This window comes from Danio rerio, chromosome 15 (genome assembly GCF_049306965.1).
Source record: "Danio rerio strain Tuebingen ecotype United States chromosome 15, GRCz12tu, whole genome shotgun sequence".
Taxonomy (NCBI): Eukaryota; Metazoa; Chordata; class Actinopteri; order Cypriniformes; family Danionidae; genus Danio; species Danio rerio.
Genome location: NC_133190.1, coordinates 12,801,019 through 12,945,197, shown reverse-complemented (window position 1 = coordinate 12,945,197; position 144,179 = coordinate 12,801,019).

The window sequence follows — 144,179 nt, the reverse complement described above, 5'->3', positions numbered from 1 at the left end:
TCATGCACTGTTAAACATGTTAAAGCAAGTTGCAAGTGAAAATCTATGTCTCTGACTGAGTTTGCATTACTGTGATTTGACCTCTCTGCTGGCTGAGATAAGCTCATTTTCAACGTCCAATTCAGAAAGTGATAAAAACAGATCCAGCCATAAAATGCATCATTCTTTTTTGTTTTAGACAACAATTCATGCACTGTTAAACATGTTAAAGCAAGTTGCAGGTGAAAGTCTATGTCTCTGACTGAGTTTGCATTACTGTGATTTGACCTCTCTGCTGGCTGAGATAAGCTCATTTTCAACGTCCAATTCAGAATGTGATAAAACCAGATCCAGCTATAAAATGCATCATTCTTTTTTGTTTTAGACAACATTTCATGCACTGTTAAACATGTTAAAGCAAGTTGCAAGTGAAAATCTATGTCTCTGACTGAGTTTGTATTACTGTGATTTGACCTCTCTGCTGGCTGAGATAAGCTCATTTTCAATGTCCAATTCAGAATGTAATAAAACCAGATCCAGCCATAAAATGCATCATTCTTTTTTGTTTTAGACAACATTTCATGCACTGTTAAACATGTTAAAGCAAGTTGCAAGTGAAAATCTATGTCTCTGACTGAGTTTGCATTACTGTGATTTGACCTCTCTGCTGGCTGAGATAAGCTCATTTTCAACGTCCAATTCAGAATGTAATAAAACCTGATCCAGCTATAAAATGCATCATTCTTTTTTGTTTTAGACAACATTTCATGCACTGTTAAACATGTTAAAGCAAGTTGCAAGTGAAAATCTATGTCTCTGACTGAGTTTGCATTACTGTGATTTGACCTCTCTGCTGGCTGAGATAAGCTCATTTTCAACGTCCAATTCAGAAAGTGATAAAAACAGATCCAGCCATAAAATGCATCATTCTTTTTTGTTTTAGACAACATTTCATGCACTGTTAAACATGTTAAAGCAAGTAGCAAGTGAAAATCTATGTCTCTGACTGAGTTTGCATTACTGTGATTTGACCTCTCTGCTGGCTGAGATAAGCTCATTTTCAACGTCCAATACAGAATGTGATAAAACCAGATCCAGCTATAAAATGCATCATTCTTTTTTGTTTTAGACAACATTTCATGCACTGTTAAACATGTTAAAGCAAGTTGCAAGTGAAAATCTATGTCTCTGACTGAGTTTGCATTACTGTGATTTGACCTCTCTGCTGGCTGAGATAAGCTCATTTTCAACGTCCAATTCAGAAAGTGATAAAAACAGATCCAGCCATAAAATGCATAATTCTTTTTTGTTTTAGACAACATTTCATGCACTGTTAAACATGTTAAAGCAAGTTGCAAGTGAAAATCTATGTCTCTGACTGAGTTTGCATTACTAAGATTTGACCTCTCTGCTGGCTGAGATAAGCTCATTTTCAACGTCCAATTCAGAATGTGATAAAACCAGATCCAGCTATAAAATGCATCATTCTTTTTTGTTTTAGACAACATTTCATGCACTGTTAAACATGTTAAAGCAAGTTGCAAGTGAAAATCTATGTCTCTGACTGAGTTTGCATTACTGTGATTTGACCTCTCTGCTGGCTGAGATAAGCTCATTTTCAACGTCCAATTCAGAATGTAATAAAACGAGATCCAGCCATAAAATGCATCATTCTTTTTTGTTTTAGACAACATTTCATGCACTGTTAAACATGTTAAAGCAAGTTGCAAGTGAAAACCTATGTCTCTGACTGAGTTTGCATTACTGCGATTTGACCTCTCTGCTGGCTGAGATAAGCTCATTTTCAACGTCCAATTCAGAAAGTGATAAAAACAGATCCAGCCATAAAATGCATAATTCTTTTTTGTTTTAGACAACATTTCATGCACTGTTAAACATGTTAAAGCAAGTTGCAAGTGAAAACCTATGTCTCTGACTGAGTTTGCATTACTGTGATTTGACCTCTCTGCTGGCTGAGATAAGCTCATTTTCAACGTCCAATTCAGAAAGTGATAAAAACAGATCCAGCCATAAAATGCATCATTCTTTTTTGTTTTAGACAACATTTCATGCACTGTTAAACATGTTAAAGCAAGTTGCAAGTGAAAATCTATGTCTCTGACTGAGTTTGCATTACTAAGATTTGACCTCTCTGCTGGCTGAGATAAGCTCATTTTCAACGTCCAATTCAGAATGTAATAAAACCTGATCCAGCTATAAAATGCATCATTCTTTTTTGTTTTAGACAACATTTCATGCACTGTTAAACATGTTAAAGCAAGTTGCAAGTGAAAATCTATGTCTCTGACTGAGTTTGCATTACTGTGATTTGACCTCTCTGCTGGCTGAGATAAGCTCATTTTCAACGTCCAATTCAGAATGTAATAAAACCAGATCCAGCTATAAAATGCATCATTCTTTTTTGTTTTAGACAACATTTCATGCACTGTTAAACATGTTAAAGCAAGTTGCAAGTGAAAATCTATGTCTCTGACTGAGTTTGCGTTACTGTGATTTGACCTCTCTGCTGGCTGAGATAAGCTCATTTTCAACGTCCAATACAGAATGTAATAAAACCTGATCCAGCTATAAAATGCATCATTCTTTTTTGTTTTAGACAACATTTCATGCACTGTTAAACATGTTAAAGCAAGTTGCAAGTGAAAATCTATGTCTCTGACTGAGTTTGCATTACTGTGATTTGACCTCTCTGCTGGCTGAGATAAGCTCATTTTCAACGTCCAATTCAGAATGTAATAAAACCAGATCCAGCCATAAAATGCATCATTCTTTTTTGTTTTAGACAACATTTCATGCACTGTTAAACATGTTAAAGCAAGTTGCAAGTGAAAACCTATGTCTCTGACTGAGTTTGCATTACTGTGATTTGACCTCTCTGCTGGCTGAGATAAGCTCATTTTCAACGTCCAATTCAGAATGTAATAAAACCAGATCCAGCTATAAAATGCATCATTCTTTTTTGTTTTAGACAACATTTCATGCACTGTTAAACATGTTAAAGCAAGTTGCAAGTGAAAGTCTATGTCTCTGACTGAGTTTGCATTACTGCGTTTTGACCTCTCTGCTGGCTGAGATAAGCTCATTTTCAACGTCCAATTCAGAAAGTGATAAAAACAGATCCAGCCATAAAATAGATCATTCTTTTTTGTTTTAGACAACATTTCATGCACTGTTAAACATGTTAAAGCAAGTTGCAAGTGAAAATCTATGTCTCTGACTGAGTTTGCATTACTGTGATTTGACCTATCTGCGGGCTGAGATAAGCTCATTTTCAACGTCCTATTCAGAAAGTGATAAAAACAGATCCAGCCATAAAATGGATCATTCTTTTTTGTTTTAGACAACATTTCATGCACTGTTAAACATGTTAAAGCAAGATGCAAGTGAAAATCTATGTCTCTGACTGAGTTTGCATTACTGTGATTTGACCTCTCTGCTGGCTGAGTTAAGCTCATTTTCAACGTCCAATTCAGAATGTAATAAAACCAGATCCAGCCATAAAATGCATCATTCTTTTTTGTTTAAGACAACATTTCATGCACTGTTAAACATGTTAAAGCAAGTTGCAAGTGAAAATCTATGTCTCTGACTGAGTTTGCATTACTAAGATTTGACCTCTCTGCTGGCTGAGATAAGTTCATTTTCAACGTCCAATTCAGAATGTAATAAAACCTGATCCAGCTATAAAATGCATCATTCTTTTTTGTTTTAGACAACATTTCATGCACTGTTAAACATGTTAAAGCAAGTTGCAAGTGAAAATCTATGTCTCTGACTGAGTTTGCATTACTGTGATTTGACCTCTCTGCTGGCTGAGATAAGCTCATTTTCAACGTCCAATTCAGAAAGTGATAAAAACAGATCCAGCCATAAAATGCATCATTCTTTTTTGTTTTAGACAACATTTCATGCACTCTTAAACATGTTAAAGCAAGTTGCAAGTGAAAATCTATGTCTCTGACTGAGTTTGCATTACTGTGATTTGACCTCTCTGCTGGCTGAGATAAGCTCATTTTCAACGTCCAATTCAGAATGTAATAAAACCTGATCCAGCTATAAAATGCATCATTCTTTATTGTTTTAGACAACATTTCATGCACTGTTAAACATGTTAAAGCAAGTTGCAAGTGAAAATCTATGTCTCTGACTGAGTTTGTATTACTGTGATTTGACCTCTCTGCTGGCTGAGATAAGCTCATTTTCAACGTCCAATTCAGAATGTAATAAAACCAGATCCAGCCATAAAATGCATCATTCTTTTTTGTTTTAGACAACATTTCATGCACTGTTAAACATGTTAAAGCAAGTTGCAAGTGAAAATCTATGTCTCTGACTGAGTTTGCATTACTGTGATTTGACCTCTCTGCTGGCTGAGATAAGCTCATTTTCAACGTCCAATTCAGAATGTAATAAAACCTGATCCAGCTATAAAATGCATCATTCTTTTTTGTTTTAGACAACATTTCATGCACTGTTAAACATGTTAAAGCAAGTTGCAAGTGAAAATCTATGTCTCTGACTGAGTTTGCATTACTGTGATTTGACCTCTCTGCTGGCTGAGATAAGCTCATTTTCAACGTCCAATTCAGAAAGTGATAAAAACAGATCCAGCCATAAAATGCATCATTCTTTTTTTGTTTTAGACAACATTTCATGCACTGTTAAACATGTTAAAGCAAGTTGCAAGTGAAAATCTATGTCTCTGACTGAGTTTGCATTACTGTGATTTGACCTCTCTGCTGGCTGAGATAAGCTCATTTTCAACGTCCAATTCAGAATGTTATAAAACCAGATCCAGCTATAAAATGCATCATTCTTTTTTGTTTTAGACAACATTTCATGCACTGTTAAACATGTTAAAGCAAGTTGCAAGTGAAAATCTATGTCTCTGACTGAGTTTGCATTACTGTGATTTGACCTCTCTGCTGGCTGAGATAAGCTCATTTTCAACGTCCAATTCAGAAAGTGATAAAAACAGATCCAGCCATAAAATGCATCATTCTTTTTTGTTTTAGACAACATTTCATGCACTGTTAAACATGTTAAAGCAAGTAGCAAGTGAAAATCTATGTCTCTGACTGAGTTTGCATTACTGTGATTTGACCTCTCTGCTGGCTGAGATAAGCTCATTTTCAACGTCCAATTCAGAATGTGAAAAAACCAGATCCAGCTATAAAATGCATCATTCTTTTTTGTTTTAGACAACATTTCATGCACTGTTAAACATGTTAAAGCAAGTTGCAAGTGAAAATCTATGTCTCTGACTGAGTTTGCATTACTGTGATTTGACCACTCTGCTGGCTGAGATAAGCTGATTTTCAACGTCCAATTCAGAATGTAATAAAACCAGATCCAGCCATAAAATGCATCATTCTTTTTTGTTTTAGACAACATTTCATGCACTGTTAAACATGTTAAAGCAAGTAGCAAGTGAAAATCTATGTCTCTGACTGAGTTTGCATTACTGTGATTTGACCTCTCTGCTGGCTGAGATAAGCTCATTTTCAACGTCCAATTCAGAATGTAATAAAACCTGATCCAGCTATAAAATGCATCATTCTTTTTTGTTTTAGACAACATTTCATGCACTGTTAAACATGTTAAAGCAAGTTGCAAGTGAAAATCTATGTCTCTGACTGAGTTTGCATTACTGTGATTTGACCTCTCTGCTGGCTGAGATAAGCTCATTTTCAACGTCCAATTCAGAATGTAATAAAACCAGATCCAGCCATAAAATGCATCATTCTTTTTTGTTTTAGACAACATGTCATGCACTGTTAAACATGTTAAAGCAAGTTGCAAGTGAAAATCTATGTCTCTGACTGAGTTTGCATTACTGTGATTTGACCTCTCTGCTGGCTGAGATAAGCTCATTTTCAACGTCCAATTCAGAAAGTGATAAAAACAGATCCAGCCATAAAATGCATCATTCTTTTTTTGTTTTAGACAACATTTCATGCACTGTTAAACATGTTAAAGCAAGTTGCAAGTGAAAATCTATGTCTCTGACTGAGTTTGCATTACTGTGATTTGACCTCTCTGCTGGCTGAGATAAGCTCATTTTCAACGTCCAATTCAGAATGTTATAAAACCAGATTCAGCTATAAAATGCATCATTCTTTTTTGTTTTAGACAACATTTCATGCACTGTTAAACATGTTAAAGCAAGTTGCAAGTGAAAATCTATGTCTCTGACTGAGTTTGCATTACTGTGATTTGACCTCTCTGCTGGCTGAGATAAGCTCATTTTCAACGTCCAATTCAGAAAGTGATAAAAACAGATCCAGCCATAAAATGCATCATTCTTTTTTGTTTTAGACAACATTTCATGCACTGTTAAACATGTTAAAGCAAGTAGCAAGTGAAAATCTATGTCTCTGACTGAGTTTGCATTACTGTGATTTGACCTCTCTGCTGGCTGAGATAAGCTCATTTTCAACGTCCAATTCAGAATATGAAAAAACCAGATCCAGCTATAAAATGCATCATTCTTTTTTGTTTTAGACAACATTTCATGCACTGTTAAACATGTTAAAGCAAGTTGCAAGTGAAAATCTGTCTCTGACTGAGTTTGCATTACTGTGATTTGACCTCTCTGCTGGCTGAGATAAGCTCATTTTCAACGTCCAATTCAGAATGTAATAAAACCTGATCCAGCTATAAAATGCATCATTCTTTTTTGTTTTAGACAACATTTCATGCACTGTTAAACATGTTAAAGCAAGTTGCAAGTGAAAATCTATGTCTCTGACTGAGTTTGCATTACTGTGATTTGACCTCTCTGCTGGCTGAGATAAGCTCATTTTCAACGTCCAATTCAGAATGTAATAAAACCAGATCCAGCCATAAAATGCATCATTCTTTTTTGTTTTAGACAACATTTCATGCACTGTTAAACATGTTAAAGCAAGTTGCAAGTGAAAATCTATGTCTTTGACTGAGTTTGCATTACTGTGATTTGACCTCTCTGCTGGCTGAGATAAGCTCATTTTCAACGTCCAATTCAGAATGTAATAAAACCAGATCCAGCCATAAAATGCATCATTCTTTTTTGTTTTAGACAACATTTCATGCACTGTTAAACATGTTAAAGCAAGTTGCAAGTGAAAATCTATGTCTCTGACTGAGTTTGCATTACTGTGATTTGACCTCTCTGCTGGCTGAGATAAGCTCATTTTCAACGTCCAATTCAGAATGTTATAAAACCAGATCCAGCTATAAAATGCATCATTCTTTTTTGTTTTAGACAACATTTCATGCACTGTTAAACATGTTAAAGCAAGTTGCAAGTGAAAATCTATGTCTCTGACTGAGTTTGCATTACTGTGATTTGACCTCTCTGCTGGCTGAGATAAGCTCATTTTCAACGTCCAATTCAGAAAGTGATAAAAACAGATCCAGCCATAAAATGCATCATTCTTTTTTGTTTTAGACAACATTTCATGCACTGTTAAACATGTTAAAGCAAGTTGCAAGTGAAAATCTATGTCTCTGACTGAGTTTGCATTACTGTGATTTGACCTCTCTGCTGGCTGAGATAAGCTCATTTTCAACGTCCAATTCAGAATGTAATAAAACCTGATCCAGCTATAAAATGCATCATTCTTTTTTGTTTTAGACAACATTTCATGCACTGTTAAACATGTTAAAGCAAGTTGCAAGTGAAAATCTATGTCTCTGACTGAGTTTGCATTACTGTGATTTGACCTCTCTGCTGGCTGAGATAAGCTCATTTTCAACGTCCAATTCAGAATGTAATAAAACCAGATCCAGCCATAAAATGCATAATTCTTTTTTGTTTTAGACAACATTTCATGCACTGTTAAACATGTTAAAGCAAGTTGCAAGTGAAAATCTATGTCTCTGACTGAGTTTGCATTACTGTGATTTGACCTCTCTGCTGGCTGAGATAAGCTCATTTTCAACGTCCAATTCAGAAAGTGATAAAAACAGATCCAGCCATAAAATGGATCATTCTTTTTTGTTTTAGACAACATTTCATGCACTGTTAAACATGTAAAGCAAGTTGCAAGTGAAAACCTATGTCTCTGACTGAGTTTGCATTACTGTGATTTGACCTCTCTGCTGGCTGAGATAAGCTCATTTTCAACGTCCAATTCAGAATGTAATAAAACCAGATCCAGCTATAAAATGCATCATTCTTTTTTGTTTTAGACAACATTTCATGCACTGTTAAACATGTTAAAGCAAGTTGCAAGTAAAAATCTATGTCTCTGACTGAGTTTGCATTACTGTGATTTGACCTCTCTGCTGGCTGAGATAAGCTCATTTTCAACGTCCAATTCAGAATGTAATAAAACCAGATCCAGCCATAAAATGCATCATTCTTTTTTGTTTTAGACAACATTTCATGCACTGTTAAACATGTTAAAGCAAGTTGCAAGTGAAAATCTATGTCTCTGACTGAGTTTGCATTACTGTGATTTGACCTCTCTGCTGGCTGAGATAAGCTCATTTTCAACGTCCAATTCAGAAAGTGATAAAAACAGATCCAGCCATAAAATGCATCATTCTTTTTTGTTTTAGACAACAATTCATGCACTGTTAAACATGTTAAAGCAAGTTGCAGGTGAAAGTCTATGTCTCTGACTGAGTTTGCATTACTGTGATTTGACCTCTCTGCTGGCTGAGATAAGCTCATTTTCAACGTCCAATTCAGAATGTGATAAAACCAGATCCAGCTATAAAATGCATCATTCTTTTTTGTTTTAGACAACATTTCATGCACTGTTAAACATGTTAAAGCAAGTTGCAAGTGAAAATCTATGTCTCTGACTGAGTTTGCATTACTGTGATTTGACCTCTCTGCTGGCTGAGATAAGCTCATTTTTAACGTCCAATTCAGAATGTAATAAAACCAGATCCAGCCATAAAATGCATCATTCTTTTTTGTTTTAGACAACATTTCATGCACTGTTAAACATGTTAAAGCAAGTTGCAAGTGAAAATCTATGTCTCTGACTGAGTTTGCATTACTGTGATTTGACCTCTCTGCTGGCTGAGATAAGCTCATTTTCAACGTCCAATTCAGAAAGTGATAAAAACAGATCCAGCCATAAAATGCATAATTCTTTTTTGTTTTAGACAACATTTCATGCACTGTTAAACATGTTAAAGCAAGTTGCAAGTGAAAACCTATGTCTCTGACTGAGTTTGCATTACTGTGATTTGACCTCTCTGCTGGCTGAGATAAGCTCATTTTCAACGTCCAATTCAGAATGTAATAAAACCAGATCCAGCCATAAAATGCATCATTCTTTTTTGTTTTAGACAACATTTCATGCACTGTTAAACATGTTAAAGCAAGTTGCAAGTGAAAATCTATGTCTCTGACTGAGTTTGCATTACTGTGATTTGACCTCTCTGCTGGCTGAGATAAGCTCATTTTCAACGTCCAATTCAGAAAGTGATAAAAACAGATCCAGCCATAAAATGCATCATTCTTTTTTGTTTTAGACAACAATTCATGCACTGTTAAACATGTTAAAGCAAGTTGCAGGTGAAAGTCTATGTCTCTGACTGAGTTTGCATTACTGTGATTTGACCTCTCTGCTGGCTGAGATAAGCTCATTTTCAACGTCCAATTCAGAATGTGATAAAACCAGATCCAGCTATAAAATGCATCATTCTTTTTTGTTTTAGACAACATTTCATGCACTGTTAAACATGTTAAAGCAAGTTGCAAGTGAAAATCTATGTCTCTGACTGAGTTTGCATTACTGTGATTTGACCTCTCTGCTGGCTGAGATAAGCTCATTTTCAACGTCCAATTCAGAATGTAATAAAACCAGATCCAGCCATAAAATGCATCATTCTTTTTTGTTTTAGACAACATTTCATGCACTGTTAAACATGTTAAAGCAAGTTGCAAGTGAAAACCTATGTCTCTGACTGAGTTTGCATTACTGCGATTTGACCTCTCTGCTGGCTGAGATAAGCTCATTTTCAACGTCCAATTCAGAAAGTGATAAAAACAGATCCAGCCATAAAATGCATAATTCTTTTTTGTTTTAGACAACATTTCATGCACTGTTAAACATGTTAAAGCAAGTTGCAAGTGAAAACCTATGTCTCTGACTGAGTTTGCATTACTGTGATTTGACCTCTCTGCTGGCTGAGATAAGCTCATTTTCAACGTCCAATTCAGAATGTAATAAAACCAGATCCAGCCATAAAATGCATCATTCTTTTTTGTTTTAGACAACATTTCATGCACTGTTAAACATGTTAAAGCAAGTTGCAAGTGAAAATCTATGTCTCTGACTGAGTTTGCATTACTGTGATTTGACCTCTCTGCTGGCTGAGATAAGCTCATTTTCAACGTCCAATTCAGAAAGTGATAAAAACAGATCCAGCCATAAAATGCATCATTCTTTTTTGTTTTAGACAACATTTCATGCACTGTTAAACATGTTAAAGCAAGTTGCAAGTGAAAATCTATGTCTCTGACTGAGTTTGCATTACTGTGATTTGACCTCTCTGCTGGCTGAGATAAGCTCATTTTCAACGTCCAATTCAGAATGTAATAAAACCAGATCCAGCCATAAAATGCATCATTCTTTTTTGTTTTAGACAACATTTCATGCACTGTTAAACATGTTAAAGCAAGTTGCAAGTGAAAATCTATGTCTCTGACTGAGTTTGCATTACTGTGATTTGACCTCTCTGCTGGCTGAGATAAGCTCATTTTCAACGTCCAATTCAGAATGTAATAAAACCTGATCCAGCTATAAAATGCATCATTCTTTTTTGTTTTAGACAACATTTCATGCACTGTTAAACATGTTAAAGCAAGTTGCAAGTGAAAATCTATGTCTCTGACTGAGTTTGCATTACTGTGATTTGACCTCTCTGCTGGCTGAGATAAGCTTATTTTCAACGTCCAATTTAGAAAGTGATAAAAACAGATCCAGCCATAAAATGCATCATTCTTTTTTGTTTTAGACAACAATTCATGCACTGTTAAACATGTTAAAGCAAGTTGCAAGTGAAAATCTATGTCTCTGACTGAGTTTGCATTACTGTGATTTGACCTCTCTGCTGGCTGAGATAAGCTCATTTTCAACGTCCAATTCAGAAAGTGATAAAAACAGATCCAGCCATAAAATGCATCATTCTTTTTTGTTTTAGACAACATTTCATGCACTCTTAAACATGTTAAAGCAAGGTGCAAGTGAAAATCTATGTCTCTGACTGAGTTTGCATTACTGTGATTTGACCTCTCTGCTGGCTGAGATAAGCTCATTTTCAACGTCCAATTCAGAAAGTGATAAAACAGATCCAGCCATAAAATGCATCATTCTTTTTTGTTTTAGACAGCAATTCATGCACTGTTAAACATGTTAAAACAAGTTGCAGGTGAAAGTCTATGTCTCTGACTGAGTTTGCATTACTGTGATTTGACCTCTCTGCTGGCTGAGATAAGCTCATTTTCAACGTCCAATTCAGAAAGTGATAAAACCAGATCCAGCTATAAAATGCATCATTCTTTTTTGTTTTAGACAACATTTCATGCACTGTTAAACATGTTAAAGCAAGTTGCAAGTGAAAATCTATGTCTCTGACTGAGTTTGCATTACTGTGATTTGACCTCTCTGCTGGCTGAGATAAGCTCATTTTCAACGTCCAATTCAGAATGTAATAAAACCAGATCCAGCCATAAAATGCATCATTCTTTTTTGTTTTAGACAACATTTCATGCACTGTTAAACATGTTAAAGCAAGTTGCAAGTGAAAACCTATGTCTCTGACTGAGTTTGCATTACTGCGATTTGACCTCTCTGCTGGCTGAGATAAGCTCATTTTCAACGTCCAATTCAGAAAGTGATAAAAACAGATCCAGCCATAAAATGCATCATTCTTTTTTGTTTTAGACAACATTTCATGCACTGTTAAACATGTTAAAGCAAGTTGCAAGTGAAAATCTATGTCTCTGACTGAGTTTGCATTACTGTGATTTGACCTCTCTGCTGGCTGAGATAAGCTCATTTTCAACGTCCAATTCAGAATGTAATAAAACCAGATCCAGCCATAAAATGCATCATTCTTTTTTGTTTTAGACAACATTTCATGCACTGTTAAACATGTTAAAGCAAGTTGCAAGTGAAAATCTATGTCTCTGACTGAGTTTGCATTACTGTGATTTGACCTCTCTGCTGGCTGAGATAAGCTTATTTTCAACGTCCAAATTAGAAAGTGATAAAAACAGATCCAGCCATAAAATGCATCATTCTTTTTTGTTTTAGACAACAATTCATGCACTGTTAAACATGTTAAAGCAAGTTGCAAGTGAAAATCTATGTCTCTGACTGAGTTTGCATTACTGTGATTTGACCTCTCTGCTGGCTGAGATAAGCTCATTTTCAACGTCCAATTCAGAAAGTGATAAAAACAGATCCAGCCATAAAATGCATCATTCTTTTTTGTTTTAGACAACATTTCATGCACTCTTAAACATGTTAAAGCAAGGTGCAAGTGAAAATCTATGTCTCTGACTGAGTTTGCATTACTGTGATTTGACCTCTCTGCTGGCTGAGATAAGCTCATTTTCAACGTCCAATTCAGAAAGTGATAAAACAGATCCAGCCATAAAATGCATCATTCTTTTTTGTTTTAGACAACAATTCATGCACTGTTAAACATGTTAAAGCAAGTTGCAAGTGAAAATCTATGTCTCTGACTGAGTTTGCATTACTGTGATTTGACCTCTCTGCTGGCTGAGATAAGCTCATTTTCAACGTCCAATTCAGAAAGTGATAAAAACAGATCCAGCCATAAAATGCATCATTCTTTTTTGTTTTAGACAACATTTCATGCACTCTTAAACATGTTAAAGCAAGGTGCAAGTGAAAATCTATGTCTCTGACTGAGTTTGCATTACTGTGATTTGACCTCTCTGCTGGCTGAGATAAGCTCATTTTCAACGTCCAATTCAGAAAGTGATAAAACAGATCCAGCCATAAAATGCATCATTCTTTTTTGTTTTAGACAACAATTCATGCACTGTTAAACATGTTAAAGCAAGTTGCAAGTGAAAATCTATGTCTCTGACTGAGTTTGCATTACTGTGATTTGACCTCTCTGCTGGCTGAGATAAGCTCATTTTCAACGTCCAAATTCAGAAAGTGATAAAACAGATCCAGCCATAAAATGCATCATTCTTTTTTGTTTTAGACAACAATTAATGCACTGTTAAACATGTTAAAGCAAGTTGCAGGTGAAAATCTATGTCTCTGACTGAGTTTGCATTACTGTGATTTGACCTCTCTGCTGGCTGAGATAAACTCATTTTCAACGTCCAATTCAGAATGTAATAAAACCAGATCCAGCCATAAAATGCATCATTCTTTTTTGTTTTAGACAACATTTCATGCACTGTTAAACATGTTAAAGCAAGTTGCAAGTGAAAACCTATGTCTCTGACTGAGTTTGCATTACTGTGATTTGACCTCTCTGCTGGCTGAGATAAGCTCATTTTCAACGTCCAATTCAGAAAGTGATAAAACCAGATCCAGCCATAAAATGCATAATTCTTTTTTGTTTTAGACAACATTTCATGCACTGTTAAACATGTTAAAGCAAGTTGCAAGTGAAAACCTATGTCTCTGACTGAGTTTGCATTACTGTGATTTGACCTCTCTGCTGGCTGAGATAAGCTCATTTTCAACGTCCAATTCAGAATGTAATAAAACCAGATCCAGCCATAAAATGCATCATTCTTTTTTGTTTTAGACAACATTTCATGCACTGTTAAACATGTTAAAGCAAGTTGCAAGTGAAAATCTATGTCTCTGACTGAGTTTGCATTACTGTGATTTGACCTCTCTGCTGGCTGAGATAAGCTCATTTTCAACGTCCAATTCAGAAAGTGATAAAAACAGATCCAGCCATAAAATGCATCATTCTTTTTTGTTTTAGACAACATTTCATGCACTCTTAAACATGTTAAAGCAAGTTGCAAGTGAAAATCTATGTCTCTGACTGAGTTTGCATTACTGTGATTTGACCTCTCTGCTGGCTGAGATAAGCTCATTTTCAACGTCCAATTCAGAATGTGAAAAAACCAGATCCAGCTATAAAATGCATCATTCTTTTTTGTTTTAGACAACATTTCATGCACTGTTAAACATGTTAAAGCAAGTTGCAAGTGAAAATCTATGTCTCTGACTGAGTTTGCATTACTGTGATTTGACCTCTCTGCTGGCTGAGATAAGCTCATTTTCAACGTCCAATTCAGAATGTAATAAAACCAGATCCAGCCATAAAATGCATCATTCTTTTTTGTTTTAGACAACATTTCATGCACTGTTAAACATGTTAAAGCAAGTTGCAAGTGAAAATCTATGTCTCTGACTGAGTTTGCATTACTGTGATTTGACCTCTCTGCTGGCTGAGATAAGCTCATTTTTAACGTCCAATTAAGAATGTAATAAAACCAGATCCAGCCATAAAATGCATAATTCTTTTTTGTTTTAGACAACATTTCATGCACTGTTAAACATGTTAAAGCAAGTTGCAAGTGAAAATCTATGTCTCTGACTGAGTTTGCATTACTGTGATTTGACCTCTCTGCTGGCTGAGATAAGCTCATTTTCAACGTCCAATTCAGAATGTAATAAAACCTGATCCAGCTATAAAATGCATCATTCTTTTTTGTTTTAGACAACATTTCATGCACTGTTAAACATGTTAAAGCAAGTTGCAAGTGAAAATCTATGTCTCTGACTGAGTTTGCATTACTGTGATTTGACCTCTCTGCTGGCTGAGATAAGCTCATTTTCAACGTCCAATTCAGAATGTAATAAAACCAGATCCAGCCATAAAATGCATCATTCTTTTTTGTTTTAGACAACATTTCATGCACTGTTAAACATGTTAAAGCAAGTTGCAAGTGAAAATCTATGTCTCTGACTGAGTTTGCATTACTGTGATTTGACCTCTCTGCTGGCTGAGATAAGCTCATTTTCAACGTCCAATTCAGAATGTAATAAAACCAGATCCAGCCATAAAATGCATCATTCTTTTTTGTTTTAGACAACATTTCATGCACTGTTAAACATGTTAAAGCAAGTTGCAAGTGAAAATCTATGTCTCTGACTGAGTTTGCATTACTGTGATTTGACCTCTCTGCTGGCTGAGATAAGCTCATTTTCAACGTCCAATTCAGAATGTAATAAAACCAGATCCAGCTATAAAATGCATCATTCTTTTTTGTTTTAGACAACATTTCATGCACTGTTAAACATGTTAAAGCAAGTTGCAAGTGAAAATCTATGTCTCTGACTGAGTTTGCATTACTGTGATTTGACCTCTCTGCTGGCTGAGATAAGCTCATTTTCAACGTCCAATTCAGAAAGTGATAAAAACAGATCCAGCCATAAAATGCATCATTCTTTTTTGTTTTAGACAACATTTCATGCACTCTTAAACATGTTAAAGCAAGTTGCAAGTGAAAATCTATGTCTCTGACTGAGTTTGCATTACTGTGATTTGACCTCTCTGCTGGCTGAGATAAGCTCATTTTCAACGTCCAATTCAGAATGTAATAAAACCTGATCCAGCTATAAAATGCATCATTCTTTATTGTTTTAGACAACATTTCATGCACTGTTAAACATGTTAAAGCAAGTTGCAAGTGAAAATCTATGTCTCTGACTGAGTTTGTATTACTGTGATTTGACCTCTCTGCTGGCTGAGATAAGCTCATTTTCAACGTCCAATTCAGAATGTAATAAAACCAGATCCAGCCATAAAATGCATCATTCTTTTTTGTTTTAGACAACATTTCATGCACTGTTAAACATGTTAAAGCAAGTTGCAAGTGAAAATCTATGTCTCTGACTGAGTTTGCATTACTGTGATTTGACCTCTCTGCTGGCTGAGATAAGCTCATTTTCAACGTCCAATTCAGAATGTAATAAAACCTGATCCAGCTATAAAATGCATCATTCTTTTTTGTTTTAGACAACATTTCATGCACTGTTAAACATGTTAAAGCAAGTTGCAAGTGAAAATCTATGTCTCTGACTGAGTTTGCATTACTGTGATTTGACCTCTCTGCTGGCTGAGATAAGCTCATTTTCAACGTCCAATTCAGAATGTTATAAAACCAGATCCAGCTATAAAATGCATCATTCTTTTTTGTTTTAGACAACATTTCATGCACTGTTAAACATGTTAAAGCAAGTTGCAAGTGAAAATCTATGTCTCTGACTGAGTTTGCATTACTGTGATTTGACCTCTCTGCTGGCTGAGATAAGCTCATTTTCAACGTCCAATTCAGAAAGTGATAAAAACAGATCCAGCCATAAAATGCATCATTCTTTTTTGTTTTAGACAACATTTCATGCACTGTTAAACATGTTAAAGCAAGTAGCAAGTGAAAATCTATGTCTCTGACTGAGTTTGCATTACTGTGATTTGACCTCTCTGCTGGCTGAGATAAGCTCATTTTCAACGTCCAATTCAGAATGTGAAAAAACCAGATCCAGCTATAAAATGCATCATTCTTTTTTGTTTTAGACAACATTTCATGCACTGTTAAACATGTTAAAGCAAGTTGCAAGTGAAAATCTATGTCTCTGACTGAGTTTGCATTACTGTGATTTGACCACTCTGCTGGCTGAGATAAGCTGATTTTCAACGTCCAATTCAGAATGTAATAAAACCAGATCCAGCCATAAAATGCATCATTCTTTTTTGTTTTAGACAACATTTCATGCACTGTTAAACATGTTAAAGCAAGTAGCAAGTGAAAATCTATGTCTCTGACTGAGTTTGCATTACTGTGATTTGACCTCTCTGCTGGCTGAGATAAGCTCATTTTCAACGTCCAATTCAGAATGTAATAAAACCTGATCCAGCTATAAAATGCATCATTCTTTTTTGTTTTAGACAACATTTCATGCACTGTTAAACATGTTAAAGCAAGTTGCAAGTGAAAATCTATGTCTCTGACTGAGTTTGCATTACTGTGATTTGACCTCTCTGCTGGCTGAGATAAGCTCATTTTCAACGTCCAATTCAGAATGTAATAAAACCAGATCCAGCCATAAAATGCATCATTCTTTTTTGTTTTAGACAACATGTCATGCACTGTTAAACATGTTAAAGCAAGTTGCAAGTGAAAATCTATGTCTCTGACTGAGTTTGCATTACTGTGATTTGACCTCTCTGCTGGCTGAGATAAGCTCATTTTCAACGTCCAATTCAGAAAGTGATAAAAACAGATCCAGCCATAAAATGCATCATTCTTTTTTTGTTTTAGACAACATTTCATGCACTGTTAAACATGTTAAAGCAAGTTGCAAGTGAAAATCTATGTCTCTGACTGAGTTTGCATTACTGTGATTTGACCTCTCTGCTGGCTGAGATAAGCTCATTTTCAACGTCCAATTCAGAATGTTATAAAACCAGATTCAGCTATAAAATGCATCATTCTTTTTTGTTTTAGACAACATTTCATGCACTGTTAAACATGTTAAAGCAAGTTGCAAGTGAAAATCTATGTCTCTGACTGAGTTTGCATTACTGTGATTTGACCTCTCTGCTGGCTGAGATAAGCTCATTTTCAACGTCCAATTCAGAAAGTGATAAAAACAGATCCAGCCATAAAATGCATCATTCTTTTTTGTTTTAGACAACATTTCATGCACTGTTAAACATGTTAAAGCAAGTAGCAAGTGAAAATCTATGTCTCTGACTGAGTTTGCATTACTGTGATTTGACCTCTCTGCTGGCTGAGATAAGCTCATTTTCAACGTCCAATTCAGAATATGAAAAAACCAGATCCAGCTATAAAATGCATCATTCTTTTTTGTTTTAGACAACATTTCATGCACTGTTAAACATGTTAAAGCAAGTTGCAAGTGAAAATCTATGTCTCTGACTGAGTTTGCATTACTGTGATTTGACCACTCTGCTGGCTGAGATAAGCTGATTTTCAACGTCCAATTCAGAATGTAATAAAACCAGATCCAGCCATAAAATGCATCATTCTTTTTTGTTTTAGACAACATTTCATGCACTGTTAAACATGTTAAAGCAAGTTGCAAGTGAAAATCTGTCTCTGACTGAGTTTGCATTACTGTGATTTGACCTCTCTGCTGGCTGAGATAAGCTCATTTTCAACGTCCAATTCAGAATGTAATAAAACCTGATCCAGCTATAAAATGCATCATTCTTTTTTGTTTTAGACAACATTTCATGCACTGTTAAACATGTTAAAGCAAGTTGCAAGTGAAAATCTATGTCTCTGACTGAGTTTGCATTACTGTGATTTGACCTCTCTGCTGGCTGAGATAAGCTCATTTTCAACGTCCAATTCAGAATGTAATAAAACCAGATCCAGCCATAAAATGCATCATTCTTTTTTGTTTTAGACAACATTTCATGCACTGTTAAACATGTTAAAGCAAGTTGCAAGTGAAAATCTATGTCTTTGACTGAGTTTGCATTACTGTGATTTGACCTCTCTGCTGGCTGAGATAAGCTCATTTTCAACGTCCAATTCAGAATGTAATAAAACCAGATCCAGCCATAAAATGCATCATTCTTTTTTGTTTTAGACAACATTTCATGCACTGTTAAACATGTTAAAGCAAGTTGCAAGTGAAAATCTATGTCTCTGACTGAGTTTGCATTACTGTGATTTGACCTCTCTGCTGGCTGAGATAAGCTCATTTTCAACGTCCAATTCAGAATGTTATAAAACCAGATCCAGCTATAAAATGCATCATTCTTTTTTGTTTTAGACAACATTTCATGCACTGTTAAACATGTTAAAGCAAGTTGCAAGTGAAAATCTATGTCTCTGACTGAGTTTGCATTACTGTGATTTGACCTCTCTGCTGGCTGAGATAAGCTCATTTTCAACGTCCAATTCAGAAAGTGATAAAAACAGATCCAGCCATAAAATGCATCATTCTTTTTTGTTTTAGACAACATTTCATGCACTGTTAAACATGTTAAAGCAAGTTGCAAGTGAAAATCTATGTCTCTGACTGAGTTTGCATTACTGTGATTTGACCTCTCTGCTGGCTGAGATAAGCTCATTTTCAACGTCCAATTCAGAATGTAATAAAACCTGATCCAGCTATAAAATGCATCATTCTTTTTTGTTTTAGACAACATTTCATGCACTGTTAAACATGTTAAAGCAAGTTGCAAGTGAAAATCTATGTCTCTGACTGAGTTTGCATTACTGTGATTTGACCTCTCTGCTGGCTGAGATAAGCTCATTTTCAACGTCCAATTCAGAATGTAATAAAACCAGATCCAGCCATAAAATGCATAATTCTTTTTTGTTTTAGACAACATTTCATGCACTGTTAAACATGTTAAAGCAAGTTGCAAGTGAAAATCTATGTCTCTGACTGAGTTTGCATTACTGTGATTTGACCTCTCTGCTGGCTGAGATAAGCTCATTTTCAACGTCCAATTCAGAAAGTGATAAAAACAGATCCAGCCATAAAATGGATCATTCTTTTTTGTTTTAGACAACATTTCATGCACTGTTAAACATGTAAAGCAAGTTGCAAGTGAAAACCTATGTCTCTGACTGAGTTTGCATTACTGTGATTTGACCTCTCTGCTGGCTGAGATAAGCTCATTTTCAACGTCCAATTCAGAATGTAATAAAACCAGATCCAGCTATAAAATGCATCATTCTTTTTTGTTTTAGACAACATTTCATGCACTGTTAAACATGTTAAAGCAAGTTGCAAGTAAAAATCTATGTCTCTGACTGAGTTTGCATTACTGTGATTTGACCTCTCTGCTGGCTGAGATAAGCTCATTTTCAACGTCCAATTCAGAATGTAATAAAACCAGATCCAGCCATAAAATGCATCATTCTTTTTTGTTTTAGACAACATTTCATGCACTGTTAAACATGTTAAAGCAAGTTGCAAGTGAAAATCTATGTCTCTGACTGAGTTTGCATTACTGTGATTTGACCTCTCTGCTGGCTGAGATAAGCTCATTTTCAACGTCCAATTCAGAAAGTGATAAAAACAGATCCAGCCATAAAATGCATCATTCTTTTTTGTTTTAGACAACAATTCATGCACTGTTAAACATGTTAAAGCAAGTTGCAGGTGAAAGTCTATGTCTCTGACTGAGTTTGCATTACTGTGATTTGACCTCTCTGCTGGCTGAGATAAGCTCATTTTCAACGTCCAATTCAGAATGTGATAAAACCAGATCCAGCTATAAAATGCATCATTCTTTTTTGTTTTAGACAACATTTCATGCACTGTTAAACATGTTAAAGCAAGTTGCAAGTGAAAATCTATGTCTCTGACTGAGTTTGCATTACTGTGATTTGACCTCTCTGCTGGCTGAGATAAGCTCATTTTTAACGTCCAATTCAGAATGTAATAAAACCAGATCCAGCCATAAAATGCATAATTCTTTTTTGTTTTAGACAACATTTCATGCACTGTTAAACATGTTAAAGCAAGTTGAAAGTGAAAACCTATGTCTCTGACTGAGTTTGCATTACTGTGATTTGACCTCTCTGCTGGCTGAGATAAGCTCATTTTCAACGTCCAATTCAGAAAGTGATAAAAACAGATCCAGCCATAAAATGCATAATTCTTTTTTGTTTTAGACAACATTTCATGCACTGTTAAACATGTTAAAGCAAGTTGCAAGTGAAAACCTATGTCTCTGACTGAGTTTGCATTACTGTGATTTGACCTCTCTGCTGGCTGAGATAAGCTCATTTTCAACGTCCAATTCAGAATGTAATAAAACCAGATCCAGCCATAAAATGCATCATTCTTTTTTGTTTTAGACAACATTTCATGCACTGTTAAACATGTTAAAGCAAGTTGCAAGTGAAAATCTATGTCTCTGACTGAGTTTGCATTACTGTGATTTGACCTCTCTGCTGGCTGAGATAAGCTCATTTTCAACGTCCAATTCAGAAAGTGATAAAAACAGATCCAGCCATAAAATGCATCATTCTTTTTTGTTTTAGACAACAATTCATGCACTGTTAAACATGTTAAAGCAAGTTGCAGGTGAAAGTCTATGTCTCTGACTGAGTTTGCATTACTGTGATTTGACCTCTCTGCTGGCTGAGATAAGCTCATTTTCAACGTCCAATTCAGAAAGTGATAAAACAGATCCAGCCATAAAATGCATCATTCTTTTTTGTTTTAGACAACAATTCATGCACTGTTAAACATGTTAAAACAAGTTGCAGGTGAAAGTCTATGTCTCTGACTGAGTTTGCATTACTGTGATTTGACCTCTCTGCTGGCTGAGATAAGCTCATTTTCAACGTCCAATTCAGAAAGTGATAAAACCAGATCCAGCTATAAAATGCATCATTCTTTTTTGTTTTAGACAACATTTCATGCACTGTTAAACATGTTAAAGCAAGTTGCAAGTGAAAATCTATGTCTCTGACTGAGTTTGCATTACTGTGATTTGACCTCTCTGCTGGCTGAGATAAGCTCATTTTCAACGTCCAATTCAGAATGTAATAAAACCAGATCCAGCCATAAAATGCATCATTCTTTTTTGTTTTAGACAACATTTCATGCACTGTTAAACATGTTAAAGCAAGTTGCAAGTGAAAACCTATGTCTCTGACTGAGTTTGCATTACTGCGATTTGACCTCTCTGCTGGCTGAGATAAGCTCATTTTCAACGTCCAATTCAGAAAGTGATAAAAACAGATCCAGCCATAAAATGCATCATTCTTTTTTGTTTTAGACAACATTTCATGCACTGTTAAACATGTTAAAGCAAGTTGCAAGTGAAAATCTATGTCTCTGACTGAGTTTGCATTACTGTGATTTGACCTCTCTGCTGGCTGAGATAAGCTCATTTTCAACGTCCAATTCAGAATGTAATAAAACCAGATCCAGCCATAAAATGCATCATTCTTTTTTGTTTTAGACAACATTTCATGCACTGTTAAACATGTTAAAGCAAGTTGCAAGTGAAAATCTATGTCTCTGACTGAGTTTGCATTACTGTGATTTGACCTCTCTGCTGGCTGAGATAAGCTCATTTTCAACGTCCAAATTCAGAAAGTGATAAAACAGATCCAGCCATAAAATGCATCATTCTTTTTTGTTTTAGACAACAATTMATGCACTGTTAAACATGTTAAAGCAAGTTGCAGGTGAAAATCTATGTCTCTGACTGAGTTTGCATTACTGTGATTTGACCTCTCTGCTGGCTGAGATAAACTCATTTTCAACGTCCAATTCAGAATGTAATAAAACCAGATCCAGCCATAAAATGCATCATTCTTTTTTGTTTTAGACAACATTTCATGCACTGTTAAACATGTTAAAGCAAGTTGCAAGTGAAAACCTATGTCTCTGACTGAGTTTGCATTACTGTGATTTGACCTCTCTGCTGGCTGAGATAAGCTCATTTTCAACGTCCAATTCAGAAAGTGATAAAACCAGATCCAGCCATAAAATGCATAATTCTTTTTTGTTTTAGACAACATTTCATGCACTGTTAAACATGTTAAAGCAAGTTGCAAGTGAAAACCTATGTCTCTGACTGAGTTTGCATTACTGTGATTTGACCTCTCTGCTGGCTGAGATAAGCTCATTTTCAACGTCCAATTCAGAATGTAATAAAACCAGATCCAGCCATAAAATGCATCATTCTTTTTTGTTTTAGACAACATTTCATGCACTGTTAAACATGTTAAAGCAAGTTGCAAGTGAAAATCTATGTCTCTGACTGAGTTTGCATTACTGTGATTTGACCTCTCTGCTGGCTGAGATAAGCTCATTTTCAACGTCCAATTCAGAAAGTGATAAAAACAGATCCAGCCATAAAATGCATCATTCTTTTTTGTTTTAGACAACATTTCATGCACTCTTAAACATGTTAAAGCAAGTTGCAAGTGAAAATCTATGTCTCTGAGTTTGCATTACTGTGATTTGACCTCTCTGCTGGCTGAGATAAGCTCATTTTCAACGTCCAATTCAGAATGTGAAAAAACCAGATCCAGCTATAAAATGCATCATTCTTTTTTGTTTTAGACAACATTTCATGCACTGTTAAACATGTTAAAGCAAGTTGCAAGTGAAAATCTATGTCTCTGACTGAGTTTGCATTACTGTGATTTGACCTCTCTGCTGGCTGAGATAAGCTCATTTTCAACGTCCAATTCAGAATGTAATAAAACCAGATCCAGCCATAAAATGCATCATTCTTTTTTGTTTTAGACAACATTTCATGCACTGTTAAACATGTTAAAGCAAGTTGCAAGTGAAAATCTATGTCTCTGACTGAGTTTGCATTACTGTAATTTGACCTCTCTGCTGGCTGAGATAAGCTCATTTTTAACGTCCAATTCAGAATGTAATAAAACCAGATCCAGCCATAAAATGCATAATTCTTTTTTGTTTTAGACAACATTTCATGCACTGTTAAACATGTTAAAGCAAGTTGCAAGTGAAAATCTATGTCTCTGACTGAGTTTGCATTACTGTGATTTGACCTCTCTGCTGGCTGAGATAAGCTCATTTTCAACGTCCAATTCAGAATGTAATAAAACCTGATCCAGCTATAAAATGCATCATTCTTTTTTGTTTTAGACAACATTTCATGCACTGTTAAACATGTTAAAGCAAGTTGCAAGTGAAAATCTATGTCTCTGACTGAGTTTGCATTACTGTGATTTGACCTCTCTGCTGGCTGAGATAAGCTCATTTTCAACGTCCAATTCAGAATGTAATAAAACCAGATCCAGCCATAAAATGCATCATTCTTTTTTGTTTTAGACAACATTTCATGCACTGTTAAACATGTTAAAGCAAGTTGCAAGTGAAAATCTATGTCTCTGACTGAGTTTGCATTACTGTGATTTGACCTCTCTGCTGGCTGAGATAAGCTCATTTTCAACGTCCAATTCAGAATGTAATAAAACCAGATCCAGCCATAAAATGCATCATTCTTTTTTGTTTTAGACAACATTTCATGCACTGTTAAACATGTTAAAGCAAGTTGCAAGTGAAAATCTATGTCTCTGACTGAGTTTGCATTACTGTGATTTGACCTCTCTGCTGGCTGAGATAAGCTCATTTTCAACGTCCAATTCAGAATGTAATAAAACCAGATCCAGCTATAAAATGCATCATTCTTTTTTGTTTTAGACAACATTTCATGCACTGTTAAACATGTTAAAGCAAGTTGCAAGTGAAAATCTATGTCTCTGACTGAGTTTGCATTACTGTGATTTGACCTCTCTGCTGGCTGAGATAAGCTCATTTTCAACGTCCAATTCAGAAAGTGATAAAAACAGATCCAGCCATAAAATGCATCATTCTTTTTTGTTTTAGACAACATTTCATGCACTCTTAAACATGTTAAAGCAAGTTGCAAGTGAAAATCTATGTCTCTGACTGAGTTTGCATTACTGTGATTTGACCTCTCTGCTGGCTGAGATAAGCTCATTTTCAACGTCCAATTCAGAATGTAATAAAACCTGATCCAGCTATAAAATGCATCATTCTTTATTGTTTTAGACAACATTTCATGCACTGTTAAACATGTTAAAGCAAGTTGCAAGTGAAAATCTATGTCTCTGACTGAGTTTGTATTACTGTGATTTGACCTCTCTGCTGGCTGAGATAAGCTCATTTTCAACGTCCAATTCAGAATGTAATAAAACCAGATCCAGCCATAAAATGCATCATTCTTTTTTGTTTTAGACAACATTTCATGCACTGTTAAACATGTTAAAGCAAGTTGCAAGTGAAAATCTATGTCTCTGACTGAGTTTGCATTACTGTGATTTGACCTCTCTGCTGGCTGAGATAAGCTCATTTTCAACGTCCAATTCAGAATGTAATAAAACCTGATCCAGCTATAAAATGCATCATTCTTTTTTGTTTTAGACAACATTTCATGCACTGTTAAACATGTTAAAGCAAGTTGCAAGTGAAAATCTATGTCTCTGACTGAGTTTGCATTACTGTGATTTGACCTCTCTGCTGGCTGAGATAAGCTCATTTTCAACGTCCAATTCAGAATGTTATAAAACCAGATCCAGCTATAAAATGCATCATTCTTTTTTGTTTTAGACAACATTTCATGCACTGTTAAACATGTTAAAGCAAGTTGCAAGTGAAAATCTATGTCTCTGACTGAGTTTGCATTACTGTGATTTGACCTCTCTGCTGGCTGAGATAAGCTCATTTTCAACGTCCAATTCAGAAAGTGATAAAAACAGATCCAGCCATAAAATGCATCATTCTTTTTTGTTTTAGACAACATTTCATGCACTGTTAAACATGTTAAAGCAAGTAGCAAGTGAAAATCTATGTCTCTGACTGAGTTTGCATTACTGTGATTTGACCTCTCTGCTGGCTGAGATAAGCTCATTTTCAACGTCCAATTCAGAATGTGAAAAAACCAGATCCAGCTATAAAATGCATCATTCTTTTTTGTTTTAGACAACATTTCATGCACTGTTAAACATGTTAAAGCAAGTTGCAAGTGAAAATCTATGTCTCTGACTGAGTTTGCATTACTGTGATTTGACCACTCTGCTGGCTGAGATAAGCTGATTTTCAACGTCCAATTCAGAATGTAATAAAACCAGATCCAGCCATAAAATGCATCATTCTTTTTTGTTTTAGACAACATTTCATGCACTGTTAAACATGTTAAAGCAAGTAGCAAGTGAAAATCTATGTCTCTGACTGAGTTTGCATTACTGTGATTTGACCTCTCTGCTGGCTGAGATAAGCTCATTTTCAACGTCCAATTCAGAATGTAATAAAACCTGATCCAGCTATAAAATGCATCATTCTTTTTTGTTTTAGACAACATTTCATGCACTGTTAAACATGTTAAAGCAAGTTGCAAGTGAAAATCTATGTCTCTGACTGAGTTTGCATTACTGTGATTTGACCTCTCTGCTGGCTGAGATAAGCTCATTTTCAACGTCCAATTCAGAATGTAATAAAACCAGATCCAGCCATAAAATGCATCATTCTTTTTTGTTTTAGACAACATGTCATGCACTGTTAAACATGTTAAAGCAAGTTGCAAGTGAAAATCTATGTCTCTGACTGAGTTTGCATTACTGTGATTTGACCTCTCTGCTGGCTGAGATAAGCTCATTTTCAACGTCCAATTCAGAAAGTGATAAAAACAGATCCAGCCATAAAATGCATCATTCTTTTTTTGTTTTAGACAACATTTCATGCACTGTTAAACATGTTAAAGCAAGTTGCAAGTGAAAATCTATGTCTCTGACTGAGTTTGCATTACTGTGATTTGACCTCTCTGCTGGCTGAGATAAGCTCATTTTCAACGTCCAATTCAGAATGTTATAAAACCAGATTCAGCTATAAAATGCATCATTCTTTTTTGTTTTAGACAACATTTCATGCACTGTTAAACATGTTAAAGCAAGTTGCAAGTGAAAATCTATGTCTCTGACTGAGTTTGCATTACTGTGATTTGACCTCTCTGCTGGCTGAGATAAGCTCATTTTCAACGTCCAATTCAGAAAGTGATAAAAACAGATCCAGCCATAAAATGCATCATTCTTTTTTGTTTTAGACAACATTTCATGCACTGTTAAACATGTTAAAGCAAGTAGCAAGTGAAAATCTATGTCTCTGACTGAGTTTGCATTACTGTGATTTGACCTCTCTGCTGGCTGAGATAAGCTCATTTTCAACGTCCAATTCAGAATATGAAAAAACCAGATCCAGCTATAAAATGCATCATTCTTTTTTGTTTTAGACAACATTTCATGCACTGTTAAACATGTTAAAGCAAGTTGCAAGTGAAAATCTATGTCTCTGACTGAGTTTGCATTACTGTGATTTGACCACTCTGCTGGCTGAGATAAGCTGATTTTCAACGTCCAATTCAGAATGTAATAAAACCAGATCCAGCCATAAAATGCATCATTCTTTTTTGTTTTAGACAACATTTCATGCACTGTTAAACATGTTAAAGCAAGTTGCAAGTGAAAATCTGTCTCTGACTGAGTTTGCATTACTGTGATTTGACCTCTCTGCTGGCTGAGATAAGCTCATTTTCAACGTCCAATTCAGAATGTAATAAAACCTGATCCAGCTATAAAATGCATCATTCTTTTTTGTTTTAGACAACATTTCATGCACTGTTAAACATGTTAAAGCAAGTTGCAAGTGAAAATCTATGTCTCTGACTGAGTTTGCATTACTGTGATTTGACCTCTCTGCTGGCTGAGATAAGCTCATTTTCAACGTCCAATTCAGAATGTAATAAAACCAGATCCAGCCATAAAATGCATCATTCTTTTTTGTTTTAGACAACATTTCATGCACTGTTAAACATGTTAAAGCAAGTTGCAAGTGAAAATCTATGTCTTTGACTGAGTTTGCATTACTGTGATTTGACCTCTCTGCTGGCTGAGATAAGCTCATTTTCAACGTCCAATTCAGAATGTAATAAAACCAGATCCAGCCATAAAATGCATCATTCTTTTTTGTTTTAGACAACATTTCATGCACTGTTAAACATGTTAAAGCAAGTTGCAAGTGAAAATCTATGTCTCTGACTGAGTTTGCATTACTGTGATTTGACCTCTCTGCTGGCTGAGATAAGCTCATTTTCAACGTCCAATTCAGAATGTTATAAAACCAGATCCAGCTATAAAATGCATCATTCTTTTTTGTTTTAGACAACATTTCATGCACTGTTAAACATGTTAAAGCAAGTTGCAAGTGAAAATCTATGTCTCTGACTGAGTTTGCATTACTGTGATTTGACCTCTCTGCTGGCTGAGATAAGCTCATTTTCAACGTCCAATTCAGAAAGTGATAAAAACAGATCCAGCCATAAAATGCATCATTCTTTTTTGTTTTAGACAACATTTCATGCACTGTTAAACATGTTAAAGCAAGTTGCAAGTGAAAATCTATGTCTCTGACTGAGTTTGCATTACTGTGATTTGACCTCTCTGCTGGCTGAGATAAGCTCATTTTCAACGTCCAATTCAGAATGTAATAAAACCTGATCCAGCTATAAAATGCATCATTCTTTTTTGTTTTAGACAACATTTCATGCACTGTTAAACATGTTAAAGCAAGTTGCAAGTGAAAATCTATGTCTCTGACTGAGTTTGCATTACTGTGATTTGACCTCTCTGCTGGCTGAGATAAGCTCATTTTCAACGTCCAATTCAGAATGTAATAAAACCAGATCCAGCCATAAAATGCATAATTCTTTTTTGTTTTAGACAACATTTCATGCACTGTTAAACATGTTAAAGCAAGTTGCAAGTGAAAATCTATGTCTCTGACTGAGTTTGCATTACTGTGATTTGACCTCTCTGCTGGCTGAGATAAGCTCATTTTCAACGTCCAATTCAGAAAGTGATAAAAACAGATCCAGCCATAAAATGGATCATTCTTTTTTGTTTTAGACAACATTTCATGCACTGTTAAACATGTAAAGCAAGTTGCAAGTGAAAACCTATGTCTCTGACTGAGTTTGCATTACTGTGATTTGACCTCTCTGCTGGCTGAGATAAGCTCATTTTCAACGTCCAATTCAGAATGTAATAAAACCAGATCCAGCTATAAAATGCATCATTCTTTTTTGTTTTAGACAACATTTCATGCACTGTTAAACATGTTAAAGCAAGTTGCAAGTAAAAATCTATGTCTCTGACTGAGTTTGCATTACTGTGATTTGACCTCTCTGCTGGCTGAGATAAGCTCATTTTCAACGTCCAATTCAGAATGTAATAAAACCAGATCCAGCCATAAAATGCATCATTCTTTTTTGTTTTAGACAACATTTCATGCACTGTTAAACATGTTAAAGCAAGTTGCAAGTGAAAATCTATGTCTCTGACTGAGTTTGCATTACTGTGATTTGACCTCTCTGCTGGCTGAGATAAGCTCATTTTCAACGTCCAATTCAGAAAGTGATAAAAACAGATCCAGCCATAAAATGCATCATTCTTTTTTGTTTTAGACAACAATTCATGCACTGTTAAACATGTTAAAGCAAGTTGCAGGTGAAAGTCTATGTCTCTGACTGAGTTTGCATTACTGTGATTTGACCTCTCTGCTGGCTGAGATAAGCTCATTTTCAACGTCCAATTCAGAATGTGATAAAACCAGATCCAGCTATAAAATGCATCATTCTTTTTTGTTTTAGACAACATTTCATGCACTGTTAAACATGTTAAAGCAAGTTGCAAGTGAAAATCTATGTCTCTGACTGAGTTTGCATTACTGTGATTTGACCTCTCTGCTGGCTGAGATAAGCTCATTTTTAACGTCCAATTCAGAATGTAATAAAACCAGATCCAGCCATAAAATGCATAATTCTTTTTTGTTTTAGACAACATTTCATGCACTGTTAAACATGTTAAAGCAAGTTGAAAGTGAAAACCTATGTCTCTGACTGAGTTTGCATTACTGTGATTTGACCTCTCTGCTGGCTGAGATAAGCTCATTTTCAACGTCCAATTCAGAAAGTGATAAAAACAGATCCAGCCATAAAATGCATAATTCTTTTTTGTTTTAGACAACATTTCATGCACTGTTAAACATGTTAAAGCAAGTTGCAAGTGAAAACCTATGTCTCTGACTGAGTTTGCATTACTGTGATTTGACCTCTCTGCTGGCTGAGATAAGCTCATTTTCAACGTCCAATTCAGAATGTAATAAAACCAGATCCAGCCATAAAATGCATCATTCTTTTTTGTTTTAGACAACATTTCATGCACTGTTAAACATGTTAAAGCAAGTTGCAAGTGAAAATCTATGTCTCTGACTGAGTTTGCATTACTGTGATTTGACCTCTCTGCTGGCTGAGATAAGCTCATTTTCAACGTCCAATTCAGAAAGTGATAAAAACAGATCCAGCCATAAAATGCATCATTCTTTTTTGTTTTAGACAACAATTCATGCACTGTTAAACATGTTAAAGCAAGTTGCAGGTGAAAGTCTATGTCTCTGACTGAGTTTGCATTACTGTGATTTGACCTCTCTGCTGGCTGAGATAAGCTCATTTTCAACGTCCAATTCAGAAAGTGATAAAACAGATCCAGCCATAAAATGCATCATTCTTTTTTGTTTTAGACAACAATTCATGCACTGTTAAACATGTTAAAACAAGTTGCAGGTGAAAGTCTATGTCTCTGACTGAGTTTGCATTACTGTGATTTGACCTCTCTGCTGGCTGAGATAAGCTCATTTTCAACGTCCAATTCAGAAAGTGATAAAACCAGATCCAGCTATAAAATGCATCATTCTTTTTTGTTTTAGACAACATTTCATGCACTGTTAAACATGTTAAAGCAAGTTGCAAGTGAAAATCTATGTCTCTGACTGAGTTTGCATTACTGTGATTTGACCTCTCTGCTGGCTGAGATAAGCTCATTTTCAACGTCCAATTCAGAATGTAATAAAACCAGATCCAGCCATAAAATGCATCATTCTTTTTTGTTTTAGACAACATTTCATGCACTGTTAAACATGTTAAAGCAAGTTGCAAGTGAAAACCTATGTCTCTGACTGAGTTTGCATTACTGCGATTTGACCTCTCTGCTGGCTGAGATAAGCTCATTTTCAACGTCCAATTCAGAAAGTGATAAAAACAGATCCAGCCATAAAATGCATCATTCTTTTTTGTTTTAGACAACATTTCATGCACTGTTAAACATGTTAAAGCAAGTTGCAAGTGAAAATCTATGTCTCTGACTGAGTTTGCATTACTGTGATTTGACCTCTCTGCTGGCTGAGATAAGCTCATTTTCAACGTCCAATTCAGAATGTAATAAAACCAGATCCAGCCATAAAATGCATCATTCTTTTTTGTTTTAGACAACATTTCATGCACTGTTAAACATGTTAAAGCAAGTTGCAAGTGAAAATCTATGTCTCTGACTGAGTTTGCATTACTGTGATTTGACCTCTCTGCTGGCTGAGATAAGCTTATTTTCAACGTCCAAATTAGAAAGTGATAAAAACAGATCCAGCCATAAAATGCATCATTCTTTTTTGTTTTAGACAACAATTCATGCACTGTTAAACATGTTAAAGCAAGTTGCAAGTGAAAATCTATGTCTCTGACTGAGTTTGCATTACTGTGATTTGACCTCTCTGCTGGCTGAGATAAGCTCATTTTCAACGTCCAATTTAGAAAGTGATAAAAACAGATCCAGCCATAAAATGCATCATTCTTTTTTGTTTTAGACAACATTTCATGCACTCTTAAACATGTTAAAGCAAGGTGCAAGTGAAAATCTATGTCTCTGACTGAGTTTGCATTACTGTGATTTGACCTCTCTGCTGGCTGAGATAAGCTCATTTTCAACGTCCAATTCAGAAAGTGATAAAACAGATCCAGCCATAAAATGCATCATTCTTTTTTGTTTTAGACAACAATTCATGCACTGTTAAACATGTTAAAGCAAGTTGCAAGTGAAAATCTATGTCTCTGACTGAGTTTGCATTACTGTGATTTGACCTCTCTGCTGGCTGAGATAAGCTCATTTTCAACGTCCAATTCAGAAAGTGATAAAAACAGATCCAGCCATAAAATGCATCATTCTTTTTTGTTTTAGACAACATTTCATGCACTCTTAAACATGTTAAAGCAAGGTGCAAGTGAAAATCTATGTCTCTGACTGAGTTTGCATTACTGTGATTTGACCTCTCTGCTGGCTGAGATAAGCTCATTTTCAACGTCCAATTCAGAAAGTGATAAAACAGATCCAGCCATAAAATGCATCATTCTTTTTTGTTTTAGACAACAATTCATGCACTGTTAAACATGTTAAAGCAAGTTGCAAGTGAAAATCTATGTCTCTGACTGAGTTTGCATTACTGTGATTAGACCTCTCTGCTGGCTGAGATAAGCTCATTTTCAACGTCCAAATTCAGAAAGTGATAAAACAGATCCAGCCATAAAATGCATCATTCTTTTTTGTTTTAGACAACAATTAATGCACTGTTAAACATGTTAAAGCAAGTTGCAGGTGAAAATCTATGTCTCTGACTGAGTTTGCATTACTGTGATTTGACCTCTCTGCTGGCTGAGATAAACTCATTTTCAACGTCCAATTCAGAATGTAATAAAACCAGATCCAGCCATAAAATGCATCATTCTTTTTTGTTTTAGACAACATTTCATGCACTGTTAAACATGTTAAAGCAAGTTGCAAGTGAAAACCTATGTCTCTGACTGAGTTTGCATTACTGTGATTTGACCTCTCTGCTGGCTGAGATAAGCTCATTTTCAACGTCCAATTCAGAAAGTGATAAAACCAGATCCAGCCATAAAATGCATAATTCTTTTTTGTTTTAGACAACATTTCATGCACTGTTAAACATGTTAAAGCAAGTTGCAAGTGAAAACCTATGTCTCTGACTGAGTTTGCATTACTGTGATTTGACCTCTCTGCTGGCTGAGATAAGCTCATTTTCAACGTCCAATTCAGAATGTAATAAAACCAGATCCAGCCATAAAATGCATCATTCTTTTTTGTTTTAGACAACATTTCATGCACTGTTAAACATGTTAAAGCAAGTTGCAAGTGAAAATCTATGTCTCTGACTGAGTTTGCATTACTGTGATTTGACCTCTCTGCTGGCTGAGATAAGCTCATTTTCAACGTCCAATTCAGAAAGTGATAAAAACAGATCCAGCCATAAAATGCATCATTCTTTTTTGTTTTAGACAACATTTCATGCACTCTTAAACATGTTAAAGCAAGTTGCAAGTGAAAATCTATGTCTCTGACTGAGTTTGCATTACTGTGATTTGACCTCTCTGCTGGCTGAGATAAGCTCATTTTCAACGTCCAATTCAGAATGTGAAAAAACCAGATCCAGCTATAAAATGCATCATTCTTTTTTGTTTTAGACAACATTTCATGCACTGTTAAACATGTTAAAGCAAGTTGCAAGTGAAAATCTATGTCTCTGACTGAGTTTGCATTACTGTGATTTGACCTCTCTGCTGGCTGAGATAAGCTCATTTTCAACGTCCAATTCAGAATGTAATAAAACCAGATCCAGCCATAAAATGCATCATTCTTTTTTGTTTTAGACAACATTTCATGCACTGTTAAACATGTTAAAGCAAGTTGCAAGTGAAAATCTATGTCTCTGACTGAGTTTGCATTACTGTGATTTGACCTCTCTGCTGGCTGAGATAAGCTCATTTTTAACGTCCAATTCAGAATGTAATAAAACCAGATCCAGCCATAAAATGCATAATTCTTTTTTGTTTTAGACAACATTTCATGCACTGTTAAACATGTTAAAGCAAGTTGCAAGTGAAAATCTATGTCTCTGACTGAGTTTGCATTACTGTGATTTGACCTCTCTGCTGGCTGAGATAAGCTCATTTTCAACGTCCAATTCAGAATGTAATAAAACCTGATCCAGCTATAAAATGCATCATTCTTTTTTGTTTTAGACAACATTTCATGCACTGTTAAACATGTTAAAGCAAGTTGCAAGTGAAAATCTATGTCTCTGACTGAGTTTGCATTACTGTGATTTGACCTCTCTGCTGGCTGAGATAAGCTCATTTTCAACGTCCAATTCAGAATGTAATAAAACCAGATCCAGCCATAAAATGCATCATTCTTTTTTGTTTTAGACAACATTTCATGCACTGTTAAACATGTTAAAGCAAGTTGCAAGTGAAAATCTATGTCTCTGACTGAGTTTGCATTACTGTGATTTGACCTCTCTGCTGGCTGAGATAAGCTCATTTTCAACGTCCAATTCAGAATGTAATAAAACCAGATCCAGCCATAAAATGCATCATTCTTTTTTTGTTTTAGACAACATTTCATGCACTGTTAAACATGTTAAAGCAAGTTGCAAGTGAAAATCTATGTCTCTGACTGAGTTTGCATTACTGTGATTTGACCTCTCTGCTGGCTGAGATAAGCTCATTTTCAACGTCCAATTCAGAATGTAATAAAACCAGATCCAGCTATAAAATGCATCATTCTTTTTTGTTTTAGACAACATTTCATGCACTGTTAAACATGTTAAAGCAAGTTGCAAGTGAAAATCTATGTCTCTGACTGAGTTTGCATTACTGTGATTTGACCTCTCTGCTGGCTGAGATAAGCTCATTTTCAACGTCCAATTCAGAAAGTGATAAAAACAGATCCAGCCATAAAATGCATCATTCTTTTTTGTTTTAGACAACATTTCATGCACTCTTAAACATGTTAAAGCAAGTTGCAAGTGAAAATCTATGTCTCTGACTGAGTTTGCATTACTGTGATTTGACCTCTCTGCTGGCTGAGATAAGCTCATTTTCAACGTCCAATTCAGAATGTAATAAAACCTGATCCAGCTATAAAATGCATCATTCTTTATTGTTTTAGACAACATTTCATGCACTGTTAAACATGTTAAAGCAAGTTGCAAGTGAAAATCTATGTCTCTGACTGAGTTTGTATTACTGTGATTTGACCTCTCTGCTGGCTGAGATAAGCTCATTTTCAACGTCCAATTCAGAATGTAATAAAACCAGATCCAGCCATAAAATGCATCATTCTTTTTTGTTTTAGACAACATTTCATGCACTGTTAAACATGTTAAAGCAAGTTGCAAGTGAAAATCTATGTCTCTGACTGAGTTTGCATTACTGTGATTTGACCTCTCTGCTGGCTGAGATAAGCTCATTTTCAACGTCCAATTCAGAATGTAATAAAACCTGATCCAGCTATAAAATGCATCATTCTTTTTTGTTTTAGACAACATTTCATGCACTGTTAAACATGTTAAAGCAAGTTGCAAGTGAAAATCTATGTCTCTGACTGAGTTTGCATTACTGTGATTTGACCTCTCTGCTGGCTGAGATAAGCTCATTTTCAACGTCCAATTCAGAATGTAATAAAACCAGATCCAGCCATAAAATGCATCATTCTTTTTTGTTTTAGACAACATTTCATGCACTGTTAAACATGTTAAAGCAAGTTGCAAGTGAAAATCTATGTCTCTGACTGAGTTTGCATTACTGTGATTTGACCTCTCTGCTGGCTGAGATAAGCTCATTTTCAACGTCCAATTCAGAAAGTGATAAAAACAGATCCAGCCATAAAATGCATCATTCTTTTTTTGTTTTAGACAACATTTCATGCACTGTTAAACATGTTAAAGCAAGTTGCAAGTGAAAATCTATGTCTCTGACTGAGTTTGCATTACTGTGATTTGACCTCTCTGCTGGCTGAGATAAGCTCATTTTTAACGTCCAATTCAGAAAGTGATAAAAACAGATCCAGCCATAAAATGCATCATTCTTTTTTGTTTTAGACAACATTTCATGCACTGTTAAACATGTTAAAGCAAGTTGCAAGTGAAAATCTATGTCTCTGACTGAGTTTGCATTACTGTGATTTGACCTCTCTGCTGGCTGAGATAAGCTCATTTTCAACGTCCAATTCAGAATGTAATAAAACCTGATCCAGCTATAAAATGCATCATTCTTTTTTGTTTTAGACAACATTTCATGCACTGTTAAACATGTTAAAGCAAGTTGCAAGTGAAAATCTATGTCTCTGACTGAGTTTGCATTACTGTGATTTGACCTCTCTGCTGGCTGAGATAAGCTCATTTTCAACGTCCAATTCAGAATGTAATAAAACCAGATCCAGCCATAAAATGCATCATTCTTTTTTGTTTTAGACAACATTTCATGCACTGTTAAACATGTTAAAGCAAGTTGCAAGTGAAAATCTATGTCTCTGACTGAGTTTGCATTACTGTGATTTGACCTCTCTGCTGGCTGAGATAAGCTCATTTTCAACGTCCAATTCAGAATGTAATAAAACCAGATCCAGCCATAAAATGCATCATTCTTTTTTTGTTTTAGACAACATTTCATGCACTGTTAAACATGTTAAAGCAAGTTGCAAGTGAAAATCTATGTCTCTGACTGAGTTTGCATTACTGTGATTTGACCTCTCTGCTGGCTGAGATAAGCTCATTTTCAACGTCCAATTCAGAATGTAATAAAACCAGATCCAGCTATAAAATGCATCATTCTTTTTTGTTTTAGACAACATTTCATGCACTGTTAAACATGTTAAAGCAAGTTGCAAGTGAAAATCTATGTCTCTGACTGAGTTTGCATTACTGTGATTTGACCTCTCTGCTGGCTGAGATAAGCTCATTTTCAACGTCCAATTCAGAAAGTGATAAAAACAGATCCAGCCATAAAATGCATCATTCTTTTTTGTTTTAGACAACATTTCATGCACTCTTAAACATGTTAAAGCAAGTTGCAAGTGAAAATCTATGTCTCTGACTGAGTTTGCATTACTGTGATTTGACCTCTCTGCTGGCTGAGATAAGCTCATTTTCAACGTCCAATTCAGAATGTAATAAAACCTGATCCAGCTATAAAATGCATCATTCTTTATTGTTTTAGACAACATTTCATGCACTGTTAAACATGTTAAAGCAAGTTGCAAGTGAAAATCTATGTCTCTGACTGAGTTTGTATTACTGTGATTTGACCTCTCTGCTGGCTGAGATAAGCTCATTTTCAACGTCCAATTCAGAATGTAATAAAACCAGATCCAGCCATAAAATGCATCATTCTTTTTTGTTTTAGACAACATTTCATGCACTGTTAAACATGTTAAAGCAAGTTGCAAGTGAAAATCTATGTCTCTGACTGAGTTTGCATTACTGTGATTTGACCTCTCTGCTGGCTGAGATAAGCTCATTTTCAACGTCCAATTCAGAATGTAATAAAACCTGATCCAGCTATAAAATGCATCATTCTTTTTTGTTTTAGACAACATTTCATGCACTGTTAAACATGTTAAAGCAAGTTGCAAGTGAAAATCTATGTCTCTGACTGAGTTTGCATTACTGTGATTTGACCTCTCTGCTGGCTGAGATAAGCTCATTTTCAACGTCCAATTCAGAATGTAATAAAACCAGATCCAGCCATAAAATGCATCATTCTTTTTTGTTTTAGACAACATTTCATGCACTGTTAAACATGTTAAAGCAAGTTGCAAGTGAAAATCTATGTCTCTGACTGAGTTTGCATTACTGTGATTTGACCTCTCTGCTGGCTGAGATAAGCTCATTTTCAACGTCCAATTCAGAAAGTGATAAAAACAGATCCAGCCATAAAATGCATCATTCTTTTTTTGTTTTAGACAACATTTCATGCACTGTTAAACATGTTAAAGCAAGTTGCAAGTGAAAATCTATGTCTCTGACTGAGTTTGCATTACTGTGATTTGACCTCTCTGCTGGCTGAGATAAGCTCATTTTTAACGTCCAATTCAGAAAGTGATAAAAACAGATCCAGCCATAAAATGCATCATTCTTTTTTGTTTTAGACAACATTTCATGCACTGTTAAACATGTTAAAGCAAGTAGCAAGTGAAAATCTATGTCTCTGACTGAGTTTGCATTACTGTGATTTGACCTCTCTGCTGGCTGAGATAAGCTCATTTTCAACGTCCAATTCAGAATGTGAAAAAACCAGATCCAGCTATAAAATGCATCATTCTTTTTTGTTTTAGACAACATTTCATGCACTGTTAAACATGTTAAAGCAAGTTGCAAGTGAAAATCTATGTCTCTGACTGAGTTTGCATTACTGTGATTTGACCACTCTGCTGGCTGAGATAAGCTCATTTTCAACGTCCAATTCAGAATGTAATAAAACCAGATCCAGCCATAAAATGCATCATTCTTTTTTGTTTTAGACAACATTTCATGCACTGTTAAACATGTTAAAGCAAGTTGCAAGTGAAAATCTGTCTCTGACTGAGTTTGCATTACTGTGATTTGACCTCTCTGCTGGCTGAGATAAGCTCATTTTCAACGTCCAATTCAGAATGTAATAAAACCTGATCCAGCTATAAAATGCATCATTCTTTTTTGTTTTAGACAACATTTCATGCACTGTTAAACATGTTAAAGCAAGTTGCAAGTGAAAATCTATGTCTCTGACTGAGTTTGCATTACTGTGATTTGACCTCTCTGCTGGCTGAGATAAGCTCATTTTCAACGTCCAATTCAGAATGTAATAAAACCAGATCCAGCCATAAAATGCATCATTCTTTTTTGTTTTAGACAACATTTCATGCACTGTTAAACATGTTAAAGCAAGTTGCAAGTGAAAATCTATGTCTTTGACTGAGTTTGCATTACTGTGATTTGACCTCTCTGCTGGCTGAGATAAGCTCATTTTCAACGTCCAATTCAGAATGTAATAAAACCAGATCCAGCCATAAAATGCATCATTCTTTTTTGTTTTAGACAACATTTCATGCACTGTTAAACATGTTAAAGCAAGTTGCAAGTGAAAATCTATGTCTCTGACTGAGTTTGCATTACTGTGATTTGACCTCTCTGCTGGCTGAGATAAGCTCATTTTCAACGTCCAATTCAGAATGTTATAAAACCAGATCCAGCTATAAAATGCATCATTCTTTTTTGTTTTAGACAACATTTCATGCACTGTTAAACATGTTAAAGCAAGTTGCAAGTGAAAATCTATGTCTCTGACTGAGTTTGCATTACTGTGATTTGACCTCTCTGCTGGCTGAGATAAGCTCATTTTCAACGTCCAATTCAGAAAGTGATAAAAACAGATCCAGCCATAAAATGCATCATTCTTTTTTGTTTTAGACAACATTTCATGCACTGTTAAACATGTTAAAGCAAGTTGCAAGTGAAAATCTATGTCTCTGACTGAGTTTGCATTACTGTGATTTGACCTCTCTGCTGGCTGAGATAAGCTCATTTTCAACGTCCAATTCAGAATGTAATAAAACCTGATCCAGCTATAAAATGCATCATTCTTTTTTGTTTTAGACAACATTTCATGCACTGTTAAACATGTTAAAGCAAGTTGCAAGTGAAAATCTATGTCTCTGACTGAGTTTGCATTACTGTGATTTGACCTCTCTGCTGGCTGAGATAAGCTCATTTTCAACGTCCAATTCAGAATGTAATAAAACCAGATCCAGCCATAAAATGCATAATTCTTTTTTGTTTTAGACAACATTTCATGCACTGTTAAACATGTTAAAGCAAGTTGCAAGTGAAAATCTATGTCTCTGACTGAGTTTGCATTACTGTGATTTGACCTCTCTGCTGGCTGAGATAAGCTCATTTTCAACGTCCAATTCAGAAAGTGATAAAAACAGATCCAGCCATAAAATGGATCATTCTTTTTTGTTTTAGACAACATTTCATGCACTGTTAAACATGTAAAGCAAGTTGCAAGTGAAAACCTATGTCTCTGACTGAGTTTGCATTACTGTGATTTGACCTCTCTGCTGGCTGAGATAAGCTCATTTTCAACGTCCAATTCAGAATGTAATAAAACCAGATCCAGCTATAAAATGCATCATTCTTTTTTGTTTTAGACAACATTTCATGCACTGTTAAACATGTTAAAGCAAGTTGCAAGTAAAAATCTATGTCTCTGACTGAGTTTGCATTACTGTGATTTGACCTCTCTGCTGGCTGAGATAAGCTCATTTTCAACGTCCAATTCAGAATGTAATAAAACCTGATCCAGCTATAAAATGCATCATTCTTTTTTGTTTTAGACAACATTTCATGCACTGTTAAACATGTTAAAGCAAGTTGCAAGTGAAAATCTATGTCTCTGACTGAGTTTGCATTACTGTGATTTGACCTCTCTGCTGGCTGAGATAAGCTCATTTTCAACGTCCAATTCAGAATGTAATAAAACCAGATCCAGCCATAAAATGCATAATTCTTTTTTGTTTTAGACAACATTTCATGCACTGTTAAACATGTTAAAGCAAGTTGCAAGTGAAAATCTATGTCTCTGACTGAGTTTGCATTACTGTGATTTGACCTCTCTGCTGGCTGAGATAAGCTCATTTTCAACGTCCAATTCAGAAAGTGATAAAAACAGATCCAGCCATAAAATGGATCATTCTTTTTTGTTTTAGACAACATTTCATGCACTGTTAAACATGTAAAGCAAGTTGCAAGTGAAAACCTATGTCTCTGACTGAGTTTGCATTACTGTGATTTGACCTCTCTGCTGGCTGAGATAAGCTCATTTTCAACGTCCAATTCAGAATGTAATAAAACCAGATCCAGCTATAAAATGCATCATTCTTTTTTGTTTTAGACAACATTTCATGCACTGTTAAACATGTTAAAGCAAGTTGCAAGTAAAAATCTATGTCTCTGACTGAGTTTGCATTACTGTGATTTGACCTCTCTGCTGGCTGAGATAAGCTCATTTTCAACGTCCAATTCAGAATGTAATAAAACCAGATCCAGCCATAAAATGCATCATTCTTTTTTGTTTTAGACAACAATTCATGCACTCTTAAACATGTTAAAGCAAGTTGCAAGTGAAAATCTATGTCTCTGACTGAGTTTGCATTACTGTGATTTGACCTCTCTGCTGGCTGAGATAAGCTCATTTTCAACGTCCAATTTAGAAAGTGATAAAAACAGATCCAGCCATAAAATGCATCATTCTTTTTTGTTTTAGACAACAATTCATGCACTGTTAAACATGTTAAAGCAAGTTGCAAGTGAAAATCTATGTCTCTGACTGTGTTTGCATTACTGTGATTTGAACTCTCTGCTGGCTGAGATAAGCTCATTTTCAACGTCCAATTCAGAAAGTGATAAAAACAGATCCAGCCATAAAATGCATCATTCTTTTTTTGTTTTAGACAACAATTCATGCACTGTTAAACATGTTAAAGCAAGGTGCAAGTGAAAATCTATGTCTCTGACTGAGTTTGCATTACTGTGATTTGACCTCTCTGCTGGCTGAGATAAGCTCATTTTCAACGTCCAATTCAGAAAGTGATAAAAACAGATCCAGCCATAAAATGCATCATTCTTTTTTGTTTTAGACAACAATTCATGCACTGTTAAACATGTTAAAGCAAGTTGCAAGTGAAAATCTATGTCTCTGACTGAGTTTGCATTACTGTGATTTGACCTCTCTGCTGGCTGAGATAAGCTCATTTTCAACGTCCAATTCAGAAAGTGATAAAAACAGATCCAGCCATAAAATGCATCATTCTTTTTTGTTTTAGACAACAATTCATGCACTGTTAAACATGTTAAAGCAAGTTGCATGTGAAAATCTATGTCTCTGACTGAGTTTGCATTACTGTGATTTGACCTCTCTGCTGGCTGAGATAAGCTCATTTTCAACGTCCAATTCAGAAAGTGATAAAACAGATCCAGCCATAAAATGCATTATTCTTTTTTGTTTTAGACAACAATTCATGCACTGTTAAACATGTTAAAGCAAGTTGCATGTGAAAATCTATGTCTCTGACTGAGTTTGCATTACTGTGATTTGACCTCTCTGCTGGCTGAGATAAGCTCATTTTCAACGTCCAATTCAGAAAGTGATAAAACAGATCCAGCCATAAAATGCATCATTCTTTTTTGTTTTAGACAACAATTCATGCACTGTTAAACATGTTAAAGCAAGTTGCAACTGAAAATCTATCTCTCTGACTGAGTTTGCATTACTGTGATTTGACCTCTCTGCTGGCTGAGATAAGCTCATTTTCAACGTCCAATTCAGAAAGTGATAAAACCAGATCCAGCCATAAAATGCATCATTCTTTTTTGTTTTAGACAACATTTCATGCACTTTTAAACATGTTAAAGCAAGTTGCAAGTGAAAATCTATGTCTCTGACTGAGTTTGCATTACTGTGATTTGACCTCTCTGCTGGCTGAGATAAGCTCATTTTCAACGTCCAATTCAGAAAGTGATAAAACCAGATCCAGCCATAAAATGCATCATACTTTTTTGTTTTAGACAACATTTCATGCACTGTTAAACATGTTAAAGCAAGTTGCAAGTGAAAATCTATGTCTCTGACTGAGTTTGCATTACTGTGATTTGACCTCTCTGCTGGCTGAGATAAGCTCATTTTCAACGTCCAATTCAGAATGTAATAAAACCAGATCCAGCTATAAAATGCATCATTCTTTTTTGTTTTAGACAACATTTTATGCACTGTTAAACATGTTAAAGCAAGTTGCAAGTGAAAATCTATGTCTCTGACTGAGTTTGCATTACTGTGATTTGACCTCTCTGCTGGCTGAGATAAGCTCATTTTCAACGTCCAATTCAGAAAGTGATAAAAACAGATCCAGCCATAAAATGCATCATTCTTTTTTGTTTTAGACAACAACTCATGCACTGTTAAACATGTTAAAGCAAGTTGCAAGTGAAAATCTATGTCTCTGACTGAGTTTGCATTACTGTGATTTGACCTCTCTGCTGGCTGAGATAAGCTCATTTTCAACGTCCAATTCAGAAAGTGATAAAAACAGATCCAGCCATAAAATGCATCATTCTTTTTTGTTTTAGACAACAATTCATGCACTGTTAAACATGTTAAAGCAAGTTGCAAGTGAAAATCTATGTCTCTGACTGAGTTTGCACTACTGTGATTTGACCTCTCTGCTGGCTGAGATAAGCTCATTTTCAACGTCCAATTCAGAAAGTGATAAAACAGATCCAGCCATAAAATGCATCATTCTTTTTTGTTTTAGACAACAATTCATGCACTGTTAAACATGTTAAAGCAAGTTGCAAGTGAAAATCTATGTCTCTGACTGAGTTTGCATTACTGTGATTTGACCTCTCTGCTGGCTGAGATAAGCTCATTTTCAACGTCCAATTCAGAAAGTGATAAAAACAGATCCAGCCATAAAATGCATCATTCTTTTTTGTTTTAGACAACAATTCATGCACTGTTAAACATGTTAAAGCAAGTTGCAAGTAAAAATCTATGTCTCTGACTGAGTTTGCATTACTGTGATTTGACCTCTCTGCTGGCTGAGATAAGCTCATTTTCAACGTCCAATTCAGAAAGTGATAAAAACAGATCCAGCCATAAAATGCATCATTCTTTTTTGTTTTAAACAACAATTCATGCACTGTTAAACATGTTAAAGCAAGTTGCAAGTGAAAATCTATGTCTCTGACTGAGTTTGCATTACTGTGATTTGACCTCTCTGCTGGCTGAGATAAGCTCATTTTCAACGTCCAATTCAGAAAGTGATAAAAACAGATCCAGCCATAAAATGCATCATTCTTTTTTGTTTTAGACAACAATTCATGCACTGTTAAACATGTTAAAGCAAGTTGCAGGTGAAAATCTATGTCTCTGACTGAGTTTGCATTACTGTGATTTGACCTCTCTGCTGGCTGAGATAAGCTCATTTTCAACGTCCAATTCAGAAAGTGATAAAAACAGATCCAGCTATAAAATGCATCATTCTTTTTTGTTTTAGACAACAATTCATGCACTGTTAAACATGTTAAAGCAAGTTGCAAGTGAAAATCTATGACTCTGACTGAGTTTGCATTACTGTGATTTGACCTCTCTGCTGGCTGAGATAAGCTCATTTTTAACGTCCAAATTCAGAAAGTGGTAAAACAGATCCAGCCATAAAATGCATCATTCTTTTTTGTTTTAGACAACAATTCATGCACTGTTAAACATGTTAAAGCAAGTTGCAAGTGAAAATCTATGTCTCTGACTGAGTTTGCATTACTGTGATTTGACCTCTCTGCTGGCTGAGATAAGCTCATTTTCAACGTTCAATTCAGAATGTGATAAAACCAGATCCAGCTATAAAATGCATCATTCTTTTTTGTTTTAGACAACATTTCATGCACTCTTAAACATGTTAAAGCAAGTTGCAAGTGAAAATCTATGTCTCTGACTGAGTTTGCATTACTGTGATTTGACCTCTCTGCTGGCTGAGATAAGCTCATTTTCAACGTCTAATTCAGAAAGTGATAAAACAGATCCAGCCATAAAATGCATCATTCTTTTTTGTTTTAGACAACAATTCATGCACTGTTAAACATGTTAAAGCAAGTTGCATGTGAAAATCTATGTCTCTGACTGAGTTTGCATTACTGTGATTTGACCTCTCTGCTGGCTGAGAAAAGCTCATTTTCAACGTCCAATTTAGAAAGTGATAAAAACAGATCCAGCCATAAAATGCATCATTCTTTTTTGTTTTAGACAACAATTCATGCACTGTTAAACATGTTAAAGCAAGTTGCAAGTGAAAATCTATGTCTCTGACTGAGTTTGCATTACTGTGATTTGACCTCTCTGCTGGCTGAGATAAGCTCATTTTCAACGTCCAATTCAGAAAGTGATAAAAACAGATCCAGCCATAAAATGCATCATTCTTTTTTGTTTTAGACAACAACTCATGCACTGTTAAACATGTTAAAGCAAGTTGCAAGTGAAAATCTATGTCTCTGACTGAGTTTGCATTACTGTGATTTGACCTCTCTGCTGGCTGAGATAAGCTCATTTTCAACGTCCAATTCAGAAAGTGATAAAAACAGATCCAGCCATAAAATGCATCATTCTTTTTTGTTTTAGACAACATTTCATGCACTGTTAAACATGTTAAAGCAAGTTGCAAGTGAAAATCTATGTCTCTGACTGAGTTTGCATTACTGTGATTTGACCTCTCTGCTGGCTGAGATAAGCTCATTTTCAACGTCCAATTCAGAAAGTGATAAAACAGATCCAGCCATAAAATGCATCATTCTTTTTTTGTTTTAGACAACAATTCATGCACTGTTAAACATGTTAAAGCAAGTTGCAAGTGAAAATCTATGTCTCTGACTGAGTTTGCATTACTGTGATTTGACCTCTCTGCTGGCTGAGATAAGCTCATTTTCAACGTCCAAATTCAGAAAGTGATAAAACAGATCCAGCCATAAAATGCATCATTCTTTTCTGTTTTAGACAACAATTCATGCACTGTTAAACATGTTAAAGCAAGTTGCAGGTGAAAATCTATGTCTCTGACTGAGTTTGCATTACTGTGATTTGACCTCTCTGCTGGCTGAGATAAGCTCATTTTCAACGTCCAATTCAGAATGTAATAAAACCAGATCCAGCCATAAAATGCATCATTCTTTTTGTTTTAGACAACAATTCATGCACTGTTAAACATGTTAAAGCAAGTTGCAAGTGAAAATCTATGTCTCTGACTGAGTTTGCATTATTGTGATTTGACCTCTCTGCTGGCTGAGATAAGCTCATTTTCAACGTCCAATTCAGAATGTAATAAAACCAGATCCAGCCATAAAATGCATCATTCTTTTTTGTTTTAGACAACATTTTATGCACTGTTAAACATGTTAAAGCAAGTTGCAAGTGAAAATCTATGTCTCTGACTGAGTTTGCATTACTGTGATTTGACCTCTCTGCTGGCTGAGACAAGCTAATTTTCAACGTCCAATTCAGAATGTGATAAAAACAGATCCAGCCATAAAATGCATCATTCTTTTTTGTTTGAGACAACAATTCATGCACTGTTAAACATGTTAAAGCAAGTTGCAAGTGAAAATCTATGTCTCTGACTGAGTTTGCATTACTGTGATTTGACCTCTCTGCTGGCTGAGATAAGCTCATTTTCAACGTCCAAGTTCAGAAAGTGATAAAACAGATCCAGCCATAAAATGCATCATTCTTTTTTGTTTTAGACAACAATTCATGCACTGTTAAACATGTTAAAGCAAGTTGCAAGTGAAAATCTATGTCTCTGACTGAGTTTGCATTACTGTGATTTGACCTCTCTGCTGGCTGAGATAAGCTCATTTTCAACGTCCAATTCAGAAAGTGATAAAACAGATCCAGCCATAAAATGCATCATTCTTTTTTTGTTTTAGAAAACAATTCATGCACTGTTAAACATGTTAAAGCAAGTTGCAAGTGAAAATCTATGTCTCTGACTGAGTTTGCATTACTGTGATTTGACCTCTCTGCTGGCTGAGATAAGCTCATTTTCAACGTCCAAATTCAGAAAGTGATAAAACAGATCCAGCCATAAAAAGCATCATTCTTTTCTGTTTTAGACAACAATTCATGCACTGTTAAACATGTTAAAGCAAGTTGCAGGTGAAAATCTATGTCTCTGACTGAGTTTGCATTACTGTGATTTGACCTCTCTGCTGGCTGAGATAAGCTCATTTTCAACGTCCAATTCAGAATGTAATAAAACCAGATCCAGCCATAAAATGCATCATTCTTTTTGTTTTAGACAACAATTCATGCACTGTTAAACATGTTAAAGCAAGTTGCAAGTGAAAATCTATGTCTCTGACTGAGTTTGCATTATTGTGATTTGACCTCTCTGCTGGCTGAGATAAGCTCATTTTCAACGTCCAATTCAGAATGTAATAAAACCAGATCCAGCCATAAAATGCATCATTCTTTTTTGTTTTAGACAACATTTTATGCACTGTTAAACATGTTAAAGCAAGTTGCAAGTGAAAATCTATGTCTCTGACTGAGTTTGCATTACTGTGATTTGACCTCTCTGCTGGCTGAGATAAGCTAATTTTCAACGTCCAATTCAGAATGTGATAAAAACAGATCCAGCCATAAAATGCATCATTCTTTTTTGTTTTAGACAACAATTCATGCACTGTTAAACATGTTAAAGCAAGTTGCAAGTGAAAATCTATGTCTCTGACTGAGTTTGCATTACTGTGATTTGACCTCTCTGCTGGCTGAGATAAGCTCATTTTCAACGTCCAAATTCAGAAAGTGATAAAACAGATCCAGCCATAAAATGCATCATTCTTTTTTGTTTTAGACAACAATTCATGCACTGTTAAACATGTTAAAGCAAGTTGCAAGTGAAAATCTATGTCTCTGACTGAGTTTGCATTACTGTGATTTGACCTCTCTGCTGGCTGAGATAAGCTCATTTTCAACATCCAATTCAGAAAGTGATAAAAACAGATCCAGCCATAAAATGCATCATTCTTTTTTGTTTTAGACAACATTTCATGCACTCTTAAACATGTTAAAGCAAGTTGCAAGTGAAAATCTATGTCTCTGACTGAGTTTGCATTACTGTGATTTGACCTCTCTGCTGGCTGAGATAAGCTCATTTTCAACATCCAATTCAGAAAGTGATAAAACAGATCCAGCCATAAAATGCATCATTCTTTTTTGTTTTAGACAACAATTCATGCACTGTTAAACATGTTAAAGCAAGTTGCAAGTGAAAATCTATGTCTCTGACTGAGTTTGCATTACTGTGATTTGACCTCTCTGCTGGCTGAGCAAAGCTCATTTTCAACGTCCAATTCAGAAAGTGATAAAAACAGATCCAGCCATAAAATGCATCATTCTTTTTTTGTTTTAGACAACATTTCATGCACTGTTAAACATGTTAAAGCAAGTTGCAAGTGAAAACCTATGTCTCTGACTGAGTTTGCATTACTGTGATTTGACCTCTCTGCTGGCTGAGATAAGCTCATTTTCAACGTCCAATTCAGAATGTAATAAAACCAGATCCAGCCATAAAATGCATCATTCTTTTTTGTTTTAGACAACATTTCATGCACTGTTAAACATGTTAAAGCAAGTTGCAAGTGAAAATCTATGTCTCTGACTGAGTTTGCATTACTGTGATTTGACCTCTCTGCTGGCTGAGATAAGCTCATTTTCAACGTCCAATTCAGAATGTAATAAAACCAGATCCAGCCATAAAATGCATCATTCTTTTTTGTTTTAGACAACATTTCATGCACTGTTAAACATGTTAAAGCAAGTTGCAAGTGAAAATCTATGTCTCTGACTGAGTTTGCATTACTGTGATTTGACCTCTCTGCTGGCTGAGATAAGCTCATTTTCAACGTCCAATTCAGAAAGTGACAAAACCAGATCCAGCCATAAAATGCATCATTCTTTTTTGTTTTAGACAACATTTCATGCACTGTTAAACATGTTAAAGCAAGTTGCAACTAAAAATAAATGTCTCTGACTGAGTTTGCATTATTGTGATTTGACCTCTCTGCTGGCTGAGATAAGCTCATTTTCAACGTCCAATTCAGAATGTAATAAAACCAGATCCAGCTATAAAATGCATCATTCTTTTTTGTTTTATACAACATTTTATGCACTGTTAAACATGTTAAAGCAAGTTGCAAGTGAAAATCTATGTCTCTGACTGAGTTTGCATTACTGTGATTTGACCTCTCTGCTGGCTGAGATAAGCTCATTTTCAACGTCCAATTCAGAAAGTGATAAAACCAGATCCAGCCATAAAATGCATCATTCTTTTTTTGTTTTAGACAACATTTCATGCACTGTTAAACATGTTAAAGCAAGTTGCAACTGAAAATAAATGTCTCTGACTGAGTTTGCATTATTGTGATTTGACCTCTCTGCTGGCTGAGATAAGCTCATTTTCAACGTCCAATTCAGAAAGTGATAAAACAGATCCAGCTATAAAATGCATCATTCTTTTTTGTTTTAGACAACAATTCATGCACTGTTAAACATGTTAAAGCAAGTTGCAAGTGAAAATCTATGTCTCTGACTGAGTTTGCATTACTGTGATTTGACCTCTCTGCTGGCTGAGATAAGCTCATTTTCAACGTCCAAATTCAGAAAGTGATAAAACAGATCCAGCCATAAAATGCATCATTCTTTTCTGTTTTAGACAACAATTCATGCACTGTTAAACATGTTAAAGCAAGTTGCAGGTGAAAATCTATGTCTCTGACTGAGTTTGCATTACTGTGATTTGACCTCTCTGCTGGCTGAGATAAGCTCATTTTCAACGTCCAATTCAGAATGTAATAAAACCAGATCCAGCCATAAAATGCATCATTCTTTTTGTTTTAGACAACAATTCATGCACTGTTAAACATGTTAAAGCAAGTTGCAAGTGAAAATCTATGTCTCTGACTGAGTTTGCATTATTGTGATTTGACCTCTCTGCTGGCTGAGATAAGCTCATTTTCAACGTCCAATTCAGAATGTAATAAAACCAGATCCAGCCATAAAATGCATCATTCTTTTTTGTTTTAGACAACATTTTATGCACTGTTAAACATGTTAAAGCAAGTTGCAAGTGAAAATCTATGTCTCTGACTGAGTTTGCATTACTGTGATTTGCCCTCTCTGCTGGCTGAGATAAGCTAATTTTCAACGTCCAATTCAGAATGTGATAAAAACAGATCCAGCAATAAAATGCATCATTCTTTTTTGTTTTAGACAACAATTCATGCACTGTTAAACATGTTAAAGCAAGTTGCAAGTGAAAATCTATGTCTCTGACTGAGTTTGCATTACTGTGATTTGACCTCTCTGCTGGCTGAGATAAGCTCATTTTCAACGTCCAAATTCAGAAAGTGATAAAACAGATCCAGCCATAAAATGCATCATTCTTTTTTGTTTTAGACAACAATTCATGCACTGTTAAACATGTTAAAGCAAGTTGCAAGTGAAAATCTATGTCTCTGACTGAGTTTGCATTACTGTGATTTGACCTCTCTGCTGGCTGAGATAAGCTCATTTTCAACATCCAATTCAGAAAGTGATAAAAACAGATCCAGCCATAAAATGCATCATTCTTTTTTGTTTTAGACAACATTTCATGCACTCTTAAACATGTTAAAGCAAGTTGCAAGTGAAAATCTATGTCTCTGACTGAGTTTGCATTACTGTGATTTGACCTCTCTGCTGGCTGAGATAAGCTCATTTTCAACATCCAATTCAGAAAGTGATAAAACAGATCCAGCCATAAAATGCATCATTCTTTTTTGTTTTAGACAACAATTCATGCACTGTTAAACATGTTAAAGCAAGTTGCAAGTGAAAATCTATGTCTCTGACTGAGTTTGCATTACTGTGATTTGACCTCTCTGCTGGCTGAGCAAAGCTCATTTTCAACGTCCAATTCAGAAAGTGATAAAAACAGATCCAGCCATAAAATGCATCATTCTTTTTTTGTTTTAGACAACATTTCATGCACTGTTAAACATGTTAAAGCAAGTTGCAAGTGAAAACCTATGTCTCTGACTGAGTTTGCATTACTGTGATTTGACCTCTCTGCTGGCTGAGATAAGCTCATTTTCAACGTCCAATTCAGAATGTAATAAAACCAGATCCAGCCATAAAATGCATCATTCTTTTTTGTTTTAGACAACATTTCATGCACTGTTAAACATGTTAAAGCAAGTTGCAAGTGAAAATCTATGTCTCTGACTGAGTTTGCATTACTGTGATTTGACCTCTCTGCTGGCTGAGATAAGCTCATTTTCAACGTCCAATTCAGAATGTAATAAAACCAGATCCAGCCATAAAATGCATCATTCTTTTTTGTTTTAGACAACATTTCATGCACTGTTAAACATGTTAAAGCAAGTTGCAAGTGAAAATCTATGTCTCTGACTGAGTTTGCATTACTGTGATTTGACCTCTCTGCTGGCTGAGATAAGCTCATTTTCAACGTCCAATTCAGAAAGTGACAAAACCAGATCCAGCCATAAAATGCATCATTCTTTTTTGTTTTAGACAACATTTCATGCACTGTTAAACATGTTAAAGCAAGTTGCAACTAAAAATAAATGTCTCTGACTGAGTTTGCATTATTGTGATTTGACCTCTCTGCTGGCTGAGATAAGCTCATTTTCAACGTCCAATTCAGAATGTAATAAAACCAGATCCAGCTATAAAATGCATCATTCTTTTTTGTTTTAGACAACATTTTATGCACTGTTAAACATGTTAAAGCAAGTTGCAAGTGAAAATCTATGTCTCTGACTGAGTTTGCATTACTGTGATTTGACCTCTCTGCTGGCTGAGATAAGCTCATTTTCAACGTCCAATTCAGAAAGTGATAAAACCAGATCCAGCCATAAAATGCATCATTCTTTTTTTGTTTTAGACAACATTTCATGCACTGTTAAACATGTTAAAGCAAGTTGCAACTGAAAATAAATGTCTCTGACTGAGTTTGCATTATTGTGATTTGACCTCTCTGCTGGCTGAGATAAGCTCATTTTCAACGTCCAATTCAGAAAGTGATAAAACAGATCCAGCTATAAAATGCATCATTCTTTTTTGTTTTAGACAACAATTCATGCACTGTTAAACATGTTAAAGCAAGTTGCAAGTGAAAATCTATGTCTCTGACTGAGTTTGCATTACTGTGATTTGACCTCTCTGCTGGCTGAGATAAGCTCATTTTCAACGTCCAAATTCAGAAAGTGATAAAACAGATCCAGCCATAAAATGCATCATTCTTTTCTGTTTTAGACAACAATTCATGCACTGTTAAACATGTTAAAGCAAGTTGCAGGTGAAAATCTATGTCTCTGACTGAGTTTGCATTACTGTGATTTGACCTCTCTGCTGGCTGAGATAAGCTCATTTTCAACGTCCAATTCAGAATGTAATAAAACCAGATCCAGCCATAAAATGCATCATTCTTTTTGTTTTAGACAACAATTCATGCACTGTTAAACATGTTAAAGCAAGTTGCAAGTGAAAATCTATGTCTCTGACTGAGTTTGCATTATTGTGATTTGACCTCTCTGCTGGCTGAGATAAGCTCATTTTCAACGTCCAATTCAGAATGTAATAAAACCAGATCCAGCCATAAAATGCATCATTCTTTTTTGTTTTAGACAACATTTTATGCACTGTTAAACATGTTAAAGCAAGTTGCAAGTGAAAATCTATGTCTCTGACTGAGTTTGCATTACTGTGATTTGCCCTCTCTGCTGGCTGAGATAAGCTAATTTTCAACGTCCAATTCAGAATGTGATAAAAACAGATCCAGCCATAAAATGCATCATTCTTTTTTGTTTTAGACAACAATTCATGCACTGTTAAACATGTTAAAGCAAGTTGCAAGTGAAAATCTATGTCTCTGACTGAGTTTGCATTACTGTGATTTGACCTCTCTGCTGGCTGAGATAAGCTCATTTTCAACGTCCAAATTCAGAAAGTGATAAAACAGATCCAGCCATAAAATGCATCATTCTTTTTTGTTTTAGACAACAATTCATGCACTGTTAAACATGTTAAAGCAAGTTGCAAGTGAAAATCTATGTCTCTGACTGAGTTTGCATTACTGTGATTTGACCTCTCTGCTGGCTGAGATAAGCTCATTTTCAACATCCAATTCAGAAAGTGATAAAAACAGATCCAGCCATAAAATGCATCATTCTTTTTTGTTTTAGACAACATTTCATGCACTCTTAAACATGTTAAAGCAAGTTGCAAGTGAAAATCTATGTCTCTGACTGAGTTTGCATTACTGTGATTTGACCTCTCTGCTGGCTGAGATAAGCTCATTTTCAACATCCAATTCAGAAAGTGATAAAACAGATCCAGCCATAAAATGCATCATTCTTTTTTGTTTTAGACAACAATTCATGCACTGTTAAACATGTTAAAGCAAGTTGCAAGTGAAAATCTATGTCTCTGACTGAGTTTGCATTACTGTGATTTGACCTCTCTGCTGGCTGAGCAAAGCTCATTTTCAACGTCCAATTCAGAAAGTGATAAAAACAGATCCAGCCATAAAATGCATCATTCTTTTTTTGTTTTAGACAACATTTCATGCACTGTTAAACATGTTAAAGCAAGTTGCAAGTGAAAACCTATGTCTCTGACTGAGTTTGCATTACTGTGATTTGACCTCTCTGCTGGCTGAGATAAGCTCATTTTCAACGTCCAATTCAGAATGTAATAAAACCAGATCCAGCCATAAAATGCATCATTCTTTTTTGTTTTAGACAACATTTCATGCACTGTTAAACATGTTAAAGCAAGTTGCAAGTGAAAATCTATGTCTCTGACTGAGTTTGCATTACTGTGATTTGACCTCTCTGCTGGCTGAGATAAGCTCATTTTCAACGTCCAATTCAGAATGTAATAAAACCAGATCCAGCCATAAAATGCATCATTCTTTTTTGTTTTAGACAACATTTCATGCACTGTTAAACATGTTAAAGCAAGTTGCAACTAAAAATAAATGTCTCTGACTGAGTTTGCATTATTGTGATTTGACCTCTCTGCTGGCTGAGATAAGCTCATTTTCAACGTCCAATTCAGAATGTAATAAAACCAGATCCAGCCATAAAATGCATCATTCCCCTTCGGTTGGGGAACTTCAGTGCCATGAATGGGAGGATTCGGATCAGAAGCCGCTTATCTGGAGAGTATTGAACGGGCCAATGAATGAAATTAATTGGCAGCGTAAGCTTGCGCAGGTGTGCGACATCTGCAATTATCTCAGCATATAAGCACACCTGAAGCCAGCAGACGCCATCCTTTTCGCTTCAGATCCTTTCTGAGTGAGTCGATGAGGGTTCCTCTTGCTGATCAGCACTTCAGAGCGAACGAGTGTGTCTCCCGGTCCAGAGTGGGTCTTCGCGGTGGCAGACGGTCGAGCTGGGTTACTCCCTTGCCTGCGGTTCTTTGGGTCCGGTCCTCCAGAGCGGTGCGTATAGTTGCAACTTTCCTAAAAGAGCAACACAGTCGTGCAGCACGTCCTTTTCAGGATGGCGCTCCGACTGTGCGTTTCTGGATGCGGGGGTTTCCTGTCTCCGGATGATGGACACGATCACTGCATTGCATGTTTGGGGGTCCATCATGTTAATGCGGTGCTCGCGGGCGGTTCATGTCGTCATTGCAATGCCATGACCGTTGCACAGCTAAGATCGCGGCTAACTTTCGCAAGAGAGCGAGCCACCCCAGTTGCCTCCTGTTCTAAAAAAGCAGCGGGCGCTCGGGCAGATCTGAGGGTTTCAGCGGGAGCTAATCCGCCGCCCACGGGCTCGCGGACCTCTCGCTCCTCACGGCGCTCCATCCAAGCTTCGGGTGGTGAGAGTGATCCGTCTAACCAGATGGTAGCTCTCACACTCGCTGACACCGGAGATCAGATGTCCTCCGCGGCATCGGAGGGTGGGCTTTCACTGTCCGACGAAGATCCGGACCCGCTCGCCCCCTCCGGGCAGGTGAGCGCTGTCAAATCGGATCCTGAAGCGGACATGTTAGCCGTGCTTTCCCGGGCTGCTTCGGCCGTGGGGTTGGAGATGGTTTATCCCCCAGCTCCGCGGCCGGACCGACTAGATGGGTGCTACGTAGAGGACCAGAAGGCGAAGCCTTCGAAGCCTCTCGTCCCCTTCTTCCCGGAAGTGCACAGTAGGCTCACGCAGTCCTGGAGGGCACCTTTCTCTGCCCGTGCTGCGAGTGCCTCCGCCCTCACCGCCCTTGACGGCGGAGCTGCCAGGGGGTATGAGGCGATCCCGTCAGTGGAGCGCGCTATCGCGGTCAATCTTTGTCCGCGCGGCGCCTCTACGTGGCGGGGTTTGCCCCGCCTCCCGTCCAAAGCCTGTAGGTTGTCTGCCTCCCTCGGAGCCAGAGCTTATAAGGCTGCGGGCCAGGCTGCTTCTGCTTTGCACGCGATGGCCACCTACCAGCGCTACCAAGCGCAGGCGCTGGCCGAGCTGCACGAGGGCGGGTCCAACCCAAGCTTATTACATGAGCTGCGCACCGCGACCGACTATGCTCTTCGGACTACTAAGTCCGCCGCGTGTGCGCTGGGGAGGACGATGTCCACACTTGTGGTTCAGGAACGCTACCTCTGGCTAAACCTGGCCGATATGCGCGACGTTGACAAAGTTCGCTTTCTTGACTCGCCCATATCCCAGGCTGGCCTGTTCGGCGACACCGTCGGTGAATTCACCCAGGAATTCAAGGCGGTGAAAGAGCAGTCGGATGCGATGGGCAATGTCATCTATCGGCGTGGCCGTAAGCCCGCTCCGCCCGCCGAGCCATCCACCTCCGCTGTTCCTCGCCGAGGGCGCCCGCCAACGAGTGCTGCCCCGCCCCCGCCTGCGCCTCCGGCCAAGCGGGCGCGGCGTTCACCTCGAAAGCAGGCAGCCCCTCCTGCCCAGGGCGCCGTTAAGTCCGGTAAACGGACTGCGAAGCGTCCCTGAGACAGGCCATCCGGAGAAGAGGAAACTTGCTCTTTCCCCGCTGGAGGGCGGGGCCCCGATAACAACGGTACTTTTCAGTGCCACCAAAACATCAGTAAAAGAGCACTTTTTCCCTTCCCCGGATGTGACTGCACGAGTTCTGCCAGTCCGGGACGCGCTGCCTTCCGGCTCGCAGACTCTACGTGCTTCGCCAGTGGCTCACGAGCGCTGGGGGGACGGTCTCCCTTCCCTCAGCCCTCCAGCCCCCTCTCCGGAGTCAGGGTGTGGAGCCAGAGCGAATCGCTCTCCTCCAGCTTTTCCGTGGGACCCTCGTGCTTCCCGGATCAGCACACCCACTCCGCGCTGCCCCACCGCTGGTACGTCAGCGATTGTAGCGATGACTCCATTAGCGAGGGCTCTGCCTGCCTGGTTAGCGCGGGCCAGCCCCTCGCGGTGGCTCATACGCACAATCAGACTCGGTTACGCGATTCAGTTCGCGAAACGGCCCCCCAAGTTTACGGGCGTGTATTTCTCCAGGGTCAACCCCCTGTCCGCCCCTGTCTTGCGAGAGGAGATTGCTGCCCTCCTGGCGAAGGGTGCAATCGAGCCGGTTCCTCCAGCCGAGATGGAGAGTGGGTTTTACAGCCCATACTTCATCGTACCCAAAAAGAGCGGTGGGTCACGGCCAATCCTAGATCTGCGCGTTTTGAACCGCTGTCTGCACAAGCTGCCGTTCAGAATGCTCACGCAGAGGCGCATTCTCCAATGCGTTCGTCCTCGGGATTGGTTTGCAGCCATAGACCTGAAGGACGCGTATTTCCATGTCTCCATTCTTCCACGCCACCGCCAATTTCTGCGGTTTGCGTTCGAGGGTCGAGCGTGGCCGTACAAGGTCCTCCCCTTCGGGCTCTCTCTGTCTCCGCGGGTCTTCACCAAACTCGCGGAGGGTGCCCTAGCGCCCCTTCGGCTCGCGGGCATTCGCATACTCAGTTATCTCGACGACTGGCTGATTTTAGCCCACTCGCGGGAGCAATTGATTATGCACAGGGACGAGGTGCTTCGGCATCTCCGCCTACTGGGGCTTCAGGTCAACCGAGAAAAGAGCAAACTCGCCCCCGTGCAGAGGATTTCTTTTCTCGGGATGGAGCTGGACTCGATCACCATGGTAGCGCACCTCTCCGAGGAACGCGCTCGCCTGTTGCTGAACTGTCTGAGGGAGCTCGACAGCAAACTAGTGGTCCCACTGAAGTTCTTTCAGAGGCTCCTGGGGCATATGGCATCCGCAGCCGCCGTCACGCCGCTCGGGTTGCTCCATATGAGACCACTTCAGCACTGGCTTCACGATCGGGTCCCCAGACGCGCATGGCACGCGGGCACACACCGGGTCTCGGTTACTGCGCTGTGTCGCCGCGCCCTCAGCCCTTGGAACGACCCCTCGTTCCTACAGGCCGGTGTGCCTCTAGGACAGGCGTCCAGCCATGTTGTTGTTTCAACAGACGCTTCCAACACGGGTTGGGGGGCCGTGTGTCGCGGGCATGCGGCTGCGGGCCTCTGGAAGGGTGCCCAGCTGCATTGGCATATCAATCGCCTAGAGCTGTTGGCAGTGTTCCTCGCTCTCCACCGCTTTTTACCGGTGCTGGAGCGGCAACACGTGCTGGTCAGGACGGACAGTACGGCGGCGGCGGCGTATATCAACCGCATGGGGGGTATGCGCTCTCGCCGCATGTCTCAGCTCGCCCGCCGTCTGCTCCTCTGGAGTCACCCGCGGCTGAAATCGCTGCGCGCCATTCACGTCCCAGGCACGCTCAATCGTGCAGCCGATGCGCTCTCACGACAGCTGTTACGCCCTGGAGAATGGAGACTCCACCCCGAGTCTGTTCAGCTGATATGGGCGCGATTCGGGGAGGCCCAGATCGATCTGTTTGCTTCCCCCGAGAACGCTCACTGCCAGTTGTTTTTTTCCCTGACCGAGGGCTCTCTCGGCACGGATGCACTGGCCCACAGCTGGCCTCGGGGCATGCGCAAGTATGCGTTTCCCCCAGTGAGCCTGCTCGCGCAGTTTCTGTGCAAGGTCAGGGAGGACGAGGAACAGGTTCTGCTAGTTGCGCCCCTTTGGCCCAACCGGACCTGGATATCAGAGCTCTCACTCCTCGCGACGGCCCTCCCCTGGCGGATCCCTTTGAGAGAGGACCTACTCTCTCAGGGACAGGGCACCATCTGGCACCCTCGCCCCGATCTTTGGAACCTCCACGTGTGGTCCCTAGACGCGAGGAAGACTTAGGTAACCTACCGACTGCGGTGGTTAATACCATCACTCAGGCTAGAGCCCCCTCCACGAGGCGCGCCTACGCCCTGAAGTGGAGTCTATTCACTGAATGGTGCGTCTCTCGCAGAGAAGACCCCCGAAATTGCCAGATTAGTGTTGTGCTCTCTTTCCTTCAAGAGAAGTTGGACAGCAGGCTGTCGCCCTCCACTCTCAAGGTTACGTGGCCGCCATCTCCGCTTATCATAGCGCGGTAGCTGGCGGCACCGTGGGAAAGCATAACCTGGTCATCCAGTTCCTTAGGGGTGCTAGGCGAATTAATCCATCTCGCCCCCCTCTCATGCCCTCTTGGGATCTCGCCCTCGTTCTCACGAGTCTGCGATCCGATCCCTTTGAGCCACTCGAATCAGTATCTCTAAGATTTCTGTCCCTGAAGACAGCTCTGCTGGTTGCGTTGGCCTCCATCAAGAGGGTCGGGGACCTGGAGGCATTTTCGGTCAGTGACTCGTGCCTGGAATTCGGGCCGGATTACTCTCACGTTATCCTGAGACCCCGCCCCGGTTATGTGCCCAAGGTTCCTACCACCCCCTTTAGAGATCAGGTAGTGAACCTGCAAGCGCTGCCCCCGGAGGAGGCAGACCCAGCCCTTTCTTTACTTTGTCCAGTTCGCGCTCTGCGCATTTATGTGGACCGTACTCAGAATTTTAGATCATCTGAGCAGCTCTTTGTCTGTTATGGCGGTCGGCAGCAGGGAAGTGCCGTATCGAAACAAAGATTATCCCACTGGATTGTGGATGCCATTTCACTCGCTTATTCGAGTCGAGGTCAGCCGTGTCCCCCGGGAGTACGTGCACACTCCACTCGGAGCGTTGCATCCTCTTGGGCGCGTGCACGCGGCGCCTCTCTAACAGACATCTGTAGAGCTGCGGGCTGGGCGACACCCAACACATTTGCAAGGTTTTACAATCTGCGAGTGGAGCCGGTTTCCTCAAGGGTATTAGGTAACCCTTTGGTGATTGAGGAGACAACTCGGTAGGGTGTTGAAACACGCTTGCTGCGCCATTCTCCCTAACACGGAGGTACGTGCGCCTTTTTTATCTGTCAGTAAAGTTCCCCGTCAGGTGAGCCCTGCAGATTCCTCCGTGGCCCCCAGCACTGACTCAGCGGAGGAGTCACTTGCTGGCCCACTACGTTGTAGGTCTGCCCGCTGGTCAGCCCGCGTTTTGGGTATAGGTGCCTGCTATGCGTGATCCCCACTAGGCGATCCCATATGCTTATTCCGCCACGGTTAAGTCCCCCCCCTGGGCGGACCCGTGTCTTCCCTCTCCGCTAACCACTCTTTGCTATGCGTACTCCCCCTTTTTAGGGCTAGTCCATAGGTAAATTCTGCCATCTATCCCCCCCTTGGGTAACGGATGGCCTCCGCAGCGTCCTCCCTATCGGGATTGCACGCTTCCCAACGTACTGTCGTATTTCCTAGAATTATCTAGATGCTCACGACTTCCCAAAAAATATATCTAAATCCGTAAAACTTCTGTTGAAGTAGGATAAATTAGGGCCAGGGACACGTTGGAGGACCGCGCCCCCCATGATGTGGGTGCGTCACGCTTGCTTGACTATCTCCTCATCGGGGGTGTTGGTAAGGTGCAGTCATTATGGCGCTTTCCATATTCTCCCATTCATGGCACTGAAGTTCCCCAACCGAAGGGGAACGTTCGAGGTTACAGAAGTAACCCTTCGTTCCCCGAGGAGGGGAACGGAAGTGCCATATTCCGTCGCCATAATGACTGTCCCTAAGCTGTTTGAAAGTCAATTCAGCTTAAAAGGATGGCGTCTGCTGGCTTCAGGTGTGCTTATATGCTGAGATAATTGCAGATGTCGCACACCTGCGCAAGCTTACGCTGCCAATTAATTTCATTCATTGGCCCGTTCAATACTCTCCAGATAAGCGGCTTCTGATCCGAATCCTCCCATTCATGGCACTTCCGTTCCCCTCCTCGGGGAACGAAGGGTTACTTCTGTAACCTCGAACGTTCTTTTTTGTTTTAGACAACATTTCATGCACTGTTAAACATGTTAAAGCAAGTTGCAAGTGAAAATCTATGTCTCTGACTGAGTTTGCATTACTGTGATTTGACCTCTCTGCTGGCTGAGATAAGCTCATTTTCAACGTCCAATTCAGAAAGTGATAAAACCAGATCCAGCCATAAAATGCATCATTCTTTTTTTGTTTTAGACAACATTTCATGCACTGTTAAACATGTTAAAGCAAGTTGCAACTGAAAATAAATGTCTCTGACTGAGTTTGCATTATTGTGATTTGACCTCTCTGCTGGCTGAGATAAGCTCATTTTCAACGTCCAATTCAGAATGTAATAAAACCAGATCCAGCTATAAAATGCATCATTCTTTTTTGTTTTAGACAACATTTTATGCACTGTTAAACATGTTAAAGCAAGTTGCAAGTGAAAATCTATGTCTCTGACTGAGTTTGCATTACTGTGATTTGACCTCTCTGCTGGCTGAGATAAGCTCATTTTCAACGTCCAATTCAGAATGTAATAAAACCAGATCCAGCCATAAAATGCATCATTCTTTTTTGTTTTAGACAACATTTCATGCACTGTTAAACATGTTAAAGCAAGTTGCAAGTGAAAATCTATGTCTCTGACTGAGTTTGCATTACTGTGATTTGACCTCTCTGCTGGCTGAGATAAGCTCATTTTCAACGTCCAATTCAGAAAGTGATAAAACCAGATCCAGCCATAAAATGCATCATTCTTTTTTTGTTTTAGACAACATTTCATGCACTGTTAAACATGTTAAAGCAAGTTGCAACTGAAAATAAATGTCTCTGACTGAGTTTGCATTATTGTGATTTGACCTCTCTGCTGGCTGAGCAAAGCTCATTTTCAACGTCCAATTCAGAAAGTGATAAAAACAGATCCAGCCATAAAATGCATCATTCTTTTTTTGTTTTAGACAACATTTCATGCACTGTTAAACATGTTAAAGCAAGTTGCAAGTGAAAACCTATGTCTCTGACTGAGTTTGCATTACTGTGATTTGACCTCTCTGCTGGCTGAGATAAGCTCATTTTCAACGTCCAATTCAGAATGTAATAAAACCAGATCCAGCCATAAAATGCATCATTCTTTTTTGTTTTAGACAACATTTCATGCACTGTTAAACATGTTAAAGCAAGTTGCAAGTGAAAATCTATGTCTCTGACTGAGTTTGCATTACTGTGATTTGACCTCTCTGCTGGCTGAGATAAGCTCATTTTCAACGTCCAATTCAGAATGTAATAAAACCAGATCCAGCCATAAAATGCATCATTCTTTTTTGTTTTAGACAACATTTCATGCACTGTTAAACATGTTAAAGCAAGTTGCAAGTGAAAATCTATGTCTCTGACTGAGTTTGCATTACTGTGATTTGACCTCTCTGCTGGCTGAGATAAGCTCATTTTCAACGTCCAATTCAGAAAGTGATAAAACCAGATCCAGCCATAAAATGCATCATTCTTTTTTTGTTTTAGACAACATTTCATGCACTGTTAAACATGTTAAAGCAAGTTGCAACTAAAAATAAATGTCTCTGACTGAGTTTGCATTATTGTGATTTGACCTCTTTGCTGGCTGAGATAAGCTCATTTTCAACGTCCAATTCAGAATGTAATAAAACCAGATCCAGCTATAAAATGCATCATTCTTTTTTGTTTTAGACAACATTTTATGCACTGTTAAACATGTAAAGCAAGTTGCAAGTGAAAATCTATGTCTCTGACTGAGTTTGCATTACTGTGATTTGACCTCTCTGCTGGCTGAGATAAGCTCATTTTCAACGTCCAATTCAGAATGTAATAAAACCAGATCCAGCCATAAAATGCATCATTCTTTTTTGTTTTAGACAACATTTCATGCACTGTTAAACATGTTAAAGCAAGTTGCAAGTGAAAATCTATGTCTCTGACTGAGTTTGCATTACTGTGATTTGACCTCTCTGCTGGCTGAGATAAGCTCATTTTCAACGTCCAATTCAGAAAGTGATAAAACCAGATCCAGCCATAAAATGCATCATTCTTTTTTTGTTTTAGACAACATTTCATGCACTGTTAAACATGTTAAAGCAAGTTGCAACTGAAAATAAATGTCTCTGACTGAGTTTGCATTATTGTGATTTGACCTCTCTGCTGGCTGAGATAAGCTCATTTTCAACGTCCAATTCAGAATGTAATAAAACCAGATCCAGCTATAAAATGCATCATTCTTTTTTGTTTTAGACAACATTTTATGCACTGTTAAACATGTTAAAGCAAGTTGCAAGTGAAAATCTATGTCTCTGACTGAGTTTGCATTACTGTGATTTGACCTCTCTGCTGGCTGAGATAAGCTCATTTTCAACGTCCAATTCAGAATGTAATAAAACCAGATCCAGCCATAAAATGCATCATTCTTTTTTGTTTTAGACAACATTTCATGCACTGTTAAACATGTTAAAGCAAGTTGCAAGTGAAAATCTATGTCTCTGACTGAGTTTGCATTACTGTGATTTGACCTCTCTGCTGGCTGAGATAAGCTCATTTTCAACGTCCAATTCAGAAAGTGATAAAACCAGATCCAGCCATAAAATGCATCATTCTTTTTTTGTTTTAGACAACATTTCATGCACTGTTAAACATGTTAAAGCAAGTTGCAACTGAAAATAAATGTCTCTGACTGAGTTTGCATTATTGTGATTTGACCTCTCTGCTGGCTGAGATAAGCTCATTTTCAACGTCCAATTCAGAATGTAATAAAACCAGATCCAGCTATAAAATGCATCATTTTTTTTGTTTTAGACAACATTTTATGCACTGTTAAACATGTTAAAGCAAGTTGCAAGTGAAAATCTATGTCTCTGACTGAGTTTGCATTACTGTGATTTGACCTCTCTGCTGGCTGAGATAAGCTCATTTTCAACGTCCAATTCAGAAAGTGATAAAAACAGATCCAGCCATAAAATGCATCATTCTTTTTTGTTTTAGACAACAACTCATGCACTGTTAAACATGTTAAAGCAAGTTGCAAGTGAAAATCTATGTCTCTGACTGAGTTTGCATTACTGTGATTTGACCTCTCTGCTGGCTGAGATAAGCTCATTTTCAACGTCCAATTCAGAAAGTGATAAAAACAGATCCAGCCATAAAATGCATCATTCTTTTTTGTTTTAGACAACAATTCATGCACTGTTAAACATGTTAAAGCAAGTTGCAAGTGAAAATCTATGTCTCTGACTGAGTTTGCACTACTGTGATTTGACCTCTCTGCTGGCTGAGATAAGCTCATTTTCAACGTCCAATTCAGAAAGTGATAAAACAGATCCAGCCATAAAATGCATCATTCTTTTTTGTTTTAGACAACAATTCATGCACTGTTAAACATGTTAAAGCAAGTTGCAAGTGAAAATCTATGTCTCTGACTGAGTTTGCATTACTGTGATTTGACCTCTCTGCTGGCTGAGATAAGCTCATTTTAAACGTCCAATTCAGAAAGTGATAAAAACAGATCCAGCCATAAAATGCATCATTCTTTTTTGTTTTAGACAACAATTCATGCACTGTTAAACATGTTAAAGCAAGTTGCAAGTAAAAATCTATGTCTCTGACTGAGTTTGCATTACTGTGATTTGACCTCTCTGCTGGCTGAGATAAGCTCATTTTCAACGTCCAATTCAGAAAGTGATAAAAACAGATCCAGCCATAAAATGCATCATTCTTTTTTGTTTTAAACAACAATTCATGCACTGTTAAACATGTTAAAGCAAGTTGCAAGTGAAAATCTATGTCTCTGACTGAGTTTGCATTACTGTGATTTGACCTCTCTGCTGGCTGAGATAAGCTCATTTTCAACGTCCAATTCAGAAAGTGATAAAAACAGATCCAGCCATAAAATGCACCATTCTTTTTTGTTTTAGACAACAATTCATGCACTGTTAAACATGTTAAAGCAAGTTGCAGGTGAAAATCTATGTCTCTGACTGAGTTTGCATTACTGTGATTTGACCTCTCTGCTGGCTGAGATAAGCTCATTTTCAACGTCCAATTCAGAAAGTGATAAAAACAGATCCAGCCATAAAATGCATCATTCTTTTTTGTTTTAGACAACAATTCATGCACTGTTAAACATGTTAAAGCAAGTTGCAAGTGAAAATCTATGACTCTGACTGAGTTTGCATTACTGTGATTTGACCTCTCTGCTGGCTGAGATAAGCTCATTTTCAACGTCCAAATTCAGAAAGTGATAAAACAGATCCAGCCATAAAATGCATCATTCTTTTTTGTTTTAGACAACAATTCATGCACTGTTAAACATGTTAAAGCAAGTTGCAAGTGAAAATCTATGTCTCTGACTGAGTTTGCATTACTGTGATTTGACCTCTCTGCTGGCTGAGATAAGCTCATTTTCAACATCCAATTCAGAAAGTGATAAAAACAGATCCAGCCATAAAATGCATCATTCTTTTTTGTTTTAGACAACATTTCATGCACTCTTAAACATGTTAAAGCAAGTTGCAAGTGAAAATCTATGTCTCTGACTGAGTTTGCATTACTGTGATTTGACCTCTCTGCTGGCTGAGATAAGCTCATTTTCAACGTCTAATTCAGAAAGTGATAAAACAGATCCAGCCATAAAATGCATCATTCTTTTTTGTTTTAGACAACAATTCATGCACTGTTAAACATGTTAAAGCAAGTTGCATGTGAAAATCTATGTCTCTGACTGAGTTTGCATTACTGTGATTTGACCTCTCTGCTGGCTGAGAAAAGCTCATTTTCAACGTCCAATTTAGAAAGTGATAAAAACAGATCCAGCCATAAAATGCATCATTCTTTTTTGTTTTAGACAACAATTCATGCACTGTTAAACATGTTAAAGCAAGTTGCAAGTGAAAATCTATGTCTCTGACTGAGTTTGCATTACTGTGATTTGACCTCTCTGCTGGCTGAGATAAGCTCATTTTCAACGTCCAATTCAGAAAGTGATAAAACAGATCCAGCCATAAAATGCATCATTCTTTTTTGTTTTAGACAACAATTCATGCACTGTTAAACATGTTAAAGCAAGTTGCAAGTGAAAATCTATGTCTCTGACTGAGTTTGCATTACTGTGATTTGACCTCTCTGCTGGCTGAGATAAGCTCATTTTCAACGTCCAATTCAGAAAGTGATAAAAACAGATCCAGCCATAAAATGCATCATTCTTTTTTGTTTTAGACAACAACTCATGCACTGTTAAACATGTTAAAGCAAGTTGCAAGTGAAAATCTATGTCTCTGACTGAGTTTGCATTACTGTGATTTGACCTCTCTGCTGGCTGAGATAAGCTCATTTTCAACGTCCAATTCAGAAAGTGATAAAAACAGATCCAGCCATAAAATGCATCATTCTTTTTTGTTTTAGACAACATTTCATGCACTGTTAAACATGTTAAAGCAAGTTGCAAGTGAAAATCTATGTCTCTGACTGAGTTTGCATTACTGTGATTTGACCTCTCTGCTGGCTGAGATAAGCTCATTTTCAACGTCCAATTCAGAAAGTGATAAAACAGATCCAGCCATAAAATGCATCATTCTTTTTTGTTTTAGACAACAATTCATGCACTGTTAAACATGTTAAAGCAAGTTGCAAGTGAAAATCTATGTCTCTGACTGAGTTTGCATTACTGTGATTTGACCTCTCTGCTGGCTGAGATAAGCTCATTTTCAACGTCCAATTCAGAATGTAATAAAACCAGATCCAGCCATAAAATGCATCATTCTTTTTTGTTTTAGACAACATTTCATGCACTGTTAAACATGTTAAAGCAAGTTGCAAGTGAAAATCTATGTCTCTGACTGAGTTTGCATTACTGTGATTTGACCTCTCTGCTGGCTGAGATAAGCTCATTTTCAACGTCCAATTCAGAAAGTGATAAAACCAGATCCAGCCATAAAATGCATCATTCTTTTTTTGTTTTAGACAACATTTCATGCACTGTTAAACATGTTAAAGCAAGTTGCAACTGAAAATAAATGTCTCTGACTGAGTTTGCATTATTGTGATTTGACCTCTCTGCTGGCTGAGATAAGCTCATTTTCAACGTCCAATTCAGAATGTAATAAAACCAGATCCAGCCATAAAATGCATCATTCTTTTTTGTTTTAGACAACATTTTATGCACTGTTAAACATGTTAAAGCAAGTTGCAAGTGAAAATCTATGTCTCTGACTGAGTTTGCACTACTGTGATTTGACCTCTCTGCTGGCTGAGATAAGCTCATTTTCAACGTCCAATTCAGAAAGTGATAAAACCAGATCCAGCCATAAAATGCATCATTCTTTTTTTGTTTTAGACAACATTTCATGCACTGTTAAACATGTTAAAGCAAGTTGCAGCTAAAAATAAATGTCTCTGACTGAGTTTGCATTATTGTGATTTGACCTCTTTGCTGGCTGAGATAAGCTCATTTTCAACGTCCAATTCAGAATGTAATAAAACCAGATCCAGCTATAAAATGCATCATTCTTTTTTGTTTTAGACAACATTTTATGCACTGTTAAACATGTTAAAGCAAGTTGCAAGTGAAAATCTATGTCTCTGACTGAGTTTGCATTACTGTGATTTGACCTCTCTGCTGGCTGAGATAAGCTCATTTTCAACGTCCAATTCAGAATGTAATAAAACCAGATCCAGCCATAAAATGCATCATTCTTTTTTGTTTTAGACAACATTTCATGCACTGTTAAACATGTTAAAGCAAGTTGCAAGTGAAAATCTATGTCTCTGACTGAGTTTGCATTACTGTGATTTGACCTCTCTGCTGGCTGAGATAAGCTCATTTTCAACGTCCAATTCAGAAAGTGATAAAACCAGATCCAGCCATAAAATGCATCATTCTTTTTTTGTTTTAGACAACATTTCATGCACTGTTAAACATGTTAAAGCAAGTTGCAACTGAAAATAAATGTCTCTGACTGAGTTTGCATTATTGTGATTTGACCTCTCTGCTGGCTGAGATAAGCTCATTTTCAACGTCCAATTCAGAATGTAATAAAACCAGATCCAGCTATAAAATGCATCATTCTTTTTTGTTTTAGACAACATTTTATGCACTGTTAAACATGTTAAAGCAAGTTGCAAGTGAAAATCTATGTCTCTGACTGAGTTTGCATTACTGTGATTTGACCTCTCTGCTGGCTGAGATAAGCTCATTTTCAACGTCCAATTCAGAATGTAATAAAACCAGATCCAGCCATAAAATGCATCATTCTTTTTTGTTTTAGACAACATTTCATGCACTGTTAAACATGTTAAAGCAAGTTGCAAGTGAAAATCTATGTCTCTGACTGAGTTTGCATTACTGTGATTTGACCTCTCTGCTGGCTGAGATAAGCTCATTTTCAACGTCCAATTCAGAAAGTGATAAAACCAGATCCAGCCATAAAATGCATCATTCTTTTTTTGTTTTAGACAACATTTCATGCACTGTTAAACATGTTAAAGCAAGTTGCAACTGAAAATAAATGTCTCTGACTGAGTTTGCATTATTGTGATTTGACCTCTCTGCTGGCTGAGATAAGCTCATTTTCAACGTCCAATTCAGAATGTAATAAAACCAGATCCAGCTATAAAATGCATCATTTTTTTTGTTTTAGACAACATTTTATGCACTGTTAAACATGTTAAAGCAAGTTGCAAGTGAAAATCTATGTCTCTGACTGAGTTTGCATTACTGTGATTTGACCTCTCTGCTGGCTGAGATAAGCTCATTTTCAACGTCCAATTCAGAAAGTGATAAAAACAGATCCAGCCATAAAATGCATCATTCTTTTTTGTTTTAGACAACAACTCATGCACTGTTAAACATGTTAAAGCAAGTTGCAAGTGAAAATCTATGTCTCTGACTGAGTTTGCATTACTGTGATTTGACCTCTCTGCTGGCTGAGATAAGCTCATTTTCAACGTCCAATTCAGAAAGTGATAAAAACAGATCCAGCCATAAAATGCATCATTCTTTTTTGTTTTAGACAACAATTCATGCACTGTTAAACATGTTAAAGCAAGTTGCAAGTGAAAATCTATGTCTCTGACTGAGTTTGCACTACTGTGATTTGACCTCTCTGCTGGCTGAGATAAGCTCATTTTCAACGTCCAATTCAGAAAGTGATAAAACAGATCCAGCCATAAAATGCATCATTCTTTTTTGTTTTAGACAACAATTCATGCACTGTTAAACATGTTAAAGCAAGTTGCAAGTGAAAATCTATGTCTCTGACTGAGTTTGCATTACTGTGATTTGACCTCTCTGCTGGCTGAGATAAGCTCATTTTAAACGTCCAATTCAGAAAGTGATAAAAACAGATCCAGCCATAAAATGCATCATTCTTTTTTGTTTTAGACAACAATTCATGCACTGTTAAACATGTTAAAGCAAGTTGCAAGTAAAAATCTATGTCTCTGACTGAGTTTGCATTACTGTGATTTGACCTCTGCTGGCTGAGATAAGCTCATTTTCAACGTCCAATTCAGAAAGTGATAAAAACAGATCCAGCCATAAAATGCATCATTCTTTTTTGTTTTAAACAACAATTCATGCACTGTTAAACATGTTAAAGCAAGTTGCAAGTGAAAATCTATGTCTCTGACTGAGTTTGCATTACTGTGATTTGACCTCTCTGCTGGCTGAGATAAGCTCATTTTCAACGTCCAATTCAGAAAGTGATAAAAACAGATCCAGCCATAAAATGCACCATTCTTTTTTGTTTTAGACAACAATTCATGCACTGTTAAACATGTTAAAGCAAGTTGCAGGTGAAAATCTATGTCTCTGACTGAGTTTGCATTACTGTGATTTGACCTCTCTGCTGGCTGAGATAAGCTCATTTTCAACGTCCAATTCAGAAAGTGATAAAAACAGATCCAGCCATAAAATGCATCATTCTTTTTTGTTTTAGACAACAATTCATGCACTGTTAAACATGTTAAAGCAAGTTGCAAGTGAAAATCTATGACTCTGACTGAGTTTGCATTACTGTGATTTGACCTCTCTGCTGGCTGAGATAAGCTCATTTTCAACGTCCAAATTCAGAAAGTGATAAAACAGATCCAGCCATAAAATGCATCATTCTTTTTTGTTTTAGACAACAATTCATGCACTGTTAAACATGTTAAAGCAAGTTGCAAGTGAAAATCTATGTCTCTGACTGAGTTTGCATTACTGTGATTTGACCTCTCTGCTGGCTGAGATAAGCTCATTTTCAACATCCAATTCAGAAAGTGATAAAAACAGATCCAGCCATAAAATGCATCATTCTTTTTTGTTTTAGACAACATTTCATGCACTCTTAAACATGTTAAAGCAAGTTGCAAGTGAAAATCTATGTCTCTGACTGAGTTTGCATTACTGTGATTTGACCTCTCTGCTGGCTGAGATAAGCTCATTTTCAACGTCTAATTCAGAAAGTGATAAAACAGATCCAGCCATAAAATGCATCATTCTTTTTTGTTTTAGACAACAATTCATGCACTGTTAAACATGTTAAAGCAAGTTGCATGTGAAAATCTATGTCTCTGACTGAGTTTGCATTACTGTGATTTGACCTCTCTGCTGGCTGAGAAAAGCTCATTTTCAACGTCCAATTTAGAAAGTGATAAAAACAGATCCAGCCATAAAATGCATCATTCTTTTTTGTTTTAGACAACAATTCATGCACTGTTAAACATGTTAAAGCAAGTTGCAAGTGAAAATCTATGTCTCTGACTGAGTTTGCATTACTGTGATTTGACCTCTCTGCTGGCTGAGATAAGCTCATTTTCAACGTCCAATTCAGAAAGTGATAAAACAGATCCAGCCATAAAATGCATCATTCTTTTTTGTTTTAGACAACAATTCATGCACTGTTAAACATGTTAAAGCAAGTTGCAAGTGAAAATCTATGTCTCTGACTGAGTTTGCATTACTGTGATTTGACCTCTCTGCTGGCTGAGATAAGCTCATTTTCAACGTCCAATTCAGAAAGTGATAAAAACAGATCCAGCCATAAAATGCATCATTCTTTTTTGTTTTAGACAACAACTCATGCACTGTTAAACATGTTAAAGCAAGTTGCAAGTGAAAATCTATGTCTCTGACTGAGTTTGCATTACTGTGATTTGACCTCTCTGCTGGCTGAGATAAGCTCATTTTCAACGTCCAATTCAGAAAGTGATAAAAACAGATCCAGCCATAAAATGCATCATTCTTTTTTGTTTTAGACAACATTTCATGCACTGTTAAACATGTTAAAGCAAGTTGCAAGTGAAAATCTATGTCTCTGACTGAGTTTGCATTACTGTGATTTGACCTCTCTGCTGGCTGAGATAAGCTCATTTTCAACGTCCAATTCAGAAAGTGATAAAACAGATCCAGCCATAAAATGCATCATTCTTTTTTGTTTTAGACAACAATTCATGCACTGTTAAACATGTTAAAGCAAGTTGCAAGTGAAAATCTATGTCTCTGACTGAGTTTGCATTACTGTGATTTGACCTCTCTGCTGGCTGAGATAAGCTCATTTTCAACGTCCAATTCAGAATGTAATAAAACCAGATCCAGCCATAAAATGCATCATTCTTTTTTGTTTTAGACAACATTTCATGCACTGTTAAACATGTTAAAGCAAGTTGCAAGTGAAAATCTATGTCTCTGACTGAGTTTGCATTACTGTGATTTGACCTCTCTGCTGGCTGAGATAAGCTCATTTTCAACGTCCAATTCAGAAAGTGATAAAACCAGATCCAGCCATAAAATGCATCATTCTTTTTTTGTTTTAGACAACATTTCATGCACTGTTAAACATGTTAAAGCAAGTTGCAACTGAAAATAAATGTCTCTGACTGAGTTTGCATTATTGTGATTTGACCTCTCTGCTGGCTGAGATAAGCTCATTTTCAACGTCCAATTCAGAATGTAATAAAACCAGATCCAGCCATAAAATGCATCATTCTTTTTTGTTTTAGACAACATTTTATGCACTGTTAAACATGTTAAAGCAAGTTGCAAGTGAAAATCTATGTCTCTGACTGAGTTTGCACTACTGTGATTTGACCTCTCTGCTGGCTGAGATAAGCTCATTTTCAACGTCCAATTCAGAAAGTGATAAAACCAGATCCAGCCATAAAATGCATCATTCTTTTTTTGTTTTAGACAACATTTCATGCACTGTTAAACATGTTAAAGCAAGTTGCAACTAAAAATAAATGTCTCTGACTGAGTTTGCATTATTGTGATTTGACCTCTTTGCTGGCTGAGATAAGCTCATTTTCAACGTCCAATTCAGAATGTAATAAAACCAGATCCAGCTATAAAATGCATCATTCTTTTTTGTTTTAGACAACATTTTATGCACTGTTAAACATGTTAAAGCAAGTTGCAAGTGAAAATCTATGTCTCTGACTGAGTTTGCATTACTGTGATTTGACCTCTCTGCTGGCTGAGATAAGCTCATTTTCAACGTCCAATTCAGAATGTAATAAAACCAGATCCAGCCATAAAATGCATCATTCTTTTTTGTTTTAGACAACATTTCATGCACTGTTAAACATGTTAAAGCAAGTTGCAAGTGAAAATCTATGTCTCTGACTGAGTTTGCATTACTGTGATTTGACCTCTCTGCTGGCTGAGATAAGCTCATTTTCAACGTCCAATTCAGAAAGTGATAAAACCAGATCCAGCCATAAAATGCATCATTCTTTTTTTGTTTTAGACAACATTTCATGCACTGTTAAACATGTTAAAGCAAGTTGCAACTGAAAATAAATGTCTCTGACTGAGTTTGCATTATTGTGATTTGACCTCTCTGCTGGCTGAGATAAGCTCATTTTCAACGTCCAATTCAGAATGTAATAAAACCAGATCCAGCTATAAAATGCATCATTCTTTTTTGTTTTAGACAACATTTTATGCACTGTTAAACATGTTAAAGCAAGTTGCAAGTGAAAATCTATGTCTCTGACTGAGTTTGCATTACTGTGATTTGACCTCTCTGCTGGCTGAGATAAGCTCATTTTCAACGTCCAATTCAGAATGTAATAAAACCAGATCCAGCCATAAAATGCATCATTCTTTTTTGTTTTAGACAACATTTCATGCACTGTTAAACATGTTAAAGCAAGTTGCAAGTGAAAATCTATGTCTCTGACTGAGTTTGCATTACTGTGATTTGACCTCTCTGCTGGCTGAGATAAGCTCATTTTCAACGTCCAATTCAGAAAGTGATAAAACCAGATCCAGCCATAAAATGCATCATTCTTTTTTTGTTTTAGACAACATTTCATGCACTGTTAAACATGTTAAAGCAAGTTGCAACTGAAAATAAATGTCTCTGACTGAGTTTGCATTATTGTGATTTGACCTCTCTGCTGGCTGAGATAAGCTCATTTTCAACGTCCAATTCAGAATGTAATAAAACCAGATCCAGCTATAAAATGCATCATTTTTTTTGTTTTAGACAACATTTTATGCACTGTTAAACATGTTAAAGCAAGTTGCAAGTGAAAATCTATGTCTCTGACTGAGTTTGCATTACTGTGATTTGACCTCTCTGCTGGCTGAGATAAGCTCATTTTCAACGTCCAATTCAGAAAGTGATAAAAACAGATCCAGCCATAAAATGCATCATTCTTTTTTGTTTTAGACAACAACTCATGCACTGTTAAACATGTTAAAGCAAGTTGCAAGTGAAAATCTATGTCTCTGACTGAGTTTGCATTACTGTGATTTGACCTCTCTGCTGGCTGAGATAAGCTCATTTTCAACGTCCAATTCAGAAAGTGATAAAAACAGATCCAGCCATAAAATGCATCATTCTTTTTTGTTTTAGACAACAATTCATGCACTGTTAAACATGTTAAAGCAAGTTGCAAGTGAAAATCTATGTCTCTGACTGAGTTTGCACTACTGTGATTTGACCTCTCTGCTGGCTGAGATAAGCTCATTTTCAACGTCCAATTCAGAAAGTGATAAAACAGATCCAGCCATAAAATGCATCATTCTTTTTTGTTTTAGACAACAATTCATGCACTGTTAAACATGTTAAAGCAAGTTGCAAGTGAAAATCTATGTCTCTGACTGAGTTTGCATTACTGTGATTTGACCTCTCTGCTGGCTGAGATAAGCTCATTTTAAACGTCCAATTCAGAAAGTGATAAAAACAGATCCAGCCATAAAATGCATCATTCTTTTTTGTTTTAGACAACAATTCATGCACTGTTAAACATGTTAAAGCAAGTTGCAAGTAAAAATCTATGTCTCTGACTGAGTTTGCATTACTGTGATTTGACCTCTCTGCTGGCTGAGATAAGCTCATTTTCAACGTCCAATTCAGAAAGTGATAAAAACAGATCCAGCCATAAAATGCATCATTCTTTTTTGTTTTAAACAACAATTCATGCACTGTTAAACATGTTAAAGCAAGTTGCAAGTGAAAATCTATGTCTCTGACTGAGTTTGCATTACTGTGATTTGACCTCTCTGCTGGCTGAGATAAGCTCATTTTCAACGTCCAATTCAGAAAGTGATAAAAACAGATCCAGCCATAAAATGCACCATTCTTTTTTGTTTTAGACAACAATTCATGCACTGTTAAACATGTTAAAGCAAGTTGCAGGTGAAAATCTATGTCTCTGACTGAGTTTGCATTACTGTGATTTGACCTCTCTGCTGGCTGAGATAAGCTCATTTTCAACGTCCAATTCAGAAAGTGATAAAAACAGATCCAGCCATAAAATGCATCATTCTTTTTTGTTTTAGACAACAATTCATGCACTGTTAAACATGTTAAAGCAAGTTGCAAGTGAAAATCTATGACTCTGACTGAGTTTGCATTACTGTGATTTGACCTCTCTGCTGGCTGAGATAAGCTCATTTTCAACGTCCAAATTCAGAAAGTGATAAAACAGATCCAGCCATAAAATGCATCATTCTTTTTTGTTTTAGACAACAATTCATGCACTGTTAAACATGTTAAAGCAAGTTGCAAGTGAAAATCTATGTCTCTGACTGAGTTTGCATTACTGTGATTTGACCTCTCTGCTGGCTGAGATAAGCTCATTTTCAACATCCAATTCAGAAAGTGATAAAAACAGATCCAGCCATAAAATGCATCATTCTTTTTTGTTTTAGACAACATTTCATGCACTCTTAAACATGTTAAAGCAAGTTGCAAGTGAAAATCTATGTCTCTGACTGAGTTTGCATTACTGTGATTTGACCTCTCTGCTGGCTGAGATAAGCTCATTTTCAACGTCTAATTCAGAAAGTGATAAAACAGATCCAGCCATAAAATGCATCATTCTTTTTTGTTTTAGACAACAATTCATGCACTGTTAAACATGTTAAAGCAAGTTGCATGTGAAAATCTATGTCTCTGACTGAGTTTGCATTACTGTGATTTGACCTCTCTGCTGGCTGAGAAAAGCTCATTTTCAACGTCCAATTTAGAAAGTGATAAAAACAGATCCAGCCATAAAATGCATCATTCTTTTTTGTTTTAGACAACAATTCATGCACTGTTAAACATGTTAAAGCAAGTTGCAAGTGAAAATCTATGTCTCTGACTGAGTTTGCATTACTGTGATTTGACCTCTCTGCTGGCTGAGATAAGCTCATTTTCAACGTCCAATTCAGAAAGTGATAAAACAGATCCAGCCATAAAATGCATCATTCTTTTTTGTTTTAGACAACAATTCATGCACTGTTAAACATGTTAAAGCAAGTTGCAAGTGAAAATCTATGTCTCTGACTGAGTTTGCATTACTGTGATTTGACCTCTCTGCTGGCTGAGATAAGCTCATTTTCAACGTCCAATTCAGAAAGTGATAAAAACAGATCCAGCCATAAAATGCATCATTCTTTTTTGTTTTAGACAACAACTCATGCACTGTTAAACATGTTAAAGCAAGTTGCAAGTGAAAATCTATGTCTCTGACTGAGTTTGCATTACTGTGATTTGACCTCTCTGCTGGCTGAGATAAGCTCATTTTCAACGTCCAATTCAGAAAGTGATAAAAACAGATCCAGCCATAAAATGCATCATTCTTTTTTGTTTTAGACAACATTTCATGCACTGTTAAACATGTTAAAGCAAGTTGCAAGTGAAAATCTATGTCTCTGACTGAGTTTGCATTACTGTGATTTGACCTCTCTGCTGGCTGAGATAAGCTCATTTTCAACGTCCAATTCAGAAAGTGATAAAACAGATCCAGCCATAAAATGCATCATTCTTTTTTGTTTTAGACAACAATTCATGCACTGTTAAACATGTTAAAGCAAGTTGCAAGTGAAAATCTATGTCTCTGACTGAGTTTGCATTACTGTGATTTGACCTCTCTGCTGGCTGAGATAAGCTCATTTTCAACGTCCAATTCAGAATGTAATAAAACCAGATCCAGCCATAAAATGCATCATTCTTTTTTGTTTTAGACAACATTTCATGCACTGTTAAACATGTTAAAGCAAGTTGCAAGTGAAAATCTATGTCTCTGACTGAGTTTGCATTACTGTGATTTGACCTCTCTGCTGGCTGAGATAAGCTCATTTTCAACGTCCAATTCAGAAAGTGATAAAACCAGATCCAGCCATAAAATGCATCATTCTTTTTTTGTTTTAGACAACATTTCATGCACTGTTAAACATGTTAAAGCAAGTTGCAACTGAAAATAAATGTCTCTGACTGAGTTTGCATTATTGTGATTTGACCTCTCTGCTGGCTGAGATAAGCTCATTTTCAACGTCCAATTCAGAATGTAATAAAACCAGATCCAGCCATAAAATGCATCATTCTTTTTTGTTTTAGACAACATTTTATGCACTGTTAAACATGTTAAAGCAAGTTGCAAGTGAAAATCTATGTCTCTGACTGAGTTTGCACTACTGTGATTTGACCTCTCTGCTGGCTGAGATAAGCTCATTTTCAACGTCCAATTCAGAAAGTGATAAAACCAGATCCAGCCATAAAATGCATCATTCTTTTTTTGTTTTAGACAACATTTCATGCACTGTTAAACATGTTAAAGCAAGTTGCAACTAAAAATAAATGTCTCTGACTGAGTTTGCATTATTGTGATTTGACCTCTTTGCTGGCTGAGATAAGCTCATTTTCAACGTCCAATTCAGAATGTAATAAAACCAGATCCAGCTATAAAATGCATCATTCTTTTTTGTTTTAGACAACATTTTATGCACTGTTAAACATGTTAAAGCAAGTTGCAAGTGAAAATCTATGTCTCTGACTGAGTTTGCATTACTGTGATTTGACCTCTCTGCTGGCTGAGATAAGCTCATTTTCAACGTCCAATTCAGAATGTAATAAAACCAGATCCAGCCATAAAATGCATCATTCTTTTTTGTTTTAGACAACATTTCATGCACTGTTAAACATGTTAAAGCAAGTTGCAAGTGAAAATCTATGTCTCTGACTGAGTTTGCATTACTGTGATTTGACCTCTCTGCTGGCTGAGATAAGCTCATTTTCAACGTCCAATTCAGAAAGTGATAAAACCAGATCCAGCCATAAAATGCATCATTCTTTTTTTGTTTTAGACAACATTTCATGCACTGTTAAACATGTTAAAGCAAGTTGCAACTGAAAATAAATGTCTCTGACTGAGTTTGCATTATTGTGATTTGACCTCTCTGCTGGCTGAGATAAGCTCATTTTCAACGTCCAATTCAGAATGTAATAAAACCAGATCCAGCTATAAAATGCATCATTCTTTTTTGTTTTAGACAACATTTTATGCACTGTTAAACATGTTAAAGCAAGTTGCAAGTGAAAATCTATGTCTCTGACTGAGTTTGCATTACTGTGATTTGACCTCTCTGCTGGCTGAGATAAGCTCATTTTCAACGTCCAATTCAGAATGTAATAAAACCAGATCCAGCCATAAAATGCATCATTCTTTTTTGTTTTAGACAACATTTCATGCACTGTTAAACATGTTAAAGCAAGTTGCAAGTGAAAATCTATGTCTCTGACTGAGTTTGCATTACTGTGATTTGACCTCTCTGCTGGCTGAGATAAGCTCATTTTCAACGTCCAATTCAGAAAGTGATAAAACCAGATCCAGCCATAAAATGCATCATTCTTTTTTTGTTTTAGACAACATTTCATGCACTGTTAAACATGTTAAAGCAAGTTGCAACTGAAAATAAATGTCTCTGACTGAGTTTGCATTATTGTGATTTGACCTCTCTGCTGGCTGAGATAAGCTCATTTTCAACGTCCAATTCAGAATGTAATAAAACCAGATCCAGCTATAAAATGCATCATTTTTTTTGTTTTAGACAACATTTTATGCACTGTTAAACATGTTAAAGCAAGTTGCAAGTGAAAATCTATGTCTCTGACTGAGTTTGCATTACTGTGATTTGACCTCTCTGCTGGCTGAGATAAGCTCATTTTCAACGTCCAATTCAGAAAGTGATAAAAACAGATCCAGCCATAAAATGCATCATTCTTTTTTGTTTTAGACAACAACTCATGCACTGTTAAACATGTTAAAGCAAGTTGCAAGTGAAAATCTATGTCTCTGACTGAGTTTGCATTACTGTGATTTGACCTCTCTGCTGGCTGAGATAAGCTCATTTTCAACGTCCAATTCAGAAAGTGATAAAAACAGATCCAGCCATAAAATGCATCATTCTTTTTTGTTTTAGACAACAATTCATGCACTGTTAAACATGTTAAAGCAAGTTGCAAGTGAAAATCTATGTCTCTGACTGAGTTTGCACTACTGTGATTTGACCTCTCTGCTGGCTGAGATAAGCTCATTTTCAACGTCCAATTCAGAAAGTGATAAAACAGATCCAGCCATAAAATGCATCATTCTTTTTTGTTTTAGACAACAATTCATGCACTGTTAAACATGTTAAAGCAAGTTGCAAGTGAAAATCTATGTCTCTGACTGAGTTTGCATTACTGTGATTTGACCTCTCTGCTGGCTGAGATAAGCTCATTTTAAACGTCCAATTCAGAAAGTGATAAAAACAGATCCAGCCATAAAATGCATCATTCTTTTTTGTTTTAGACAACAATTCATGCACTGTTAAACATGTTAAAGCAAGTTGCAAGTAAAAATCTATGTCTCTGACTGAGTTTGCATTACTGTGATTTGACCTCTGCTGGCTGAGATAAGCTCATTTTCAACGTCCAATTCAGAAAGTGATAAAAACAGATCCAGCCATAAAATGCATCATTCTTTTTTGTTTTAAACAACAATTCATGCACTGTTAAACATGTTAAAGCAAGTTGCAAGTGAAAATCTATGTCTCTGACTGAGTTTGCATTACTGTGATTTGACCTCTCTGCTGGCTGAGATAAGCTCATTTTCAACGTCCAATTCAGAAAGTGATAAAAACAGATCCAGCCATAAAATGCACCATTCTTTTTTGTTTTAGACAACAATTCATGCACTGTTAAACATGTTAAAGCAAGTTGCAGGTGAAAATCTATGTCTCTGACTGAGTTTGCATTACTGTGATTTGACCTCTCTGCTGGCTGAGATAAGCTCATTTTCAACGTCCAATTCAGAAAGTGATAAAAACAGATCCAGCCATAAAATGCATCATTCTTTTTTGTTTTAGACAACAATTCATGCACTGTTAAACATGTTAAAGCAAGTTGCAAGTGAAAATCTATGACTCTGACTGAGTTTGCATTACTGTGATTTGACCTCTCTGCTGGCTGAGATAAGCTCATTTTCAACGTCCAAATTCAGAAAGTGATAAAACAGATCCAGCCATAAAATGCATCATTCTTTTTTGTTTTAGACAACAATTCATGCACTGTTAAACATGTTAAAGCAAGTTGCAAGTGAAAATCTATGTCTCTGACTGAGTTTGCATTACTGTGATTTGACCTCTCTGCTGGCTGAGATAAGCTCATTTTCAACATCCAATTCAGAAAGTGATAAAAACAGATCCAGCCATAAAATGCATCATTCTTTTTTGTTTTAGACAACATTTCATGCACTCTTAAACATGTTAAAGCAAGTTGCAAGTGAAAATCTATGTCTCTGACTGAGTTTGCATTACTGTGATTTGACCTCTCTGCTGGCTGAGATAAGCTCATTTTCAACGTCTAATTCAGAAAGTGATAAAACAGATCCAGCCATAAAATGCATCATTCTTTTTTGTTTTAGACAACAATTCATGCACTGTTAAACATGTTAAAGCAAGTTGCATGTGAAAATCTATGTCTCTGACTGAGTTTGCATTACTGTGATTTGACCTCTCTGCTGGCTGAGAAAAGCTCATTTTCAACGTCCAATTTAGAAAGTGATAAAAACAGATCCAGCCATAAAATGCATCATTCTTTTTTGTTTTAGACAACAATTCATGCACTGTTAAACATGTTAAAGCAAGTTGCAAGTGAAAATCTATGTCTCTGACTGAGTTTGCATTACTGTGATTTGACCTCTCTGCTGGCTGAGATAAGCTCATTTTCAACGTCCAATTCAGAAAGTGATAAAACAGATCCAGCCATAAAATGCATCATTCTTTTTTGTTTTAGACAACAATTCATGCACTGTTAAACATGTTAAAGCAAGTTGCAAGTGAAAATCTATGTCTCTGACTGAGTTTGCATTACTGTGATTTGACCTCTCTGCTGGCTGAGATAAGCTCATTTTCAACGTCCAATTCAGAAAGTGATAAAAACAGATCCAGCCATAAAATGCATCATTCTTTTTTGTTTTAGACAACAACTCATGCACTGTTAAACATGTTAAAGCAAGTTGCAAGTGAAAATCTATGTCTCTGACTGAGTTTGCATTACTGTGATTTGACCTCTCTGCTGGCTGAGATAAGCTCATTTTCAACGTCCAATTCAGAAAGTGATAAAAACAGATCCAGCCATAAAATGCATCATTCTTTTTTGTTTTAGACAACATTTCATGCACTGTTAAACATGTTAAAGCAAGTTGCAAGTGAAAATCTATGTCTCTGACTGAGTTTGCATTACTGTGATTTGACCTCTCTGCTGGCTGAGATAAGCTCATTTTCAACGTCCAATTCAGAAAGTGATAAAACAGATCCAGCCATAAAATGCATCATTCTTTTTTGTTTTAGACAACAATTCATGCACTGTTAAACATGTTAAAGCAAGTTGCAAGTGAAAATCTATGTCTCTGACTGAGTTTGCATTACTGTGATTTGACCTCTCTGCTGGCTGAGATAAGCTCATTTTCAACGTCCAATTCAGAATGTAATAAAACCAGATCCAGCCATAAAATGCATCATTCTTTTTTGTTTTAGACAACATTTCATGCACTGTTAAACATGTTAAAGCAAGTTGCAAGTGAAAATCTATGTCTCTGACTGAGTTTGCATTACTGTGATTTGACCTCTCTGCTGGCTGAGATAAGCTCATTTTCAACGTCCAATTCAGAAAGTGATAAAACCAGATCCAGCCATAAAATGCATCATTCTTTTTTTGTTTTAGACAACATTTCATGCACTGTTAAACATGTTAAAGCAAGTTGCAACTGAAAATAAATGTCTCTGACTGAGTTTGCATTATTGTGATTTGACCTCTCTGCTGGCTGAGATAAGCTCATTTTCAACGTCCAATTCAGAATGTAATAAAACCAGATCCAGCCATAAAATGCATCATTCTTTTTTGTTTTAGACAACATTTTATGCACTGTTAAACATGTTAAAGCAAGTTGCAAGTGAAAATCTATGTCTCTGACTGAGTTTGCACTACTGTGATTTGACCTCTCTGCTGGCTGAGATAAGCTCATTTTCAACGTCCAATTCAGAAAGTGATAAAACCAGATCCAGCCATAAAATGCATCATTCTTTTTTTGTTTTAGACAACATTTCATGCACTGTTAAACATGTTAAAGCAAGTTGCAACTAAAAATAAATGTCTCTGACTGAGTTTGCATTATTGTGATTTGACCTCTTTGCTGGCTGAGATAAGCTCATTTTCAACGTCCAATTCAGAATGTAATAAAACCAGATCCAGCTATAAAATGCATCATTCTTTTTTGTTTTAGACAACATTTTATGCACTGTTAAACATGTTAAAGCAAGTTGCAAGTGAAAATCTATGTCTCTGACTGAGTTTGCATTACTGTGATTTGACCTCTCTGCTGGCTGAGATAAGCTCATTTTCAACGTCCAATTCAGAATGTAATAAAACCAGATCCAGCCATAAAATGCATCATTCTTTTTTGTTTTAGACAACATTTCATGCACTGTTAAACATGTTAAAGCAAGTTGCAAGTGAAAATCTATGTCTCTGACTGAGTTTGCATTACTGTGATTTGATCTCTCTGCTGGCTGAGATAAGCTCATTTTCAACGTCCAATTCAGAAAGTGATAAAACCAGATCCAGCCATAAAATGCATCATTCTTTTTTTGTTTTAGACAACATTTCATGCACTGTTAAACATGTTAAAGCAAGTTGCAACTGAAAATAAATGTCTCTGACTGAGTTTGCATTATTGTGATTTGACCTCTCTGCTGGCTGAGATAAGCTCATTTTCAACGTCCAATTCAGAATGTAATAAAACCAGATCCAGCTATAAAATGCATCATTCTTTTTTGTTTTAGACAACATTTTATGCACTGTTAAACATGTTAAAGCAAGTTGCAAGTGAAAATCTATGTCTCTGACTGAGTTTGCATTACTGTGATTTGACCTCTCTGCTGGCTGAGATAAGCTCATTTTCAACGTCCAATTCAGAATGTAATAAAACCAGATCCAGCCATAAAATGCATCATTCTTTTTTGTTTTAGACAACATTTCATGCACTGTTAAACATGTTAAAGCAAGTTGCAAGTGAAAATCTATGTCTCTGACTGAGTTTGCATTACTGTGATTTGACCTCTCTGCTGGCTGAGATAAGCTCATTTTCAACGTCCAATTCAGAAAGTGATAAAACCAGATCCAGCCATAAAATGCATCATTCTTTTTTTGTTTTAGACAACATTTCATGCACTGTTAAACATGTTAAAGCAAGTTGCAACTGAAAATAAATGTCTCTGACTGAGTTTGCATTATTGTGATTTGACCTCTCTGCTGGCTGAGATAAGCTCATTTTCAACGTCCAATTCAGAATGTAATAAAACCAGATCCAGCTATAAAATGCATCATTCTTTTTTGTTTTAGACAACATTTTATGCACTGTTAAACATGTTAAAGCAAGTTGCAAGTGAAAATCTATGTCTCTGACTGAGTTTGCATTACTGTGATTTGACCTCTCTGCTGGCTGAGATAAGCTCATTTTCAACGTCCAATTCAGAATGTAATAAAACCAGATCCAGCCATAAAATGCATCATTCTTTTTTGTTTTAGACAACATTTCATGCACTGTTAAACATGTTAAAGCAAGTTGCAAGTGAAAATCTATGTCTCTGACTGAGTTTGCATTACTGTGATTTGACCTCTCTGCTGGCTGAGATAAGCTCATTTTCAACGTCCAATTCAGAAAGTGATAAAACCAGATCCAGCCATAAAATGCATCATTCTTTTTTTGTTTTAGACAACATTTCATGCACTGTTAAACATGTTAAAGCAAGTTGCAACTGAAAATAAATGTCTCTGACTGAGTTTGCATTATTGTGATTTGACCTCTCTGCTGGCTGAGATAAGCTCATTTTCAACGTCCAATTCAGAATGTAATAAAACCAGATCCAGCTATAAAATGCATCATTTTTTTTGTTTTAGACAACATTTTATGCACTGTTAAACATGTTAAAGCAAGTTGCAAGTGAAAATCTATGTCTCTGACTGAGTTTGCATTACTGTGATTTGACCTCTCTGCTGGCTGAGATAAGCTCATTTTCAACGTCCAATTCAGAAAGTGATAAAAACAGATCCAGCCATAAAATGCATCATTCTTTTTTGTTTTAGACAACAACTCATGCACTGTTAAACATGTTAAAGCAAGTTGCAAGTGAAAATCTATGTCTCTGACTGAGTTTGCATTACTGTGATTTGACCTCTCTGCTGGCTGAGATAAGCTCATTTTCAACGTCCAATTCAGAAAGTGATAAAAACAGATCCAGCCATAAAATGCATCATTCTTTTTTGTTTTAGACAACAATTCATGCACTGTTAAACATGTTAAAGCAAGTTGCAAGTGAAAATCTATGTCTCTGACTGAGTTTGCACTACTGTGATTTGACCTCTCTGCTGGCTGAGATAAGCTCATTTTCAACGTCCAATTCAGAAAGTGATAAAACAGATCCAGCCATAAAATGCATCATTCTTTTTTGTTTTAGACAACAATTCATGCACTGTTAAACATGTTAAAGCAAGTTGCAAGTGAAAATCTATGTCTCTGACTGAGTTTGCATTACTGTGATTTGACCTCTCTGCTGGCTGAGATAAGCTCATTTTAAACGTCCAATTCAGAAAGTGATAAAAACAGATCCAGCCATAAAATGCATCATTCTTTTTTGTTTTAGACAACAATTCATGCACTGTTAAACATGTTAAAGCAAGTTGCAAGTAAAAATCTATGTCTCTGACTGAGTTTGCATTACTGTGATTTGACCTCTGCTGGCTGAGATAAGCTCATTTTCAACGTCCAATTCAGAAAGTGATAAAAACAGATCCAGCCATAAAATGCATCATTCTTTTTTGTTTTAAACAACAATTCATGCACTGTTAAACATGTTAAAGCAAGTTGCAAGTGAAAATCTATGTCTCTGACTGAGTTTGCATTACTGTGATTTGACCTCTCTGCTGGCTGAGATAAGCTCATTTTCAACGTCCAATTCAGAAAGTGATAAAAACAGATCCAGCCATAAAATGCACCATTCTTTTTTGTTTTAGACAACAATTCATGCACTGTTAAACATGTTAAAGCAAGTTGCAGGTGAAAATCTATGTCTCTGACTGAGTTTGCATTACTGTGATTTGACCTCTCTGCTGGCTGAGATAAGCTCATTTTCAACGTCCAATTCAGAAAGTGATAAAAACAGATCCAGCCATAAAATGCATCATTCTTTTTTGTTTTAGACAACAATTCATGCACTGTTAAACATGTTAAAGGAAGTTGCAAGTGAAAATCTATGACTCTGACTGAGTTTGCATTACTGTGATTTGACCTCTCTGCTGGCTGAGATAAGCTCATTTTCAACGTCCAAATTCAGAAAGTGATAAAACAGATCCAGCCATAAAATGCATCATTCTTTTTTGTTTTAGACAACAATTCATGCACTGTTAAACATGTTAAAGCAAGTTGCAAGTGAAAATCTATGTCTCTGACTGAGTTTGCATTACTGTGATTTGACCTCTCTGCTGGCTGAGATAAGCTCATTTTCAACATCCAATTCAGAAAGTGATAAAAACAGATCCAGCCATAAAATGCATCATTCTTTTTTGTTTTAGACAACATTTCATGCACTCTTAAACATGTTAAAGCAAGTTGCAAGTGAAAATCTATGTCTCTGACTGAGTTTGCATTACTGTGATTTGACCTCTCTGCTGGCTGAGATAAGCTCATTTTCAACGTCTAATTCAGAAAGTGATAAAACAGATCCAGCCATAAAATGCATCATTCTTTTTTGTTTTAGACAACAATTCATGCACTGTTAAACATGTTAAAGCAAGTTGCATGTGAAAATCTATGTCTCTGACTGAGTTTGCATTACTGTGATTTGACCTCTCTGCTGGCTGAGAAAAGCTCATTTTCAACGTCCAATTTAGAAAGTGATAAAAACAGATCCAGCCATAAAATGCATCATTCTTTTTTGTTTTAGACAACAATTCATGCACTGTTAAACATGTTAAAGCAAGTTGCAAGTGAAAATCTATGTCTCTGACTGAGTTTGCATTACTGTGATTTGACCTCTCTGCTGGCTGAGATAAGCTCATTTTCAACGTCCAATTCAGAAAGTGATAAAACAGATCCAGCCATAAAATGCATCATTCTTTTTTGTTTTAGACAACAATTCATGCACTGTTAAACATGTTAAAGCAAGTTGCAAGTGAAAATCTATGTCTCTGACTGAGTTTGCATTACTGTGATTTGACCTCTCTGCTGGCTGAGATAAGCTCATTTTCAACGTCCAATTCAGAAAGTGATAAAAACAGATCCAGCCATAAAATGCATCATTCTTTTTTGTTTTAGACAACAACTCATGCACTGTTAAACATGTTAAAGCAAGTTGCAAGTGAAAATCTATGTCTCTGACTGAGTTTGCATTACTGTGATTTGACCTCTCTGCTGGCTGAGATAAGCTCATTTTCAACGTCCAATTCAGAAAGTGATAAAAACAGATCCAGCCATAAAATGCATCATTCTTTTTTGTTTTAGACAACATTTCATGCACTGTTAAACATGTTAAAGCAAGTTGCAAGTGAAAATCTATGTCTCTGACTGAGTTTGCATTACTGTGATTTGACCTCTCTGCTGGCTGAGATAAGCTCATTTTCAACGTCCAATTCAGAAAGTGATAAAACAGATCCAGCCATAAAATGCATCATTCTTTTTTGTTTTAGACAACAATTCATGCACTGTTAAACATGTTAAAGCAAGTTGCAAGTGAAAATCTATGTCTCTGACTGAGTTTGCATTACTGTGATTTGACCTCTCTGCTGGCTGAGATAAGCTCATTTTCAACGTCCAATTCAGAATGTAATAAAACCAGATCCAGCCATAAAATGCATCATTCTTTTTTGTTTTAGACAACATTTCATGCACTGTTAAACATGTTAAAGCAAGTTGCAAGTGAAAATCTATGTCTCTGACTGAGTTTGCATTACTGTGATTTGACCTCTCTGCTGGCTGAGATAAGCTCATTTTCAACGTCCAATTCAGAAAGTGATAAAACCAGATCCAGCCATAAAATGCATCATTCTTTTTTTGTTTTAGACAACATTTCATGCACTGTTAAACATGTTAAAGCAAGTTGCAACTGAAAATAAATGTCTCTGACTGAGTTTGCATTATTGTGATTTGACCTCTCTGCTGGCTGAGATAAGCTCATTTTCAACGTCCAATTCAGAATGTAATAAAACCAGATCCAGCCATAAAATGCATCATTCTTTTTTGTTTTAGACAACATTTTATGCACTGTTAAACATGTTAAAGCAAGTTGCAAGTGAAAATCTATGTCTCTGACTGAGTTTGCACTACTGTGATTTGACCTCTCTGCTGGCTGAGATAAGCTCATTTTCAACGTCCAATTCAGAAAGTGATAAAACCAGATCCAGCCATAAAATGCATCATTCTTTTTTTGTTTTAGACAACATTTCATGCACTGTTAAACATGTTAAAGCAAGTTGCAAGTGAAAATCTATGTCTCTGACTGAGTTTGCATTACTGTGATTTGACCTCTCTGCTGGCTGAGATAAGCTCATTTTCAACGTCTAATTCAGAAAGTGATAAAACAGATCCAGCCATAAAATGCATCATTCTTTTTTTGTTTTAGACAACAATTCATGCACTGTTAAACATGTTAAAGCAAGTTGCATGTGAAAATCTATGTCTCTGACTGAGTTTGCATTACTGTGATTTGACCTCTCTGCTGGCTGAGAAAAGCTCATTTTCAACGTCCAATTTAGAAAGTGATAAAAACAGATCCAGCCATAAAATGCATCATTCTTTTTTGTTTTAGACAACAATTCATGCACTGTTAAACATGTTAAAGCAAGTTGCAAGTGAAAATCTATGTCTCTGACTGAGTTTGCATTACTGTGATTTGACCTCTCTGCTGGCTGAGATAAGCTCATTTTCAACGTCCAATTCAGAAAGTGATAAAACAGATCCAGCCATAAAATGCATCATTCTTTTTTGTTTTAGACAACAATTCATGCACTGTTAAACATGTTAAAGCAAGTTGCAAGTGAAAATCTATGTCTCTGACTGAGTTTGCATTACTGTGATTTGACCTCTCTGCTGGCTGAGATAAGCTCATTTTCAACGTCCAATTCAGAAAGTGATAAAAACAGATCCAGCCATAAAATGCATCATTCTTTTTTGTTTTAGACAACAACTCATGCACTGTTAAACATGTTAAAGCAAGTTGCAAGTGAAAATCTATGTCTCTGACTGAGTTTGCATTACTGTGATTTGACCTCTCTGCTGGCTGAGATAAGCTCATTTTCAACGTCCAATTCAGAAAGTGATAAAAACAGATCCAGCCATAAAATGCATCATTCTTTTTTGTTTTAGACAACATTTCATGCACTGTTAAACATGTTAAAGCAAGTTGCAAGTGAAAATCTATGTCTCTGACTGAGTTTGCATTACTGTGATTTGACCTCTCTGCTGGCTGAGATAAGCTCATTTTCAACGTCCAATTCAGAAAGTGATAAAACAGATCCAGCCATAAAATGCATCATTCTTTTTTGTTTTAGACAACAATTCATGCACTGTTAAACATGTTAAAGCAAGTTGCAAGTGAAAATCTATGTCTCTGACTGAGTTTGCATTACTGTGATTTGACCTCTCTGCTGGCTGAGATAAGCTCATTTTCAACGTCCAATTCAGAATGTAATAAAACCAGATCCAGCCATAAAATGCATCATTCTTTTTTGTTTTAGACAACATTTCATGCACTGTTAAACATGTTAAAGCAAGTTGCAAGTGAAAATCTATGTCTCTGACTGAGTTTGCATTACTGTGATTTGACCTCTCTGCTGGCTGAGATAAGCTCATTTTCAACGTCCAATTCAGAAAGTGATAAAACCAGATCCAGCCATAAAATGCATCATTCTTTTTTTGTTTTAGACAACATTTCATGCACTGTTAAACATGTTAAAGCAAGTTGCAACTGAAAATAAATGTCTCTGACTGAGTTTGCATTATTGTGATTTGACCTCTCTGCTGGCTGAGATAAGCTCATTTTCAACGTCCAATTCAGAATGTAATAAAACCAGATCCAGCCATAAAATGCATCATTCTTTTTTGTTTTAGACAACATTTTATGCACTGTTAAACATGTTAAAGCAAGTTGCAAGTGAAAATCTATGTCTCTGACTGAGTTTGCACTACTGTGATTTGACCTCTCTGCTGGCTGAGATAAGCTCATTTTCAACGTCCAATTCAGAAAGTGATAAAACCAGATCCAGCCATAAAATGCATCATTCTTTTTTTGTTTTAGACAACATTTCATGCACTGTTAAACATGTTAAAGCAAGTTGCAACTAAAAATAAATGTCTCTGACTGAGTTTGCATTATTGTGATTTGACCTCTTTGCTGGCTGAGATAAGCTCATTTTCAACGTCCAATTCAGAATGAAATAAAACCAGATCCAGCTATAAAATGCATCATTCTTTTTTGTTTTAGACAACATTTTATGCACTGTTAAACATGTTAAAGCAAGTTGCAAGTGAAAATCTATGTCTCTGACTGAGTTTGCATTATTGTGATTTGACCTCTCTGCTGGCTGAGATAAGCTCATTTTCAACGTCCAATTCAGAATGTAATAAAACCAGATCCAGCCATAAAATGCATCATTCTTTTTTGTTTTAGACAACATTTCATGCACTGTTAAACATGTTAAAGCAAGTTGCAAGTGAAAATCTATGTCTCTGACTGAGTTTGCATTACTGTGATTTGATCTCTCTGCTGGCTGAGATAAGCTCATTTTCAACGTCCAATTCAGAAAGTGATAAAACCAGATCCAGCCATAAAATGCATCATTCTTTTTTTGTTTTAGACAACATTTCATGCACTGTTAAACATGTTAAAGCAAGTTGCAACTGAAAATAAATGTCTCTGACTGAGTTTGCATTATTGTGATTTGACCTCTCTGCTGGCTGAGATAAGCTCATTTTCAACGTCCAATTCAGAATGTAATAAAACCAGATCCAGCTATAAAATGCATCATTCTTTTTTGTTTTAGACAACATTTTATGCACTGTTAAACATGTTAAAGCAAGTTGCAAGTGAAAATCTATGTCTCTGACTGAGTTTGCATTACTGTGATTTGACCTCTCTGCTGGCTGAGATAAGCTCATTTTCAACGTCCAATTCAGAATGTAATAAAACCAGATCCAGCCATAAAATGCATCATTCTTTTTTGTTTTAGACAACATTTCATGCACTGTTAAACATGTTAAAGCAAGTTGCAAGTGAAAATCTATGTCTCTGACTGAGTTTGCATTACTGTGATTTGACCTCTCTGCTGGCTGAGATAAGCTCATTTTCAACGTCCAATTCAGAAAGTGATAAAACCAGATCCAGCCATAAAATGCATCATTCTTTTTTTGTTTTAGACAACATTTCATGCACTGTTAAACATGTTAAAGCAAGTTGCAACTGAAAATAAATGTCTCTGACTGAGTTTGCATTATTGTGATTTGACCTCTCTGCTGGCTGAGATAAGCTCATTTTCAACGTCCAATTCAGAATGTAATAAAACCAGATCCAGCTATAAAATGCATCATTCTTTTTTGTTTTAGACAACATTTTATGCACTGTTAAACATGTTAAAGCAAGTTGCAAGTGAAAATCTATGTCTCTGACTGAGTTTGCATTACTGTGATTTGACCTCTCTGCTGGCTGAGATAAGCTCATTTTCAACGTCCAATTCAGAATGTAATAAAACCAGATCCAGCCATAAAATGCATCATTCTTTTTTGTTTTAGACAACATTTCATGCACTGTTAAACATGTTAAAGCAAGTTGCAAGTGAAAATCTATGTCTCTGACTGAGTTTGCATTACTGTGATTTGACCTCTCTGCTGGCTGAGATAAGCTCATTTTCAACGTCCAATTCAGAAAGTGATAAAACCAGATCCAGCCATAAAATGCATCATTCTTTTTTTGTTTTAGACAACATTTCATGCACTGTTAAACATGTTAAAGCAAGTTGCAACTGAAAATAAATGTCTCTGACTGAGTTTGCATTATTGTGATTTGACCTCTCTGCTGGCTGAGCAAAGCTCATTTTCAACGTCCAATTCAGAAAGTGATAAAAACAGATCCAGCCATAAAATGCATCATTCTTTTTTTGTTTTAGACAACATTTCATGCACTGTTAAACATGTTAAAGCAAGTTGCAAGTGAAAACCTATGTCTCTGACTGAGTTTGCATTACTGTGATTTGACCTCTCTGCTGGCTGAGATAAGCTCATTTTCAACGTCCAATTCAGAATGTAATAAAACCAGATCCAGCCATAAAATGCATCATTCTTTTTTGTTTTAGACAACATTTCATGCACTGTTAAACATGTTAAAGCAAGTTGCAAGTGAAAATCTATGTCTCTGACTGAGTTTGCATTACTGTGATTTGACCTCTCTGCTGGCTGAGATAAGCTCATTTTCAACGTCCAATTCAGAATGTAATAAAACCAGATCCAGCCATAAAATGCATCATTCTTTTTTGTTTTAGACAACATTTCATGCACTGTTAAACATGTTAAAACAAGTTGCAAGTGAAAATCTATGTCTCTGACTGAATTTGCATTACTGTGATTTGACCTCTCTGCTGGCTGAGATAAGCTCATTTTCAACGTCCAATTCAGAAAGTGATAAAACCAGATCCAGCCATAAAATGCATCATTCTTTTTTTGTTTTAGACAACATTTCATGCACTGTTAAACATGTTAAAGCAAGTTGCAACTAAAAATAAATGTCTCTGACTGAGTTTGCATTATTGTGATTTGACCTCTTTGCTGGCTGAGATAAGCTCATTTTCAACGTCCAATTCAGAATGTAATAAAACCAGATCCAGCTATAAAATGCATCATTCTTTTTTGTTTTAGACAACATTTTATGCACTGTTAAACATGTTAAAGCAAGTTGCAAGTGAAAATCTATGTCTCTGACTGAGTTTGCATTACTGTGATTTGACCTCTCTGCTGGCTGAGATAAGCTCATTTTCAACGTCCAATTCAGAATGTAATAAAACCAGATCCAGCCATAAAATGCATCATTCTTTTTTGTTTTAGACAACATTTCATGCACTGTTAAACATGTTAAAGCAAGTTGCAAGTGAAAATCTATGTCTCTGACTGAGTTTGCATTACTGTGATTTGACCTCTCTGCTGGCTGAGATAAGCTCATTTTCAACGTCCAATTCAGAAAGTGATAAAACCAGATCCAGCCATAAAATGCATCATTCTTTTTTTGTTTTAGACAACATTTCATGCACTGTTAAACATGTTAAAGCAAGTTGCAACTGAAAATAAATGTCTCTGACTGAGTTTGCATTATTGTGATTTGACCTCTCTGCTGGCTGAGATAAGCTCATTTTCAACGTCCAATTCAGAATGTAATAAAACCAGATCCAGCTATAAAATGCATCATTCTTTTTTGTTTTAGACAACATTTTATGCACTGTTAAACATGTTAAAGCAAGTTGCAAGTGAAAATCTATGTCTCTGACTGAGTTTGCATTACTGTGATTTGACCTCTCTGCTGGCTGAGATAAGCTCATTTTCAACGTCCAATTCAGAATGTAATAAAACCAGATCCAGCCATAAAATGCATCATTCTTTTTTGTTTTAGACAACATTTCATGCACTGTTAAACATGTTAAAGCAAGTTGCAAGTGAAAATCTATGTCTCTGACTGAGTTTGCATTACTGTGATTTGACCTCTCTGCTGGCTGAGATAAGCTCATTTTCAACGTCCAATTCAGAAAGTGATAAAACCAGATCCAGCCATAAAATGCATCATTCTTTTTTTGTTTTAGACAACATTTCATGCACTGTTAAACATGTTAAAGCAAGTTGCAACTGAAAATAAATGTCTCTGACTGAGTTTGCATTATTGTGATTTGACCTCTCTGCTGGCTGAGATAAGCTCATTTTCAACGTCCAATTCAGAATGTAATAAAACCAGATCCAGCTATAAAATGCATCATTTTTTTTGTTTTAGACAACATTTTATGCACTGTTAAACATGTTAAAGCAAGTTGCAAGTGAAAATCTATGTCTCTGACTGAGTTTGCATTACTGTGATTTGACCTCTCTGCTGGCTGAGATAAGCTCATTTTCAACGTCCAATTCAGAATGTAATAAAACCTGATCCAGCCATAAAATGCATCATTCTTTTTTGTTTTAGACAACATTTCATGCACTGTTAAACATGTTAAAGCAAGTTGCAAGTGAAAACCTATGTCTCTGACTGAGTTTGCATTACTGTGATTTGACCTCTCTGCTGGCTGAGATAAGCTCATTTTCAACGTCCAATTCAGAATGTAATAAAACCAGATCCAGCTATAAAATGCATCATTCTTTTTTGTTTTAGACAACATTTCATGCACTGTTAAACATGTTAAAGCAAGTTGCAAGTAAAAATCTATGTCTCTGACTGAGTTTGCATTACTGTGATTTGACCTCTCTGCTGGCTGAGATAAGCTCATTTTCAACGTCCAATTCAGAATGTAATAAAACCAGATCCAGCCATAAAATGCATCATTCTTTTTTGTTTTAGACAACATTTCATGCACTGTTAAACATGTTAAAGCAAGTTGCAAGTGAAAATCTATGTCTCTGACTGAGTTTGCATTACTGTGATTTGACCTCTCTGCTGGCTGAGATAAGCTCATTTTCAACGTCCAATTCAGAAAGTGATAAAAACAGATCCAGCCATAAAATGCATCATTCTTTTTTGTTTTAGACAACATTTCATGCACTGTTAAACATGTTAAAGCAAGTTGCAAGTGAAAATCTATGTCTCTGACTGAGTTTGCATTACTGTGATTTGACCTCTCTGCTGGCTGAGATAAGCTCATTTTCAACGTCCAATTCAGAATGTGATAAAACCAGATCCAGCTATAAAATGCATCATTCTTTTTTGTTTTAGACAACATTTCATGCACTGTTAAACATGTTAAAGCAAGTTGCAAGTGAAAATCTATGTCTCTGACTGAGTTTGCATTACTGTGCTTTGACCTCTCTGCTGGCTGAGATAAGCTCATTTTCAACGTCCAATTCAGAATGTAATAAAACCAGATCCAGCCATAAAATGCATCATTCTTTTTTGTTTTAGACAACATTTCATGCACTGTTAAACATGTTAAAGCAAGTTGCAAGTGAAAACCTATGTCTCTGACTGAGTTTGCATTACTGTGATTTGACCTCTCTGCTGGCTGAGATAAGCTCATTTTCAACGTCCAATTCAGAAAGTGATAAAAACAGATCCAGCCATAAAATGCATCATTCTTTTTTGTTTTAGACAACATTTCATGCACTGTTAAACATGTTAAAGCAAGTTGCAAGTGAAAATCTATGTCTCTGACTGAGTTTGCATTACTGTGATTTGACCTCTCTGCTGGCTGAGATAAGCTCATTTTCAACGTCCAATTCAGAATGTAATAAAACCAGATCCAGCCATAAAATGCATCATTCTTTTTTGTTTTAGACAACATTTCATGCACTGTTAAACATGTTAAAGCAAGTTGCAAGTGAAAATCTATGTCTCTGACTGAGTTTGCATTACTGTGATTTGACCTCTCTGCTGGCTGAGATAAGCTCATTTTCAACGTCCAATTCAGAATGTTATAAAACCAGATCCAGCTATAAAATGCATCATTCTTTTTTGTTTTAGACAACATTTCATGCACTGTTAAATATGTTAAAGCAAGTTGCAAGTGAAAATCTATGTCTCTGACTGAGTTTGCATTACTGTGATTTGACCTCTCTGCTGGCTGAGATAAGCTCATTTTCAACGTCCAATTCAGAATGTAATAAAACCAGATCCAGCCATAAAATGCATCATTCTTTTTTGTTTTAGACAACATTTCATGCACTGTTAAACATGTTAAAGCAAGTTGCAAGTGAAAATCTATGTCTCTGACTGAGTTTGCATTACTGTGATTTGACCTCTCTGCTGGCTGAGATAAGCTCATTTTCAACGTCCAATTCAGAAAGTGATAAAACCAGATCCAGCCATAAAATGCATCATTCTTTTTTTGTTTTAGACAACATTTCATGCACTGTTAAACATGTTAAAGCAAGTTGCAACTGAAAATCTATGTCTCTGACTGAGTTTGCATTATTGTGATTTGACCTCTCTGCTGGCTGAGATAAGCTCATTTTCAACGTCCAATTCAGAATGTAATAAAACCAGATCCAGCCATAAAATGCATCATTCTTTTTTGTTTTAGACAACATTTCATGCACTGTTAAACATGTTAAAGCAAGTTGCAAGTGAAAATCTATGTCTCTGACTGAGTTTGCATTACTGTGATTTGACCTCTCTGCTGGCTGAGATAAGCTCATTTTCAACGTCCAATTCAGAATGTAATAAAACCAGATCCAGCCATAAAATGCATCATTCTTTTTTGTTTTAGACAACATTTCATGCACTGTTAAACATGTTAAAGCAAGTTGCAAGTGAAAATCTATGTCTCTGACTGAGTTTGCATTACTGTGATTTGACCTCTCTGCTGGCTGAGATAAGCTCATTTTCAACGTCCAATTCAGAATGTAATAAAACCTGATCCAGCTATAAAATGCATCATTCTTTTTTGTTTTAGACAACATTTCATGCACTGTTAAACATGTTAAAGCAAGTTGCAAGTGAAAATCTATGTCTCTGACTGAGTTTGCATTACTGTGATTTGACCTCTCTGCTGGCTGAGATAAGCTCATTTTCAACATCCAATTCAGAATGTAATAAAACCAGATCCAGCCATAAAATGCATCATTCTTTTTTGTTTTAGACAACATTTCATGCACTGTTAAACATGTTAAAGCAAGTTGCAAGTGAAAATCTATGTCTCTGACTGAGTTTGCATTACTGTGATTTGACCTCTCTGCTGGCTGAGATAAGCTCATTTTCAACGTCCAATTCAGAAAGTGATAAAAACAGATCCAGCCATAAAATGCATCATTCTTTTTTGTTTTAGACAACATTTCATGCACTGTTAAACATGTTAAAGCAAGTTGCAAGTGAAAATCTATGTCTCTGACTGAGTTTGCATTACTGTGATTTGACCTCTCTGCTGGCTGAGATAAGCTCATTTTCAACGTCCAATTCAGAATGTAATAAAACCTGATCCAGCTATAAAATGCATCATTCTTTTTTGTTTTAGACAACATTTCATGCACTGTTAAACATGTTAAAGCAAGTTGCAAGTGAAAATCTATGTCTCTGACTGAGTTTGCATTACTGTGATTTGACCTCTCTGCTGGCTGAGATAAGCTCATTTTCAACGTCCAATTCAGAATGTAATAAAACCAGATCCAGCCATAAAATGCATCATTCTTTTTTGTTTTAGACAACATGTCATGCACTGTTAAACATGTTAAAGCAAGTTGCAAGTGAAAATCTATGTCTCTGACTGAGTTTGCATTACTGTGATTTGACCTCTCTGCTGGCTGAGATAAGCTCATTTTCAACGCCCAATTCAGAAAGTGATAAAAACAGATCCAGCCATAAAATGCATCATTCTTTTTTTGTTTTAGACAACATTTCATGCACTGTTAAACATGTTAAAGCAAGTTGCAACTGAAAATAAATGTCTCTGACTGAGTTTGCATTACTGTGATTTGACCTCTCTGCTGGCTGAGATAAGCTCATTTTCAACGTCCAATTCAGAATGTAATAAAACCAGATCCAGCCATAAAATGCATCATTCTTTTTTGTTTTAGACAACATTTCATGCACTGTTAAACATGTTAAAGCAAGTTGCAAGTGAAAATCTATGTCTCTGACTGAGTTTGCATTACTGTGATTTGACCTCTCTGCTGGCTGAGATAAGCTCATTTTCAACGTCCAATTCAGAATGTAATAAAACCAGATCCAGCCATAAAATGCATCATTCTTTTTTGTTTTAGACAACATTTCATGCACTGTTAAACATGTTAAAGCAAGTTGCAACTGAAAATCTATGTCTCTGACTGAGTTTGCATTATTGTGATTTGACCTCTCTGCTGGCTGAGATAAGCTCATTTTCAACGTCCAATTCAGAATGTAATAAAACCAGATCCAGCTATAAAATGCATCATTCTTTTTTGTTTAAGACAACATTTTATGCACTGTTAAACATGTTAAAGTAAGTTGCAAGTGAAAATCTATGTCTCTGACTGAGTTTGCATTACTGTGATTTGACCTCTCTGCTGGCTGAGATAAGCTCATTTTCAACGTCCAATTCAGAATGTAATAAAACCAGATCCAGCCATAAAATGCATCATTCTTTTTTGTTTTAGACAACATTTCATGCACTGTTAAACATGTTAAAGCAAGTTGCAAGTGAAAATCTATGTCTCTGACTGAGTTTGCATTACTGTGATTTGACCTCTCTGCTGGCTGAGATAAGCTCATTTTCAACGTCCAATTCAGAATGTAATAAAACCAGATCCAGCCATAAAATGCATCATTCTTTTTTGTTTTAGACAACATTTCATGCACTGTTAAACATGTTAAAGCAAGTTGCAAGTGAAAATCTATGTCTCTGACTGAGTTTGCATTACTGTGATTTGACCTCTCTGCTGGCTGAGATAAGCTCATTTTCAACGTCCAATTCAGAAAGTGATAAAACCAGATCCAGCCATAAAATGCATCATTCTTTTTTTGTTTTAGACAACATTTCATGCACTGTTAAACATGTTAAAGCAAGTTGCAACTAAAAATAAATGTCTCTGACTGAGTTTGCATTATTGTGATTTGACCTCTCTGCTGGCTGAGATAAGCTCATTTTCAACGTCCAATTCAGAATGTAATAAAACCAGATCCAGCTATAAAATGCATCATTCTTTTTTGTTTTAGACAACATTTTATGCACTGTTAAACATGTTAAAGCAAGTTGCAAGTGAAAATCTATGTCTCTGACTGAGTTTGCATTACTGTGATTTGACCTCTCTGCTGGCTGAGATAAGCTCATTTTCAACGTCCAATTCAGAATGTAATAAAACCAGATCCAGCCATAAAATGCATCATTCTTTTTTGTTTTAGACAACATTTCATGCACTGTTAAACATGTTAAAGCAAGTTGCAAGTGAAAATCTATGTCTCTGACTGAGTTTGCATTACTGTGATTTGACCTCTCTGCTGGCTGAGATAAGCTCATTTTCAACGTCCAATTCAGAAAGTGATAAAACCAGATCCAGCCATAAAATGCATCATTCTTTTTTTGTTTTAGACAACATTTCATGCACTGTTAAACATGTTAAAGCAAGTTGCAACTGAAAATAAATGTCTCTGACTGAGTTTGCATTACTGTGATTTGACCTCTCTGCTGGCTGAGATAAGCTCATTTTCAACGTCCAATTCAGAATGTAATAAAACCAGATCCAGCCATAAAATGCATCATTCTTTTTTGTTTTAGACAACATTTCATGCACTGTTAAACATGTTAAAGCAAGTTGCAACTGAAAATAAATGTCTCTGACTGAGTTTGCATTACTGTGATTTGACCTCTCTGCTGGCTGAGATAAGCTCATTTTCAACGTCCAATTCAGAATGTAATAAAACCAGATCCAGCCATAAAATGCATCATTCTTTTTTGTTTTAGACAACATTTCATGCACTGTTAAACATGTTAAAGCAAGTTGCAAGTGAAAATCTATGTCTCTGACTGAGTTTGCATTACTGTGATTTGACCTCTCTGCTGGCTGAGATAAGCTCATTTTCAACGTCCAATTCAGAAAGTGATAAAACCAGATCCAGCCATAAAATGCATCATTCTTTTTTTGTTTTAGACAACATTTCATGCACTGTTAAACATGTTAAAGCAAGTTGCAACTAAAAATAAATGTCTCTGACTGAGTTTGCATTATTGTGATTTGACCTCTCTGCTGGCTGAGATAAGCTCATTTTCAACGTCCAATTCAGAATGTAATAAAACCAGATCCAGCTATAAAATGCATCATTCTTTTTTGTTTTAGACAACATTTTATGCACTGTTAAACATGTTAAAGCAAGTTGCAAGAGAAAATCTATGTCTCTGACTGAGTTTGCATTACTGTGATTTGACCTCTCTGCTGGCTGAGATAAGCTCATTTTCAACGTCCAATTCAGAATGTAATAAAACCAGATCCAGCCATAAAATGCATCATTCTTTTTTGTTTTAGACAACATTTCATGCACTGTTAAACATGTTAAAGCAAGTTGCAAGTGAAAATCTATGTCTCTGACTGAGTTTGCATTACTGTGATTTGACCTCTCTGCTGGCTGAGATAAGCTCATTTTCAACGTCCAATTCAGAAAGTGATAAAACCAGATCCAGCCATAAAATGCATCATTCTTTTTTTGTTTTAGACAACATTTCATGCACTGTTAAACATGTTAAAGCAAGTTGCAACTGAAAATAAATGTCTCTGACTGAGTTTGCATTACTGTGATTTGACCTCTCTGCTGGCTGAGATAAGCTCATTTTCAACGTCCAATTCAGAATGTAATAAAACCAGATCCAGCCATAAAATGCATCATTCTTTTTTGTTTTAGACAACATTTCATGCACTGTTAAACATGTTAAAGCAAGTTGCAAGTGAAAATCTATGTCTCTGACTGAGTTTGCATTACTGTGATTTGACCTCTCTGCTGGCTGAGATAAGCTCATTTTCAACGTCCAATTCAGAAAGTGATAAAACCAGATCCAGCCATAAAATGCATCATTCTTTTTTTGTTTTAGACAACATTTCATGCACTGTTAAACATGTTAAAGCAAGTTGCAACTGAAAATAAATGTCTCTGACTGAGTTTGCATTATTGTGATTTGACCTCTCTGCTGGCTGAGATAAGCTCATTTTCAACGTCCAATTCAGAAAGTGATAAAACAGATCCAGCTATAAAATGCATCATTCTTTTTTGTTTTAGACAACAATTCATGCACTGTTAAACATGTTAAAGCAAGTTGCAAGTGAAAATCTATGTCTCTGACTGAGTTTGCATTACTGTGATTTGACCTCTCTGCTGGCTGAGCAAAGCTCATTTTCAACGTCCAATTCAGAAAGTGATAAAAACAGATCCAGCCATAAAATGCATCATTCTTTTTTTTGTTTTAGACAACATTTCATGCACTGTTAAACATGTTAAAGCAAGTTGCAACTGAAAATAAATGTCTCTGACTGAGTTTGCATTACTGTGATTTGACCTCTCTGCTGGCTGAGATAAGCTCATTTTCAACGTCCAATTCAGAATGTAATAAAACCAGATCCAGCCATAAAATGCATCATTCTTTTTTGTTTTAGACAACATTTCATGCACTGTTAAACATGTTAAAGCAAGTTGCAACTGAAAATAAATGTCTCTGACTGAGTTTGCATTACTGTGATTTGACCTCTCTGCTGGCTGAGATAAGCTCATTTTCAACGTCCAATTCAGAATGTAATAAAACCAGATCCAGCCATAAAATGCATCATTCTTTTTTGTTTTAGACAACATTTCATGCACTGTTAAACATGTTAAAGCAAGTTGCAAGTGAAAATCTATGTCTCTGACTGAGTTTGCATTACTGTGATTTGACCTCTCTGCTGGCTGAGATAAGCTCATTTTCAACGTCCAATTCAGAAAGTGATAAAACCAGATCCAGCCATAAAATGCATCATTCTTTTTTTGTTTTAGACAACATTTCATGCACTGTTAAACATGTTAAAGCAAGTTGCAACTAAAAATAAATGTCTCTGACTGAGTTTGCATTATTGTGATTTGACCTCTCTGCTGGCTGAGATAAGCTCATTTTCAACGTCCAATTCAGAATGTAATAAAACCAGATCCAGCTATAAAATGCATCATTCTTTTTTGTTTTAGACAACATTTTATGCACTGTTAAACATGTTAAAGCAAGTTGCAAGAGAAAATCTATGTCTCTGACTGAGTTTGCATTACTGTGATTTGACCTCTCTGCTGGCTGAGATAAGCTCATTTTCAACGTCCAATTCAGAATGTAATAAAACCAGATCCAGCCATAAAATGCATCATTCTTTTTTGTTTTAGACAACATTTCATGCACTGTTAAACATGTTAAAGCAAGTTGCAAGTGAAAATCTATGTCTCTGACTGAGTTTGCATTACTGTGATTTGACCTCTCTGCTGGCTGAGATAAGCTCATTTTCAACGTCCAATTCAGAAAGTGATAAAACCAGATCCAGCCATAAAATGCATCATTCTTTTTTTGTTTTAGACAACATTTCATGCACTGTTAAACATGTTAAAGCAAGTTGCAACTGAAAATAAATGTCTCTGACTGAGTTTGCATTACTGTGATTTGACCTCTCTGCTGGCTGAGATAAGCTCATTTTCAACGTCCAATTCAGAATGTAATAAAACCAGATCCAGCCATAAAATGCATCATTCTTTTTTGTTTTAGACAACATTTCATGCACTGTTAAACATGTTAAAGCAAGTTGCAAGTGAAAATCTATGTCTCTGACTGAGTTTGCATTACTGTGATTTGACCTCTCTGCTGGCTGAGATAAGCTCATTTTCAACGTCCAATTCAGAAAGTGATAAAACCAGATCCAGCCATAAAATGCATCATTCTTTTTTTGTTTTAGACAACATTTCATGCACTGTTAAACATGTTAAAGCAAGTTGCAACTGAAAATAAATGTCTCTGACTGAGTTTGCATTATTGTGATTTGACCTCTCTGCTGGCTGAGATAAGCTCATTTTCAACGTCCAATTCAGAAAGTGATAAAACAGATCCAGCTATAAAATGCATCATTCTTTTTTGTTTTAGACAACAATTCATGCACTGTTAAACATGTTAAAGCAAGTTGCAAGTGAAAATCTATGTCTCTGACTGAGTTTGCATTACTGTGATTTGACCTCTCTGCTGGCTGAGCAAAGCTCATTTTCAACGTCCAATTCAGAAAGTGATAAAAACAGATCCAGCCATAAAATGCATCATTCTTTTTTTTGTTTTAGACAACATTTCATGCACTGTTAAACATGTTAAAGCAAGTTGCAAGTGAAAACCTATGTCTCTGACTGAGTTTGCATTACTGTGATTTGACCTCTCTGCTGGCTGAGATAAGCTCATTTTCAACGTCCAATTCAGAATGTAATAAAACCAGATCCAGCCATAAAATGCATCATTCTTTTTTGTTTTAGACAACATTTCATGCACTGTTAAACATGTTAAAGCAAGTTGCAAGTGAAAATCTATGTCTCTGACTGAGTTTGCATTACTGTGATTTGACCTCTCTGCTGACTGAGATAAGCTCATTTTCAACGTCCAATTCAGAAAGTGATAAAACCAGATCCAGCCATAAAATGCATCATTCTTTTTTTGTTTTAGACAACATTTCATGCACTGTTAAACATGTTAAAGCAAGTTGCAACTAAAAATAAATGTCTCTGACTGAGTTTGCATTATTGTGATTTGACCTCTCTGCTGGCTGAGATAAGCTCATTTTCAACGTCCAATTCAGAATGTAATAAAACCAGATCCAGCTATAAAATGCATCATTCTTTTTTGTTTTAGACAACATTTTATGCACTGTTAAACATGTTAAAGCAAGTTGCAAGAGAAAATCTATGTCTCTGACTGAGTTTGCATTACTGTGATTTGACCTCTCTGCTGGCTGAGATAAGCTCATTTTCAACGTCCAATTCAGAATGTAATAAAACCAGATCCAGCCATAAAATGCATCATTCTTTTTTGTTTTAGACAACATTTCATGCACTGTTAAACATGTTAAAGCAAGTTGCAAGTGAAAATCTATGTCTCTGACTGAGTTTGCATTACTGTGATTTGACCTCTCTGCTGGCTGAGATAAGCTCATTTTCAACGTCCAATTCAGAAAGTGATAAAACCAGATCCAGCCATAAAATGCATCATTCTTTTTTTGTTTTAGACAACATTTCATGCACTGTTAAACATGTTAAAGCAAGTTGCAACTGAAAATAAATGTCTCTGACTGAGTTTGCATTACTGTGATTTGACCTCTCTGCTGGCTGAGATAAGCTCATTTTCAACGTCCAATTCAGAATGTAATAAAACCAGATCCAGCCATAAAATGCATCATTCTTTTTTGTTTTAGACAACATTTCATGCACTGTTAAACATGTTAAAGCAAGTTGCAAGTGAAAATCTATGTCTCTGACTGAGTTTGCATTACTGTGATTTGACCTCTCTGCTGGCTGAGATAAGCTCATTTTCAACGTCCAATTCAGAAAGTGATAAAACCAGATCCAGCCATAAAATGCATCATTCTTTTTTTGTTTTAGACAACATTTCATGCACTGTTAAACATGTTAAAGCAAGTTGCAACTGAAAATAAATGTCTCTGACTGAGTTTGCATTATTGTGATTTGACCTCTCTGCTGGCTGAGATAAGCTCATTTTCAACGTCCAATTCAGAAAGTGATAAAACAGATCCAGCTATAAAATGCATCATTCTTTTTTGTTTTAGACAACAATTCATGCACTGTTAAACATGTTAAAGCAAGTTGCAAGTGAAAATCTATGTCTCTGACTGAGTTTGCATTACTGTGATTTGACCTCTCTGCTGGCTGAGCAAAGCTCATTTTCAACGTCCAATTCAGAAAGTGATAAAAACAGATCCAGCCATAAAATGCATCATTCTTTTTTTTGTTTTAGACAACATTTCATGCACTGTTAAACATGTTAAAGCAAGTTGCAACTGAAAATAAATGTCTCTGACTGAGTTTGCATTACTGTGATTTGACCTCTCTGCTGGCTGAGATAAGCTCATTTTCAACGTCCAATTCAGAATGTAATAAAACCAGATCCAGCCATAAAATGCATCATTCTTTTTTGTTTTAGACAACATTTCATGCACTGTTAAACATGTTAAAGCAAGTTGCAACTGAAAATAAATGTCTCTGACTGAGTTTGCATTACTGTGATTTGACCTCTCTGCTGGCTGAGATAAGCTCATTTTCAACGTCCAATTCAGAATGTAATAAAACCAGATCCAGCCATAAAATGCATCATTCTTTTTTGTTTTAGACAACATTTCATGCACTGTTAAACATGTTAAAGCAAGTTGCAAGTGAAAATCTATGTCTCTGACTGAGTTTGCATTACTGTGATTTGACCTCTCTGCTGGCTGAGATAAGCTCATTTTCAACGTCCAATTCAGAAAGTGATAAAACCAGATCCAGCCATAAAATGCATCATTCTTTTTTTGTTTTAGACAACATTTCATGCACTGTTAAACATGTTAAAGCAAGTTGCAACTAAAAATAAATGTCTCTGACTGAGTTTGCATTATTGTGATTTGACCTCTCTGCTGGCTGAGATAAGCTCATTTTCAACGTCCAATTCAGAATGTAATAAAACCAGATCCAGCTATAAAATGCATCATTCTTTTTTGTTTTAGACAACATTTTATGCACTGTTAAACATGTTAAAGCAAGTTGCAAGAGAAAATCTATGTCTCTGACTGAGTTTGCATTACTGTGATTTGACCTCTCTGCTGGCTGAGATAAGCTCATTTTCAACGTCCAATTCAGAATGTAATAAAACCAGATCCAGCCATAAAATGCATCATTCTTTTTTGTTTTAGACAACATTTCATGCACTGTTAAACATGTTAAAGCAAGTTGCAAGTGAAAATCTATGTCTCTGACTGAGTTTGCATTACTGTGATTTGACCTCTCTGCTGGCTGAGATAAGCTCATTTTCAACGTCCAATTCAGAAAGTGATAAAACCAGATCCAGCCATAAAATGCATCATTCTTTTTTTGTTTTAGACAACATTTCATGCACTGTTAAACATGTTAAAGCAAGTTGCAACTGAAAATAAATGTCTCTGACTGAGTTTGCATTACTGTGATTTGACCTCTCTGCTGGCTGAGATAAGCTCATTTTCAACGTCCAATTCAGAATGTAATAAAACCAGATCCAGCCATAAAATGCATCATTCTTTTTTGTTTTAGACAACATTTCATGCACTGTTAAACATGTTAAAGCAAGTTGCAAGTGAAAATCTATGTCTCTGACTGAGTTTGCATTACTGTGATTTGACCTCTCTGCTGGCTGAGATAAGCTCATTTTCAACGTCCAATTCAGAAAGTGATAAAACCAGATCCAGCCATAAAATGCATCATTCTTTTTTTGTTTTAGACAACATTTCATGCACTGTTAAACATGTTAAAGCAAGTTGCAACTGAAAATAAATGTCTCTGACTGAGTTTGCATTATTGTGATTTGACCTCTCTGCTGGCTGAGATAAGCTCATTTTCAACGTCCAATTCAGAAAGTGATAAAACAGATCCAGCTATAAAATGCATCATTCTTTTTTGTTTTAGACAACAATTCATGCACTGTTAAACATGTTAAAGCAAGTTGCAAGTGAAAATCTATGTCTCTGACTGAGTTTGCATTACTGTGATTTGACCTCTCTGCTGGCTGAGCAAAGCTCATTTTCAACGTCCAATTCAGAAAGTGATAAAAACAGATCCAGCCATAAAATGCATCATTCTTTTTTTTGTTTTAGACAACATTTCATGCACTGTTAAACATGTTAAAGCAAGTTGCAAGTGAAAACCTATGTCTCTGACTGAGTTTGCATTACTGTGATTTGACCTCTCTGCTGGCTGAGATAAGCTCATTTTCAACGTCCAATTCAGAATGTAATAAAACCAGATCCAGCTATAAAATGCATCATTCTTTTTTGTTTTAGACAACATTTTATGCACTGTTAAACATGTTAAAGTAAGTTGCAAGTGAAAATCTATGTCTCTGACTGAGTTTGCATTACTGTGATTTGACCTCTCTGCTGGCTGAGATAAGCTCATTTTCAACGTCCAATTCAGAATGTAATAAAACCTGATCCAGCTATAAAATGCATCATTCTTTTTTGTTTTAGACAACATTTCATGCACTGTTAAACATGTTAAAGCAAGTTGCAAGTGAAAATCTATGTCTCTGACTGAGTTTGCATTACTGTGATTTGACCTCTCTGCTGGCTGAGATAAGCTCATTTTCAACGTCCAATTCAGAATGTAATAAAACCAGATCCAGCCATAAAATGCATCATTCTTTTTTGTTTTAGACAACATTTCATGCACTGTTAAACATGTTAAAGCAAGTTGCAAGTGAAAATCTAAGTCTCTGACTGAGTTTGCATTAATGTGATTTGACCTCTCTGCTGGCTGAGATAAGCTCATTTTCAACGTCCAATTCAGAAAGTGATAAAAACAGATCCAGCCATAAAATGCATCATTCTTTTTTGTTTTAGACAACATTTCATGCACTGTTAAACATGTTAAAGCAAGTTGCAAGTGAAAATCTATGTCTCTGACTGAGTTTGCATTACTGTGATTTGACCTCTCTGCTGGCTGAGATAAGCTCATTTTCAACGTCCAATTCAGAATGTAATAAAACCAGATCCAGCCATAAAATGCATCATTCTTTTTTGTTTTAGACAACATTTCATGCACTGTTAAACATGTTAAAGCAAGTTGCAAGTGAAAATCTATGTCTCTGACTGAGTTTGCATTACTGTGATTTGACCTCTCTGCTGGCTGAGATAAGCTCATTTTCAACATCCAATTCAGAAAGTGATAAAAACAGATCCAGCCATAAAATGGATCATTCTTTTTTGTTTTAGACAACATTTTATGCACTGTTAAACATGTTAAAGCAAGTTGCAAGTGAAAATCTATGTCTCTGACTGAGTTTGCATTACTGTGATTTGACCTCTCTGCTGGCTGAGATAAGCTCATTTTCAACGTCCAATTCAGAATGTAATAAAACCAGATCCAGCCATAAAATGCATCATTCTTTTTTGTTTTAGACAACATTTCATGCACTGTTAAACATGTTAAAGCAAGTTGCAAGTGAAAATCTATGTCTCTGACTGAGTTTGCATTACTGTGATTTGACCTCTCTGCTGGCTGAGATAAGCTCATTTTCAACGTCCAATTCAGAATGTTATAAAACCAGATCCAGCTATAAAATGCATCATTCTTTTTTGTTTTAGACAACATTTCATGCACTGTTAAACATGTTAAAGCAAGTTGCAAGTGAAAATCTATGTCTCTGACTGAGTTTGCATTACTGTGATTTGACCTCTCTGCTGGCTGAGATAAGCTCATTTTCAACGTCCAATTCAGAATGTAATAAAACCAGATCCAGCCATAAAATGCATCATTCTTTTTTGTTTTAGACAACATGTCATGCACTGTTAAACATGTTAAAGCAAGTTGCAAGTGAAAATCTATGTCTCTGACTGAGTTTGCATTACTGTGATTTGACCTCTCTGCTGGCTGAGATAAGCTCATTTTCAACGTCCAATTCAGAAAGTGATAAAACCAGATCCAGCCATAAAATGCATCATTCTTTTTTTGTTTTAGACAACATTTCATGCACTGTTAAACATGTGAAAGCAAGTTGCAACTGAAAATCTATGTCTCTGACTAAGTTTGCATTATTGTGATTTGACCTCTCTGCTGGCTGAGATAAGCTCATTTTCAACGTCCAATTCAGAATGTAATAAAACCAGATCCAGCCATAAAATGCATCATTCTTTTTTGTTTTAGACAACATTTCATGCACTGTTAAACATGTTAAAGCAAGTTGCAAGTGAAAATCTATGTCTCTGACTGAGTTTGCATTACTGTGATTTGACCTCTCTGCTGGCTGAGATAAGCTCATTTTCCACGTCCAATTCAGAAAGTGATAAAAACAGATCCAGCCATAAAATGCATCATTCTTTTTTGTTTTAGACAACATTTCATGCACTGTTAAACATGTTAAAGCAAGTTGCAAGTGAAAATCTATGTCTCTGACTGAGTTTGCATTACTGTGATTTGACCTCTCTGCTGGCTGAGCAAAGCTCATTTTCCACGTCCAATTCAGAAAGTGATAAAAACAGATCCAGCCATAAAATGCATCATTCTTTTTTGTTTTAGACAACATTTCATGCACTGTTAAACATGTTAAAGCAAGTTGCAAGTGAAAATCTATGTCTCTGACTGAGTTTGCATTACTGTGATTTGACCTCTCTGCTGGCTGAGCAAAGCTCATTTTCAACGTCCAATTCAGAAAGTTATAAAAACAGATCCAGCCATAAAATGCATCATTCTTTTTTGTTTTAGACAACATTTCATGCACTGTTAAACATGTTAAAGCAAGTTGCAAGTGAAAATCTATGTCTCTGACTGAGTTTGCATTACTGTGATTTGACCTCTCTGCTGGCTGAGATAAGCTCATTTTCAACGTCCAATTCAGAATGTAATAAAACCAGATCCAGCCATAAAATGCATCATTCTTTTTTTGTTTTAGACAACATTTCATGCACTGTTAAACATGTTAAAGCAAGTTGCAAGTGAAAATCTAAGTCTCTGACTGAGTTTGCATTACTGTGATTTGACCTCTCTGCTGGCTGAGATAAGCTCATTTTCAACGTCCAATTCAGAAAGTGATAAAAACAGATCCAGCCATAAAATGCATCATTCTTTTTTGTTTTAGACAACATTTCATGCACTGTTAAACATGTTAAAGCAAGTTGCAAGTGAAAATCTATGTCTCTGACTGAGTTTGCATTACTGTGATTTGACCTCTCTGCTGGCTGAGATAAGCTCATTTTCAACGTCCAATTCAGAATGTAATAAAACCAGATCCAGCCATAAAATGCATCATTCTTTTTTGTTTTAGACAACATTTCATGCACTGTTAAACATGTTAAAGCAAGTTGCAAGTGAAAATCTATGTCTCTGACTGAGTTTGCATTACTGTGATTTGACCTCTCTGCTGGCTGAGATAAGCTCATTTTCAACGTCCAATTCAGAAAGTGATAAAAACAGATCCAGCCATAAAATGGATCATTCTTTTTTGTTTTAGACAACATTTCATGCACTGTTAAACATGTTAAAGCAAGTTGCAAGTGAAAATCTATGTCTCTGACTGAGTTTGCATTACTGTGATTTGACCTCTCTGCTGGCTGAGATAAGCTCATTTTCAACGTCCAATTCAGAATGTAATAAAACCAGATCCAGCCATAAAATGCATCATTCTTTTTTGTTTTAGACAACATTTCATGCACTGTTAAACATGTTAAAGCAAGTTGCAAGTGAAAATCTATGTCTCTGACTGAGTTTGCATTACTGTGATTTGACCTCTCTGCTGACTGAGATAAGCTCATTTTCAACGTCCAATTCAGAATGTTATAAAACCAGATCCAGCTATAAAATGCATCATTCTTTTTTGTTTTAGACAACATTTCATGCACTGTTAAACATGTTAAAGCAAGTTGCAAGTGAAAATCTATGTCTCTGACTGAGTTTGCATTACTGTGATTTGACCTCTCTGCTGGCTGAGATAAGCTCATTTTCAACGTCCAATTCAGAATGTAATAAAACCAGATCCAGCCATAAAATGCATCATTCTTTTTTGTTTTAGACAACATTTCATGCACTGTTAAACATGTTAAAGCAAGTTGCAAGTGAAAATCTATGTCTCTGACTGAGTTTGCATTACTGTGATTTGACCTCTCTGCTGGCTGAGATAAGCTCATTTTCAACATCCAATTCAGAATGTAATAAAACCAGATCCAGCCATAAAATGCATCATTCTTTTTTGTTTTAGACAACATTTCATGCACTGTTAAACATGTTAAAGCAAGTTGCAAGTGAAAATCTATGTCTCTGACTGAGTTTGCATTACTGTGATTTGACCTCTCTGTTGGCTGAGATAAGCTCATTTTCAACGTCCAATTCAGAAAGTGATAAAAACAGATCCAGCCATAAAATGCATCATTCTTTTTTGTTTTAGACAACATTTCATGCACTGTTAAACATGTTAAAGCAAGTTGCTAATGAAAATCTATGTCTCTGACTGAGTTTGCATTACTGTGATTTGACCTCTCTGCTGGCTGAGATAAGCTCATTTTCAACGTCCAATTCAGAATGTAATAAAACCTGATCCAGCTATAAAATGCATCATTCTTTTTTGTTTTAGACAACATTTCATGCACTGTTAAACATGTTAAAGCAAGTTGCAAGTGAAAATCTATGTCTCTGACTGAGTTTGCATTACTGTGATTTGACCTCTCTGCTGGCTGAGATAAGCTCATTTTCAACGTCCAATTCAGAATGTAATAAAACCAGATCCAGCCATAAAATGCATCATTCTTTTTTGTTTTAGACAACATGTCATGCACTGTTAAACATGTTAAAGCAAGTTGCAAGTGAAAATCTATGTCTCTGACTGAGTTTGCATTACTGTGATTTGACCTCTCTGCTGGCTGAGATAAGCTCATTTTCAACGTCCAATTCAGAAAGTGATAAAAACAGATCCAGCCATAAAATGCATCATTCTTTTTTTGTTTTAGACAACATTTCATGCACTGTTAAACATGTTAAAGCAAGTTGCAAGTGAAAATCTATGTCTCTGACTAAGTTTGCATTACTGTGATTTGACCTCTCTGCTGGCTGAGATAAGCTCATTTTCAACGTCCAATTCAGAATGTAATAAAACCAGATCCAGCCATAAAATGCATCATTCTTTTTTGTTTTAGACAACATTTCATGCACTGTTAAACATGTTAAAGCAAGTTGCAAGTGAAAATCTATGTCTCTGACTGAGTTTGCATTACTGTGATTTGACCTCTCTGCTGGCTGAGATAAGCTCATTTTCAACGTCCAATTCAGAATGTAATAAAACCAGATCCAGCCATAAAATGCATCATTCTTTTTTGTTTTAGACAACATTTCATGCACTGTTAAACATGTTAAAGCAAGTTGCAACTGAAAATCTATGTCTCTGACTGAGTTTGCATTATTGTGATTTGACCTCTCTGCTGGCTGAGATAAGCTCATTTTCAACGTCCAATTCAGAATGTAATAAAACCAGATCCAGCTATAAAATGCATCATTCTTTTTTGTTTTAGACAACATTTTATGCACTGTTAAACATGTTAAAGCAAGTTGCAAGTGAAAATCTATGTCTCTGACTGAGTTTGCATTACTGTGATTTGACCTCTCTGCTGGCTGAGCAAAGCTCATTTTCAACGTCCAATTCAGAAAGTGATAAAAACAGATCCAGCCATAAAATGCATCATTCTTTTTTTGTTTTAGACAACATTTCATGCACTGTTAAACATGTTAAAGCAAGTTGCAAGTGAAAACCTATGTCTCTGACTGAGTTTGCATTACTGTGATTTGACCTCTCTGCTGGCTGAGATAAGCTCATTTTCAACGTCCAATTCAGAATGTAATAAAACCAGATCCAGCTATAAAATGCATCATTCTTTTTTGTTTTAGACAACATTTTATGCACTGTTAAACATGTTAAAGTAAGTTGCAAGTGAAAATCTATGTCTCTGACTGAGTTTGCATTACTGTGATTTGACCTCTCTGCTGGCTGAGATAAGCTCATTTTCAACGTCCAATTCAGAATGTAATAAAACCAGATCCAGCCATAAAATGCATCATTCTTTTTTGTTTTAGACAACATTTCATGCACTGTTAAACATGTTAAAGCAAGTTGCAAGTGAAAATCTATGTCTCTGACTGAGTTTGCATTACTGTGATTTGACCTCTCTGCTGACTGAGATAAGCTCATTTTCAACGTCCAATTCAGAATGTTATAAAACCAGATCCAGCTATAAAATGCATCATTCTTTTTTGTTTTAGACAACATTTCATGCACTGTTAAACATGTTAAAGCAAGTTGCAAGTGAAAATCTATGTCTCTGACTGAGTTTGCATTACTGTGATTTGACCTCTCTGCTGGCTGAGATAAGCTCATTTTCAACGTCCAATTCAGAATGTAATAAAACCAGATCCAGCCATAAAATGCATCATTCTTTTTTGTTTTAGACAACATTTCATGCACTGTTAAACATGTTAAAGCAAGTTGCAAGTGAAAATCTATGTCTCTGACTGAGTTTGCATTACTGTGATTTGACCTCTCTGCTGGCTGAGATAAGCTCATTTTCAACATCCAATTCAGAATGTAATAAAACCAGATCCAGCCATAAAATGCATCATTCTTTTTTGTTTTAGACAACATTTCATGCACTGTTAAACATGTTAAAGCAAGTTGCAAGTGAAAATCTATGTCTCTGACTGAGTTTGCATTACTGTGATTTGACCTCTCTGTTGGCTGAGATAAGCTCATTTTCAACGTCCAATTCAGAAAGTGATAAAAACAGATCCAGCCATAAAATGCATCATTCTTTTTTGTTTTAGACAACATTTCATGCACTGTTAAACATGTTAAAGCAAGTTGCAAGTGAAAATCTATGTCTCTGACTGAGTTTGCATTACTGTGATTTGACCTCTCTGCTGGCTGAGATAAGCTCATTTTCAACGTCCAATTCAGAATGTAATAAAACCTGATCCAGCTATAAAATGCATCATTCTTTTTTGTTTTAGACAACATTTCATGCACTGTTAAACATGTTAAAGCAAGTTGCAAGTGAAAATCTATGTCTCTGACTGAGTTTGCATTACTGTGATTTGACCTCTCTGCTGGCTGAGATAAGCTCATTTTCAACGTCCAATTCAGAATGTAATAAAACCAGATCCAGCCATAAAATGCATCATTCTTTTTTGTTTTAGACAACATGTCATGCACTGTTAAACATGTTAAAGCAAGTTGCAAGTGAAAATCTATGTCTCTGACTGAGTTTGCATTACTGTGATTTGACCTCTCTGCTGGCTGAGATAAGCTCATTTTCAACGTCCAATTCAGAAAGTGATAAAAACAGATCCAGCCATAAAATGCATCATTCTTTTTTTGTTTTAGACAACATTTCATGCACTGTTAAACATGTTAAAGCAAGTTGCAAGTGAAAATCTATGTCTCTGACTAAGTTTGCATTACTGTGATTTGACCTCTCTGCTGGCTGAGATAAGCTCATTTTCAACGTCCAATTCAGAATGTAATAAAACCAGATCCAGCCATAAAATGCATCATTCTTTTTTGTTTTAGACAACATTTCATGCACTGTTAAACATGTTAAAGCAAGTTGCAAGTGAAAATCTATGTCTCTGACTGAGTTTGCATTATTGTGATTTGACCTCTCTGCTGGCTGAGATAAGCTCATTTTCAACGTCCAATTCAGAATGTAATAAAACCAGATCCAGCCATAAAATGCATCATTCTTTTTTGTTTTAGACAACATTTCATGCACTGTTAAACATGTTAAAGCAAGTTGCAACTGAAAATCTATGTCTCTGACTGAGTTTGCATTATTGTGATTTGACCTCTCTGCTGGCTGAGATAAGCTCATTTTCAACGTCCAATTCAGAATGTAATAAAACCAGATCCAGCTATAAAATGCATCATTCTTTTTTGTTTTAGACAACATTTTATGCACTGTTAAACATGTTAAAGCAAGTTGCAAGTGAAAATCTATGTCTCTGACTGAGTTTGCATTACTGTGATTTGACCTCTCTGCTGGCTGAGCAAAGCTCATTTTCAACGTCCAATTCAGAAAGTGATAAAAACAGATCCAGCCATAAAATGCATCATTCTTTTTTTGTTTTAGACAACATTTCATGCACTGTTAAACATGTTAAAGCAAGTTGCAAGTGAAAACCTATGTCTCTGACTGAGTTTGCATTACTGTGATTTGACCTCTCTGCTGGCTGAGATAAGCTCATTTTCAACGTCCAATTCAGAATGTAATAAAACCAGATCCAGCTATAAAATGCATCATTCTTTTTTGTTTTAGACAACATTTTATGCACTGTTAAACATGTTAAAGTAAGTTGCAAGTGAAAATCTATGTCTCTGACTGAGTTTGCATTACTGTGATTTGACCTCTCTGCTGGCTGAGATAAGCTCATTTTCAACGTCCAATTCAGAATGTAATAAAACCTGATCCAGCTATAAAATGCATCATTCTTTTTTGTTTTAGACAACATTTCATGCACTGTTAAACATGTTAAAGCAAGTTGCAAGTGAAAATCTATGTCTCTGACTGAGTTTGCATTACTGTGATTTGACCTCTCTGCTGGCTGAGATAAGCTCATTTTCAACGTCCAATTCAGAATGTAATAAAACCAGATCCAGCCATAAAATGCATCATTCTTTTTTGTTTTAGACAACATTTCATGCACTGTTAAACATGTTAAAGCAAGTTGCAAGTGAAAATCTAAGTCTCTGACTGAGTTTGCATTAATGTGATTTGACCTCTCTGTTGGCTGAGATAAGCTCATTTTCAACGTCCAATTCAGAAAGTGATAAAAACAGATCCAGCCATAAAATGCATCATTCTTTTTTGTTTTAGACAACATTTCATGCACTGTTAAACATGTTAAAGCAAGTTGCAAGTGAAAATCTATGTCTCTGACTGAGTTTGCATTACTGTGATTTGACCTCTCTGCTGGCTGAGATAAGCTCATTTTCAACGTCCAATTCAGAATGTAATAAAACCAGATCCAGCCATAAAATGCATAATTCTTTTTTGTTTTAGACAACATTTCATGCACTGTTAAACATGTTAAAGCAAGTTGCAAGTGAAAATCTATGTCTCTGACTGAGTTTGCATTACTGTGATTTGACCTCTCTGCTGGCTGAGATAAGCTCATTTTCAACATCCAATTCAGAAAGTGATAAAAACAGATCCAGCCATAAAATGGATCATTCTTTTTTGTTTTAGACAACATTTCATGCACTGTTAAACATGTTAAAGCAAGTTGCAAGTGAAAATCTATGTCTCTGACTGAGTTTGCATTACTGTGATTTGACCTCTCTGCTGGCTGAGATAAGCTCATTTTCAACGTCCAATTCAGAATGTAATAAAACCAGATCCAGCCATAAAATGCATCATTCTTTTTTGTTTTAGACAACATTTCATGCACTGTTAAACATGTTAAAGCAAGTTGCAAGTGAAAATCTATGTCTCTGACTGAGTTTGCATTACTGTGATTTGACCTCTCTGCTGACTGAGATAAGCTCATTTTCAACGTCCAATTCAGAATGTTATAAAACCAGATCCAGCTATAAAATGCATCATTCTTTTTTGTTTTAGACAACATTTCATGCACTGTTAAACATGTTAAAGCAAGTTGCAAGTGAAAATCTATGTCTCTGACTGAGTTTGCATTACTGTGATTTGACCTCTCTGCTGGCTGAGATAAGCTCATTTTCAACGTCCAATTCAGAATGTAATAAAACCAGATCCAGCCATAAAATGCATCATTCTTTTTTGTTTTAGACAACATTTCATGCACTGTTAAACATGTTAAAGCAAGTTGCAAGTGAAAATCTATGTCTCTGACTGAGTTTGCATTACTGTGATTTGACCTCTCTGCTGGCTGAGATAAGCTCATTTTCAACATCCAATTCAGAATGTAATAAAACCAGATCCAGCCATAAAATGCATCATTCTTTTTTGTTTTAGACAACATTTCATGCACTGTTAAACATGTTAAAGCAAGTTGCAAGTGAAAATCTATGTCTCTGACTGAGTTTGCATTACTGTGATTTGACCTCTCTGTTGGCTGAGATAAGCTCATTTTCAACGTCCAATTCAGAAAGTGATAAAAACAGATCCAGCCATAAAATGCATCATTCTTTTTTGTTTTAGACAACATTTCATGCACTGTTAAACATGTTAAAGCAAGTTGCTAATGAAAATCTATGTCTCTGACTGAGTTTGCATTACTGTGATTTGACCTCTCTGCTGGCTGAGATAAGCTCATTTTCAACGTCCAATTCAGAATGTAATAAAACCTGATCCAGCTATAAAATGCATCATTCTTTTTTGTTTTAGACAACATTTCATGCACTGTTAAACATGTTAAAGCAAGTTGCAAGTGAAAATCTATGTCTCTGACTGAGTTTGCATTACTGTGATTTGACCTCTCTGCTGGCTGAGATAAGCTCATTTTCAACGTCCAATTCAGAATGTAATAAAACCAGATCCAGCCATAAAATGCATCATTCTTTTTTGTTTTAGACAACATGTCATGCACTGTTAAACATGTTAAAGCAAGTTGCAAGTGAAAATCTATGTCTCTGACTGAGTTTGCATTACTGTGATTTGACCTCTCTGCTGGCTGAGATAAGCTCATTTTCAACGTCCAATTCAGAAAGTGATAAAAACAGATCCAGCCATAAAATGCATCATTCTTTTTTTGTTTTAGACAACATTTCATGCACTGTTAAACATGTTAAAGCAAGTTGCAAGTGAAAATCTATGTCTCTGACTAAGTTTGCATTACTGTGATTTGACCTCTCTGCTGGCTGAGATAAGCTCATTTTCAACGTCCAATTCAGAATGTAATAAAACCAGATCCAGCCATAAAATGCATCATTCTTTTTTGTTTTAGACAACATTTCATGCACTGTTAAACATGTTAAAGCAAGTTGCAAGTGAAAATCTATGTCTCTGACTGAGTTTGCATTACTGTGATTTGACCTCTCTGCTGGCTGAGATAAGCTCATTTTCAACGTCCAATTCAGAATGTAATAAAACCAGATCCAGCCATAAAATGCATCATTCTTTTTTGTTTTAGACAACATTTCATGCACTGTTAAACATGTTAAAGCAAGTTGCAACTGAAAATCTATGTCTCTGACTGAGTTTGCATTATTGTGATTTGACCTCTCTGCTGGCTGAGATAAGCTCATTTTCAACGTCCAATTCAGAATGTAATAAAACCAGATCCAGCTATAAAATGCATCATTCTTTTTTGTTTTAGACAACATTTTATGCACTGTTAAACATGTTAAAGCAAGTTGCAAGTGAAAATCTATGTCTCTGACTGAGTTTGCATTACTGTGATTTGACCTCTCTGCTGGCTGAGCAAAGCTCATTTTCAACGTCCAATTCAGAAAGTGATAAAAACAGATCCAGCCATAAAATGCATCATTCTTTTTTTGTTTTAGACAACATTTCATGCACTGTTAAACATGTTAAAGCAAGTTGCAAGTGAAAACCTATGTCTCTGACTGAGTTTGCATTACTGTGATTTGACCTCTCTGCTGGCTGAGATAAGCTCATTTTCAACGTCCAATTCAGAATGTAATAAAACCAGATCCAGCTATAAAATGCATCATTCTTTTTTGTTTTAGACAACATTTTATGCACTGTTAAACATGTTAAAGTAAGTTGCAAGTGAAAATCTATGTCTCTGACTGAGTTTGCATTACTGTGATTTGACCTCTCTGCTGGCTGAGATAAGCTCATTTTCAACGTCCAATTCAGAATGTAATAAAACCAGATCCAGCCATAAAATGCATCATTCTTTTTTGTTTTAGACAACATTTCATGCACTGTTAAACATGTTAAAGCAAGTTGCAAGTGAAAATCTATGTCTCTGACTGAGTTTGCATTACTGTGATTTGACCTCTCTGCTGACTGAGATAAGCTCATTTTCAACGTCCAATTCAGAATGTTATAAAACCAGATCCAGCTATAAAATGCATCATTCTTTTTTGTTTTAGACAACATTTCATGCACTGTTAAACATGTTAAAGCAAGTTGCAAGTGAAAATCTATGTCTCTGACTGAGTTTGCATTACTGTGATTTGACCTCTCTGCTGGCTGAGATAAGCTCATTTTCAACGTCCAATTCAGAATGTAATAAAACCAGATCCAGCCATAAAATGCATCATTCTTTTTTGTTTTAGACAACATTTCATGCACTGTTAAACATGTTAAAGCAAGTTGCAAGTGAAAATCTATGTCTCTGACTGAGTTTGCATTACTGTGATTTGACCTCTCTGCTGGCTGAGATAAGCTCATTTTCAACATCCAATTCAGAATGTAATAAAACCAGATCCAGCCATAAAATGCATCATTCTTTTTTGTTTTAGACAACATTTCATGCACTGTTAAACATGTTAAAGCAAGTTGCAAGTGAAAATCTATGTCTCTGACTGAGTTTGCATTACTGTGATTTGACCTCTCTGTTGGCTGAGATAAGCTCATTTTCAACGTCCAATTCAGAAAGTGATAAAAACAGATCCAGCCATAAAATGCATCATTCTTTTTTGTTTTAGACAACATTTCATGCACTGTTAAACATGTTAAAGCAAGTTGCAAGTGAAAATCTATGTCTCTGACTGAGTTTGCATTACTGTGATTTGACCTCTCTGCTGGCTGAGATAAGCTCATTTTCAACGTCCAATTCAGAATGTAATAAAACCTGATCCAGCTATAAAATGCATCATTCTTTTTTGTTTTAGACAACATTTCATGCACTGTTAAACATGTTAAAGCAAGTTGCAAGTGAAAATCTATGTCTCTGACTGAGTTTGCATTACTGTGATTTGACCTCTCTGCTGGCTGAGATAAGCTCATTTTCAACGTCCAATTCAGAATGTAATAAAACCAGATCCAGCCATAAAATGCATCATTCTTTTTTGTTTTAGACAACATGTCATGCACTGTTAAACATGTTAAAGCAAGTTGCAAGTGAAAATCTATGTCTCTGACTGAGTTTGCATTACTGTGATTTGACCTCTCTGCTGGCTGAGATAAGCTCATTTTCAACGTCCAATTCAGAAAGTGATAAAAACAGATCCAGCCATAAAATGCATCATTCTTTTTTTGTTTTAGACAACATTTCATGCACTGTTAAACATGTTAAAGCAAGTTGCAAGTGAAAATCTATGTCTCTGACTAAGTTTGCATTACTGTGATTTGACCTCTCTGCTGGCTGAGATAAGCTCATTTTCAACGTCCAATTCAGAATGTAATAAAACCAGATCCAGCCATAAAATGCATCATTCTTTTTTGTTTTAGACAACATTTCATGCACTGTTAAACATGTTAAAGCAAGTTGCAAGTGAAAATCTATGTCTCTGACTGAGTTTGCATTATTGTGATTTGACCTCTCTGCTGGCTGAGATAAGCTCATTTTCAACGTCCAATTCAGAATGTAATAAAACCAGATCCAGCCATAAAATGCATCATTCTTTTTTGTTTTAGACAACATTTCATGCACTGTTAAACATGTTAAAGCAAGTTGCAACTGAAAATCTATGTCTCTGACTGAGTTTGCATTATTGTGATTTGACCTCTCTGCTGGCTGAGATAAGCTCATTTTCAACGTCCAATTCAGAATGTAATAAAACCAGATCCAGCTATAAAATGCATCATTCTTTTTTGTTTTAGACAACATTTTATGCACTGTTAAACATGTTAAAGCAAGTTGCAAGTGAAAATCTATGTCTCTGACTGAGTTTGCATTACTGTGATTTGACCTCTCTGCTGGCTGAGCAAAGCTCATTTTCAACGTCCAATTCAGAAAGTGATAAAAACAGATCCAGCCATAAAATGCATCATTCTTTTTTTGTTTTAGACAACATTTCATGCACTGTTAAACATGTTAAAGCAAGTTGCAAGTGAAAACCTATGTCTCTGACTGAGTTTGCATTACTGTGATTTGACCTCTCTGCTGGCTGAGATAAGCTCATTTTCAACGTCCAATTCAGAATGTAATAAAACCAGATCCAGCTATAAAATGCATCATTCTTTTTTGTTTTAGACAACATTTTATGCACTGTTAAACATGTTAAAGTAAGTTGCAAGTGAAAATCTATGTCTCTGACTGAGTTTGCATTACTGTGATTTGACCTCTCTGCTGGCTGAGATAAGCTCATTTTCAACGTCCAATTCAGAATGTAATAAAACCTGATCCAGCTATAAAATGCATCATTCTTTTTTGTTTTAGACAACATTTCATGCACTGTTAAACATGTTAAAGCAAGTTGCAAGTGAAAATCTATGTCTCTGACTGAGTTTGCATTACTGTGATTTGACCTCTCTGCTGGCTGAGATAAGCTCATTTTCAACGTCCAATTCAGAATGTAATAAAACCAGATCCAGCCATAAAATGCATCATTCTTTTTTGTTTTAGACAACATTTCATGCACTGTTAAACATGTTAAAGCAAGTTGCAAGTGAAAATCTAAGTCTCTGACTGAGTTTGCATTAATGTGATTTGACCTCTCTGTTGGCTGAGATAAGCTCATTTTCAACGTCCAATTCAGAAAGTGATAAAAACAGATCCAGCCATAAAATGCATCATTCTTTTTTGTTTTAGACAACATTTCATGCACTGTTAAACATGTTAAAGCAAGTTGCAAGTGAAAATCTATGTCTCTGACTGAGTTTGCATTACTGTGATTTGACCTCTCTGCTGGCTGAGATAAGCTCATTTTCAACGTCCAATTCAGAATGTAATAAAACCAGATCCAGCCATAAAATGCATAATTCTTTTTTGTTTTAGACAACATTTCATGCACTGTTAAACATGTTAAAGCAAGTTGCAAGTGAAAATCTATGTCTCTGACTGAGTTTGCATTACTGTGATTTGACCTCTCTGCTGGCTGAGATAAGCTCATTTTCAACATCCAATTCAGAAAGTGATAAAAACAGATCCAGCCATAAAATGGATCATTCTTTTTTGTTTTAGACAACATTTTATGCACTGTTAAACATGTTAAAGCAAGTTGCAAGTGAAAATCTATGTCTCTGACTGAGTTTGCATTACTGTGATTTGACCTCTCTGCTGGCTAAGATAAGCTCATTTTCAACGTCCAATTCAGAATGTAATAAAACCAGATCCAGCCATAAAATGCATCATTCTTTTTTGTTTTAGACAACATTTCATGCACTGTTAAACATGTTAAAGCAAGTTGCAAGTGAAAATCTATGTCTCTGACTGAGTTTGCATTACTGTGATTTGACCTCTCTGCTGGCTGAGATAAGCTCATTTTCAACGTCCAATTCAGAATGTTATAAAACCAGATCCAGCTATAAAATGCATCATTCTTTTTTGTTTTAGACAACATTTCATGCACTGTTAAACATGTTAAAGCAAGTTGCAAGTGAAAATCTATGTCTCTGACTGAGTTTGCATTACTGTGATTTGACCTCTCTGCTGGCTGAGATAAGCTCATTTTCAACGTCCAATTCAGAATGTAATAAAACCAGATCCAGCCATAAAATGCATCATTCTTTTTTGTTTTAGACAACATGTCATGCACTGTTAAACATGTTAAAGCAAGTTGCAAGTGAAAATCTATGTCTCTGACTGAGTTTGCATTACTGTGATTTGACCTCTCTGCTGGCTGAGATAAGCTCATTTTCAACGTCCAATTCAGAAAGTGAGAAAACCAGATCCAGCCATAAAATGCATCATTCTTTTTTTGTTTTAGACAACATTTCATGCACTGTTAAACATGTGAAAGCAAGTTGCAACTGAAAATCTATGTCTCTGACTAAGTTTGCATTATTGTGATTTGACCTCTCTGCTGGCTGAGATAAGCTCATTTTCAACGTCCAATTCAGAATGTAATAAAACCAGATCCAGCCATAAAATGCATCATTCTTTTTTGTTTTAGACAACATTTCATGCACTGTTAAACATGTTAAAGCAAGTTGCAAGTGAAAATCTATGTCTCTGACTGAGTTTGCATTACTGTGATTTGACCTCTCTGCTGGCTGAGATAAGCTCATTTTCCACGTCCAATTCAGAAAGTGATAAAAACAGATCCAGCCATAAAATGCATCATTCTTTTTTGTTTTAGACAACATTTCATGCACTGTTAAACATGTTAAAGCAAGTTGCAAGTGAAAATCTATGTCTCTGACTGAGTTTGCATTACTGTGATTTGACCTCTCTGCTGGCTGAGCAAAGCTCATTTTCCACGTCCAATTCAGAAAGTGATAAAAACAGATCCAGCCATAAAATGCATCATTCTTTTTTGTTTTAGACAACATTTCATGCACTGTTAAACATGTTAAAGCAAGTTGCAAGTGAAAATCTATGTCTCTGACTGAGTTTGCATTACTGTGATTTGACCTCTCTGCTGGCTGAGCAAAGCTCATTTTCAACGTCCAATTCAGAAAGTTATAAAAACAGATCCAGCCATAAAATGCATCATTCTTTTTTGTTTTAGACAACATTTCATGCACTGTTAAACATGTTAAAGCAAGTTGCAAGTGAAAATCTATGTCTCTGACTGAGTTTGCATTACTGTGATTTGACCTCTCTGCTGGCTGAGCAAAGCTCATTTTCAACGTCCAATTCAGAATGTAATAAAACCAGATCCAGCCATAAAATGCATCATTCTTTTTTGTTTTAGACAACATTTCATGCACTGTTAAACATGTTAAAGCAAGTTGCAAGTGAAAATCTAAGTCTCTGACTGAGTTTGCATTACTGTGATTTGACCTCTCTGCTGGCTGAGATAAGCTCATTTTCAACGTCCAATTCAGAAAGTGATAAAAACAGATCCAGCCATAAAATGCATCATTCTTTTTTGTTTTAGACAACATTTCATGCACTGTTAAACATGTTAAAGCAAGTTGCAAGTGAAAATCTATGTCTCTGACTGAGTTTGCATTACTGTGATTTGACCTCTCTGCTGGCTGAGATAAGCTCATTTTCAACGTCCAATTCAGAATGTAATAAAACCAGATCCAGCCATAAAATGCATCATTCTTTTTTTGTTTTAGACAACATTTCATGCACTGTTAAACATGTGAAAGCAAGTTGCAACTGAAAATCTATGTCTCTGACTAAGTTTGCATTATTGTGATTTGACCTCTCTGCTGGCTGAGATAAGCTCATTTTCAACGTCCAATTCAGAATGTAATAAAACCAGATCCAGCCATAAAATGCATCATTCTTTTTTGTTTTAGACAACATTTCATGCACTGTTAAACATGTTAAAGCAAGTTGCAAGTGAAAATCTATGTCTCTGACTGAGTTTGCATTACTGTGATTTGACCTCTCTGCTGGCTGAGATAAGCTCATTTTCAACATCCAATTCAGAAAGTGATAAAAACAGATCCAGCCATAAAATGGATCATTCTTTTTTGTTTTAGACAACATTTTATGCACTGTTAAACATGTTAAAGCAAGTTGCAAGTGAAAATCTATGTCTCTGACTGAGTTTGCATTACTGTGATTTGACCTCTCTGCTGGCTGAGATAAGCTCATTTTCAACGTCCAATTCAGAATGTAATAAAACCAGATCCAGCCATAAAATGCATCATTCTTTTTTGTTTTAGACAACATTTCATGCACTGTTAAACATGTTAAAGCAAGTTGCAAGTGAAAATCTATGTCTCTGACTGAGTTTGCATTACTGTGATTTGACCTCTCTGCTGGCTGAGATAAGCTCATTTTCAACGTCCAATTCAGAATGTTATAAAACCAGATCCAGCTATAAAATGCATCATTCTTTTTTGTTTTAGACAACATTTCATGCACTGTTAAACATGTTAAAGCAAGTTGCAAGTGAAAATCTATGTCTCTGACTGAGTTTGCATTACTGTGATTTGACCTCTCTGCTGGCTGAGATAAGCTCATTTTCAACGTCCAATTCAGAATGTAATAAAACCAGATCCAGCCATAAAATGCATCATTCTTTTTTGTTTTAGACAACATGTCATGCACTGTTAAACATGTTAAAGCAAGTTGCAAGTGAAAATCTATGTCTCTGACTGAGTTTGCATTACTGTGATTTGACCTCTCTGCTGGCTGAGATAAGCTCATTTTCAACGTCCAATTCAGAAAGTGATAAAACCAGATCCAGCCATAAAATGCATCATTCTTTTTTTGTTTTAGACAACATTTCATGCACTGTTAAACATGTGAAAGCAAGTTGCAACTGAAAATCTATGTCTCTGACTAAGTTTGCATTATTGTGATTTGACCTCTCTGCTGGCTGAGATAAGCTCATTTTCAACGTCCAATTCAGAATGTAATAAAACCAGATCCAGCCATAAAATGCATCATTCTTTTTTGTTTTAGACAACATTTCATGCACTGTTAAACATGTTAAAGCAAGTTGCAAGTGAAAATCTATGTCTCTGACTGAGTTTGCATTACTGTGATTTGACCTCTCTGCTGGCTGAGATAAGCTCATTTTCCACGTCCAATTCAGAAAGTGATAAAAACAGATCCAGCCATAAAATGCATCATTCTTTTTTGTTTTAGACAACATTTCATGCACTGTTAAACATGTTAAAGCAAGTTGCAAGTGAAAATCTATGTCTCTGACTGAGTTTGCATTACTGTGATTTGACCTCTCTGCTGGCTGAGATAAGCTCATTTTCCACGTCCAATTCAGAAAGTGATAAAAACAGATCCAGCCATAAAATGCATCATTCTTTTTTGTTTTAGACAACATTTCATGCACTGTTAAACATGTTAAAGCAAGTTGCAAGTGAAAATCTATGTCTCTGACTGAGTTTGCATTACTGTGATTTGACCTCTCTGCTGGCTGAGCAAAGCTCATTTTCAACGTCCAATTCAGAAAGTTATAAAAACAGATCCAGCCATAAAATGCATCATTCTTTTTTGTTTTAGACAACATTTCATGCACTGTTAAACATGTTAAAGCAAGTTGCAAGTGAAAATCTATGTCTCTGACTGAGTTTGCATTACTGTGATTTGACCTCTCTGCTGGCTGAGATAAGCTCATTTTCAACGTCCAATTCAGAATGTAATAAAACCAGATCCAGCCATAAAATGCATCATTCTTTTTTGTTTTAGACAACATTTCATGCACTGTTAAACATGTTAAAGCAAGTTGCAAGTGAAAATCTAAGTCTCTGACTGAGTTTGCATTACTGTGATTTGACCTCTCTGCTGGCTGAGATAAGCTCATTTTCAACGTCCAATTCAGAAAGTGATAAAAACAGATCCAGCCATAAAATGCATCATTCTTTTTTGTTTTAGACAACATTTCATGCACTGTTAAACATGTTAAAGCAAGTTGCAAGTGAAAATCTATGTCTCTGACTGAGTTTGCATTACTGTGATTTGACCTCTCTGCTGGCTGAGATAAGCTCATTTTCAACGTCCAATTCAGAATGTAATAAAACCAGATCCAGCCATAAAATGCATCATTCTTTTTTGTTTTAGACAACATTTCATGCACTGTTAAACATGTTAAAGCAAGTTGCAAGTGAAAATCTATGTCTCTGACTGAGTTTGCATTACTGTGATTTGACCTCTCTGCTGGCTGAGATAAGCTCATTTTCAACGTCCAATTCAGAAAGTGATAAAAACAGATCCAGCCATAAAATGGATCATTCTTTTTTGTTTTAGACAACATTTCATGCACTGTTAAACATGTTAAAGCAAGTTGCAAGTGAAAATCTATGTCTCTGACTGAGTTTGCATTACTGTGATTTGACCTCTCTGCTGGCTGAGATAAGCTCATTTTCAACGTCCAATTCAGAATGTAATAAAACCAGATCCAGCCATAAAATGCATCATTCTTTTTTGTTTTAGACAACATTTCATGCACTGTTAAACATGTTAAAGCAAGTTGCAAGTGAAAATCTATGTCTCTGACTGAGTTTGCATTACTGTGATTTGACCTCTCTGCTGACTGAGATAAGCTCATTTTCAACGTCCAATTCAGAATGTTATAAAACCAGATCCAGCTATAAAATGCATCATTCTTTTTTGTTTTAGACAACATTTCATGCACTGTTAAACATGTTAAAGCAAGTTGCAAGTGAAAATCTATGTCTCTGACTGAGTTTGCATTACTGTGATTTGACCTCTCTGCTGGCTGAGATAAGCTCATTTTCAACGTCCAATTCAGAATGTAATAAAACCAGATCCAGCCATAAAATGCATCATTCTTTTTTGTTTTAGACAACATTTCATGCACTGTTAAACATGTTAAAGCAAGTTGCAAGTGAAAATCTATGTCTCTGACTGAGTTTGCATTACTGTGATTTGACCTCTCTGCTGGCTGAGATAAGCTCATTTTCAACATCCAATTCAGAATGTAATAAAACCAGATCCAGCCATAAAATGCATCATTCTTTTTTGTTTTAGACAACATTTCATGCACTGTTAACCATGTTAAAGCAAGTTGCAAGTGAAAATCTATGTCTCTGACTGAGTTTGCATTACTGTGATTTGACCTCTCTGTTGGCTGAGATAAGCTCATTTTCAACGTCCAATTCAGAAAGTGATAAAAACAGATCCAGCCATAAAATGCATCATTCTTTTTTGTTTTAGACAACATTTCATGCACTGTTAAACATGTTAAAGCAAGTTGCTAATGAAAATCTATGTCTCTGACTGAGTTTGCATTACTGTGATTTGACCTCTCTGCTGGCTGAGATAAGCTCATTTTCAACGTCCAATTCAGAATGTAATAAAACCTGATCCAGCTATAAAATGCATCATTCTTTTTTGTTTTAGACAACATTTCATGCACTGTTAAACATGTTAAAGCAAGTTGCAAGTGAAAATCTATGTCTCTGACTGAGTTTGCATTACTGTGATTTGACCTCTCTGCTGGCTGAGATAAGCTCATTTTCAACGTCCAATTCAGAATGTAATAAAACCAGATCCAGCCATAAAATGCATCATTCTTTTTTGTTTTAGACAACATGTCATGCACTGTTAAACATGTTAAAGCAAGTTGCAAGTGAAAATCTATGTCTCTGACTGAGTTTGCATTACTGTGATTTGACCTCTCTGCTGGCTGAGATAAGCTCATTTTCAACGTCCAATTCAGAAAGTGATAAAAACAGATCCAGCCATAAAATGCATCATTCTTTTTTTGTTTTAGACAACATTTCATGCACTGTTAAACATGTTAAAGCAAGTTGCAAGTGAAAATCTATGTCTCTGACTAAGTTTGCATTACTGTGATTTGACCTCTCTGCTGGCTGAGATAAGCTCATTTTCAACGTCCAATTCAGAATGTAATAAAACCAGATCCAGCCATAAAATGCATCATTCTTTTTTGTTTTAGACAACATTTCATGCACTGTTAAACATGTTAAAGCAAGTTGCAAGTGAAAATCTATGTCTCTGACTGAGTTTGCATTACTGTGATTTGACCTCTCTGCTGGCTGAGATAAGCTCATTTTCAACGTCCAATTCAGAATGTAATAAAACCAGATCCAGCCATAAAATGCATCATTCTTTTTTGTTTTAGACAACATTTCATGCACTGTTAAACATGTTAAAGCAAGTTGCAACTGAAAATCTATGTCTCTGACTGAGTTTGCATTATTGTGATTTGACCTCTCTGCTGGCTGAGATAAGCTCATTTTCAACGTCCAATTCAGAATGTAATAAAACCAGATCCAGCTATAAAATGCATCATTCTTTTTTGTTTTAGACAACATTTTATGCACTGTTAAACATGTTAAAGCAAGTTGCAAGTGAAAATCTATGTCTCTGACTGAGTTTGCATTACTGTGATTTGACCTCTCTGCTGGCTGAGCAAAGCTCATTTTCAACGTCCAATTCAGAAAGTGATAAAAACAGATCCAGCCATAAAATGCATCATTCTTTTTTTGTTTTAGACAACATTTCATGCACTGTTAAACATGTTAAAGCAAGTTGCAAGTGAAAACCTATGTCTCTGACTGAGTTTGCATTACTGTGATTTGACCTCTCTGCTGGCTGAGATAAGCTCATTTTCAACGTCCAATTCAGAATGTAATAAAACCAGATCCAGCTATAAAATGCATCATTCTTTTTTGTTTTAGACAACATTTTATGCACTGTTAAACATGTTAAAGTAAGTTGCAAGTGAAAATCTATGTCTCTGACTGAGTTTGCATTACTGTGATTTGACCTCTCTGCTGGCTGAGATAAGCTCATTTTCAACGTCCAATTCAGAATGTAATAAAACCAGATCCAGCCATAAAATGCATCATTCTTTTTTGTTTTAGACAACATTTCATGCACTGTTAAACATGTTAAAGCAAGTTGCAAGTGAAAATCTATGTCTCTGACTGAGTTTGCATTACTGTGATTTGACCTCTCTGCTGACTGAGATAAGCTCATTTTCAACGTCCAATTCAGAATGTTATAAAACCAGATCCAGCTATAAAATGCATCATTCTTTTTTGTTTTAGACAACATTTCATGCACTGTTAAACATGTTAAAGCAAGTTGCAAGTGAAAATCTATGTCTCTGACTGAGTTTGCATTACTGTGATTTGACCTCTCTGCTGGCTGAGATAAGCTCATTTTCAACGTCCAATTCAGAATGTAATAAAACCAGATCCAGCCATAAAATGCATCATTCTTTTTTGTTTTAGACAACATTTCATGCACTGTTAAACATGTTAAAGCAAGTTGCAAGTGAAAATCTATGTCTCTGACTGAGTTTGCATTACTGTGATTTGACCTCTCTGCTGGCTGAGATAAGCTCATTTTCAACATCCAATTCAGAATGTAATAAAACCAGATCCAGCCATAAAATGCATCATTCTTTTTTGTTTTAGACAACATTTCATGCACTGTTAAACATGTTAAAGCAAGTTGCAAGTGAAAATCTATGTCTCTGACTGAGTTTGCATTACTGTGATTTGACCTCTCTGTTGGCTGAGATAAGCTCATTTTCAACGTCCAATTCAGAAAGTGATAAAAACAGATCCAGCCATAAAATGCATCATTCTTTTTTGTTTTAGACAACATTTCATGCACTGTTAAACATGTTAAAGCAAGTTGCAAGTGAAAATCTATGTCTCTGACTGAGTTTGCATTACTGTGATTTGACCTCTCTGCTGGCTGAGATAAGCTCATTTTCAACGTCCAATTCAGAATGTAATAAAACCTGATCCAGCTATAAAATGCATCATTCTTTTTTGTTTTAGACAACATTTCATGCACTGTTAAACATGTTAAAGCAAGTTGCAAGTGAAAATCTATGTCTCTGACTGAGTTTGCATTACTGTGATTTGACCTCTCTGCTGGCTGAGATAAGCTCATTTTCAACGTCCAATTCAGAATGTAATAAAACCAGATCCAGCCATAAAATGCATCATTCTTTTTTGTTTTAGACAACATGTCATGCACTGTTAAACATGTTAAAGCAAGTTGCAAGTGAAAATCTATGTCTCTGACTGAGTTTGCATTACTGTGATTTGACCTCTCTGCTGGCTGAGATAAGCTCATTTTCAACGTCCAATTCAGAAAGTGATAAAAACAGATCCAGCCATAAAATGCATCATTCTTTTTTTGTTTTAGACAACATTTCATGCACTGTTAAACATGTTAAAGCAAGTTGCAAGTGAAAATCTATGTCTCTGACTAAGTTTGCATTACTGTGATTTGACCTCTCTGCTGGCTGAGATAAGCTCATTTTCAACGTCCAATTCAGAATGTAATAAAACCAGATCCAGCCATAAAATGCATCATTCTTTTTTGTTTTAGACAACATTTCATGCACTGTTAAACATGTTAAAGCAAGTTGCAAGTGAAAATCTATGTCTCTGACTGAGTTTGCATTATTGTGATTTGACCTCTCTGCTGGCTGAGATAAGCTCATTTTCAACGTCCAATTCAGAATGTAATAAAACCAGATCCAGCCATAAAATGCATCATTCTTTTTTGTTTTAGACAACATTTCATGCACTGTTAAACATGTTAAAGCAAGTTGCAACTGAAAATCTATGTCTCTGACTGAGTTTGCATTATTGTGATTTGACCTCTCTGCTGGCTGAGATAAGCTCATTTTCAACGTCCAATTCAGAATGTAATAAAACCAGATCCAGCTATAAAATGCATCATTCTTTTTTGTTTTAGACAACATTTTATGCACTGTTAAACATGTTAAAGCAAGTTGCAAGTGAAAATCTATGTCTCTGACTGAGTTTGCATTACTGTGATTTGACCTCTCTGCTGGCTGAGCAAAGCTCATTTTCAACGTCCAATTCAGAAAGTGATAAAAACAGATCCAGCCATAAAATGCATCATTCTTTTTTTGTTTTAGACAACATTTCATGCACTGTTAAACATGTTAAAGCAAGTTGCAAGTGAAAACCTATGTCTCTGACTGAGTTTGCATTACTGTGATTTGACCTCTCTGCTGGCTGAGATAAGCTCATTTTCAACGTCCAATTCAGAATGTAATAAAACCAGATCCAGCTATAAAATGCATCATTCTTTTTTGTTTTAGACAACATTTTATGCACTGTTAAACATGTTAAAGTAAGTTGCAAGTGAAAATCTATGTCTCTGACTGAGTTTGCATTACTGTGATTTGACCTCTCTGCTGGCTGAGATAAGCTCATTTTCAACGTCCAATTCAGAATGTAATAAAACCTGATCCAGCTATAAAATGCATCATTCTTTTTTGTTTTAGACAACATTTCATGCACTGTTAAACATGTTAAAGCAAGTTGCAAGTGAAAATCTATGTCTCTGACTGAGTTTGCATTACTGTGATTTGACCTCTCTGCTGGCTGAGATAAGCTCATTTTCAACGTCCAATTCAGAAAGTGATAAAAACAGATCCAGCCATAAAATGGATCATTCTTTTTTGTTTTAGACAACATTTCATGCACTGTTAAACATGTTAAAGCAAGTTGCAAGTGAAAATCTATGTCTCTGACTGAGTTTGCATTACTGTGATTTGACCTCTCTGCTGGCTGAGATAAGCTCATTTTCAACGTCCAATTCAGAATGTAATAAAACCAGATCCAGCCATAAAATGCATCATTCTTTTTTGTTTTAGACAACATTTCATGCACTGTTAAACATGTTAAAGCAAGTTGCAAGTGAAAATCTATGTCTCTGACTGAGTTTGCATTACTGTGATTTGACCTCTCTGCTGACTGAGATAAGCTCATTTTCAACGTCCAATTCAGAATGTTATAAAACCAGATCCAGCTATAAAATGCATCATTCTTTTTTGTTTTAGACAACATTTCATGCACTGTTAAACATGTTAAAGCAAGTTGCAAGTGAAAATCTATGTCTCTGACTGAGTTTGCATTACTGTGATTTGACCTCTCTGCTGGCTGAGATAAGCTCATTTTCAACGTCCAATTCAGAATGTAATAAAACCAGATCCAGCCATAAAATGCATCATTCTTTTTTGTTTTAGACAACATTTCATGCACTGTTAAACATGTTAAAGCAAGTTGCAAGTGAAAATCTATGTCTCTGACTGAGTTTGCATTACTGTGATTTGACCTCTCTGCTGGCTGAGATAAGCTCATTTTCAACATCCAATTCAGAATGTAATAAAACCAGATCCAGCCATAAAATGCATCATTCTTTTTTGTTTTAGACAACATTTCATGCACTGTTAAACATGTTAAAGCAAGTTGCAAGTGAAAATCTATGTCTCTGACTGAGTTTGCATTACTGTGATTTGACCTCTCTGTTGGCTGAGATAAGCTCATTTTCAACGTCCAATTCAGAAAGTGATAAAAACAGATCCAGCCATAAAATGCATCATTCTTTTTTGTTTTAGACAACATTTCATGCACTGTTAAACATGTTAAAGCAAGTTGCTAATGAAAATCTATGTCTCTGACTGAGTTTGCATTACTGTGATTTGACCTCTCTGCTGGCTGAGATAAGCTCATTTTCAACGTCCAATTCAGAATGTAATAAAACCTGATCCAGCTATAAAATGCATCATTCTTTTTTGTTTTAGACAACATTTCATGCACTGTTAAACATGTTAAAGCAAGTTGCAAGTGAAAATCTATGTCTCTGACTGAGTTTGCATTACTGTGATTTGACCTCTCTGCTGGCTGAGATAAGCTCATTTTCAACGTCCAATTCAGAATGTAATAAAACCAGATCCAGCCATAAAATGCATCATTCTTTTTTGTTTTAGACAACATGTCATGCACTGTTAAACATGTTAAAGCAAGTTGCAAGTGAAAATCTATGTCTCTGACTGAGTTTGCATTACTGTGATTTGACCTCTCTGCTGGCTGAGATAAGCTCATTTTCAACGTCCAATTCAGAAAGTGATAAAAACAGATCCAGCCATAAAATGCATCATTCTTTTTTTGTTTTAGACAACATTTCATGCACTGTTAAACATGTTAAAGCAAGTTGCAAGTGAAAATCTATGTCTCTGACTAAGTTTGCATTACTGTGATTTGACCTCTCTGCTGGCTGAGATAAGCTCATTTTCAACGTCCAATTCAGAATGTAATAAAACCAGATCCAGCCATAAAATGCATCATTCTTTTTTGTTTTAGACAACATTTCATGCACTGTTAAACATGTTAAAGCAAGTTGCAAGTGAAAATCTATGTCTCTGACTGAGTTTGCATTACTGTGATTTGACCTCTCTGCTGGCTGAGATAAGCTCATTTTCAACGTCCAATTCAGAATGTAATAAAACCAGATCCAGCCATAAAATGCATCATTCTTTTTTGTTTTAGACAACATTTCATGCACTGTTAAACATGTTAAAGCAAGTTGCAACTGAAAATCTATGTCTCTGACTGAGTTTGCATTATTGTGATTTGACCTCTCTGCTGGCTGAGATAAGCTCATTTTCAACGTCCAATTCAGAATGTAATAAAACCAGATCCAGCTATAAAATGCATCATTCTTTTTTGTTTTAGACAACATTTTATGCACTGTTAAACATGTTAAAGCAAGTTGCAAGTGAAAATCTATGTCTCTGACTGAGTTTGCATTACTGTGATTTGACCTCTCTGCTGGCTGAGCAAAGCTCATTTTCAACGTCCAATTCAGAAAGTGATAAAAACAGATCCAGCCATAAAATGCATCATTCTTTTTTTGTTTTAGACAACATTTCATGCACTGTTAAACATGTTAAAGCAAGTTGCAAGTGAAAACCTATGTCTCTGACTGAGTTTGCATTACTGTGATTTGACCTCTCTGCTGGCTGAGATAAGCTCATTTTCAACGTCCAATTCAGAATGTAATAAAACCAGATCCAGCTATAAAATGCATCATTCTTTTTTGTTTTAGACAACATTTTATGCACTGTTAAACATGTTAAAGTAAGTTGCAAGTGAAAATCTATGTCTCTGACTGAGTTTGCATTACTGTGATTTGACCTCTCTGCTGGCTGAGATAAGCTCATTTTCAACGTCCAATTCAGAATGTAATAAAACCAGATCCAGCCATAAAATGCATCATTCTTTTTTGTTTTAGACAACATTTCATGCACTGTTAAACATGTTAAAGCAAGTTGCAAGTGAAAATCTATGTCTCTGACTGAGTTTGCATTACTGTGATTTGACCTCTCTGCTGACTGAGATAAGCTCATTTTCAACGTCCAATTCAGAATGTTATAAAACCAGATCCAGCTATAAAATGCATCATTCTTTTTTGTTTTAGACAACATTTCATGCACTGTTAAACATGTTAAAGCAAGTTGCAAGTGAAAATCTATGTCTCTGACTGAGTTTGCATTACTGTGATTTGACCTCTCTGCTGGCTGAGATAAGCTCATTTTCAACGTCCAATTCAGAATGTAATAAAACCAGATCCAGCCATAAAATGCATCATTCTTTTTTGTTTTAGACAACATTTCATGCACTGTTAAACATGTTAAAGCAAGTTGCAAGTGAAAATCTATGTCTCTGACTGAGTTTGCATTACTGTGATTTGACCTCTCTGCTGGCTGAGATAAGCTCATTTTCAACATCCAATTCAGAATGTAATAAAACCAGATCCAGCCATAAAATGCATCATTCTTTTTTGTTTTAGACAACATTTCATGCACTGTTAAACATGTTAAAGCAAGTTGCAAGTGAAAATCTATGTCTCTGACTGAGTTTGCATTACTGTGATTTGACCTCTCTGTTGGCTGAGATAAGCTCATTTTCAACGTCCAATTCAGAAAGTGATAAAAACAGATCCAGCCATAAAATGCATCATTCTTTTTTGTTTTAGACAACATTTCATGCACTGTTAAACATGTTAAAGCAAGTTGCAAGTGAAAATCTATGTCTCTGACTGAGTTTGCATTACTGTGATTTGACCTCTCTGCTGGCTGAGATAAGCTCATTTTCAACGTCCAATTCAGAATGTAATAAAACCTGATCCAGCTATAAAATGCATCATTCTTTTTTGTTTTAGACAACATTTCATGCACTGTTAAACATGTTAAAGCAAGTTGCAAGTGAAAATCTATGTCTCTGACTGAGTTTGCATTACTGTGATTTGACCTCTCTGCTGGCTGAGATAAGCTCATTTTCAACGTCCAATTCAGAATGTAATAAAACCAGATCCAGCCATAAAATGCATCATTCTTTTTTGTTTTAGACAACATGTCATGCACTGTTAAACATGTTAAAGCAAGTTGCAAGTGAAAATCTATGTCTCTGACTGAGTTTGCATTACTGTGATTTGACCTCTCTGCTGGCTGAGATAAGCTCATTTTCAACGTCCAATTCAGAAAGTGATAAAAACAGATCCAGCCATAAAATGCATCATTCTTTTTTTGTTTTAGACAACATTTCATGCACTGTTAAACATGTTAAAGCAAGTTGCAAGTGAAAATCTATGTCTCTGACTAAGTTTGCATTACTGTGATTTGACCTCTCTGCTGGCTGAGATAAGCTCATTTTCAACGTCCAATTCAGAATGTAATAAAACCAGATCCAGCCATAAAATGCATCATTCTTTTTTGTTTTAGACAACATTTCATGCACTGTTAAACATGTTAAAGCAAGTTGCAAGTGAAAATCTATGTCTCTGACTGAGTTTGCATTATTGTGATTTGACCTCTCTGCTGGCTGAGATAAGCTCATTTTCAACGTCCAATTCAGAATGTAATAAAACCAGATCCAGCCATAAAATGCATCATTCTTTTTTGTTTTAGACAACATTTCATGCACTGTTAAACATGTTAAAGCAAGTTGCAACTGAAAATCTATGTCTCTGACTGAGTTTGCATTATTGTGATTTGACCTCTCTGCTGGCTGAGATAAGCTCATTTTCAACGTCCAATTCAGAATGTAATAAAACCAGATCCAGCTATAAAATGCATCATTCTTTTTTGTTTTAGACAACATTTTATGCACTGTTAAACATGTTAAAGCAAGTTGCAAGTGAAAATCTATGTCTCTGACTGAGTTTGCATTACTGTGATTTGACCTCTCTGCTGGCTGAGCAAAGCTCATTTTCAACGTCCAATTCAGAAAGTGATAAAAACAGATCCAGCCATAAAATGCATCATTCTTTTTTTGTTTTAGACAACATTTCATGCACTGTTAAACATGTTAAAGCAAGTTGCAAGTGAAAACCTATGTCTCTGACTGAGTTTGCATTACTGTGATTTGACCTCTCTGCTGGCTGAGATAAGCTCATTTTCAACGTCCAATTCAGAATGTAATAAAACCAGATCCAGCTATAAAATGCATCATTCTTTTTTGTTTTAGACAACATTTTATGCACTGTTAAACATGTTAAAGTAAGTTGCAAGTGAAAATCTATGTCTCTGACTGAGTTTGCATTACTGTGATTTGACCTCTCTGCTGGCTGAGATAAGCTCATTTTCAACGTCCAATTCAGAATGTAATAAAACCTGATCCAGCTATAAAATGCATCATTCTTTTTTGTTTTAGACAACATTTCATGCACTGTTAAACATGTTAAAGCAAGTTGCAAGTGAAAATCTATGTCTCTGACTGAGTTTGCATTACTGTGATTTGACCTCTCTGCTGGCTGAGATAAGCTCATTTTCAACGTCCAATTCAGAATGTAATAAAACCAGATCCAGCCATAAAATGCATCATTCTTTTTTGTTTTAGACAACATTTCATGCACTGTTAAACATGTTAAAGCAAGTTGCAAGTGAAAATCTAAGTCTCTGACTGAGTTTGCATTAATGTGATTTGACCTCTCTGTTGGCTGAGATAAGCTCATTTTCAACGTCCAATTCAGAAAGTGATAAAAACAGATCCAGCCATAAAATGCATCATTCTTTTTTGTTTTAGACAACATTTCATGCACTGTTAAACATGTTAAAGCAAGTTGCAAGTGAAAATCTATGTCTCTGACTGAGTTTGCATTACTGTGATTTGACCTCTCTGCTGGCTGAGATAAGCTCATTTTCAACGTCCAATTCAGAATGTAATAAAACCAGATCCAGCCATAAAATGCATAATTCTTTTTTGTTTTAGACAACATTTCATGCACTGTTAAACATGTTAAAGCAAGTTGCAAGTGAAAATCTATGTCTCTGACTGAGTTTGCATTACTGTGATTTGACCTCTCTGCTGGCTGAGATAAGCTCATTTTCAACATCCAATTCAGAAAGTGATAAAAACAGATCCAGCCATAAAATGGATCATTCTTTTTTGTTTTAGACAACATTTTATGCACTGTTAAACATGTTAAAGCAAGTTGCAAGTGAAAATCTATGTCTCTGACTGAGTTTGCATTACTGTGATTTGACCTCTCTGCTGGCTAAGATAAGCTCATTTTCAACGTCCAATTCAGAATGTAATAAAACCAGATCCAGCCATAAAATGCATCATTCTTTTTTGTTTTAGACAACATTTCATGCACTGTTAAACATGTTAAAGCAAGTTGCAAGTGAAAATCTATGTCTCTGACTGAGTTTGCATTACTGTGATTTGACCTCTCTGCTGGCTGAGATAAGCTCATTTTCAACGTCCAATTCAGAATGTTATAAAACCAGATCCAGCTATAAAATGCATCATTCTTTTTTGTTTTAGACAACATTTCATGCACTGTTAAACATGTTAAAGCAAGTTGCAAGTGAAAATCTATGTCTCTGACTGAGTTTGCATTACTGTGATTTGACCTCTCTGCTGGCTGAGATAAGCTCATTTTCAACGTCCAATTCAGAATGTAATAAAACCAGATCCAGCCATAAAATGCATCATTCTTTTTTGTTTTAGACAACATGTCATGCACTGTTAAACATGTTAAAGCAAGTTGCAAGTGAAAATCTATGTCTCTGACTGAGTTTGCATTACGTTGATTTGACCTCTCTGCTGGCTGAGATGAGCTCATTTTCAACGTCCAATTCAGAAAGTGATAAAACCAGATCCAGCCATAAAATGCATCATTCTTTTTTTGTTTTAGACAACATTTCATGCACTGTTAAACATGTGAAAGCAAGTTGCAACTGAAAATCTATGTCTCTGACTAAGTTTGCATTATTGTGATTTGACCTCTCTGCTGGCTGAGATAAGCTCATTTTCAACGTCCAATTCAGAATGTAATAAAACCAGATCCAGCCATAAAATGCATCATTCTTTTTTGTTTTAGACAACATTTCATGCACTGTTAAACATGTTAAAGCAAGTTGCAAGTGAAAATCTATGTCTCTGACTGAGTTTGCATTACTGTGATTTGACCTCTCTGCTGGCTGAGATAAGCTCATTTTCCACGTCCAATTCAGAAAGTGATAAAAACAGATCCAGCCATAAAATGCATCATTCTTTTTTGTTTTAGACAACATTTCATGCACTGTTAAACATGTTAAAGCAAGTTGCAAGTGAAAATCTATGTCTCTGACTGAGTTTGCATTACTGTGATTTGACCTCTCTGCTGGCTGAGCAAAGCTCATTTTCCACGTCCAATTCAGAAAGTGATAAAAACAGATCCAGCCATAAAATGCATCATTCTTTTTTGTTTTAGACAACATTTCATGCACTGTTAAACATGTTAAAGCAAGTTGCAAGTGAAAATCTATGTCTCTGACTGAGTTTGCATTACTGTGATTTGACCTCTCTGCTGGCTGAGCAAAGCTCATTTTCAACGTCCAATTCAGAAAGTTATAAAAACAGATCCAGCCATAAAATGCATCATTCTTTTTTGTTTTAGACAACATTTCATGCACTGTTAAACATGTTAAAGCAAGTTGCAAGTGAAAATCTATGTCTCTGACTGAGTTTGCATTACTGTGATTTGACCTCTCTGCTGGCTGAGATAAGCTCATTTTCAACGTCCAATTCAGAATGTAATAAAACCAGATCCAGCCATAAAATGCATCATTCTTTTTTGTTTTAGACAACATTTCATGCACTGTTAAACATGTTAAAGCAAGTTGCAAGTGAAAATCTAAGTCTCTGACTGAGTTTGCATTACTGTGATTTGACCTCTCTGCTGGCTGAGATAAGCTCATTTTCAACGTCCAATTCAGAAAGTGATAAAAACAGATCCAGCCATAAAATGCATCATTCTTTTTTGTTTTAGACAACATTTCATGCACTGTTAAACATGTTAAAGCAAGTTGCAAGTGAAAATCTATGTCTCTGACTGAGTTTGCATTACTGTGATTTGACCTCTCTGCTGGCTGAGATAAGCTCATTTTCAACGTCCAATTCAGAATGTAATAAAACCAGATCCAGCCATAAAATGCATCATTCTTTTTTTGTTTTAGACAACATTTCATGCACTGTTAAACATGTGAAAGCAAGTTGCAACTGAAAATCTATGTCTCTGACTAAGTTTGCATTATTGTGATTTGACCTCTCTGCTGGCTGAGATAAGCTCATTTTCAACGTCCAATTCAGAATGTAATAAAACCAGATCCAGCCATAAAATGCATCATTCTTTTTTGTTTTAGACAACATTTCATGCACTGTTAAACATGTTAAAGCAAGTTGCAAGTGAAAATCTATGTCTCTGACTGAGTTTGCATTACTGTGATTTGACCTCTCTGCTGGCTGAGATAAGCTCATTTTCCACGTCCAATTCAGAAAGTGATAAAAACAGATCCAGCCATAAAATGCATCATTCTTTTTTGTTTTAGACAACATTTCATGCACTGTTAAACATGTTAAAGCAAGTTGCAAGTGAAAATCTATGTCTCTGACTGAGTTTGCATTACTGTGATTTGACCTCTCTGCTGGCTGAGCAAAGCTCATTTTCCACGTCCAATTCAGAAAGTGATAAAAACAGATCCAGCCATAAAATGCATCATTCTTTTTTGTTTTAGACAACATTTCATGCACTGTTAAACATGTTAAAGCAAGTTGCAAGTGAAAATCTATGTCTCTGACTGAGTTTGCATTACTGTGATTTGACCTCTCTGCTGGCTGAGCAAAGCTCATTTTCAACGTCCAATTCAGAAAGTTATAAAAACAGATCCAGCCATAAAATGCATCATTCTTTTTTGTTTTAGACAACATTTCATGCACTGTTAAACATGTTAAAGCAAGTTGCAAGTGAAAATCTATGTCTCTGACTGAGTTTGCATTACTGTGATTTGACCTCTCTGCTGGCTGAGATAAGCTCATTTTCAACGTCCAATTCAGAATGTAATAAAACCAGATCCAGCCATAAAATGCATCATTCTTTTTTGTTTTAGACAACATTTCATGCACTGTTGAACATGTTAAAGCAAGTTGCAAGTGAAAATCTAAGTCTCTGACTGAGTTTGCATTACTGTGATTTGACCTCTCTGCTGGCTGAGATAAGCTCATTTTCAACGTCCAATTCAGAAAGTGATAAAAACAGATCCAGCCATAAAATGCATCATTCTTTTTTGTTTTAGACAACATTTCATGCACTGTTAAACATGTTAAAGCAAGTTGCAAGTGAAAATCTATGTCTCTGACTGAGTTTGCATTACTGTGATTTGACCTCTCTGCTGGCTGAGATAAGCTCATTTTCAACGTCCAATTCAGAATGTAATAAAACCAGATCCAGCCATAAAATGCATCATTCTTTTTTGTTTTAGACAACATTTCATGCACTGTTAAACATGTTAAAGCAAGTTGCAAGTGAAAATCTATGTCTCTGACTGAGTTTGCATTACTGTGATTTGACCTCTCTGCTGGCTGAGATAAGCTCATTTTCAACGTCCAATTCAGAAAGTGATAAAAACAGATCCAGCCATAAAATGGATCATTCTTTTTTGTTTTAGACAACATTTCATGCACTGTTAAACATGTTAAAGCAAGTTGCAAGTGAAAATCTATGTCTCTGACTGAGTTTGCATTACTGTGATTTGACCTCTCTGCTGGCTGAGATAAGCTCATTTTCAACGTCCAATTCAGAATGTTATAAAACCAGATCCAGCTATAAAATGCATCATTCTTTTTTGTTTTAGACAACATTTCATGCACTGTTAAATATGTTAAAGCAAGTTGCAAGTGAAAATCTATGTCTCTGACTGAGTTTGCATTACTGTGATTTGACCTCTCTGCTGGCTGAGATAAGCTCATTTTCAACGTCCAATTCAGAATGTAATAAAACCAGATCCAGCCATAAAATGCATCATTCTTTTTTGTTTTAGACAACATTTCATGCACTGTTAAACATGTTAAAGCAAGTTGCAAGTGAAAATCTATGTCTCTGACTGAGTTTGCATTACTGTGATTTGACCTCTCTGCTGGCTGAGATAAGCTCATTTTCAACGTCCAATTCAGAATGTAATAAAACCAGATCCAGCTATAAAATGCATCATTCTTTTTTGTTTTAGACAACATTTCATGCACTGTTAAACATGTTAAAGCAAGTTGCAAGTGAAAATCTATGTCTCTGACTGAGTTTGCATTACTGTGATTTGACCTCTCTGCTGGCTGAGATAAGCTCATTTTCAACGTCCAATTCAGAATGTAATAAAACCAGATCCAGCCATAAAATGCATCATTCTTTTTTGTTTTAGACAACATTTCATGCACTGTTAAACATGTTAAAGCAAGTTGCAAGTGAAAATCTATGTCTCTGACTGAGTTTGCATTACTGTGATTTGACCTCTCTGCTGGCTGAGATAAGCTCATTTTCAACATCCAATTCAGAATGTAATAAAACCAGATCCAGCCATAAAATGCATCATTCTTTTTTGTTTTAGACAACATTTCATGCACTGTTAAACATGTTAAAGCAAGTTGCAAGTGAAAATCTATGTCTCTGACTGAGTTTGCATTACTGTGATTTGACCTCTCTGTTGGCTGAGATAAGCTCATTTTCAACGTCCAATTCAGAAAGTGATAAAAACAGATCCAGCCATAAAATGCATCATTCTTTTTTGTTTTAGACAACATTTCATGCACTGTTAAACATGTTAAAGCAAGTTGCAAGTGAAAATCTATGTCTCTGACTGAGTTTGCATTACTGTGATTTGACCTCTCTGCTGGCTGAGATAAGCTCATTTTCAACGTCCAATTCAGAATGTAATAAAACCTGATCCAGCTATAAAATGCATCATTCTTTTTTGTTTTAGACAACATTTCATGCACTGTTAAACATGTTAAAGCAAGTTGCAAGTGAAAATCTATGTCTCTGACTGAGTTTGCATTATTGTGATTTGACCTCTCTGCTGGCTGAGATAAGCTCATTTTCAACGTCCAATTCAGAATGTAATAAAACCAGATCCAGCCATAAAATGCATCATTCTTTTTTGTTTTAGACAACATTTCATGCACTGTTAAACATGTTAAAGCAAGTTGCAAGTGAAAATCTATGTCTCTGACTGAGTTTGCATTATTGTGATTTGACCTCTCTGCTGGCTGAGATAAGCTCATTTTCAACGTCCAATTCAGAATGTAATAAAACCAGATCCAGCTATAAAATGCATCATTCTTTTTTGTTTTGGACAACATTTTATGCACTGTTAAACATGTTAAAGTAAGTTGCAAGTGAAAATCTATGTCTCTGACTGAGTTTGCATTACTGTGATTTGACCTCTCTGCTGGCTGAGATAAGCTCATTTTCAACGTCCAATTCAGAAAGTGATAAAAACAGATCCAGCCATAAAATGCATCATTCTTTTTTGTTTTAGACAACATTTCATGCACTGTTAAACATGTTAAAGCAAGTTGCAAGTGAAAATCTATGTCTCTGACTGAGTTTGCATTACTGTGATTTGACCTCTCTGCTGGCTGAGATAAGCTCATTTTCAACGTCCAATTCAGAATGTAATAAAACCAGATCCAGCCATAAAATGCATCATTCTTTTTTGTTTTAGACAACATTTCATGCACTGTTAAACATGTTAAAGCAAGTTGCAAGTGAAAATCTATGTCTCTGACTGAGTTTGCATTACTGTGATTTGACCTCTCTGCTGGCTGAGATAAGCTCATTTTCAACGTCCAATTCAGAATGTAATAAAACCAGATCCAGCCATAAAATGCATCATTCTTTTTTGTTTTAGACAACATGTCATGCACTGTTAAACATGTTAAAGCAAGTTGCAAGTGAAAATCTATGTCTCTGACTGAGTTTGCATTACTGTGATTTGACCTCTCTGCTGGCTGAGATAAGCTCATTTTCAACGTCCAATTCAGAAAGTGATAAAAACAGATCCAGCCATAAAATGCATCATTCTTTTTTTGTTTTAGACAACATTTCATGCACTGTTAAACATGTTAAAGCAAGTTGCAAGTGAAAATCTATGTCTCTGACTGAGTTTGCATTACTGTGATTTGACCTCTCTGCTGGCTGAGATAAGCTCATTTTCAACGTCCAATTCAGAATGTAATAAAACCAGATCCAGCCATAAAATGCATCATTCTTTTTTGTTTTAGACAACATTTCATGCACTGTTAAACATGTTAAAGCAAGTTGCAACTGAAAATCTATGTCTCTGACTGAGTTTGCATTATTGTGATTTGACCTCTCTGCTGGCTGAGATAAGCTCATTTTCAACGTCCAATTCAGAATGTAATAAAACCAGATCCAGCTATAAAATGCATCATTCTTTTTTGTTTTAGACAACATTTTATGCACTGTTAAACATGTTAAAGTAAGTTGCAAGTGAAAATCTATGTCTCTGACTGAGTTTGCATTACTGTGATTTGACCTCTCTGCTGGCTGAGATAAGCTCATTTTCAACGTCCAATTCAGAATGTAATAAAACCTGATCCAGCTATAAAATGCATCATTCTTTTTTGTTTTAGACAACATTTCATGCACTGTTAAACATGTTAAAGCAAGTTGCAAGTGAAAATCTATGTCTCTGACTGAGTTTGCATTACTGTGATTTGACCTCTCTGCTGGCTGAGATAAGCTCATTTTCAACGTCCAATTCAGAATGTAATAAAACCAGATCCAGCCATAAAATGCATCATTCTTTTTTGTTTTAGACAACATTTCATGCACTGTTAAACATGTTAAAGCAAGTTGCAAGTGAAAATCTAAGTCTCTGACTGAGTTTGCATTACTGTGATTTGACCTCTCTGCTGGCTGAGATAAGCTCATTTTCAACGTCCAATTCAGAAAGTGATAAAAACAGATCCAGCCATAAAATGCATCATTCTTTTTTGTTTTAGACAACATTTCATGCACTGTTAAACATGTTAAAGCAAGTTGCAAGTGAAAATCTATGTCTCTGACTGAGTTTGCATTACTGTGATTTGACCTCTCTGCTGGCTGAGATAAGCTCATTTTCAACGTCCAATTCAGAATGTAATAAAACCAGATCCAGCCATAAAATGCATAATTCTTTTTTGTTTTAGACAACATTTCATGCACTGTTAAACATGTTAAAGCAAGTTGCAAGTGAAAATCTATGTCTCTGACTGAGTTTGCATTACTGTGATTTGACCTCTCTGCTGGCTGAGATAAGCTCATTTTCAACGTCCAATTCAGAAAGTGATAAAAACAGATCCAGCCATAAAATGGATCATTCTTTTTTGTTTTAGACAACATTTCATGCACTGTTAAACATGTTAAAGCAAGTTGCAAGTGAAAATCTATGTCTCTGACTGAGTTTGCATTACTGTGATTTGACCTCTCTGCTGGCTGAGATAAGCTCATTTTCAACGTCCAATTCAGAATGTAATAAAACCAGATCCAGCCATAAAATGCATCATTCTTTTTTGTTTTAGACAACATTTCATGCACTGTTAAACATGTTAAAGCAAGTTGCAAGTGAAAATCTATGTCTCTGACTGAGTTTGCATTACTGTGATTTGACCTCTCTGCTGGCTGAGATAAGCTCATTTTCAACGTCCAATTCAGAATGTTATAAAACCAGATCCAGCTATAAAATGCATCATTCTTTTTTGTTTTAGACAACATTTCATGCACTGTTAAACATGTTAAAGCAAGTTGCAAGTGAAAATCTATGTCTCTGACTGAGTTTGCATTACTGTGATTTGACCTCTCTGCTGGCTGAGATAAGCTCATTTTCAACGTCCAATTCAGAATGTAATAAAACCAGATCCAGCCATAAAATGCATCATTCTTTTTTGTTTTAGACAACATTTCATGCACTGTTAAACATGTTAAAGCAAGTTGCAAGTGAAAATCTATGTCTCTGACTGAGTTTGCATTACTGTGATTTGACCTCTCTGCTGGCTGAGCAAAGCTCATTTTCAACGTCCAATTCAGAAAGTTATAAAAACAGATCCAGCCATAAAATGCATCATTCTTTTTTGTTTTAGACAACATTTCATGTACTGTTAAACATGTTAAAGCAAGTTGCTGGTGAAAATCTATGTCTCTGACTGAGTTTGCATTACTGTGATTTGACCTCTCTGCTGGCTGAGCAAAGCTCATTTTCAACGTCCAATTCAGAAAGTGATAAAAACAGATCCAGCCATAAAATGCATCAATCTTTTTGTTTTAGATAACATTTCATGCACTGTTAAACATGTTAAAGCAAGTTGCAAGTGAAAATCTATGTCTCTGACTGAGTTTGCATTACTGTGATTTGACCTCTCTGCTGGCTGAGATAAGCTCATTTTCAACGTCCAATTCAGAATGTAATAAAACCTGATCCAGCTATAAAATGCATCATTCTTTTTTGTTTTAGACAACATTTCATGCACTGTTAAACATGTTAAAGCAAGTTGCAAGTGAAAATCTATGTCTCTGACTGAGTTTGCATTACTGTGATTTGACCTCTCTGCTGGCTGAGATAAGCTCATTTTCAACGTCCAATTCAGAATGTAATAAAACCAGATCCAGCCATAAAATGCATCATTCTTTTTTGTTTTAGACAACATTTCATGCACTGTTAAACATGTTAAAGCAAGTTGCAAGTGAAAATCTATGTCTCTGACTGAGTTTGCATTACTGTGATTTGACCTCTCTGCTGGCTGAGATAAGCTCATTTTCAACGTCCAATTCAGAAAGTGATAAAAACAGATCCAGCCATAAAATGCATCATTCTTTTTTGTTTTAGACAACATTTCATGCACTGTTAAACATGTTAAAGCAAGTTGCAAGTGAAAATCTATGTCTCTGACTGAGTTTGCATTACTGTGATTTGACCTCTCTGCTGGCTGAGATAAGCTCATTTTCAACGTCCAATTCAGAATGTAATAAAACCAGATCCAGCCATAAAATGCATCATTCTTTTTTGTTTTAGACAACATTTCATGCACTGTTAAACATGTTAAAGCAAGTTGCAAGTGAAAATCTATGTCTCTGACTGAGTTTGCATTACTGTGATTTGACCTCTCTGCTGGCTGAGATAAGCTCATTTTCAACGTCCAATTCAGAAAGTGATAAAAACAGATCCAGCCATAAAATGGATCATTCTTTTTTGTTTTAGACAACATTTCATGCACTGTTAAACATGTTAAAGCAAGTTGCAAGTGAAAATCTATGTCTCTGACTGAGTTTGCATTACTGTGATTTGACCTCTCTGCTGGCTGAGATAAGCTCATTTTCAACGTCCAATTCAGAATGTAATAAAACCAGATCCAGCCATAAAATGCATCATTCTTTTTTGTTTTAGACAACATTTCATGCACTGTTAAACATGTTAAAGCAAGTTGCAAGTGAAAATCTATGTCTCTGACTGAGTTTGCATTACTGTGATTTGACCTCTCTGCTGGCTGAGATAAGCTCATTTTCAACGTCCAATTCAGAATGTTATAAAACCAGATCCAGCTATAAAATGCATCATTCTTTTTTGTTTTAGACAACATTTCATGCACTGTTAAACATGTTAAAGCAAGTTGCAAGTGAAAATCTATGTCTCTGACTGAGTTTGCATTACTGTGATTTGACCTCTCTGCTGGCTGAGATAAGCTCATTTTCAACGTCCAATTCAGAATGTAATAAAACCAGATCCAGCCATAAAATGCATCATTCTTTTTTGTTTTAGACAACATTTCATGCACTGTTAAACATGTTAAAGCAAGTTGCAAGTGAAAATCTATGTCTCTGACTGAGTTTGCATTACTGTGATTTGACCTCTCTGCTGGCTGAGATAAGCTCATTTTCTACGTCCAATTCAGAAAGTGATAAAACCAGATCCAGCCATAAAATGCATCATTCTTTTTTTGTTTTAGACAACATTTCATGCACTGTTAAACATGTTAAAGCAAGTTGCAAGTGAAAATCTATGTCTCTGACTGAGTTTGCATTATTGTGATTTGACCTCTCTGCTGGCTGAGATAAGCTCATTTTCAACGTCCAATTCAGAAAGTGATAAAAACAGATCCAGCCATAAAATGCATCATTCTTTTTTGTTTTAGACAACATTTCATGCACTGTTAAACATGTTAAAGCAAGTTGCAAGTGAAAATCTATGTCTCTGACTGAGTTTGCATTACTGTGATTTGACCTCTCTGCTGGCTGAGATAAGCTCATTTTCAACGTCCAATTCAGAATGTAATAAAACCAGATCCAGCCATAAAATGCATCATTCTTTTTTGTTTTAGACAACATTTCATGCACTGTTAAACATGT